This window comes from Sorex araneus, chromosome X (genome assembly GCF_027595985.1).
Source record: "Sorex araneus isolate mSorAra2 chromosome X, mSorAra2.pri, whole genome shotgun sequence".
In the NCBI taxonomy this organism is placed as follows: domain Eukaryota; kingdom Metazoa; phylum Chordata; class Mammalia; order Eulipotyphla; family Soricidae; genus Sorex; species Sorex araneus.
The window spans coordinates 120642189-120786367 of NC_073313.1; the positions used below are offsets into that span (position 1 = coordinate 120642189).

Consider the following 144179-nt stretch of genomic DNA (forward strand, 5'->3'; position numbering starts at 1 on the left):
CGGCCCCGCCCAGGAAGATACGAGCAGTGCCGGGGTCTCGTTTGTGACGTCATCGCCACCGGCTCGGCCGCTTGGCGGAGCGCGCCCACGCCCCCTGGCGCGCGGTGACTGACAAGGAACCAGCCGGCGCTTTGTACTAGACTCTTCCCGGTCCTTAAGTGTATCCGGAAACCGAAAGGCCGCGTTCCGGTCGTCCCCCGCCCGCCGGCGAGCCCGCTAAGCGCGAACGCCGGTCCTTGGCCGCGCCCCGGAAGTGGTTGCCCCCGCTGGCCGGCGACCCCGGAAATGGTTCCCTGCTCCGGTTGCCCCGTTGCCCCTGGCAGCCGGAGCACACACTGAGCGGCTGCGCCCCCTGCCGGAGGGTGAGCGAGCCCCGCCCGCAGGCTGCTGGCTGGCCCCGGCACACGTACTGCCCCGCGCCGGTGACGTCGGAGTCCGGGAGGTGGGCGGGGGCGGGGCGGGCTGCACTAGGGTGGCCGCCCAGCAGCATCCCTGCATCCCTGCATCCTTGCATCCCCGCATCCCCGACTCTCAGCATCCCCGCATCCCTGCACCCCAGCATCCCAGCCCCGGGCGCTAGCTAGCCCACGCGGGTACCAAGCAGAGCCGAAAACGCAGCGCACTTCGGGGTCCCGAGGTGAAAAGGCGTAGATGGAAACGAGAAGGGGCGTCCGATTCTGTTTTACTCGAGATGGAAACGAGGAGGGACGTGTGAACCTACTTTATTCCATTCAGTAGGGTTGATTTTCTGATGGAGGCAGGGCAAAACGGGATACGGTCCTCATTCTACTGGCTCTGAGCATGTTCTGATCCTTACCGTTTGCCAGTCCTTAAAGTTTTGGTGGGAATAAACCGGAGGGAACCCCATTTCTCACGCGCCTGGGGGTCAGTGAGGCAGATGAGGCAGGACGGAGGGTCTCTGTTGGTTGGCATGTCCCAGCTCTCCAGTATTATCAGGAATGGAAGTTGGGAGTCCTGATGATGCTCAGACTCAGAGTTGGCAAGTGGAGAGCCTCAGTTTATTAGCCTATTAGCTAATGGGCTCCTTTATTAGAAAGGAGGAAGAGAAAACAAAGGGAGAGGGAGGGACTACTCTGGTGATGAGTTGTGCGGTGTTGGAATTATGTGCATGTGTAAACAGGACTCCTAGTGTGGTAAACCACAGAATTTGAATTAAAAAACTTCAAAGTAAAAGCCTAAGTACCAAAGGAAAAAAAGTAGAAGAGAAAAACAAGAGAAACTCCCCAGGTGGGAAGGAATGTAGTTTATTTTGTGGGGTTTTCATAGGGAACTGGCTCTTTGTCTTACAGGGGGTGCAGACTTTAGAGATAAGGGGGGTTTCCTACAGACCCTTTGAGATGGAAATTGAGTTCTTGGCAGATCCCTGTCAGGCTGTTTGCCCTAGGTCTTGCCCATTATCTCAGCTTCCCCGGGGAGCCTGAGCTCTGGGGCAGAATGTTTGGATGGAGCTTGGCTAACTCCCAGTGGATCAGAAAAAGGTGTGGGATTTGTGGGAAGTCAGAAATGTAGGATGTGGGGCTGGAGCAATAGCACAGTGGGTAGGGCGTTTGTCTTGCATGTGGCCGACCCAGGTTCCATTCCCAGCATCCCATATGGTTCCCTGAGCACCGCCAGGAGTAATTCCTGAGTGCATGAGCCAGGAGTAACCCCTGTGCATCACTGGGTGTGACCCAAAAAGCAAAAAAAAAAAAAAAAGTAGGATGCGCCTGCCCTGCTGGGGCCTGCTCCCTGTGGCTGGATCGGGCTGGAGTGGACACCGAGGCGCTCTCAGCAGCGCTGTGCCGGGAGGGAAGCGGGTCTCAGTGCAGGGAAGGTCGTTCTGGTGGTGCTGGAACAGCCGTGTGATGGGCAACTCGGTAAATCAGGGTGTTTTTCACAGAACATTGTTTTTAGAAAGTATGTGGAGCAGAGAGAGCTAAAATGGAGCCATGTGCAGCCGCCAAGGACGGGAAACTGAGGCTTCCTCCTGCCCTCACTCACCCCAGGACCCTTTCCTTCATGTTCCAGGTGCTGTGCCGGGTCCCCATGGCAGGCACAGATCCTGGAACGCAGAAGGCACGAAGACGGGGCCGGAGCGGGTCCTGGTCTCAAGCAGAGACCACCTACCTGTCTACCCGCTGGTGATTGACGACCCCTCGCCAGATTCCGCTCTCAGGGCGCTGTCTGGAAAGGTCGAGAGTTTTAAAATTCCTTTTGGCTTTGGGGACTGTGTGCCCGAGGCTTGCTCCTGGCTCTGTGCTCAGGCTGCTTCACCAGGAAATCCACAGGCGAAGATGCCGCAGGGGGAATTAACCCCAAGAAGGGGAAGCGCCTCTGTCCTGTCACAGCAGCTGTTTGCAGGACAGGGAGTGGCGGCTGGGTCAGGTGGCTTCACTAACGCTATTCTCTGTGGCTTCAGAAGCTGCAGGCACCGGGTTCTGGGCTCCGTGGCCTCTGACACCATCCTGAGAAGTCAGTGGGGGGGCAGCAGGCAGGTTGTGGCTGGGCTCAGGAGTCGAGGTTAGCAGCACGCTGCTGCCGCCCAAGCTCAAGGCGCCTCCAGATTCTCCTTTCGGCCTCTCCAGGGGTCTTTTAATCTCAGTTCCCCGACAAGGGATCACTCGGGGTGGGGTGGTGATGTCGGAGCACCCCACTTAGGCGAGGCTTGTGTGAAGTGGGAGGAAAGACACAGACGGTCACTTTCTCCCCATCTGCCTCTGTTCGCAGGGACTCAGGGTCACTGTGTTCTTGTCTCGCCTCACAGAAAAGGATTTCAGGAGTAGATGAGCAGTGAAGTGAAACAGATTTCAAAGGAACAGGTTTCAAAGGGGAGGAAGGAGAGAAAGTGGGAGAGAGGGGAGAGGAACGTCCTCAAGAGAGAACCGTGGGCTTCTCCAGAGGCAGAGAGAGCCTACACACACCCCAGCAGGAGACTTGGAAGGATCAGAGGCCAACCCTCAAGAGGGAAGATGCAGGCGACACAGGTGCCTGGCCACATGGGCAAAAGCAGCACATGTGGCCCCTCCCTTTGCTCAAGGTGGCTTTCATAGGGGTTTTTCCAGCCTGGCCCCACCTGGGGTTTCTACCCAGGTAAGAGTCTGTTACTAGGGAGGTTGCCAAGGGGGTGGGCTTGGGAGTGGGGATGGTCTTCTTGGAAATTCCTTTCCTGGACTTTGTTCCAGCTGCAGCTTCTCTAGCAGGGGGGTCCAATCTGCTCCAGGTCTGTTGCTGGCCACCCACCCTGTGCTGTCGCTCAGGCCTGCAGTGCTGCTGTGCCCCCCCGGTAAGAAGCTGACAGCCACTCATGCTCTTTCCTGTCTCAGCGCCCGAAAGAAACAGGATTCCACATAGACATTTATCTCTGTGTAGTGCTTAGAGAACTGTGGACTCTCTCTCCCCCCTCTCTCTCTTTCTCTCCTCCCTCCCTCTCTCTGCCTCTCTTTCTCTCCCTGTCTCTCTCCTTCTCCCTCTCTTTCTCTCTGTCTCTGTCTCTGTTCTCTGTGTCTCTGTCTCCTTTTGGGCATTAGGGTTTGCAGTACAGGGGCCGGAAGGTCATCATGCACATCCCTTTCCCTCCTTTCAACACCTGGTCCTTGTCAGAGTGACATCTCCAGCTCTCATTGTCATACTGGTCCCTTCTCTGTCCTCACTGCCCTTCCCCCGACACACTTGTGCGAGCTTCCCACCACTGAGCCTCTCCCGGCCCTGTTGGTGTGTGCCATACCCCCCTGGCCGCACCCCAGCTCACGTGCGTCTCCTTCTCGGCCAGGAGTCTGGAGCCATCAAGAGCAGCGGCCCGGGAGCTGGTCAGCGGCCAGAGACTCACCCGGGGGACAGGCTGGGTAGACACTGTACAGGGACCTCTGCGGGGACTCCGGGCAGGTGAGTACACCGGCGAGCACCACACAGGGCAGGGACTCAGAAAGTTAGCGCCTGCTCTGCACACGGTCCCAGGGCTGGTCTGCGCGTGCTGTCGGGGCACTGGCCCGTGGCCTGGATTGTCCTGGTGTCCGCAGAGGGTCCGGCTGCAGCGCTGTGTCCGTGGCTAGGCTGCTTAGCTTCTCTGATTCAAACGCCTGGCCGGTGCATTGTGGGTGCTGCTGCCACCTGAGTGACAGAGAAGGTCCCTGACACTGTGGAACATGTCAGGAGCGTGGAGTGTTTGTTCAGAGAAACGCCCACAGTTATGTCCTTATCATCCGCGGCCATAACGGTTCACGGTGAGTTTACCAAGTAGGAATAATGAAATGATTGTCATTCATTAGTAAGGAAATAATGGTCCTACAGCACGTTTTAAGCATTTGTGAGGCCAAATACTCTAGACATACATATATGTGTGTATATGTGTACACATATACATGAAAGGCCCAAAGAAGAGTGTTGTTGTTGTTGCTTGCTGGCCTATTTCATTCCTAACAGCCTGAATCATACTGGTCAGATTGACATCTCAAGGTAGGTCCTCTTCAGTGTGAAAATAGCTTACTAGATAGTGCAAAGCTCTGGATGATTTTTAATATCTTGTGTTGGAATGATAATTTGTTAAAATAAGAACACCAAATGGTAAAAATGGTTAAAGTAGAACCGCAGTAAATTAGAGCATGTCTCCTCTCTGTGGAGGAAAAATAGATCTACGTGAAGTCCAGTTCCTTGGAACTGAAAACATTTTTGAATCCTAATTCATTCTCCTTGCAATTTATGCATCTGGCGTTATTAAAATATTCATCTCTGAGCTAATGTGCCATCACAAATTTAATTTGCAAAACAGAGATGCCATGAATAGAACATACTCCATAATCACTTTTTCTAGGCTTCGTGTCGAAGGCACTCTTTGGGAAATATAGATAACTCAGTTCTCTCTTGTAACTCCACAACAAAATTTTTCCAAAGAAGCATCGTTTTAGGAAATCATGTAATAGACTCTCGGGGCCAAAAATTTAAGAATTATGCGCACACACACACACACACACGTACACATATGTACACACATAGTATATGTGTATATATGCATACACATGTTTGTGATGTGTGTATATATACATACACATGTACATACATGTGTACACCTGTGTACATGTATATGTAGTTCATTCTTTCTGCATGAGGGTATAAGCGGGCGTTCGGTTGCAGTGTGGGGAGCTCTGCACATTCTGCGGGCTCCCCCCAGAGCCTACCGGGCTGGCTGGACGGGCTGGGGCTGGTCAGCGCCTGGCTGTGCCCTCCAGCCCTGTCCCCCTCCAGGCCCCCGGCTTCCTGCCTGGACAGAACTTGTGTGCCTGAACCGGGCATGTCCCCCGCTGCGTACCTGGGCCGGTGTGTGCGATGCCGCTAGGGGGCGCCGTGCTCCCAAGAAAGGGGCCGCCCTGCCCAGCATCCCGCCCTGCCCTGCGCGGAACAGAGCTGGCCCTTCTGCCCGCTGGGGCAAGGCCTGGCACTGTGTCGGCGGGAGCCACGCGGGCTGCTGCTCAGCGCCGCTCCTGCGGGCTGCTGCTCAGCGCCGCTCCTGTGGGCTCCGGACTCACTCGCCCTGCGCAGTCTCTGCTCTCACGCTCTCCTGGCTCTGTTCCTCCCCCTCTCCCCTCTGCTCTGCTCTGCTCTCTCGCGCTCTCTCCTCTCTCCCTCTCTCCCCTCTCTGCTCTCTCTCCTCTCCCTACTCTCGTGCTCTCCTCTTTCCCTCCCTGTCCCTCTCTCTCCCGTCTATTCTCTCTTGAGCTCCCTCCTCTCTCTGCTCTCTGAGACTGTGTCCTGACTTCTCTCTCCTCTCTCCTCTTCACCTCCCTCTCCTGTCTCCTCTGTCCTCTCGAGCTCTCTGCTGTTTGCTTTGCTCTCTCGGCTTCTCTTCTCTCGGCCAAGCTCTGTCTGCTCTTGTTCTGTCTCCGCTCCTCTGCTCTGCCCCTGCTCGGTGTCTCGTCTCCTCTGTTCTTTCTCTTTCCTCTTTTCTCTCTGGTGTCCTGTCAAGCGCTGTGTCTTTCCTCTCTGTCAAGCTCTCTCTGCCTTCTCTCCCTGTCTCTCTCTCTCCCCCTCCTCCTTCCTCCTGCCCCCTTCTGTCCCTTCTCTGTGCTGTGTCTCCTTCCCTCTCTTACCTCCCCCTGCTCTCTCCCCTCTGTCTTGTCTCTCGCTCTCTCTCTCTCCGGGAGGCCAAGGGGCTGTGGCCCTCACAGGGCAGCCGTGCGTCCTGTAGAGAACAGAGAGGCGCAGGCATGGCCAGCAGCAATACGGGAGGGTGTTGAGGGCCAGGGGGCCAGTGTCGAGTGGGAAACTGGCAGGACTGGGCCCGCCAGGGCTCCCGTGCCCCCGCATGAACACAGAGTTCACTGCTGGGGAGCTACAGGCCTTCGAGAGGCTTTGCAGACATGCGTGCGGCCATCCCGGGTTTCCTCCCTGGCCCGCCGTATTCACCCCACGCCTGCCAGGACTGAGTCCTGAGCACTACCAGGTGTGGCCCCCTAACCAAACCAAACCAGACCAAGAGAAACCCCCAAAGACAGACTCACCCACACCTACTTATTTCCGGCTCCTTTCCCGGTCGGCATGTTCCCTTCCCTTCTGTCAGCATGCGGTTCCTGTCCAGAGTTACCATTTCCAACTGTCTGTGTCCTGGTGGTCTGTTCTGTGTCTGCACCAGTGGGTGGAACAGCGAACCTTTGGACCCTTGCAGCCTTGAGGCAGTCACTCTGTGTGTGTTTGTGTGTGTGTGTGTGTGTGTGTGTGTGGTGTATGAGTTTATACTCCCTGCCACCCGGTCACGGGTTTCCGGTTCCCCTCTGCTTCATGGGCAGGCCCGCAGTCTGTCCTGCCACTGGGGTTCCGGAGCATGGCCAGAAGACACAGCAGTCTGCCTTGCTGACAGCAACGTGCGTTCCCGGGTCCTGCCATCTTCTCTCCTTGCTTCGTTTTGGCATCTCTCGTCTCAATCTTGGCTCCATTTTCTACTCACGTGTCTTGCACATTGATTTTAAAGAATAATCTGCACATTTATTATTATTATTATTATTTCAGGTTTTTGTCTCCCATGGTGGTGCTGAGGACTTACTGCTGGCTCTGCTCCAAAGACACTCCTGGTAAGAAGGGGGTTTGGAACCTGGGTCCGATGCATGTAGGGCAGACAGACACCTTCCCCACTGTCCTGCGGCTCGGCCCTGGTCCGATCTGTGCACTTGACTGTGTCTTCTAAGCTGCTCTGTAAGCTGTGTGCTGTGTCCCTTCCTCGCAGTGGGGTCTGTGCGCCAGAGTCTCTGCATTCTCCCACGACTACAGGCTCACTCGTGCCGGAGTGTTTAGAGAAGAGGCAGCCATTTCCCTATCACGGGAGCCCCGGTTCATTGGGTCCCCTGAAGGAATCTTTCTTCTCCTGCCTTGACTCAGGAGGTAGGTAGAGACGTCTCTTTTTTCCTCAAGAGATGATTGTGTTTTCTTTTTTGGGGGGTGCGGGATGGTTCTGGGTCACACTTGGCGTTGTGCAGGTTTACTATGGGCTCTGGGCTCATAGATCACCCCTGGCGGGGCTCAAGGGACCATGGCGGGTGCCGGGGTGCAAGCCCAGGTCAGTGGGTCGACCCTTGTTTGTGTCTCTGTCCCACGAGGCTGTCGCTGTCTTTGGCCCACACGGGGTGGAAGGGGTGCAGCCACTTGGGCCTTGCCCTCTGCATGCAGGCGCCGGCGTTTCCTGAGCAGCAGTGACGAAGGTCCTGCCATCATCGTCCAGAGGAGCCCACAGTGGCCCTGAAACACACGTGTGTGGTGGGACCCAGCCCTGGCACCGTGTCTGTGCTGCTGGTAAGCTGGGGGACAGTGTCCGCGCCCTCCATCCATTTGCAGCTCTGACTGGAGCACACTGACCACACCTACCCCTGCCCCGTTCTGGGCACTCTCTGCAGAGATTGTACAGACTTGCTCACTCACCTGCCCCCCACCACAAACACACAGACACGTACACATAGACATACACTCAGGACCCAGACAGAACACAAAGACACATACAGACACACACACATGCATACTCATATACAGAGACGTAAAACAAAGACATAGTATGCACACAGGGACACAGATATAGAGGCACATATACCTGTGTACACAGACAAACACACAGATGCACACACATGCACACACAGACACCTCCATGCACACATGGACACAAACATGCACAAACATATACACAGCCACACATGCACACACACAGACTTCTACACACAGTCATACTTATGCACATAGAGAGACATGCACTATGAAACATGCATATACACAGACAGATAAATACAGAGACTCATGTACACAGAGAGACACAGATATATACAGAGGCACTTGCACACACAGAGACATTCATATATACAGAGACACATGCACATAGACATACACAGACATTTGCACAGAAAAACACATGCACACGCAGACACATAATGCACACACAGAGACACCAACCGTACACACACATACACAGACATACAAATAGACACCATACATGCACACACAGAGACATAAACACACAAGTAGATTCATACACACATATATACCCAGGCACAAATACACATTTTTTTTTTGCTTTTTGGGTCACACCCAGCGATGCACAGGGGTTACTCCTGGCTCATGCACTCAGGAATTACTCCTGGCGGTGCTCGGGGGACCATATGGGATGCTGGGATTTGAACCCAGGTTGGCAGCGTGCAAGGCAGACGCCCTACCTGCTGTGCTATCACTCCAGCCCCACAAATACACATTTAGACATAGACACAGAGACCCACAAACATATACATGTACATAGACATACACACACAGAAAGATACCCAGACACAAACACACATGCAGAGACAGACACACAGACACAGATATACACGGAGACATACACAGATACACATCCACATGCACACTCACACAGACACATACAGAGACATATGCACAGACAAAACTTTCAGACACAGACATAGATACACACAAACACAAATACAACACAGACACAAACATGCACACACACAGAGACACAGATATATGCATAGACACAAATGCACAGACATACCCACAGACATATAAACAGGCACACACAGAAACACATGCACACACACTGACACAGATATATAGATACACCCATATGCAGACAAACACACATGCACACAGACATATACACACAGACACATCAAAGAAATGCAGACACAGACACATCTACATGCATGTACACACTGACAGACACACATACATATATATATGTAGAGACACATGTATACACAGACGCACCGACATATACATAGACAGACATGCATGCAAGCATATGTTTATACACACTGGTGTTTACACAGAAACATACATGCCCACACAGAAACAAAGACATACAGAGGTATTCTTGCACACACACTGACATAAAAGACACAAAGACATACATAGACATATTCACACACACAGATACATGCGCATACACATGAACACAGATAATTTCACAGACATACACAGACACATGTATAGATAGACACACAGATACACAGACACATACCAAGCTATACACAGTCACACACAGACATATACACAGACACACTCACACGCCACAGAGTTACAACACGGACTGATGCACAGATTCATAACATGTGCATAAAACAGACATATGCACAGACACACAGATATATAGAAAACCGCACACACAGTGCATAGACACATGGCACACACAGACATATACACAGACACAAACACATGCACACACATACACAGAGACACACATATGCACACACTGAAGAGACACAAAGACATATATACGTAGATATAGACACAGTGACACAGACATATACATAGACACACAGGCATATACAGACACATTCAGACACACAACATGCACACACACAAGCACACAGTCACATAGACTCACAGACACTTAATATACACAGACACACCCAGTGCACACACAGTTATACACACAGGCATATAACAAGACACACACAATATACAGACTCACATGTATATAAACAGACACATATCCACATGCAATACAGTCACAACGCGGTCTTATACACAGACTCACAGCATCTTCACAGACACAAACACATATACACAGGCACACAGACATATGAAGTGATACACACATGTGCACAGACATATGTGCACACACAGATGTACACAGAAACATGCACACACTAATCCAGATATAAAGACACAGACACCTACACAGACACATTCCCATGCCACACAATCACAACACGGACTTACGCACAGACTCACAAGATGCGCACACACAGACACAAACAGACATATGCACAGACAGACATATAGAGCCACATACACATGTGTGCCAACACATGTGCACATACACAGACATACACAGAAACACACATGCACACACAGTCACAAAGACAAAGACACACATATACACAGACACAAAGACACATATAAATATACATAGGTTCAAAGACAGTGGCACAGATATACACAGATACAATCACATACATACAAAGTGTACACAGACACACATATATGGATGGACACAAAAACACATATATATATAGGTAGGCACCCCCATTGCATACACATACACAGGCATATATCAAAACACATATCACACACCGGTAGAGTTACACACACAGACTCACATAGACACATACACACAGACACACACCCATATACAATACAGTCACAACATGGTTTTAAACACAGACTCACAACATGGGCACAGACAGACATAGACAGACATGTACACAGACGCACACACATGCACACAGAGATACACACAGACATGTACCAAAAAACACACATAATCACACAGATATACAGACTCAACAGATACTCACATGCCACACAGTAACAAAATGGATTTATGCTTGGACTCACAACATGCACACACACAGACAAAAATTAACATATTCACAGACATAGACATCCATACACACATGTGCACACACTGACAGAGACAAAGGCACACAAAGATAGACACATATATACAGAAAGATATATGCATAGATACACAGACACAGTGACACAGAGACAGATATGCAAACAAACTTATACACAGACACACAAATACACACAGAGACACACAGATTTATACACAGATACAAACGTACACACAGAGACACACAAGACAAATGCACAGACACCGGCATGCACAGAAACACAAATGTTAACACAGAAACATACATGTACACATATAGACTCACATAACAAATACAGACTCATACACACATGTGTACATAGAGTCACATAGACACATATGCAGATATATACACAGATACACATAGTGTAAACACAAGACACAAATAGATATATACACAGACACATTTACACATAGAGAAACACAGACATATACATAGCACACCCATATTCACACACAGACACATGAGCACAGTCATCAGACATATACACACAGACTCTTGACACACAGAGACATATACACTGACACACAGACATATATCTGAACATAGAAATACAGACACACACACCGAATTTACTCAAACACAGACATGAAGACATACAGACATACACAAGTGAACACAAAGACAGATTTTTACCTGGACACACAGATATACATACAAACATTTATACACAGATACACATTCATACAGAGACACAAACTCCCCACACAGACAACACACACATGTGCACAGACATAGACACACACAAAATAAAGACATATTCACAGATAACACATGCACAGAGACACACACATCTACATAGACACATAGACATGATCACACAGACACACACAGATATATACACAAATGCGTATGTGCACAGAGAGACACACAAAGATACACTCACACACAAGACACATGCAGACATATAGAGACAGGCACATATACACACGTATATACACAGGCACACAGACATACCAAGACACAACACATGAGCACACACATACACAGACACACACACGAAGATCATGTCATCATCATCCAAAGGAGCACCACAGTGGCCCTGGAATGCACACACATTCATAGACATTTGACAGACCCATAGACACATACATATGCACAGACACACACATGCCGACATAGACACAGATACAGACAGACTCACACAGACATACAGACAGTCCCACATGTAGCAAAATCACAACGTGAAATTATACACAGTCTCACAACATGCACATATAGAGACAAAAATTGACGTAAACACATACACACAGATATATAGACAGCCACACACAGATATACAAGATACATACACACAGACATATACACAGATACACACAGACATATACAGAGACATACATATACAGATTTAAAAATAGAGGCTTAGTTATGCACACACAGACATGTACATAGATGCACACACACCATATAAATAGACACCCATGGACACACAAACATACTGACATACAGACATATATAAAAACACAGACACTCAGACATAAACACAGACGAACACATGTGCATACACACATGCACACAAAGAGACACAGTCAGATACAGACCCGAAGACGCATACACAGATTTATGCATAAACAGACACGCGAACACAGACACACAGAAATGCATATGTGAACACACAGACATATACACAGGCACACACAATCACGCATATTACAGAAAGACATATATATATATATTGCACGCATAAGCACAAGTAACATAGAAATATACACAAACAGACTCACAGGTATATGTATTGAAACAGACACATGCATACACAATTAGGCATACACAAACCAGAGACACAGATACACATACATATACATAGGTAACACACAGATACATGCACAAGCACACAGACAACACACATATGCACACATGGAGACAGACACAGACATATGGCACATATGCACAGACATGAAGACACATGCAGACATATTCACACACACTTGCGCACACACAGATATAGATAGAGACACACGTGCACATGCTGTGCCACATAGACATATACACTGACAGATACATACGCACACAGAAGACATGCAGATTCACACAGACACACAAACGCACAGACAACAGTTATACACTTCAATGTGTAAACAGAGACACATGCACACACAGACATATACACAGACACATGCACACAGATGTGCACACAGATGTACACATAGAGACAGATGTATAGACAGACATACACACAAACACATGCATACAACACATTCACATACACAGTCACACACAGAGACACAGATATATACACAGACATGCATGGACACTCACACTCAGACACACAGACATATAGACACAGACACATACAGATACACAGTCATCCACAGAGAGATGCACACATATATAGACAGACACAGACATGCACACAGACATATACAGATACACATGTATACAGAGACATACATAAGCACAATAAATAGACATACACACAGGGTCACACATATACATACAGACACAAATACAAATACACAGACTCACACATAGACACATTTATATAGAGACAGAATCATATACACAGAGACAGATATATGCAAACACAGACACATGAACACACAGACATATACACAGACACAGACCTATAGACAGATATATACACAGGCACACATAGACATAGACATACACAGACACAGTGCTCAAACAGAGCCACACACAAAAAGAGAGAAACACACACAGATATATGCATAGACACACAGACACATGCACTCACAGAGACATACACAGGCACTCAGAAGCATATCCAAACACACAGAGACATGCACAGGCATGTACACAGACACACAGTTATATATAGTTATAAACGGACACACAGTGCACACAAGCAGACAGACATATAGACACCCAAGACTTAGAAACAGAGATATACACAAACTTACACAGACAGACACAGACACGCATACGTGCACATACACAGATACTCAGACATAATACACACAGACACACAGAGACATGTCACAGACACATACACAGAAATATATACAGACATGACCCCCCATACCCACATACAACACACAGACCAATACAAAGATGTACACACAGAAGAACAGAGACGTGCGCGCTTACACACAGACACACTGATATACTAAACACCTCCATGCACAAAAGGCAAACACACACAAACATATACACAGACGCATTAGACACATGCACAAACACCCACAAGATCACAGATACACAAATGTAAGCATAGAAACACACATTTACAAATAGATACAGAGACATATACACAGACACATGGACATAGACATGGATACACTTACACACATGCGGTGCACATAGTCACACAAACACAGGCACACAGACATGCACAAACATACAGACATACACAGGCACACTGCAAACAGACACAAATTGATATGTACACAGACATAAACAGAAACATATGGACATATACATAGTTTTACGCACGTGGCACAATTGTCATAATTGTATACACAAACATATACACAGACATGTACACATACATGCAGACATATAGACAAGTACTGTAAACGCACAAACACATATATAGACACATGCACAAAGAAACACAAACATATAGAAACATACACATGTACACATATACGTAGAGACACACAAATATACAGACACCAGATATATACAGAGTCTGACACACAGACATACACACCGACATACACAGACAAATCAGACATATACACAGACACATACGTGAACACATAGACATAAACAACAGAGACTCACACAGGCACACACACATGTACACATAAATATACAAACACAAACATATACCGAGGTGTATACACAAACATGTACACACATATACACACAGACATACAAACACAAACATACAAACACATACCGAGGTGTATACACAAACATAGAACACACATGCACACACAGACAAATATAGTCCCATACAAACATACAAATATAGACATACAAACAAGAGAGACTAGTCTGAATGTAGGCTCCATTTTGCAATCTTGCACATTGCTTTTAAAGAATAATTTGCACATTTTAATATTATTAATATTTCAGTTTTTTTGTGCACACGTGGTGGTGGTCAGGGCTTACTGTTGGCTCTGCTCAGGAGTCACTCTGGGAGAGGCGGGGGCCTGGGGGATGTCGGGGATCGAACCTGGGTCTGTTGCACGTGGAACAGAGAGACACCATCCCCACTGTCCTGCGGCTCGGCCCAGACACTTGACTGTGTCTTCTGAGCTGCTCTGTAAGCTGTGTGCTGTGTCCCTTCCTCGCAGTGGGGTCTGTGCGCCAGAGTCTCCGTGTATTCTCCCCCGACTGCAGGCTCACTCGTGCTGGAGTGTTGAGAAAACAGGCAGCCGTTTCCTTGTCACGGGAGTCGGTCCTTTGGGTCCCCTGAAGGAATCTTTCTTCTCCTGCCTTGACTCAAGAGGTAGGTAGAAACGTCTCTTTTTTCCTCAGGAGATGAACACATGGAAATACAGAGACACAGACACATGCACACTAATACAGACATATCCACAGAAACATAGGTACAAACACATGCACACATAGACATATACAGAACACATAGAAATATATAAATACATTTGCATAGACACACACATGCATACACACGGACAAACACAAAGTCACACAAATACACAATTAAGTATACAAACAGACATAGACACATCTACTCCACATATGGAGATATATATAGACACAAACACATGTGCGCGTACACAGACACAAGCACATGCTCACACAGACATACACACATACTCAGACATATAAAAATAGAACACACACATGCACACACAGACATATACAGTCACATACAGACATATGTAGTCACACACAGACACAAACATGTGCACACAGATTGACACAAAAGATGTACTCACAGACATTCAGATGCATTTACCGACATCCAGAGACACAAAACAGATATACACAGATACATACAGGTACACATACACATCATAGATGCATATGTATACACAGACCAACACACATGCAAACACAGTCATATACATAGATGCACACATATTTGCATATATATAGACACCCATGCACACATAGATATATACATAGACTCAGTTACACACATATACACACAATGAAATACATGTATACTAACATATATTGGTAGACACACATGCACAGACACACATATATACAGATAGTCACAGAGGTAGACATACACGGTATATTCATACTATGACACAGACATATGCAGGATGCAGAGGTAGACACATATGAATACACATACACACATGTACAGACAGACATACACATATGCATACACATAGACATAGACATACACATATCAATTTACAGGGACACACAAACATATACACAGAGCTACATATATACTCCAACATAGACAAACACGTTCACACAGAAGCACAGACATGCAAACATGCTCACATAGACACAAAAGAGATATACATACAGATCTCACAGATTACACAGAAACACATGTGAACACAGACACACTCAGACATATACACAGACACTCAGAGACACAGATATATGCAAGACACACACATGCACGCAAATACACAGACATGCACAGTCAACACCGGCATATACACAGATAAAAATATAATCACATGTACAACAGACATCTGCAGACAATACACACATGTAAGCATATACATTTACAAATAGATGACAGACATATACCACACACAGACATACACACATACAGAGACACATATATGTATACAGAGATACACAAATGCACACACAGACATATTCAGAGACACACATAGATACCCACAGATGTGTACACAGACACAGACCTATACATGGACACAAATGCACACACAGACACAAACATGTGTGCACATAGACATACATATACATAGACACAAATATGCACACATAGATACAGACATGCACAAACTGAGTCACACATATACAGAGAAACATACCAACATGTAGACCTACAGCAATCAGAGAGATACAGACTCACACACGTGGGTACACACATATGGAAATATACACAGAGAAACAGACATATACTGAAATATACACACAGACACAGATATAGACAGACACACAATGCACATAGACATGCACACAGATATATATACAAACACACTCATAAACAGTTACAGTTTTGTAAATAGACTCAATCACAAGACAAACACACAGTCACACACATGTGCCACATATTTACATACACAAAGTTATTTGCAGACATAGGCATGTGCACTTACACATAGACATACATATTTACAGACACACACACGCACATACTGAGACAAGACGTATACATAAATACAGAAATGCACATACACAGAAATGTATGCATTGACACATTCTCACAGACACATGAACACACAAATATACACAGAATATAGATAGACATGGATATATAAATAGATACACAGCCAAATGCACAGAGTGGCACTGACATACACGGACACATGCATGTATACACACAGACATTACACACCTTTACAGTCACATAGATTCCACTACAACACATTATATATGCAGAAACACACAGGCCTTTGCAGACACACATACATACATGGAAACACAACATATACACACACATGCCTAGACACACAGACACATGCACAGACTAACAGATATATACATAGACACATGCACACAGATGCATGGACGGAGACATTTATACAGACACTGGCATATAGAAATACAGACATACGTATACACCAACAAATGTACACACAGACACACATGCACACATAGACATACAGAAACACGGAGCCATATAGATCGAGACAGAAATAGACACAGTCATACACATATACAGTACATGTGCAGACAGAGATACATATAGAGACACACTTGCACACACACGAAAAACAAACATATATATATATACACACAACACACAGACTCACCCAGATACATAGAGACACAAAGGTATATGCATAGTCATGCAGACACAGTAACACATAGACACATATGCACAAACACACAGAGACTGATACAGACATATACATAGACATAAACTGAAATGTAGACATAACACAGACATATACACATGTACACACATATACAAAGACACAAGTGCACACACAGACATATAAAGAGACTCACGCCCATGTGCACACATACACCAACATATAGAGACATACACATGTACACACATAGAAAAATAGACACAGACATATACATAGACACATCCGCACAGACGTATACACAGACACAGATATATACATAGACATACAAACACATGTACAGACATGCACATAGACAAAAACAGATACACACGTGCAACACACCAGAAAACAGATAAATACACGTGCATGCAGTAACACATGCAGACATAGACATAAACTCAGACACACAGACATAAACCGAGAAATGTACAATAGAGACACAGATATATGCACACTGAGGGGCTAACATACAAATACACACAGGCATATACATAGACATAAACCCACATATGCACACACAGACATACACACAGACAAACAAACAACATACATACACAACAGACTCAGAGATGCATATACGTATAGACATACACACACGTGCCCACTCACAGAAACAGACATGCAGATATATACATAGATACACAGAAAAATGCAGATACACACAGACACACATAGACCCATACATATACACACATACAAATGCAAAATCACACATGAACATACAGATATACTGACATAAAGACACGAAAACGCACAATGATAGAGACACACATACCTGTACACAGAGACACACACATTCACACACAGACATATAGAAAGACACAGAAGGATACCCAAACACAGTCACACACCCAGTGCATACAGAGATACACATACATATACACAGAAAGACATATGAACACAGACATGCGCTTAACACACAGAGACTCACACAGACATATACACAGACACAGACCCACATGCACACACATAAACACAACAGAGACAGAGACACACACATATATAGACGTAATAATATGCGTAGACACAGACATACACAGATGCACACACCTGTGCAGACACATATACACAACCCTACATCCATATGCAGACACAGACACACACATGCACACACACATTCATACAAACACACTTAGACATATACATACGCATGTGCGCACAGATACACACAGACATTATATACACACAGACATAAACATGCCCAGACATACACAGAATGTACAGACATACATAGTCACACAGACATACAGATACACACAACACAGGCACACACCAGCATAAGATGCACACACAGATACACATGCACACACACAGACATATACACAGAGATATATATACACAGACAAAGATATAACATGTGTAGGCACATTTATAGTCATATCTATGGAAACACAGAATGCACACACACAGGTATATACATAGACATATATCAGAGAGACAGATACAGAATTATATGTTGACACACAAATATAAATATAGGAGCTGGAGCGATAGCACAGCGGGTAGGGTGTTTGCCTTGCATGCGGCCGACCCAGGTTCGAATCCCAGCATCCCATATGGTCCCCTGAGCACCGCTAGGGGTGATTCCTGAGAGCAGAGCCAGGAGTAACCCCTGTGCATCGCCGGGTGTGACCCAAAAAGAAAAAAAATATATAAATATACACAAACACAAACATGCACACACAGACACAGACATACAGAGACTCAGACATAAACACATACCCACATGCACACAGACAAAACACACACACAGACTCACTCACAAGTGCACACGCAGACAAATACACAAACACGGATACAGAAAATGAACACAGACATGCAGACATTTAAATACACAGGTGCACGTACATATGCATAGGCATGCACAGATGCACAGATGAGTATTCCGACACACACATACAAGGACACATACAACCAGATCATAAACATGCACACAAAATAGATACAGGCATACACACAGACATGCACCCCCATGCACACACAGACATACACAGATATACAGACATATATGTGTACACAAACACACATGTGAGCTCACAGGCACCCACATGCTTACACAGACACACTCACATGCACACGCATACGTATACACTCATACAATATATACCAGCACAAACCACATACACAAAGACACACATACACAGATTTACACTGACATGCATACAGACACATGGACTCATACAGAAACACAGAAACAAGCTTGCACACACAAATGACAGCCAAAATACAAAATAGACACAAATCCACACTGACACGCACAAGCACCTATAGACAGACACTCACATGCACACAATCAGACATATAGAAAGACACACAAAGACTAACACAGAGACATGTAAACGCAATGATAGACATACAGACATATACACAGACACACACTGAGACACAGACATATCCATAGACATGGACACATAAACACAGACATAGGCACAGAGATACACAGACATAAATGGTCATACATAGAAACACAAGGACATATGCATTTATACACAGACACACATGCACACAGAGACCCAAACAGACATATGCACATACATACAATCACACACACAAATGGACATATACAGATACACATGCACACACAGACAACAGACTTCTACACACATAGACTCAGACACACAGATATATACAGACATATGAAAATAGATATATAAAGACACACACATATAGACACACTTAACATGTACATATAGGCACGCATATACACATAGACACATACATACACTCACACACAAGCACATATACACAGAAACACATATCCAGACAAAAACAGATATATTCATAGACACACGTGCATACACACAAATATATAAACAGAAACACGAACATACACAGAGACTCACATAGACATATGCACACATGCACACACAGCTATAACATGTACATATATACAAACTTATGTGCACAGACACACAGATACGTATATACACATAGACACAATCATACAAATACACAGACACGCAGACATATACAGATACATTCGCTAAATGATACTTACACTAACTCATACACAGACATAGATACGTACACACTGATACACATGCACACACAGACAACACGTATACATGTAGACACATGCACACACAGACATACAATAACACATACAGACATATATACAAAGAAATATCGAAACAGAGATGTGTACAAACAGGCATATTCAGACACATGCACACTAACACAGACACTATATATATATATATACAAACACAGACATATTCATAGACAGTGTATACAAAGAGCAACACACATATACATAAACACACACCTACATGCTCACACAGACATATACATGTACACACAGACATACACACGATCAAATGCACACATACATGGGCAGAAACACATGCACACAAAAGTGACATATATACACAAAGATACACAGATGCACAGGCACACACATATGTACAGAAAGACAGACCCATGCACAAATAGACACAGATATACATATACACACAGACCCACACATACATATATGCGGTCACATTCACACTCAAAAACACACAGACGTATACAGACATACATAGATATACACAGACAAACATGTGCACACACAGAGACACACACACATACCCGCACTATTTATACAGATATCCGACATTCTCATACACAAAAAACATAGACATAGATACATAACAGGCACACACAGACATGTATACATAGACACAAGACAGATATACATGCAGAGACAAATACATGCACACAGAGACATATACTCAAACACAGATACACATAATCACACATGAACAACATATATATATACAGACACACATTTGCATAAACGCATGAGTACACAAGCATATACACATACAAACATGTACACAAACACAGAAACACACAGAGACACAGAAACAGACACAAAAACGTACATAAACAGACATATACACAGAGACATGCACATACCCAGATACATCCCACAGACATATATACAGACACATAGACATGCTCAAACACATGAATACAATGAACACACACATGCACACACGTACATATATCTAAAAAAGACACAAACATATATACAGACCCACACACATGGACACACACAGACAAACATATACACACAATGACGTGAACACAGGTACAGATACCTACAGAGAGACACACACCCAGTGTACATAGGATACATACAGACACAAATGTGTACACAGATATATGCAAACACATATGCAAACACATATGCATACACGGATATACAGACACATGAACACACATGTAAATGGATGCACATAAACAGACACAAACTTGTAGACACACACACATAAACACACAAGCCACACAGACATAATATACAGACACGCACACAGAGGTACACACAAAGACCTATATAGTCACAAATATATGCATGCACAGAAACACACATAGATTCACACAGACATTTACATAAACAGATACCCACATGCACACACAGACATAATACACACATACACAAACAGCCAAAAATGTGCACACACAGAATGCAGTAGGCACAGACACATAAATATACACATAGACACACAATCACAGACACAGAGGAACATAAAAATATATAGGCACAGAGATATACACGTGCACCCAGATATACACAGACATACACAGAAACACATATGCATACTCAGACACCAAAGCACGCACACAGATCACACATGCAAACAGACATATACACACATAGAGACATACATGGATACCCAGACACACATGCACACACACAGACATAGACTCTTATGCACACAAACATATGAACACACTAACATATACACAGACTTATAGACAGACACAAATACTGACAAATACAGAGACACACACCCGTATACACACATAGAGATATGCAAAAATATGCACAGAGAAACACATGAACACACACAGACATTTAAAAAAAAGACATGGAGAGACATATATACAGACAATCATGCAAAAGATATACAGATCTACACAGACACACAGCCATATACACAGATATGCAGAAAGATGCACATATATACATAGATACACATGATCATATAAATAAACAACAAATACATATGCAAAAGCACATAGGCATCTAGACACAGATGCACACAGAAATAAGCACATACACCGACATACACAAACACAGACAAGTATACAGACACACATGCACATGCACACAGATATTCACATAGACATATACATAGACATACACATTCACGCATCCATAGACAACAAGACACAGTGACATACAGATAGACATATACTTGCACATAACACACAGACGTATATACAGACACCACACACGTGCACACAAAGACACAGATATATACCAAGATACACACTCAGTGCACATACAAACACAAGACATATACAGACACACATACCATATGTACAGACAGTATATATGCACACTCAGACATGCAGATGCATGCTCACGTAGATATATACAGAAACAAACACAGACATACACAGCTATATACAGACACGCATGTGCACGTAAAGACATACAAATACACATACAGCAAAACAGACACATACACAGAGATACACATACATACACACAGACATGAAGACACATATACAGACATATACACAGACGAATAAGGCACACATATATACACAGACATATCCAGTGGACACACAGATACACATACAGAGACGTACAGAGAAACATCTACACTCAGACACAGATAAACACGTACAGACTCACACATATACACAGATATAAATACACAGACATGCAACAGTGACATATACATAGACACAGAAATGTTCAGACATGTGCTCACAAATACGTGAACACAGACATATACAAACACACACATGCACATACAGATATGCAAAGACACATGCGCATGCACATGCACACACCAACATACATAGAAACACACAGACATATGCACAGATATATAGAGACATATACAGATATATAGAGACACACACAGACATGCAAATATATACACAGAGAAAACCCCAATGCACACAGATGCACGCATAGTCATATGTGAAGACACACAGAGACTCAAACATATGCACAGACGCACACCCAATGCAACACAGTAACAACATGGACTTACATATAGACACACAATATGAACACATGTAGACAGAGACACATATAGATACAGACATGCACACAGACACATGTGCACATGCAGACACCAGACACGTGTGCACACATAGACAGATATATACATGTGCACACACTGATACACAGTAACATATATACAAAGACACAGATATATGCACAGACACAAAGACAAACATATATACATTGACACACAGACACAAGACACTGACACATAGACAAATATATTTAGACACATCCAGGGCACACACAAAAAAACAGAGGCAAATACCAAGACACAAACAAACACACAGAGACAGAGATACACACACACAGACTCACATAGACATATACAAAGGCAAGCACCCAGATGCAATAATACACAACACTGACTTATACAGACTCACAACATGCACATACACAGACATATTCATAGACACATAAAGAAATATAGAGCCACACATGTGTATACATAGACATGCAAAGAGACACACATGCACACTCTGACAGACAATGGACACAAAAGACTCACATAGACCTATACACAGACACACCCACATGCAACACACAACATGGTTTTACACAAGACAACATGCGTGCACACAGGCACAGACATATACATAGACATATATACTGTCACACACATGTGCACACACAGATATACACAGACATTTGAAGACACACAAATGTGCACATACTGACAAAGAGACACAGACACAAAGACACATACATATATACACTAGACACAGACATTCACAGAATTGTATGCAGACACACATATATACACAAGCCCACACAGACATACACAGACACGTAGACAGACACACAGACATTCAATAAATTTATACAGACACACCCAGTGCACACAGAGATACACACAGGTATGTGTGAAGACACTTATGCACAGAAATAACACAAAGACTCAGACATATACGTAACTTATACACACATGCACCAAGTCACAACAGGGACTTTTAAACACAGACTCACAACATGTGCACACACACAGAGAAACAGACATAAACACAGACACAGATATATTCATAGGCATACACAAACACAGATACACATGTAGACACACAGAAACATGTAGAGACACATGCATATACAGACATGAACATATATACAGATATACACATACACTGACACAGGCACAAAAACACACAAAACTGTGGACACAGACACAGACATATACACAGACACTCAGACTTATACACAGACACACATGCACATACAGACAACAGATTTGTACACACAGTAACTCATATACACATATACACAGTCATAGATATATGCACACAGATACAAACATGCACACACAGAGACATGCACAGAGACACAGACATATACACAAACAACACATATATGCATAGACACACACTCACAAACATACAAACATATATACTCAAACACATATACACATAACCACACAAAGAACACAGACATATGCACACATATTTGCACAAGCACATGAACACACAAACATATACACAGACACACAGACACAGTCTGTATACAGTGTATATACATACACACCCACATGCACACACAGACATACACATATGTGCACAAGCAAGTGAACACATACACAGAAATGTACATAGAGACACAGAAACACAGAGACACAGAAACATACATTGACATCCAGACATACATAGGTACACATGCACACATTCAGACATATACACTATAACACAGACATCTATATAGACATGTAGACATGTTCCCACACAGAAATCATCACACAGAAACACAACGCACACACATACATATACCCAGGTAAACACAGAGACTTATGCACAGACCCATACACATGACAGAGAGACAAACAGACATACACACACAATGACACAGACACACCCAGTGTAGACAGGAAACACATATACGCAAGACATAAACATATGCAAAAACTCACAGACTTATACATAGACATCTATTCATATGCAACACATATACAGACTCACACACATGTGTACATAGCAACTCACACGTGCACATAGCAACTCACACTTGCACACTAAGAAATGCACAGACATATACACAGATACATACACACATGCCCCCAGATGTAACACAGACATAAACAGCGTATTCAGATGCACACAGATGCACATCTACACATTCACAGACACATGTGTGCAGACATATACACTCAGATATATACATACACATAGACACAGACACTCACTTATGCAAACAGACATATACAGAGATAGAGATATACGTAAAATCACAGACACAATCAAATAGACGCGCACACAGACACACATGCACACATACAGAGACATAGACATGTAGACTGAGATATACACTGACACACATAGACATATACTCAGATGTACACAAGACATACGCACACTGAAACACATGTGCACACACAGAGACATACACAGACACATAGCGACACACAGATATACATAGAGAGACATAATCATAAGACAAAACATAAGACATAGAACAGACATATGCATACATATAATGACACATATATGCATACACAGTTAAAAGACATGTGCTCAAAGACATATGTACACACTTAAAGAAACACAAAGGTGCACATATTTACATGCGAACAGATACGGAAATATACATAGACACATGCGCACAGCCACATAAACACATTGACTGACACAAACACATATACACGGACACAAACAGACAAATACACAGGCACATGCCCATATGCACACACAGATACATGCAAACATATACCCAGACACACACGGACACACAAACGGACACACAGTCATATAAAAAAAAAGATACAGAGACATACAGAGGCACATGTGGAAAAGACACACATACACAGTCATATACACAGACACCACACACATGCGCACAAAAAGACACTCATAGGCATATACACAGACACAGAAAAATACACATTTACATAGATACTCATGATCATATAGATAAACATACAAATGCATGTACAGACACACAGATATAGAGACACAGATGTACACAGAGATACACACATATAAACTGAGATACACAAACACAGACAAATATACAGACATATATTCATATGGACTCACAGATTCACAGACAGACATGTACACAGACATACAGTCACACACATAGACACACACAGACACATAGTGATATACACACAGAGAAACACATACACACGTACACAGACTTATATGCAGACCACACACATGTGCACACAAGGACACACAGACATACCAAGACACACCCAGTACACACATAAACACAAGACATATACAGACACACATGTCAAGTGTACACACAGACAGAAATGTACACACAATGGACGTATACCCAAACACAGACACAGAGAAACACAGGTATACACACAGAGGGACACACACAACAATGCACACAGACAAACACAGACGTGCAGATACATCTCATGCAGAATATACAGAAAGAAACGTCTATATATATTTATTCAGACACATCCTCAGACACACATAGAAATGAATACACAGACATAAATATGCACACAGACACACATATATGTAGATAGACACAGACATGCATACACAGACACACAAATAGATGCACACCAACGTGCACATACACACACATACGCACACACAGATCTGTAGACACAACCCATTAATCGACTCACATATGCTTACACAGTCACACAGAGACATACGCAGATGCACCCACATGTTCACAAAGACATATAGAAACAAACACGTGCACAGAAATGCACATATATGCTCACAGATGTATACACAAACACGTGTACACACAACAGATTATACAGACAGAAATATATAAATACTCTGCATACATAGACATATGCACAGACATATACACAGACACACACAGATACATACACATGCAAACACATAGGCATATATACAGATAGACACTGACTCACAGACATATACACAGGCATACAGATACACATGCGCACACAGTTACTCAGACATACTTACAGATACACACAGACATATACAGACACATACATGCATAAAGAAACATACATAAACACATCTGCACACACATGAACACAGACATAATTGGCACATAAAACGTACATATAGACAGACACACAGAAACATACAAACCTTTTTAAAATTTTTTTTTTTTATTTTTTAGCTGTTTGGGTCGCACCTGGCGATGCACAGGGGTTCCTCCTGGCTGTGCACTCAGGAATTACTCCTGGCGGTGCTCAGGGATATGGGATGCTGGGATTCGAACCAGGGTCGGCCGCGTGCAAGGCAAACGCCCTACCCGCTGTGCTATCGCTCCAGCCCCTACAAAACTATTTCACAGACAGCCACATACACATAGACACACAGACACAAACACACATACAAACAGACACATGCGTAGGCACTGAAACACAGAGCCACACAGACACACAAAGACTCACACAGATATATAGATACATAGATACACACATATGCCTATAAAGACACACATGTGCACAGACACAGGGCCACAGCTATATACACAGACACAGATGCACATAAAGACATATGCAAATACACATGCATACACACAGCCATACAGACACATACCCAGAGATGTACATACATATACACAGACATGCAGATATATAGATGCTGACACAGATGCAGAGACACACACGCAGATACACACAGGCATATACAAAGACAGACAAGGCACACAAATACATGTACACAGGCACACCCAGTACACACAGATACACACAGAAATATACTAAGGTATGCATATCCACACACAGACACAGATCAATATGCACAGACTTACACAGACATATACACAAACACACATGCGCACAGACATATGCAACAGACATATACACAGAAATATTCAGACATGTACACACAGATATATGAACACAAAGACATATACAATCACACACAGTACTCAGACATACACAGATGCATGTGCACATGCACTCACAGACATGTACGTTGAAAAACAGACATACACACACATGCGCCCAAATACATGACACACAGACATAAATAGTACACTCAAGACACTTTCAGATGGACATACAGACATCCACAGATGCACAGATGTGCATACACATAATCACTTAGATATATACACACATGCAAACACACATAGACACAGACACTTATGCCGACATACTTATACAGATGCACAGAGATATATATGTAGAAACACAGACACAATCAAGTATACACAGACACATACATGTACAGGCATAAAGACATAGAGACTGATATAGACACAGACATATACATATAGACACACAGAAAAATGCACATGGACATATATACAAATACACAGACACACATAGATATACACATGCATACACATACAAATGCAAAACCACAGACACTTGTATACATGTGCACACATCCACACAGGCACAACATGCTCAAAGATAAATGAACACAGATATATAGCTATACGCACAAAGACATATAGATACAACATAGACATGTACACACAGACACACACATACAAAGTGATACACACTGACATACACAGGTACATGCATGTATCAGCAGACACACACAGATGTAGACACACAGAGAAACAGTGACATATACAGAGATAGACATACACACAGATATATACACAGAAACAAACCTGCACACACAGACACACAGAGACATATACACAGAAATGCACATGTACACACAGATATGAAATGTGCACAGAGACACACTCATTTATAGAAACATGGATACATATATGTGATACACACATATACACAGATACAATTCACACGCATGCACACACTTGTCACATATCCAGAGATACCCAGACATACATAGACACATACACGCACCCACAGACATATACACAGACACACAGAGGGATGATTAGACATACACACAGGCACACACCTGACACATACAGAGATACACATACATATACACAGAAAAACATGCACACACAGACATACATGTACACACAGAACTCACAGACATAGACACAGCCATGACCCACGTGCACACACATAGATACAACACAGACATATACCGAGACAGAGACAAAGACATATATAAACACAGTCATAAGTAGAAACATATGCACAAACTCACAAACGTGCAGACACAGCCATATACACACAACCACTCCCACATGCAGACACACACATAGACATGCGCACACACATTCATGCACACAGGCACACAGACATGCACGCCGATTTGCAAATACAGATATAGACATATATATATGCTCAGATAGACACAAGCATATGCACAGACACAGAATATGTAGACATATACACAGACACACAGACATAGACAGGCACACAACACAGGCACATGAAACATACAGACATATACAGATACACATGCAGATGCCAGCATACAGATGCACACACATATACACGTGCACACACAGACACACACACAGAGAACATATATACATACACAGACATATATGCAACACTTGTGGAGCCAAAGAAATACAGATGCACACATAGGCACACTCATATGAATAGAGATATACACACAAGTGCACACACAGACTTAACAACACAGATATATACATAGACATACCAAAAATGCAAACACAGACACAACGACATACACAGACACACATACACATATATATACACAGATACACAGATGCGCACACAGACTGTGAAAAACACAAAAATAAAAAGAAAAGCGCGGGCAAGGGAAGGGACGGAGGCCAAACTGGTTGCTCAATCGATTTATTTCATTTCCATCTCCATTCTCCTCTGATTCTCCTCCTGCTTCTTCCTCCCCCATCCTACTTCATTCTCTCTCTCTCTGGTTCTCTCCTGGCTCTCGGTCTCTCTCTCGATCTGTGGATCTGGCCCCCCAACCCACTCTTACAGCCTAGTTAAATCTCCCCAGCATGAGGGGGTTGGGGCATACACATAGGTGTGGTCAGCAATAGGGTAAGGTTCTTTTCCCTCAGGGGATGCTTCTCCTAGGACTTAATTCTCTTTTAGCAGGAGGATCCACCCAAGGGCGGAGTCCCATGAATGTGTTTCTCTTCTCCTCAGCTAGCAAACATATAAGAATTCATAATATTAATTATTTTGTATGGACACAATAAGAGATGCATTAAAGCTTATAGAATTGCTCTCCTGGGGCCATCTCAATCTCAGACTACAGTGCTCAGGCCAGATCAGTCTTTCCTATCCCTGGCAGGGTCCCAGTCTCATAATTACTATTGGATCAAGACAGCATTTGTCTATGATCAAGCTCTTAACTTATAGTTAAGAATTAGGCACTTTGGCCAGGCCCATCTTGATGCCAGGGTAGCACATAACTCACCGCTTGCCCTGGATCCTTCCCGTCCCACGTCGGGGACCCTACTTTGGGGTGCTAGGAACTGAGGGCAACTGAGGCTTAAGTGGAGAAAGCAGATGCCCGGGAGGGAATAATATTCGAGGCCAATTAAGTCCCAAGTTACAAAAACATAATATTGTCTTCTTGTGTCTATACAAAAAAGACATAGCTTTAAAGTAAATTATTCAAAAGGCATAAAGAGGAGAGAAAGGCAATGTTATAGTATTCAGTGTCCTAGGAAGTTCTGACCTTACCAATTAACAGAGTTTGATTAAGGGAAGAGCAGATAAACTGGTAGAAATGGTTACAGATAAACAAAGGAATGGGAGTGACTCGGGAACACTTTGATGGGTGTGACTGATAAACCTAAGCTCCTAGTGGCAAGGGGAGAAAGGACAAACCAATGATATCCAACACAGACACATAGAAACACAGAGACAGAGGCGTATATAAAATCACACACGTGCACACACAGAACAGATATATACACACAGAATCAGGAACACACAGACATATACTCCAACACACACGTGTGAACAGACACCGTAATATACACAAACTCAGTGAGACATATACACAGACACATACACATAGACATATACAGAGACTCACATAGACATATATACACAAACACACATTCACTAATACACTCATAGCACAGACATATGAAAAGACTCACGTATGCACACACAGACATGTACATGGACACACAGAAACATACACACACACATATATATAGACACAGACACAGACATATACACAGACACACAGAGACATATACATAAACAGAGACAGAAAAGGACATATACAGACACAGACATGTATACAGACACATACACAGAAACACACAAATATATACAAAAACACATGCAGACAGATACATAGAGACATTCACAGACACAAAAATGTACAGAAGGATACAGACTACATGCACAGAGATAATCACATATATATGCACAGACACACACAGAGACTCACATACAAACACACATGAGCACACATAGGCATATACCCAGACTCTCAGAAAAATGCAATCAAAGAAACACATACGCACAGAGCACGACACAAAGAGATATAAATTAGACTCAGGCTCACACAGATATATATAAACAGAGATAGTTACATGGATATAGAAGCACGTACACATTCATGCAGAGAGACAGATATATGCACAGACACATGCACACACACAGACAGCATAGACATACACAGACATAGACATGCATCTCATTCACACATAGACAGATACAGAGACAAAAAATGCACACCCAGAGGCACAGACATAGGCAAATATGGACATGCACACATGCAAACACAGAGGCAGAGAAGCACATATACAAAGACAGATACACAAAAATATATACATACAGACACATACCCACATACACACAGATACACAAAAATACATGTATACACACAAGAGTCCTATACCATGCAGATGTATCTATAGAAAGACACGTGATCACAGAGACACATGTACATATACACACAGACACATACATGTGCACACTTACATATATACACAGGCACATATATGCACATACATTTGAATACAGAAATATATAAATACACAGACATATGCAGACAAACATAGATATACACAGGCACATGCACATACAGACATACTGAAACAGACACAAGGGAGATATATACAGAGACACAGGTGCACACAGACTTATACATAGACACATATACATGCATATACACAGAAAAATGCGCTCACATGCACAGTTATAAACACAGATTTTCACAGACATACCAATACACATGCACACACAGACACACTAGAAATATACAGATGCACATGCACACCTAATATACATATACATACACACAGACACACAGAGATACACACATTTGTATACTCAGACACCCACTCAATGCATAGAGATACATTTATTCACAGACATAAACATGCATACGCAGACAGACATACACGCAAGAGCTGCACAGAGAAATATATACAGACACAAATACAGCACACAGGTACACACACACAATCACAGTTTCACACATATGCACAGACACACCATACAAATACAAAGACACATACAGATACACAGACACAAAGAGACATACACAGACACATGCACACAGGAAAGAGATGCAGAAACACACAAACACACAGACATATACACAGACACTCACATGGACACACAGGGACACGCACACATACAAGATAAACATGTGCACACACAGAGACCTGTACAGAGAGGTCTCTGCACAAAGATACACATACGGAGATATATCTCAGTACACCAACAAATCTATACACACAGACATCTACAGACACACAGATATATACAAACACAGAAACTCACACAGACATACTCAGTTATATACATGCTTACAAACAGATGAAATACATACAGATACATAAACAGATATATATGGACACAGATATATATATATATATATATACACAGACACACAGACATACTTGGTCACATACATGCTCACAAACAGATGAAATATATACAGATACACAAACAGATATATCCAAAGAAAGACACATATTCAGAGATACATACATGCACACACCTGCACACAGACTTATACACTATTACACAAACATACGCACACAGATATTTGTAAACACACAGACACAATTTCATAGATGCATAGAGTCCAGACATAGACACAGACCCAGACATACGTACTAGCACACACACAGACACACTTTGGCATATACATAGAAACACACACATTGGCACACAAACGAACCTGCACGTATTGACATACACAAAGGAACATACAAACATACCCAAACACAGGACCGTACACATAGAAACACACAGACACACAGACTTGTACTTAGATACACAGATAAACTTCGACACAATGACGGACATATACATAGTCAAATAGACTCAGACACATACAGGCACACAGACATATACATATACAAATGCATACAAAGATACACACCCATTCGTGTACACAAAAACACTCTCATGTGCACACACATTCACCACAGACATACAGATAGGACATGCACACACAAGACATACACTCAGAAACACAGACATGCACACAGACACACACCCAATGCTCACACAAACACAAAGACATATACAGAAACACACATTGTACAAATAGACATGTACACAGGACACATTCACAGGTACGGAGACACACACAGACTTATACACAGACACATAGAGACACACAGATATGTAAGTAGACACATAGATATACACATACACACAACACAGACACCTATGTAGACATATACCCACATGCACATTCAGATACAGACCAGCATATACACACAAAACATCGAGACATATAGACAAAAGAAGTGTTCATTCACAGACATGTACACACATACATACACCTACACTGTCACACATAGAGAGACACATACACACACATGCACATGTACACACACTGACATACCTATTCATAGACGTATACACAGATTCACACGAACACATAAAAACACACAGACACACAGAAACATTTAAAGAAAATAGATACATGCATACAAATCACAGACACACAGATACATACAGAGACACAGATGCATGCAAACACACATGTACACACAGAGACACAGACATCTACACACAATGACTCGCCGATACACAGACATACATACAATTGTGCACATACATATACACAGACACAAAGATATGCACACACAGCATACACAAGCAGAAACTCACAGACATAGACATAGACATACAGATATAATCACAGACAGATATACACAGACACACCCAAGACATACATCCTCAGACACGTATAAATACACACGGGTATACACACACGAACACACAGATACACAGAAACAAATAGGCATATACATAGTCATGCATACACAGAAACACACAGGCGTATACAGAGACACACATTACCATGCAAACAACACTGCATATATACATATATAAACACAAACAACATTGACATATACACAGTCAAAAACTGACACACACACGGAGGAACCAACAGGCAGAGACACATGAAGACACATACACAGATTTATATATAAATATTGACAGCCACACAGACACCATGCATACAATCACAATAGAGATATATAGCCAGACTCACGTGTAAACAATAAACACAGACATACAGATATATACACAGACACATGGACACAATCATACAAACACAGATATACATACACATGCACACACAGACATAAAGACATACATATTAAACACAGACACACAGAGACACAAACTGACACAGAACCATATACAGACATACAGACACACACTGAGATCTATAGACAGAAACACAGGGACAGACACAGACATACACAGCCACAACACATGCGAACACATCGTCAAACAGACATATGACAAAAACACACAATGAGCACACATGCACTCACATACATATAAACACATAGAGAGAAACACAGATACATACACACTCAAGACCTAAACATATACACAGAAAGGCACACAGATACCTACAGACATGTACAGAGAAGCACACCCAGTGTACAGAGACACACACTGACATATACACAGACACCCACATGCACAGAAAGAGACACAACAAGCATACACAGACTTACATACATGTGCACAAACAGACATACAGATATATACATAGACAGATACACAATCACACATACATGCATATACACAGAAACAGAAACACATATATACATAGACACACAGACATATGCATACACACAAAACATAGACATACATACATATAGACAGTATAGTCTTTGCCTGTCTGTCTGCCTGCCTTTCTGTCCATCTGTCTGTCTGTCTGCCTGTCTGTCCATCCATCCAGACTGAGACATATATACATACGTGTGTATATATATGTATATATACATAATATACATACAAATGTATACATCGACACATGTGAACACAGACACACACAAAAGCACATGCACTGACACACATATAGAGACAGAAAATGTGCACAGATATCCACACAGACACATCCAGACATACACAGAAACACACAGACATATGTACATATATCCACAGACATAAACACTCACAGACATACACACACATGCATACAGACATGTATGTAGACACACACCCACATGCACACACAGAAACAACAAACACAGAAACACGAGTTTGCTCACACATAAGACAAAGACACACATATATACATTGATACACTGATACAGTCACATAGACACACAGAATTTCAGACATACACAGACAGACACAGATATATGCATCCATACACAGACAACAGACATATACATGTACACACTTAAGTAGACGTATACACACAGACACATGTACATACACAGAGATACATACCCAAACAAGGACAGACACACAAGTTCACGCATACCAAAACATATACAGAGATACATATATATATAAAGACATGCTTCTATGCATATACACCAACACACATGCACGCAGAGACACAAACTTATGGACAAACACACATGCACAGATACACATAGAAAGAAACACCTGTAGGCAGATACACATATATACACCTAGACATATAAAAATATACACAAAGATACAGACACGTACATATATTCACAGATATGCGTAGACATATACACAGACATACACATGCACACACAGACACATGCAAAGACATAGATGTACACAGTGACACAGACATATATGCAGATACAATGACATGCACCCAGTGCACACAAAACACTAGCACAAACATATACACAGATACACACGTGTACACACAGAATCAGACACATATATAGACACATAAAACATGCACACAGACATAGAAACATGCACACACATAGACACACAAACACACAAACAAATGCATAAATATATAGACAGAAAAATACACACAACAGACACACATGCACACATAAGCATACGCACTGACATATAGTCTCATACATGTACACACAGATAAATGCAAACATATACATAGACACAGATAGATGCACATAAACATATATATGCACGCATTACACAGATAGTTTTGCAAACATGCATACATATAGACACAGATATACACAGACACACAGCTACACAAAGAAACACAGAAAAACATACAGACTCATGATCATATAGACATACATACCGAGATACACATAGGAACACACCTCCACACATGGACATAGACATATCCACAAACATACAACCACTTCCACATATAGACATATGTATAGACAGACATATATACACACACATGCCCACACAGAGACACAGACACACACATATGCACAGACACACAGAGAAACACCCAGAAATATAGACACAAAGATATGTGCACACACAAACATAAACACGGATATACACATACGCATACACACAGAAAATCACAGTCATGTACATATACACAGATGCACATATTACACACACATATACATAGACACACATAGCATGAATAGAGACACACAGGCACACTCAGACTTGTACTCACATACAACCGCATGGACACAGAGAGATACACAAAAAACACAAACACAGTCTGACCCACATGCATGCACAGATGTACGGACACACAGAGACATACACACAGACGCACATGCGCACAGACACACAGACATGTATACGGAAACACCAGTATACACCAACAAACACATGCATACACACAGACACATTTACAGACATACACAAGCATACACAGATACACACGACATATTCTCAGCTACACATATGCGCACAGACATATGTAAACAACAGATGCACTCACAGATATATATATATATATACATCCACACAAATACACAGACATATAAATCGACACACACAAATGCATATACACGGACACATGGACATATTCACAGATACACAAACATGCACCCACACAGACATACAGGCTCACACTTATACACAGACACATATGCACACAGATACAGGTATAGACTCAGACACATACACAGACATACAGCAAACACACACATACAGACATAGACTTATACACAGAAACCCACATGGATACACACACACACCTGCATACACAGAGATATACGCAGACATATAGACGGATACAGATATACACATGGACATATAGACAGGCACACACATATGCAGAGACTCCCATATACCCACATGCAGACACAGACTCACACAGACATACACAGATACACACCACACGCCTGTATGCAGAAATGCACATATACACACAGAGGCACCTAGAGACATACACACAGAACCATCCACACCCACATGAAGACACACAAATGTATACAGAGACACACACATGTACACACAGATATATACACACAGAAACCCAGTGACATATACACAGGTGTGCACATGCACTCACACAACACAGTATGAGAGAATGAGACACAGACATATACAGATACACACAACAAAGACATTGGCACAGATACATACATGCTCACAAAGACACACTTGCGAGCACACACAGACATAGACTTATAGACACAGATGTACACAAACACATGCACACAAAGAGGCAGACATATGCACATTCCCACTTGCACACACACAAATACAAGGATGTACAGAGACATGCACACGGACACATGTAGACACACTGGCATGTACACAGACTTAACACATGTACACAGAGATCGGAATACACAGAGACACACAGAAAAATTCACAGAAACATAAATGTACACATAGAAATATACAGACACAGATATTCACACAGACTTATACACAGGCACACAAATGCACACACAAACACACAGACTTATCCACGGATACACACATATACACAGACACACAAAACATGCACAAACACCCACATGCACAGGCACACAAATGTAAACATAGAAACATACATTTACAGATATAGACATTCATATACAACAAATACACAGACTCAGACACACATGCACATATACAGAGGCACACAGATATATATGCAGACATGCATAGTGTAAATACAAGACATAGATATATACAGACACAAACATATACACAGACACACATTTACATACAAACATATACACAGCACACCTTCATGCACACACATGTGCAAACATTAGACACATACACACAGACTCTGACACACAAATATACACAGACACACACAGACATTCACTGACACAGCTAACCATAAAAACACAGACACACTCATGAAGATGTAGAGTTATACACGAATGAACACAAAGACACAGATATTTACCTGGACACACAGACACATGCACATACACACAGACATTTATACACAGATATACATTCATACAGAGACGGAAACTGCCCGCATAGACAACACACACATGCACAGACATATAGCTAGACACATACAAAATAACAGACATATTTACATATTAACAGACATAGTCACAAAATAACACATATGCACAGAGACATAGACATACAGAGACACACAGACATGCAGATATATACATAGACATGATCACGCAGACACACACATATACATAGACAGACATACAAAGACACTGCTTGAACACTCACAAACATGCATACGCACACATGTACACACAGACACACAGATACTCGCACAGAGACATAAACATACACACTGTACACACAGAGACATACTCAAACACATACTCAGATGCACACACAAAGACAAAGTACAGACATATACACAGACTCACTGTGTCCCATACAGGGTGGAAGGGGTGCAGCCCCTGAGGCCTTGCCCTTTGCATGCAGGCGCTGGTGTTTCCTGAGCAGCAGAGAAGAAGGTCACACCGTCATCGTCCAAAGGACCACCACAGCGGCCCTGGAACACACGTGTGTGGTGGAACCCAGCCTTGGCACAGTGTCTGTGCTGCTAGTAAGCTGGGGGACAGTGTCCCCACCCTCCGTCCATTTGCAGCTCTGACTGGAGCACACTGACCACACCCACCTCTCTGCCCCGCTCTGGGGACTCTTCTGTAGAGATTGTACAGAGTTGCCACCCTCTTCCCACACACATAGCCACAGACATACATCAAGACATAGACAGAACACAGAAACCACACAGACACATACAGAGACATATACACAGAAACAAAAACATGCATACACAGATACACAGACAGAAAGCACAGACATAGCATACGCACAGACACACAGATATATACATACACAAGACATAAACACACAGATACACACACTTGCACACAAACACACACAAACACATGCACACACACAGACATATACAGTGACACTATGCACACAGAGACATATGCACTATGAAACATGCACATAAAGACACAGATGTATAGAAGCACATATACACACGCAGAGACACATAAACGGACACATGAACACACAGATATACACACATTTGCACAGAAAAACACATGCACACACAGACACATAAATGCACACACACAAACATAAACACACACATACACAGACATACATAAACACCATACATGCACACAGACAGGATACAAAGACATAAAAACACAAATAGATACAGAGAAAGAACTATACACAGACACAAATACATATGCACTCACAGAGACCCACAACAGATACATATAGATAGATACACAAACACAGAAATATACCCAGATATAAACACACATGCAGACATAGGCACACAGACATATTGCCACACAGACACAGAGATACCCATAGAGACATACACAGGCATACATAAATACACAGATGCAACTCTGCACATAGACACAGAGATATATGGATAGATGTACAGAAATGCACACAGACATATACACAGACATACATAGATGGCACATACAGATCAATACACATGCACATACAGACACACCAAACATACATATATATAGATAAACATACATGCTCTCACACGTACACACACATATATATATATACAGTCACAGTAACAGAGAGAAACACAGATATCCACAAACACACATCCACATGCGCACACACACTGACACACACATGTACATACATACATATACAAACACACAGATATACACAGACACAGAGCCACACACAGGCACAATCAGACATACACAGATGCACAGACTTATACACAGACACACACACACAGACAGATGTGTATGCACACAGGTGTATTCACAGAAACACATGCACACACAGAAACACACAGACGTACATGCACACACACTGACACAGACACATAGACACAGGAAGACATACACAGAAATATTCACTGGCACAGACACATCCGCATACACATATGTAGAGATATATACTCTCAACATGCGTACAGACACAAATAGACATATACACAGACACATGTACAGACACATATGCATACACAGTTATATACACAGAAAAACAGAATTGCACATATGGACACATATACAGACACATGAGTACAAACTGACTCACGGAGACCGATTCACATAAAGACACACATGGACATACACACAGACAAAAGACATACATATCCACATTGACTCCCAGACACAATGACATATACACAGAACCACACATAGACAAGTCCATATAGGCACACAAAACATATTCACAGACATACCTAATGCACACAAAGAAAAACAGGCATACTAAGAGACATAATCACACACAGATACACACGGAGACTCAGACAGACATATACACAGACACACTCTCATGCCACACAGTCACAGCATGGACTTATGCACAGACTCACAACATGAACACACACAAACTCAAAAACATATACACAGACACACAGAGACATAGCCACATACACATGCGCACCAACACATGTGCACACACAGACATATACAGACACACGCATGCACACACAGACATGCACAGAATCACACTCGCACACACCAACACAGAGACACAAAGACAAGGACACAGATACATACACATACTCCCATGGCACACAGTTACAACACGGATTTGTGCACAGACTCACAGCATGCGTGCTCACAGACACAGATATATACACAGTCACACACAGACATGGACTGCCACATACACATGCACACCAACATATGTATATACCAACATATGTGCACACACAGATGCATAGAAACACATGTGCACATTAACACCGATACAAAGACAAAGATGGACACATATACATAGACAGACACACATATATACATAGGTTCAAAGACAATGACATGGATATGCACAGATATATACACAAAATATACAGAGACATACAGACACATATATAGACACACTAATATATACACACAGGCACACCCATTGTATACAGATACGTAACCATAATACCAATACACACATCATGATGCATTGACAGATATACACACATAGTATCACACAGACATACATAGACGCACACTCACATGCAACACAATCACAACATGGTCTTATACACAGACTCACAACATGAGTACAAACAGACATGAACACAGACGTACACATATGCACCGACACATGGACACTGAGGTACACACAGACATACGCCAAGAAACACACATAATCACACACAGATAAACAGACTGATATAGACACACATTAAAACAGATTTTTGCATGGACTCACAACATGCACACACACAGACAAAAATAGCCATATACACAGACAGAGACATCCATACACACATGCACTCACTCTGAAAGACACAAAGGCACACAAAGACACATATACACAGTAGAAACATATATATTTATATATGTGTGCAGATATAGCGACACAGACGTATACATATACACAGACATACAAAGACATGGACACACATAGACACACAAATATACTCAGACACCCAGTGAATATGCAGGTACACACATGCATATACAAAGACACATAATCACACACAGAGACTCAGATACATATAAACAGATACACATGTGCAGCGACATATGCACACACAGGCATATACATAGACACACACATGCATACACAGAGACACACAGACACACCAGACATACACAGACACAAAGACACACACATATGGACACACATAGACAGACATATACACAGACAGAGAGGACACACATGTGCATACATGGCACAGATGACATATACACATATATACACAGACACAGATATATAGACAAACACAAATAGACATACAACATATATACAAAGACACACCCAGTGCACACAGATATACGCAAAGATATATACCAAGACACATACATAATTTCACAGACACTTATAGACATATTCATAGACACAGACCTATGTGCATAGACATATTTACACAGACATATACAGATACACAAACATACAACACATACATAGTACAAACTCATGCAGAAACAGTACAAACACAAAGATATATACAGATACACATATAGAAACAAAGGCATGCACATACATAAACACACAGAGACAATGACAGAGATATACATAGAGACAGACATATAGAATGATGCACAAATATATATATACACACAGATGCACCCTATGAACATACAGATACACAGGCATATACAAAGATAAACACGTACTTGCACTCAGACACACAGACACATGCAGAGGTACACATATACAGACATTACAGAGATGTACACATGCTCACAGATAAACACATATACATATACATGCATACTATACAGATATGTATATGCTCACAGAACACAATGACACAAATTCACACAGATATATCCAAAGATGCAAAATCACATATATACATAGATACTTTGACACAGACATATATACAGACCCACATGTACATTTACACTGAAACACTGACATATAGACAAACACACACACACAAATATATATAAACAGACACATCCAGTGCACACACAGATACACACAGACATATACCAGGACATACATATTCATTCCCAAAGATTTGCACATACTCACAGACATATACACAGACACACTCTCCTACAACACAGTCACAACACGGACTTATACACAGAATCACAACATGGACACACACAGAGACATATACATAGACACACAGATATATAAACAGCTGCACGTATGTGCACAGAAATGTTTGCACACACAGATGTGTACACAGACACATGTGCACACCACTGACACACACTCTTGACATTGACGGACACAGTGATACATACATGGAGACACAGGCTATACATAGACACACACATGTGCACACACACAAGAACACAGATATACACAGACACACACAGGCCTAGACATACAACATTCATAAATACACCTAATGCAAACATTTCTATACAGGCCTATACCAAGACATACACATAATCACACAAAAAATACAGGCTGACACAGACATATACACACACATTCATATGTAACACAGTCACAACATGAACTTTTACCACAATCACAACATGCACACACACAAGACATATACAGTCACGTACATGTTTACAGACACATGTGCAGACACAGACATATACAGTGACTAAATACACAGACACACATGTATACAGACACATACACTGATAGTCACATAGACTCCCAAAACGCAGACATACTTACAGACACTACACATATACATAGACTAACAACCACAATGACACTAACATATACGGGCATATACATAGACACACATGTGCAAACACACAAGCACACACAGATATATACACAGATAGACATAGAAACACACAGACATGCAAATATATACACACAAACCCCCAATGCACACACAAATACACACACAGTCATATGTGAAGACACAGACACACAGACACACAGACATACACCCGTTACAACAGAGTAACAACACGGATATACAGGTAATAGATATATACACATGGGTTCTTGATGCACACATACATCAACACATACAGAGATACAAACACATGCACTTACATAGACATATACACAGACACACATGCACACACAAAGACTCACAGGCACACATGTACACAGAGACATACAAAAACACATACCGAGGTGTATACACACTTACACACAGACATATAAATAAGAGAGACTAGTCTGAATTTAGGCTCCATTTTACAATCTTGCACATTGATTTTAAAGAATAATTTGCACATTTTAATATTATTAATATTTCAGGGTTTTTTTGTGCACATATGGTAGTGGTCAGGGCTTACTGTTGGCTCTGCTCAGGAGTCACTCTGGGAGAGGCAGGGAGCCTGGGGGTTGTCGGGGATCGAACCTGGGTCTGTTGCACGTGGAACAGAGAGACACCATCCCCACTGTCCTGCGGCTCGGCCCTGGTCCGAGCTATACACTTGACTGTGTCTTCTGAGCTGCTCTATAAGCTGTGTGCTGTGTCCCTTCCTCACAGTGGGGTCTGTGCGCCAGTGTCTCCATGCATTCTCCCGTGACTGCAGGCTCACTCATGCTGGAGTGTTGAGAAAAGAGGCAGCTGTTTCCTTGTCACGGAGCCCGGGCCTTTTGGGTCCCCTGAAGGAATCTCTCCTCCTGCCTTGACTCAAGAGGTAGGTAGAAACATCTCTTTTTTCCTCAAGAGATGGACACACGGAAATACAGAGACACAGACACACGCACACTAATACAAACACAGACATCACTGTCATCACTGTCATCCGTTGCTCATCGATTTGCTCGAGCAGGCACCAGTAACGTTTCCATGGTCAGACTTTTTGCTACTATTTTTAGCATATTGAATATGCCACGGGTAGTTTGCCAGTCTCTGCCGTGCAAGCGGGATTCTCTTGGTAGCTTGCCGGACTCTTTGAGAGGGCAGAGGAATTGAACCAGGGTCAGCTGCGTGCAAGGCAAATGCGCTACCCACAATTCTATCGCTCTAGCCCAAACTCAGACATATCCACAGAAACACAGGTACAAACACATGCACACACAGACATATATGGAACACATAGAAATATATATACACATATGCATAGACACACACATGCATACACACAAACACAAAGTTAGACACAAGTACACAATTCAATGTACACACACATACATACAGACACACATCTACTCATACATACTGAGAAATATACAAACATGTGCTCATGCACACAGACACATATACAGACACAAGTACATGCTCACATAGACATACACACTCAGATACTCAGATACAAATGGAACACACACATGCACTCACACAGACATACAGTCACAGACATATGCAGTGACACACAGTTACATATGTACACACAATGAAATAACTATATACTGACATGCATGGCTAGACATACATAGATAGACACATATGCACAGACAATGACACAGACATATACAGCATGCACAGGTAGACACATGAACACACACAGACATATACACAGAGATACACAGACATACATATATGCTTACACATAGACATACACATACACACAGCAATATACACAGAGACATACACAGAGACACATATACTCAAACATAGATAAACATGTATACACAGAAGCAGAGACATGCAAACATGGTCACACAGACACAACAGAAATATACATACATATAGATTTTCACATATGCAGAGACACATGCGAACACAGACATACTCAGATATATACACGGACACTCAGAGACACACAGGTATATACAAGACACACACATGAACACAAATAAACAGACATATGCATACTCAACACAGACATATACACAGATACAAAATACAAATACATGTACAACAGACATCTGGAGACAATACACAAGTGTAAACACAAATGCACATTTACAAATAGATAGCCGACATATACCACACACAGACTTATACACACATACAAAGAAACACAGATACATATATTCAAAGATACACAAATGCACACACAGACATTCAGAGACACATGTGTACACTGACACAAATGAACACACACAAACATGCACACATAGACATATATGTACACAGACACATTTATACAAACATACATACACAAAAAGTAGTACAGAGACACATATACACACAGCCATATACAGACATGTGTACACGAGACAGCAAATATTTACACACTGAGAAACAGACACACAAAAATACACAAACATACACACATTGACATACACGTATACACATTGTCACGGTCACTGTCATCCCATTGCTCATCGATTTGTTTGAACGGGCACCAGTAACATCTCTCATTGTAGGACTTATTGTTACTGTTTTTGGCATATCAGATACGCCACGGGTAGCTTGCCAGGCTCTGCCGTGCAGGTGCGATATTCTCGGTAGATTTCCGGGCTCTCCGAGAGGGGCAGAGGAATCGAACACGGGTCGGCCTCATGAAAGGCGAATGCCCTACCGCTGGTCTATTACTCTAGCCCACACATATACACCAAGATACATAATCACATACCAACACATGCACAAATCTGAACACAAAGAGAGGCAGACATATACACAGAGACACACCCAAATATACAGATACACACCCACATGCAAACACACACACAGACATACATGTTGATACACAGAAACACTCAGAGACATACACAGAGCCATATACAGAGGCGCACAGAGATATGTACCCAGAGACACATGCACACACAGAGACACACATATAAACAAAGAGTAAGGCACACAGACATATAAACACATTTGTATAAACGCATAAACATATTAACATATACACATGTACACATGTGCACAAGCAAAAAAGACACACGGAAATGTACATAGAGACACAGAAACATACAGACTTACAGGTAGACACACAAATGCTCACACAGACATACACACAGAGGTATTTACAGACAATGTACTACAAGATCAAACAGACATACACTGACACTGATGCATACATGACAGACATACATAGAGACACAGACATAAAGACACACATGCACAAAGATACATACACAAAGACGTATACACAGACACAAGTATACACAGTCACATAGACATATACACAGACACACATGCATGCATACACATTCATATACACAGATACAGAGACACAAACATATATATATATATAAACTCAGAGACAGATGCATTCACTTAGAGACATATACATAGCCACAAACAGGCATTAACACATGCACGCACAAACATACTGATACATATAGACATTTAAACAAAAGCACACATACACAGACATACAAACATAGGGGCACAAATTGATGAAAACTTGCATGCGCACACTTATGCACAGAGACACACACCCAAATGCACATAGAGATATACTCAGACATATACACAGACACAAGCACAAAGTCATACACAGACACAGAGACACACAGAGATATTTGCATAGACACACAGATGCATGAATAGACACACAGATATATACACAGATATGAAAACATATAGACAGACACAAACACAGACATATACAAAAAGGAGACAGACACACAGAAACACACAGACATATACAAAGGCACACAAAGACAAACAGACATATACGCACAGAGGCCCACACAGAAATACAGAGACACAGTTCACACACAAGCACAGAGAAACACACAGAAATATACACAGACACAGGTATATGGATACACACAGAGACATGCACACACACACAAGCACACACCTAGACATACACAAACATAGACATATAGGCAGACACACACAGACATATACACAGACACCCAATGCATGCGCACATACACAGAGACACAGAGACATACACATGCACTAAACACATGAATACATAGACATACATACGCTCAGACATGCATTCATGATAGACATGTATACATGCATATAGACAGAGACACATAGCCGGAACACACGACATACAGACACAGCAAACATACAAAGAGATACACATTTAGAGACACAGAGACATACATAGTCACCCACATGCACACACAGACACTAAAGGACATATACATACATACATACAGACATGGACTGCATACACAGACAACGTGCACAAACCCCTATCACAGAGACACACACGATATATACACATGTGCACACAGAAAGATACACAGATACACAGATATATACATCGAAACACAGACAAAATTATGCACAGAGACACTCAGACATGTACACAGAAAGATGCACGGACAGACATTTACACAAACTCAGGCAGATATAGACAGATACATTCACAGATAGATATATACTCAGATCTACCTGTGCACATGAAGACATACAGTTGCATAGACAGGCTCACACATGCACACACAGACAACACATATACACACAAATACACACAGAGATACATAAATAGACATACACAGGACACACCCAGTGCAACACAAAGACATACAAACAGGCCTATATACATATACACAGACACAAAGACATATATACACACAGACATATATACAGACACACTGACATACAGAGACACACAGCGACAATCAGACATATACATAGACACTAAGAGACACATAATATGTACATAAGATGTGCAGACACAATCACATATAGACACACAAATGTATACACAGGCATACAACATATGAGCAGACACGAATAGACATAAGGTAGACACACTCGGATATACACATAGACACAGACACAGTTACATACAGACATGTTAGCACACACACAGACACAGAGATCCTCAGACACACAACATACACAGACACACATGATCATACATAGGCACAGACATACACACACATCCCCCCCCACAGAGGCATATATACAAACGCACATGCATAGAAACACACACATACACAGAGACGTATAAGAGATACATCTATGCACATATAGAAGTATGTAAAGACACATTTGCACACACGCATTCAAATATACACAGAAATGCATAGACATAGACACACGTACACACATATAAGACATATACAAATATATCACCAGAGAGACATACAAGCATACACACAGACACACACAGACATATAGAAATATATGCACACCTCATAGACACACACATGCACACCCACATTAAAATACGAAGTCACACACAAGCACACAAACACCCATACACATACAGAGACTGACATGTACACTGACACATCTGCTCACACATATATACACAGACATATACAGACACAAATACATGCCAATGCACACATACGCAGACACAAGCACATGCTCACACAGACATACACAGATACCCAGATATACAAATAGAACACACATGCACACACATAGACATATACAGTCACATACAGACATGCGCAGTCACTCACAGACACACATGCGCACACAGAGACACAAAATATATTCACAGACACACAGATGTATGTATATACAGATATCCAGAAACACAACATACACATATACACACATAGATATAGATACACATATAGACATATACACAGACCTGCACACATGCAAATATACAGAGACAAATACACAGAGACATATTTATAGACACTTAGGACCCATGCATACATAGACATATATGCAAATAAAGTTCTACACATGTTCACAACCAAATACATATATACTGACATACATTGGTAGACGCACATGCTTGCAGACACACCTATATACAGACACACAGAGGTACACACACATGCAGAACTAATGACAAAGACATGTATACAACATGCGCAGGTAAAGACACATACACAGTCATACACATACACACGTGCACTGACACAGACATACTCAAATGCATACACATAGACATATACACATACACACAACAATATACACGGACACAGACATATATACAGATGCACAGACATAGACATAGATTCATACACATAGACATACACATAAAGCAATATGTATAGACACACAGACATATACACAGATACACATTCATATATTTACACAGACATACACAAATGCATACACACAGATGTATACACATGCACACATCAATATACACGGACACAGGCATATACACAAATACAGACAGACATAATCATAAATGCATACACAGACATATACACACATAGTAGTATACACGGACACAGACAGATACACACGATACACACATGCAGAGACCTAGACATACACAAATGCATACATATAGACATATGAATAGCAATATACACAGATACAAAACATATACAGAGAGACACACAAACATAGACAACACATATACACAGAAACCCAGACATTCAGACATGCACAGACACAAGAGAAATATGTACACATGTAGACTTTCACAGACAAACACAAATGCAAGCACAGATATATACAAGACAACAGTTACATGCACATAGACATCTACACAGTCAACATAGACATATACACAGATACAAAATACAAACATAAGACCAGCACAGACATATGCAGACAATACACACAAGTAAACACACACATTTACAAATACACAGACAATAGACATACACCACACACACAGACATATGCACACATATACACAGACACAGGCACGTAGACATCAGCACGGAGACACACAGACACAGAAATCCACACACAGACATATTCAGATACATGCACATAGATATAGACATGTACACACACATGTCCACAAAAATACACATGTCCACACAGACAAACATGCCCACGGACATATATATTCAGAGACACAGCATTCACACAGACATACACAAACTGAGAGTCACACGGACATACACAGAAACATACTAACATGTTGATCCACAGACAACACAGATACACACAGACTCACATGTCGGCACACACAGACATAAATAGAAATATACACACAGAAACACACCCTGGCACATACACTGACACATGCACAACAAACTCAGATAAAGACAGACATGTACATGAAGATACACATAAACAGATACACAGATATGTGAATAGACACAATCACAAGACACACTGACAGAAACACACCCAGTCACACAGATGCGCCTATACACATGTATACAGAAAACACACATGAAACACACAGGCACAGAGAATCATAAGTCATACACAAACACAAACACAGGGAAATATACAGACACAAACATATACAGTGACACATATGTTGGCACAGACACATGAACACACAAACATACACAGAAATATACCCAGACATGCACAATAGAGACGCATAGATATGTGCACACTGAGGGGCAAATATACAAATACGCACAGGCGAATATCCAGATATAAACCCACATGCATATACAGATATACACACAGACATACACAACAGACACACAACAGTCATACATACACACAGACTCAGACGCAGAGACATACAGAAATACATGTCCACTCAGAGAAACAGACACACAGATAACATACAGAACATAGAGACACACAGAAAAATGCACACAGACATATATGAAGACACAGATATAGACAGGCACACATATAAGTACACAGACATGTGGACACACAAAACATTTAAACACACCGGTACACACATATATACAAAGGCATGCACAGATGCACAGGTGACTGTGATTATACTGACACACCTTTACAAGGACACATACATATACCCAAATTATACACGTGCACATAAAATACACACACATACAGACATACACCCATATGAACACATACACATATATTGACACAGTTATACACACACGAAAGCACACAGGTACACAGAAACCCACATGTAGAGACATACACTCACATGCACACACATATACACAGATATGCACATGTATATACAGCACAGACTACATAGACAAAGATACACATATACACAGATTCACACCGACATGTGCACACAGACACACATGCACTCATACAGACACACAAACACAGACACACATTTGCGCGCACACACAAAGACAAAGTCACACACTTTCACACCTGCACGTACAGAAATGACAGACAACACATACAGACACAAACACACGAGCCATATACACAGACGTATATACAGACACACATGCACACACGCAGACATATAAAAGATACAGAGACTCACAGATATATAGACACACAAACACAATGACAGACACAGAGACACGCAGAAATATGTACACGTAGCGATATACACAGCTATATACACAGACACAAAAGCACACAGACACAAACATAGACATATACACAAAGACTCATGCAGACAGGTCCACAGACTTGTACACAGACACACTCACATGTACAAACACAATTATAACACAGATTTTCAAACAGACATGCCCACAACAGACAGACGTATACAGATACACAGATATATATGAAGACACACAGACACACACACAAACATATACAGACACACACATACGCACACACAGAGATACGGACACACACAATACAAAGACATATCAATAGACACACAGAGATACACAGACATATATACGCAGAACACATGCTCACATATAATGAAAAACAGATTACAGAAACATAATGAACACACATGCACATAGAGGCATAAACAGACATACAAACCTACAGACACAGACATAAACACAAGCCACACAGACATGTATATATAGAAATACACGCACACAGAGGTACACACAGACATATACAGAAACAAATATATGCATACACAGACTCACAGATTCACACAGACACATACATACAGCTATATTCCAACATGCACTCACACAGACACAACACACATATACAGAGACTTACACAAATGTGCACACAGACACAGAAATATGCAGACACACAGACATAGACATAGACACATATCTATCACACAGATACAGAGAAACATAAAAATATATACGTAGACACAGATGAACAGACAGAAATATGCAGACACACAGACATACAGACATAGACACACGTCTATCACACAGATACAGAGAAACATAAAAATACATACGTAGACACAGATGTTTGTGTGTATACACAGGCGCATACACACAAACCACAGATATGTACATAGACACACAGACATACATAGCAACAGGGACATATACATAGATACACAAAATCATGCACAAAGACTCTCACATGCACACACAGACATATATACAGACCGAGACACAAAGATACACATACACACAGATGCACAGACCCAAACGGAAATATACTTAGACATTTAAGCGCACAGACACACGAACACACTGATATATACAGAGACATAAACAGACATATAGACGGATACAAATACAAATACACACACACACCTATATGCACACACAGAGATACACAAACATATACAGAGACATACACATGGACATACACAGGCATATAAAAAGACACGGAGAGACATACACAGCACACATGCAAAAGATATACACACATATATATAGTTACACACAGACATATACGCAAATACCATACATAGCCATATAAAAAGACACAAGGCATATACATAAACACACATGATCATATACCTAAACACAAATAGATGTACAAAGACACACACAAACATATATAGACACAAATGCACAGATACACACCTATACACTGAGGCACCCAACCACAGACAAATACACAGACCCATACTCACATGTACATACAGATTCACACACAGACATACACAGTCACACACATAGACACACAGACACAGACACATGCACACAAGACACACACAGATATACATAGACGTATACACAAACACCACACACATGCACACTCAAAGACACGCAGACATGTGCCAAGACATGCACCCAATGCACACAAAAACACAAGACATATATACAGACACACAAGTCACATGTACACACAGACATTAGACATGCACACAGACTTAGACACACAATAGACATTTATTCAGAAACACAGGTACACACTCACAGAGGGAAACACAACAACAGTGCACACAGAGATATATACAGACACGCAGATGCATGCCCACACATATGGAAATAATCACGTACACACAGATATAGACAGAAACATACTCAGATACACAGAAGAATACACAGATACACACAGATACACAGACACATAAATTGATGCCCACCAGTGCACGTGCACAGGCAGTCATATACACATGTGAACACACAGACCTATAGTCACATAGATCAAACATATAGATCAACACACGTGCTTACACAGTCAGACATAGACATATACACAGACACACACCCACATTTACACAGATATATACAGAAACAGAAACACGTTCACAGAAACACACATACATGCTCACAGATATATACAAACACACACATGCACACAGAACTGATTAGACACACAGAATCAGACACACACAGAAATGTACAAGTGCACCTGCATACATAGACATATGCACAGACATACACCGGCACACAGAGATAAATACACACGTAAACACACAGGCATATGCATAGACAGAAACTGACTCACAGACATATACACAGATAAACACACATACACGCACACATAGTCACTCACACACATGTAGACAGAGAGACACACAGACATATAGACAGACACACATACATACACGCACACCCATAAACATACATCTGCACACATGAGCACAGGCATAGCACACACATATAAACAGACACAGAAACATGTACAAATATAAACCTATTTTCACACACTGAGCGGCAGACACAAATAGACACACAGAGACAGTCATACATACATATACACAGACACACATTTGCGTAGACAGTGACATAGCCACACAGACATACAAAGATATACACAGACATATGCACAGATACACAGCGATATATATATACCCATAGAGACATACATGCACAGACACTGGGACACAAACATATACACAGCCATACACAGACACCCAAACTCACCTAAAGACATGTACAGATACACATGTATACACACAGCCATATAGACACATACCCACACACGATTATACACAGACATGCAGATGCATACATGCTGACACACAGACATGTAGACACATACAGACAGACATAGACACACAAGGCACACACGTACATATGCACAGACACACCCAATGCAAGTGCGGATACACAAAGACATATACACAGACACACATATCCACACAGACACGAATAAAGACGCACAGACTGACAGACATATACAGAGACACAAATACTCAGATATGTGCGCACAGATAAATGAACACAGACATGTACAAACTCACACAGATGCATATATGGATATACATGCACACACAGATATATACATAGGAACACACAGACATATACACACACATGCTCCCAAACACATGACACACAGACAAAAGTAGTGCAGTCAGACACTTACAGGTGGATATACAGACATCCGCATACATACACCCACATGCAAATACACATATAGACACAGACACTTACGGCAGCATAAGATACACAGATATATACGTAGAAACACAGATACAATCAAATAGACACATATATACACACACACAGAAACACAGACATAGACACACAAAGAAACAAACATACAACTGTCATACATGGGCACATCCCAATGTATGCAGTCACACACATATGGATACACCAAACATACGCACACATAGGTACAGACATATACACACAGACACCCTCACGCACGCACACACAACACCGATGTACACATACTTACACCTGCTCACCTGCATACACAGATACATATATAACTAGGTACACATGCACATGCACACACAGATTTGCAAAAACAGATGAATTGACACATGTACACAGAAACGCACATATATACACAGATACATGCAGACATATACAGAGATAGACATATGCTAACAGAGATATAGGCACAGCTGATCTATACACAGACGTACAGAGACACACATGTACACAAAGATGCCCATGCACACATACACAAACATACTTATGTGTGCACACAAAGATATGTACACAGACACACAAGCACACACAGTTATGTATACACAGAAACAGATAAACAGACATATACACAGACACATGTCCACACACTGACACAGACACAGCTAGACACACACAGACATGTATGTATACACAGAGATATACAAATATATCCATAGACAAATACGTGTAGTCGATCATACAAATGCACACCCAGAGATATAAGGACATAGACACATAGACACAGATGTACATCCATGTGTACACACAGACATACAGAAACACATACAAGTAAACACAGACACATGAACACTCACACAAGTATACATAGACATACACATTGACAAACACTGTCTCACAGAGACATATACAGAGAAATACACACACCCATACAGACATGGAGAGATACAAAGACCCACACAGACATAGAGAGACACAGCATGTACACATAGAAAGACATATACACATAGAGAATGAGACGCAGACATATACAGACACACAGACAACAAAGACATTGATACAGATATATGCATGCTCACGCAGCCACACACTTGTGAGCACACATATACAGACGTATACAGACATAGACTTATAGACACAGATGTACACAAACACATGCACACAAAGAGGCAGAAATACATACACACATACCCACTTGCACATACACAAATGCAAAGATGTATAGAGACATGCACACACAGACACATGTAGATACACTGACATGTACATAGCCTAACACATGTACACACGAAGATAGGAATACATAGAGACACACACAGAAAAATGCACAGAAACACAAATGTGCACACAGAGACATATACAGACACAGATATGCACAAAGACTTATACAGAGACACACAAATGCACACACAGAGACTTATCCACGGATACACACATATTCACAGACACACAAAACAAATGCTCAAAGACCCATATGGAAAAAAAAAACAAAACACCCATATGGACAGACACACAAATGTAAACATAGAAACATACATTTACAAATATAGACACACATATACAACAAATACACAGACTCAGAGACACTTGCACACATACAGAGGTACAGATATATGTAGACATACATAATGTAAACATAAGACATAGATGTATTACAGACACACAGACATATACACAGACACACATTTACAGAGGAACAGACACATACACAGCACACCTACATGCACACACACACGTGCGAACGTCAGGCATGTATACACACAGACTGACACACAAATATACACAGACACAGACATCTACACTGACATACAGACACACAGCTAAAAATAGAAACACACACACACCCCAACAGTTACACAGACATACACATGAAGACATACAAACATATACAAATGAACAGAAAGACACATATATTTACCTGGACACACAGACACATGCACATACACACAGACATACACACAGACATTCATACACAGATACATACTCATACAGAGACAGAAACTGCCCACATAGACAATGCACACATATGCACAGACATATAGATAGACATATACAAAATAACAGACATATTCACAGACAACACATGCACATAGACACATACATATACAAGAGACACACAGACATGTAGATATAGACATAGACATGATCACATAGACACATATATACAGACAGACCTATAAAGACACTGCATGAACACACACAAACATGCACAGACACACACATGTACACACAGACACAGATACTCACACAGAGAGACAAAGACATACACACTCTTGTACACACAGAGAGACATACACAAACACATACCCACATGCACACACAAAGACAAAGTACAGATATATACACAGACTCACTGTAGCCCATACAGGGTGGAAGGGGTGCAGCCTCTCAGGCCTTGCCCTTTGCATGCAGGATTCAGCGTTTGCTGAGCAGCAGTGATGAAGGTCGTGCCGTCATTGTCCAGAGAAGCCCACAGCGGCCCTGGAACACACGTGTGTGGTGAGACCGAGGCCTGGCACCGTGTCTGTGCTGCTGGTAAGCTGGGGACAGTGTCCCTGACCTCCGTCCATTTGCATCTCTGACTGGAGCACACTGACCACACCCACCTCTGCCCCGTTCTGGGGACTCTGTAGAGATTTACAGACTTGCTCACCCTCTTCTCACACACAGACATACAGAGACACGTATGTATATATATATATATATATATATATATATATACACAGACACAGACATACGCATCCATAGAGACACACAGACATCCACACCCACAGAGACAGACACGCACAACAGAGCTACACACAGACATGCACAACAGAGCTACACAGAGACATGCACACAATATGCATTCAAAGACATGCACACACATAGATACACATGCACACACAGACATACACATGAATACACAAGCACAGACATACCCATACACACAAGAGACACATAGTCATGTACACACAGACACAGATCATACACAGGTACAAACCCAATGTACACACAGAGACATATCCACCTACGTATGTACAGACACACATATGGACATGTAAACATGAAATAGACTCACATACAGACACATACCCACATGTAAACACAGATACACCCAAATACATATGCACAGACGCACAAATATGGAACACAGGGACACAGAGACTCTGACACATAAACACAAACATACCTATATGCACACACAGAACACAGAAGCATATACAGACTGACATGCATACATACACATAGACATATACCCAGACACAAGCACATCACATACAGACACACAGATATATACATATACAGAGAGATACAGAGATACATGCATAGATATACTCAGACAAACCAACTTACACTCCCAGACATAAACACAAAGACAGATACCCATATACACAGACACTTACATAGAGACACATATAGATATACAATTATGTACAGACTTATACCAACACACCCATGAACACACAGGGCCACACAAACATATACGTAGTTGCACACACATAAACACACATGGACACAGACATATTCGCAGACACAAACACATGCACTCACACAGACAAACGTTATACACAGACGCACATAGTTGCACACATATATAGACATAGACACCCAGACATGCATACATAGACATATACAGACATATAATGATGCACATGTGAACTAAGACAACAGACATACATAAGCACATAAATAGACATATACACAGGGTCACACACATGCACAGACACACTGAAATACTTGCACAGGCTCACGAATAGACACACACGGTTTTATGCAGACTCAAAGAGATATACAGTGACATACTCATGCACACAGACACAGACACAAAAGACATAGACACACGCAGAAATCTATAAAGATATACAGACATATAGGCAGACACACACAGACACACAGGTATATATATACACAGGCAACCCACTACACTCACAGATACACAGACTCACACAGACATATATATATATACATAGATACAGACACAATGACACAGACACTGGCATATACACAGACATACCGGCATATACATAGACACACAGTACACACATAAGCACACACAGACATACACATAAACAGAGATGCACACAAACAGACACACAGAGAACGCATACACATACACAGAGAGACGCACAGATGTATGCATAGATTACAGACACACAAACACAGACGCAGATCAGATTCAGATAAATATACACAGATATATACCCAGACACAGATACACACAAATGTAAGTATATTCGTACAGATAGCCACAGACATAAACACACACACACACAGAAACAATCACAGATACAGAGACACACAGACATCGAAAACATTTGTGCCACACAGGCACAAGGCATATACTCAGACTCAGAGACACACACAGATATTACATAGACATACACATGCACAAGCATTCATATACACAGGCACACAAATGCAGATACATAAACACAGACATAAACATAGGAACGCCTACACACATATATTCACTGATGTGTATACAATATATGGAAACACACAATTATACATACATACGTATACATACACAGAAACACACAAATGCACAAAAACACACAGAGATGCATAGACATACAGATGCACACACGTGCTCACCCTCAGGCACACAGATGTGTACATAGACACCGAAAATTGCACACACAGACATATACACACACAGATACATGTAGACACACATAGACACACATGCTTACACAGACATACAAATGTAAAGACAGACGTGTGCACACGTGCACACATTCACACAGACACAATATGTGCAAAGAAAAATGAAGACAGATATATACACACAAAGACATATAGACAAGTACACACTAACAGACATATATGCAGACACTCCCACGATGGAGACACACACCTAAATGCAGACACACAGATGCACACACAGACATATGCAAAGACACATAGTGTGATATCCACAGATACACGCAGTTACACAACCAGTGGATACAGAGATACATATGCATATACATATACACAGACATATACATATACACAGAAAGACATATGGACACATATAGACACATGCAGCCAGAACTCACACAACCATAAACACAGACACAGACCCACATGAACTCACATAGATACAAAACAGACATAGAGACAGAGACACACACTTAAATAGACACAGTCATATGCACGAATACAGATATATACATAGACGCACATGCATATACACACATGTGCAGACAGACATTTACACAGACCCATACCTACATTATGCAGACACAGAACACACATGCACACAAAGTCACACAGAGACATACATAGACATATATGTACAGATGTACACTCGCAGATAAACAGAGACACATAGACACAAACATATATACAGACACACACAGAATTACAGATATACACAGGCACACAGACTTATGGACAGACAACACAGGCACACAGAAACAGACATATACACAGGCACACATCGGCATGCAGATGCACACACAGATACATACACATGTACAGATGGAGACATATACACAGACACACAGGGACATATATACATACATACACAGACATAGATACAATATGTGCATAGACACAGTTGCAGTTATATCTACAGAAACATACAGAATTCATACACACAGATATTTACATACACATATAGAGACCCACAGTGACATATAGACAGAGATAGAGAATTGTATAGACACACAAATATACATATATGTAGACACGAACATGTGCACTCAGACAGATATACAGAGACTCAGACATATACACAGACTCACAAAAGTGCACACGCAGGCATATACACATACAGACACAGGAAATGAATACAATGAATACACAGACACATGCAGACATTGAAACACACAGATGCACACACATCCACTGGCACGCATAGATATACAGATGAATATATCGACCCACATATACAAGGCCACACATATATACCCAAATCATACATATGCACACAAAATAGACACACATAGACATATACATAGACATACACTGATGTGCACACACAGACCTATGCAGATATGCAGAAACACACATGTACACAGGTGCATACATGCAAGCACACAGACATATACACAGATTCCCACATGCACACATATACACAGATACCCCATGTACACACAGTACAGACTATGTACACAAAGACACATATACACAGATTCACACTGATGTGCATACACAGACACGCATGCACCCATACAGACACACATGCACACACAGAAATGACAGACAGCACACACAAACATAGATAGAAACACACACTGACATGCATACACAGATGTATACACAGACACACATGCACACATGCAGGCATGTAAAAAGACAGAGACTGATATGTAGGTGAGACACACAAACACAATGACAGAGACACATAGACATACGCAGAGAAACACATAGAAACACATAGACGACACACCTTCACAATCACACAGATGCATACACATGCACGCCCACTGAGCCACACATAAACATATATATGTATAGGCACACAGCTAAATGAACACAAACACATAGACATGAATGGAGATATACAGACATAAAAAACACACATAGAAACCCACAGATACAGACACACATGCACACAGAGAGACCCACACCAACATATACATACAAGCACACACAAACAAGTAGACATATACACAGACACACACACACAGTCAACAGACTTATACACATGCACACACAGGCATACACAACCACAGAGACATAGAGATAGACACAAAAGCATGCACACAGACACACATGTGCAAATACAGATATATATACACACAAAGATACACGTGCACAGACACACATGGACATATATATAGGCACTTTTGTGCACAGACACTTGAACACACTGATATAGAAAGACATCAACAGACATATAGACAGACACAAACCCACAGACAAATTCACACACACCCATATGCACACACAGAGATACGCAACATATACAGGGGTACATAAACGTCAATGCAAATGCATGTAGAAAGGCACACACAGACATATAAAGACACAGATGCACACAGTGATACACACATATACACTGAGACACACAGACATAGGCAAATGCATAAACACACATTCACATGCATACACAGATTCACACACAGACATGTACACAGACTTACACGTTCACACAGACAGACACAGAGACACATAGTGACATATAGACACATACATGCACATAACACACAGACATATACAAGACATACACCCAGTGCACACACAAACACAAGAACATAAACATGTACATGTCACATGTACACAGAGACAATAGACATGCACACACAGATTCAGACACACAATTGACATATACCTGGGCAAACACAAACACAGAAACATATCCACACACAGACACAGATAAACACGCACATACATGTGCACAAACACATACAACAGAGACATATACACAGACACAGAAATATTCATACATGTGCACACAGATACATGAACACATAGACCTATACAAATACACACATGTATAAATAGACATACATGAACACACATGCGCATGCACATAAACACGGACATATACATAGAAACACAGATATACAGACACACATGTGCCCAAACACGACACACAGATATAGAGTACACTCAGATACTCACATATGGACATACATCCACAGACATGCACATGTGCACACATATAAACACATATACACAAACATGCAAATACACACATAGACACACTTATGCCAACATACAGATATATACATAGAAACATACAGTCAAATATACATAGACACAAATGCACACATACAGACACACAGACATATAGGCAGATATTCAGACATATACACATCCACATCCACACAGAAATACAGACATAGACACCAAGAAACACAGAGATAAACATGCTATCTTACACAGACACACCTCAATTTTTGCACAGTCACAAATATACATATACATAGACACAAACATGCACACACAGACACAACACACCTATATACAGACTTATACCTGCACACACAGACAACAGACATATACATAGACATACAAAGAAAGATAGATGTATCGACACAACAGACACATCACACAGAAACACATAGATGTATACACAGACATAGACACATGTACACATAGAAAATTCACATAAACACAGACTCAGACTCACAGACATATACAGACACACTGAGGCACACTAATATGCACATAGACACAGAGTCAGAAAAAGGCAGTATACATATATACAGTCATATACACAGACACATAGAGACATATACATACCCACATGTACACAGAGACACAAAGACATATACAGAGACATGCATATGCTAACATAGACACACAACTGATCCATACACAGAGTCACACACATGTACACAGAAATGCACATATACAAACAAACATACAGACACATGCACACACAACAGATATATGCAGACACATGTGCACACACTGACACAGACACCTAGACACATAAAGACACACAGATATATACATAGACACAGAGACACACAGATATATCCATAGACACGCTCATGGACAGTCATACAGATACACACTCGGAGATAGACATACACACATTCACACATACATACAGAAACACAGAAGTATACACAGACATGCGCATTAAACGTATGCACAGATACATAAAAACACATACACATACACACTGTCACAAATATATATATACACAGACCCACACAGAGGGACAGGGATGTACACATACATGCAGAGAATGAGACACAGACATATTCTGACATGCAGACAACAAAGACATTCACACAGGCGCAAATACATGCTCATGCCGACACTCAAGTGTGAACACATGTGCATAATACACAGACTTAGACATATAGGCACATGTACACAAAGAGACATACACCCACATGCACACACAAATAGAAAGATGTACACTGAGACATATGCACATACACAGACACATGTAGACACAGACATGTACACAGACTAATGCACCTGTAGACACAGATAGTCAGACACACAGACATACACAGACAAACGCACAGAAACAGAAATGTGCACATAGACTTTTACACAGACACACAAATGTACATTCAGCCTTATACACAAATACATACACACAGAAACACACTAGACAAATGCACAAACACACAGGCACACATAGGCACACAAATGTAAACAAAGAAGCATACATTTACAAATTTAAACACAAACATACAACAGACAAATACACAGACTCAGACACACAAACGTGGATATACAGATGTACACAGACATATATACACAGACACACAGACACACAGCACACACATATACACAAACACAACTTACAGATACACACTGACACAGATATACACAGACATAGACACAGACATATAGACACACGTGCACACGCAGAGACAGACACACACAACCAGTCAGACACAAACACACATCCCCACATGCACAGACATATACACAGAAACACACATGTTTAACAAAAACACAGACACACAGACAGACACAGATGTGCACACATTCATATACATAGAAACACACAGAGACACATATTCATGCCCACACAAATGCACAAACATGCAAGCACAGCCACAAACATACGCAGAGAAATACATATATACAGACCAGACACACACGTATCTACATACAATATATACACACGTGTAATGCAGACACATAAGAAAAACACATAAACAGACATATACATAGACACAAATACAAAGACACATGCAAACAAGTATGCACAGATGGAACCCATACAAAGACACACAAACATGTACAGAGACACACTGATATGCACACACAGACTTACACACATGCGCACAGAGAAACATACAGAGCCAGAGACACACATATATATTCATAGACAAGCACAATCAAACACACATGGACATATATACAGACATATTCACACACACATGCACAGATACACACATATACTCAGAGACAACTGACATACATAGAGACAAACAGAAATGTACACACATACACATACCAGTGTGCACAGGCACAAGCCAATGAATACACAGACACCATTAACACAGACAGACATGAACACACATACACATCATATACACCGATACATGTGTAGAGACACAGAGACATATACACACAAATACAGGTGTGCACGATAGCATAGCAGTAGGGCATTGCCTTACACGTGACTGACCCAGGTTTGATTCCTCCACCCCTCTCCGAGAGCCTGGCAAGCTACTGAGAATATCTCACCTCTCACCCGCATGGCAGAGCCTGGCAAGCTCCCCGTGGTGTATTCGATATGCCAAACACAGTAACAACAAGTCTCACAATGGACACGTTACTGATGCCCGCTCAAGCAAATCGGTGAGCAATGGGATGCCTAGAATACAGAAATATGCACATGGACACAGATATATACACAGATATATATGCAGACACATGCAGATATCCACATATACACACATACATATACAGATAAACACAGATATAAGTAGACCGACATAATCACACATGCGCACACAGACACATGTGCAACACAGACGCATAAAGACATATACTCTGAAATAGAAACACACACACATTCATATTCACAGACCACACCAATAGACACATGCAGACACAGAAACACAGAGACATAAATACAGGCACACATAGAGATACACAGACATGAATATATATAGACACACAATTACACGCATATACATACATACAGAGACACACAGAATATACATACACGGACAGACAAGTGTATAGAAGATACATAGACAAGTGTATACACACTGAGACACATACGGAGACACATGCATATTTGTAGAGAAGCACTCATGCACACATACTGATACAATGCACACATAGACCTATGGACACACAGAGATTCCTAGAGGATTAAGCAAACAGACATGTGCACAATAGAAATACATTTGCACACAGAGATATACGCAGAAACACATGCAGACACACATATATACATACATACACATGTATGCACACAGCCATACAGACATAGACTCACAAACACATACACGCACATAGAGACAGAAACATTCATGCACATATATATGCACAGATATATGTACATAGACACAGAACATATGTGCAAACACATGCACATACAGAGACACTCAAGGACATATTGACTCACAGACAGATACACAGAGACATAGGCATATATACACAAAGACCCACAGACTTGTACAGACATATACACAGACATGCACCCACTGCAAACTCAGAGACACAGACATATATACAGGCACACACATGTACACACAAAATCACAGACACACAGACATAGCCAGAGCAAGACAGGTATATTCACATATACATAGGCACACAGAGACACACAGAGATGTATCCGTAGAAGCACAAGCTCACACAGACACATGCACAAGACAAAGACATTTACACACAGACACATACATGAATGCACACACAGGGACACACATAGACATATAGACAATCACACATAGAAGACACACAATGCACACACAGATACATGCGTATACACAGATAAATCTGCACACAAATGTACACACATAGAGTCACATACAGACACACTTACACACAGACATAAACACAGATACAGACACAGCCATGCACAGACATACACAATGATATGCACACAGTGATGTACACAGATACATATATACAAATATATAGATATATATGCAACACAGTCACAGACACACAGACACATACAGCGACCCAAATACATGTACAAATATGAACATACATGCAGACATATACACACATACACAGACAACCACAGACAGACAATAGATGCACACAAAGACACTCAGACATACACATAAAAACAGTAGTTACCCACAGAATGAAATACACAATCATATCTACATGCACACACACATGCACACATAGACACACAGACACACAGAACCATATGTATATAGACACATAGTCATACACAGACAAGCACACACATCACACATGCACACTAACACATGCAGAAAGAGACACAGACAATTATACACACAGATATACACATATAGGCACACATAGACATAGATCCAGACACATACAAAGGTTACACCCAGAGACAAACAGGCATATACACACAGAGACACAGAGAGATACACCCAAACATTCACAGAGACTCATAGATATACAGAGGCACACAGACATATGCAGACATAAATATACACTTAGACATATACACAGATATACATACACAAAAGGAACACAGAGACACATAGACATATGCACATAGCCATATATGCAGACCACCATATGGCGCACACACACATATACAGATAAGTGTACACAGACAATGAACATTTATACACAGAGAAACACAGACTCACACAAATATACACACAGTGACATACACATGTACACACACAGATATACAAACATATACCAAGACACACACAAACCTGAACACAAAGAGAGGCACACATATATATATAGACATCCCCAAATATACACAGACACACAGAGACATGTACAGACACACATGTAGACACACGGAGACACAAAGAGACATGTACCCAGAAATAAATATGCACACATAGAGGCACATATAAACACAGTAAGACACAGATATAAATAGACACAGATATAGCAGACACATGCACGCACACACAGACACACAGAGATATACACAGACTCACAGAAACATATACACAGATACCCATACGCAACATTCATAATGACTTATACATATTCACAAAATGAGCACATACAGACACACAGACATATACACAGAGACATACAGAGAGTCATATACACAAGCACAGACGTGTGCACACACAGAGATACACTACATGCAAACACAGACATACACAGAAAAACAGACATAAAAACACATGAACACACAAATATACACACATAGACACACCCTAACACAGATTGATACAAACACAGAAATAGACCCAGACACAAATTCACATACAGAGAGACACAGACATGTATGCAGACACACATCCAAATGCACACACACACAGACTAAAATCATGCACATACTGACACACAGATATATAGACACACTGGAGACATACACTAATACAACAGATATATAAATGAACACACATGCACATAGACAAAAACACAGACATATATGCAGACACACAGACACAGGTAATATGTATAGACACACAAAGGCACACACAGTCACATGGAGACATATATACACAGACACACACAGAGACACAGGCATATATACACAGAGAGAAAAACACAAATATATACAGACACACACATTCATATAAAGGCATACCACATATAGACAGACATACAACGCACACATAGGCACACTCATATGTATAGAGATATATACACATGTGCACACATGGACTTAACAGCACAGATATATACATAGACACACAAAAAATGCAAACACAGACACAACATACACAGACACAGAGACATATGTACACAGATACACACTTGCGCACACAGACACACATAGAGATACACACAGAGACAGACGTATACAAAATCACACACATGCACACACAGAATAAACATATACACACAGAATCAGGAACACACAGACATATACCCTGACACACGTGTTCACAGGCACAGAGTAATATGCACAAACTCAGACAGACATAAACACAGACACATATACACAGACAAACACATTCAGAGACTCACACAGACATACACAGACACATTTATAGATACACATAGTCACAACACAGACATATGAAAAGACTCACATATGCACACAAAGACATGGACATGGACACATAGAAACACAGATATATATACCCACAGTGACACAGACATATATCCAGACACAGAGACAGAAATACAGCACACAGACTGACACACAGAAACACAAAGATGCACAGAGATATATACCCAGACCCACAGACACACACACAGACACTTGAATATATACATAGACACTTGAATACACAGACATATACATAGCTACACAGATATGCACATATAGACATATACACAGATACACTCTCACACACCCAGAAACATATACAATATACACAGAAATATACACAGAGACATAAACAGACACACTCATGGGGACACACAGACATACAGACACATACGAACATATACAAGAACTTTCCCCATGCACACACACAGGCACAGCACGGCTACGGCTTATGCATAGACACACACGTTTGCACACAAAGACTCATACAGATACACACATATGTGCTACGCTAACACAGAGACACACAGAGAGACAAAGACACACAGACATATACACAGAGACACAGATTATACCTAGGCAGATACGCACAGACACATGAATCTAGAGCCACCTATAAACCCATAAACTCACAGAAATGTATAAACAGACATACACCCACATGCACACAAAACAGAGTGGACTTATATACAGACTCTCACACGTGCGCACACACTTAACACACAAGAGACACACAGGGACAGACGAAAACACAATGGACATAATACAGAGACAAGGAGGTATATATCGACAAACGCAATACTCAGAGATGCATGAACACACAGATACATGCACATGCGGACATGTACACAAATATACTCAATGAACACAGACATAATGTATACACCCAGAGACACACAAGCATAAATACACCTATATAAACAGACATACACCGACATACACCCATGTGCAATGCAGACATGCAGACACAGAGACATACATATGGACACGCTCCAGATATATACATACACTCACAGATGATGTGTACACACAGAGAAGAGCATACACACGCACACTTAGACACAGATATACACACAGACACATATATGTATACACAGATACAAACATGCACACACAACAACACACAGACATACACACAGAGAAACACATGCACACACTCAGAAAATACATATAGACAGACGTACACAGACATATACCAAATACATGTACACCAGAGACACACAGACCTGTACAATTAAAGGCATGCACAGAGACAGCAGACATGTACAGAGACACACAGTCACACAACCATATACACAGATATAAACAGACATATAGACATATACAAAGACATATACACAATACACGCACATATGTATCCACAAATTAAAACTATACATGCACAGATACAGACATGTACACACAGACACACAAATTATCAGACATGTGTATATATGGACAACATACACAGACACAAGAAAAAATACACTGGCACACACCCATGTGTACACACACAGAGACATATACAGACATGCACAAGAACACACACAAACATAGAGACACACATACCTGCACACAGAAAACAACATACACACCCACTTGCACAGACTGACAACAGACATATATAGAGACACATGTACACACAGGGACACAGACATACACATTGTCACACAGACATTTACATACACAATTACATAAACATGCACACATAACACACATATACACAGGAACACACATGTGTACAGACACTCAACTATAGAGACACATACAGACATAAACACATAGACACATAGATATATACATAGACCCATATCCACAACCTCATAGACACAAAAACGTATAGAAAGAGAAATACCGACACACAGAGACAGACATATACATCGACGCACGTGAACACACAGACATATACACACAAAGACAGAGAGACACACAGACATATACACAGATATACCCAATGTAACACAGAGAAACACAAATAGTCACATACACAGATGCACACCAGACACAAAGATATATACACAGAGACCCAATGACACATATTTATGCATAGAAACACAGAAAGATGCACATAGAGACATGTACACAGCATAGACACACAAAAACACATGCACTCATATTCACATACCCAGGCACACAGACATTTACACAGAAACATACATGTGCACACAGACATATATACAGACACACACTAACACACACAGACACAATGCACACAGGTACAGATATACAACATATACAGACACATACTTTCACACATGACACTGACATGCACAGACACAGACATATACACAGACACATAGACATGCACACACATAGGTATATACTCATACACTACAATATACAGAGACACACACATGCACACACAGATAGAGACATACTAAAGCACACACATAGACACACACCTACATACAATATACAGAGACACAATATGCACACATTATAAGTAGACACACAGATGTATACATATACACATATGCATGCACATGCAAAGACAAACACAGATAAGTGCTTACATACTGAAACATACAGAGAAATAAACAGACATGTACAGAGAGACTCAGATGCACACACACAGATGTATGGAAATAGACATACATAGCCACACAGAGACACACAGATACATTCAGAGACATGGAAAAACAATCAGAGACGCAGATAGACATATATACAGGCTCACAGACATACACAGACACACATGCGTACAGAGACACATATACAAAAAAAAGCAGATGTATGTATAGAATACACAGGAACTTGCACAGTGAGACACAGAGACATTTACACAGATGTATATGAGACACATGCACACATACATATGCAGATGAACACAGACATAATCACAGACATACACAGATACACACGTGCACACACACACGTAGACATACACTCACACAGATATATACATAAACTTAGACATACACATAGATATACATGCAGACACACAATTACACAGAGACATAAAAACAGGCACACGCACACATAGAGATACAGAGACGTATATAGATTATATATGTATATACATACATGTACACACATAAAGACATACATACAGAGACACAGCCATACACAGATACTTGCACAGAGACATATATGGAGATGGATACATGCAGTCGAACACACAGATATATACATAAACATATATAGAGAGAAACACAGACACACAATAACTCAACACATGCACGCAACATATACATATACACATGCACACACAGACAGAAACACACATGCACACAGACATATGACACACACACAAAGACACAGAGATATGTACATAGACAGACACTTATGCACACCAACATAAGTTTGGACACACACAAACATAGACATGCACGCAGACATGTACATAGACAAAGACAAATACACAGATACACACATGCACACAGAGAGACAAAAAATGGACATATACAGACACAGACATGTGTATAGACACACACAGGAACACACAAATATATGCAAAGACACATGTAGACACAGATACACAGAAACATTCACAGACACAAACATGTACAGAAGGATACAGACTATGTACACAGAGATGATTATACATATATGCACACATACAGAGACTCACATACAAACATGAGCACACATAGGCATATACCCAGACATACAGAAAAAGGCACAAAAAAAATACACACTAGAGCAAGACACACAGAGACATAAATTAGACTTAGGCTCACACCGGTATATATATATACAGAGAGATAGACACATGGACATAGAAGCACATGCACATTCACACAGGCAGCATATACATACCCGGACATAGACATACATCTCATACACACATAGACAGATACAGAGACACAAATGCACACACAGTGGCACAGACATAGACAAATGTGGACATGCACACATGCGAACACAGGCACAGAAACAGACATATACAAAGACAGAGAAACACAAAATTATATCCATACACACACACCCACATATACGGATACACAAAAATACATGTATACACACAGTAGTCATATACCACACCGATGTATATATAGAAAAACACATGCGAACACAGAGACACATTTGCATATACACACAGACACATACACATGCATACTTATATAAACACAGGCACACATACGCACATACACTTGAACACATAGATATATACACAGGCACATGCACACACAGACAGGTGCACACAGACTTATACACAGACTTATACATAGACACATGTAAATGCGTATACACAGAAACATGCGCTCACATGCACACAGTTATCTACACAGACATTCACAGACACACCAACACACATGCACACAGACACCCTAGAAATATATAGATGCACATGCACACATAGCATACATATACATACACAAAGACACAGAGATACACACAGTCGTATACTTAAACACACACTCAATGCATAGAGACACATTTATTCACAGACATAAACATGCATACACAAAGACATACAAGAGGTGCACAGAGAAATATACAGAGACACAAATACAGCACACAGGTACACACAGACCATCACAGTTTCACAAACACGCACACACCATACAAATACAAAGACACACATAGACACAGACACAGAGAGACATACAGACACATGCACACAAAGGAAATATACGCAGAAACACACAAACATGCAGACACTCACATGGACACAGTGACATGCACGTATACAAGATACACATGTGCACACAGAGACCTGTACAGAGATTCACACACAGACGTCTATGCAAAAAGACAAAGGCAATGACATATACACGAACACCAACAAGTCTGTACACACAGACATATACAGAAACACACACAGATATACAAACACAGACATACTTGGTTACATACATGCTCTCAAACATAAAACATATACAGCTACACAAGCACAGATATATACAAAGACAGAGAGTATTCAGAGATACATACATGCACACACAACTGTACACAGACATATACACTATTATACACACATGCACACAGATATTTATAGACACACAGACACAATCACATAGACGCATAGAGAGTACAGACACAGACCTAGACCCAGACATATACACTAGAACACACACAGACTCACCTTGGCACATACATAGAAACACACACATTGGCACATACATAGAAACACACATTGGTACACAAACAAACCTGCATGTATTGACATACACAGTGGAACACACACACATATACCCAAACGTAGGACCATACACATAGAAACACACAGTCACACAGATGTGTACTTAGACACACAGATAAACTCCGACAAACACAATTACAGACATATACACAGTCAGACTCAGACACACACATGCACACAGACATATACATATACACATGTATACAAAGATACACATACAGACAGGACACGCACACACAAGTCATACACTCAGAAACATAGACATGCACATACAAAAACACAGACATACACAGAAACACACGTTGTACAAACAGACATGTACACAGGACACATTCACAGGCACACACAGAGACACACAGACATAGACACATAGAGACACAGATATATACCTAGACACGTAGATACAAGCATACCTACAACGCAGAGTCCTATGTAGACACACACCCACATGCACACTCAGACACACACAAACATATATACACACACCTACAGATACAAACACGTGCACACAGACACAACATCGAGACATATAGACAAAAAGAAATGTACATACACAGACATGTACACACATACATGCACACACACAAATATATAGACCCATGCAGAGAGACACACAGACATATACAGACACACAGAAACATGTACACACAAACACAGACATATATACAGACACACACCCCCGTGTGCATACAGATACACATACAGACCTGTAAACAGATTCATAGATACACACACAGTCACAGATGTGTATATATAGACACACAGGTGCACACCCAAAGATATATACACACATTAACAAACAAACATGCAAACAGAGACAGACATATACACAAAGACACAGACATATATTCAGACTCATTCATAGATACACAGTCACATATGTGTATATATAGACACACAGGTGCACACCCAAAGATACAGATCGACACAGGTGCACACCCAAAGATATAGACACACAGATACACATATTCACAAATAAACATGCAAACAGAGACAGACATATACACAAAGACACAGACATGTATTTAGACTCATCCATACACACACAGACTTACACAGATACAGCAGTATTAAGAGATACACAGACATACACATATGCAGAGAAATACACAGTCGCCCAACATATGTACACACAGGCAAAAGAAATCTATAAACCAAGAAACTCAGACATATACAGAAACATACACGAACACACATACACATATACACACATAGATATGCACACACAGGCAAATGCACATACATACAGACAATTCAGACAGATGCACTCACACAGTGATGCATAGATATATACACAGACATACACATGCACACACAGAGATACATGCAAAGACATAGATACACATAGCAACACAGACATATGCAGATACGCAGACATGCACCCAGTGCATACAAAACGCTAACACAAACATATACACAGATATACACGTGTACACACAGAATTAATGTAGACACACATAATACAAACATGCCCACACATAGAGACACAAACACATACACACACACATATACACAGACACACAGAGAAACACCCAGAAATATAGACACAAAGATACATACACTCACAGGGGGCTGGAGTGATAGCACAGTGGGTAGGGCGTTTGCCTTGCACGCGGCTGACCCAGGTTCGATTCCCAACATCCCATAGGGTCCCCTGAGCACCGCCAGGAGTAATTCCTGAGTGAAGAGCCAGGAGTAACCCCTGTGCATCACCAGGTGTGACCCAAAAAGCAAAAAAAAAAGATACATAAATAAACATAAACACAGATACACACAATGCATACACAGAGAAAGTCACACAGTCCCATGTACATAAACACAGATGTAGATATTGCACACACATATACACAGATATACATAGCATGAATACAGACACACAGGCACACTCAGACCTGTACTCAGACATAGAACTGCATACACACAAAGAGATACACAAAAACACAATCAGACCTACATGCATGCACAGATGTATCGACACACAGAGACATATATACAAACACACAGACAGATGTGCAGAGACATAAACAGATGCATATGTGCACAGACACAGAGACATATGGAAACACCAACATACACCAACAAACACATGCATACACACAGACACATTTACAGACATACACAAGCATACACAGATACACACAGACATATTCTCAGCTACACACAGTTACTCACATGTGCACACACATACATAAAGAACAGATGCACACACAGATATATATATATCCACACAAATATAAATTGACACACACAAATGCACATACACAGACACATGGACATATTCACAGATACACAAACATTCACCCACACAGACATACAGAGGCACACTTATACACAGACACATATGCACACAGATACAGATATAGACTCAGACACATACACAGACATATACCAAACACACACATACAGACACAGACTTATACACAGAAACCCACATGGACACACAGACACACATATGCATACACAGAGATATACACAGACATATAGACAGATACATATGGACATATAGACAGACACATCTGTACACAGACACACACCACATGAACACACAGTATATTCAGAAGACACAACAGACAGTATATAGGACATATACACACACTACATACAATCATGTGCAGATGCACATGCACCCACACAGATTTACAGACATTTACACAGACAGACACAGACACAGATGTACACAGATACACAAGAGACACACACAAATATATATATATAAACACACATGAACACACAGACACATGCCCATAAAGACACACAGACATATATACAGACACACAGATACAGACACAAACAGAAATAGAGACTTATAGATCAACACACACACAGACAAACATATACACAGAGACATAAACATATGCACATGAAAGAGACATACACATACAGGCAGAAACATACAATCAGACATAGACACAGGTACACACAGGCTCAGACACACAGGCACAGACAGACATATGAAAACAAACTCACACAGACATATACAAAGATACCCACTGAAGTGCACAGACATATACACAGACAAATACAGAGGTACACATAAATGCACTAACAGATATATAAACAGACTCACACAGACACACACACAGACTTGCAGAGACAGCCACATGCATACACAGATATTTGCTCAGACAAAAATAGATACATATGTGCAACACATAGACACACAGATATACAGACACATGTGTACCCACAGGCAACAGACATATATACACATAGACATACGTACAAGCACACACACATGCTCACACCCACAGAAGCACACAGACATATGCAGAGACACACAAATACAGACATACAAAAACATGCACACACATATACATAGATACAGATAAGGCACAGACATACACTTGCACAAAGTCAAACACATATATGCACATACATTCACACAGACATAATGACATGTGCAAAGATACATGAACACACAGAAATGTACTCAGACACACAGACATAGACAGGCACACACACAGAGACATAGACTGAGACAACCACATGTAAACACATAAATACAGACACACAGAGACACAAAATCTGACATGTAAACATGTGCAGACACAGACATATACACAGAAAACAACTTGTGCACACACTGACATAGTCACAGACATAGAGAGATACGCAGACATACAAAGAGACATATACAGAGACACAGGCACACACAGGCACATGGAAATACACAGAACACATGCACATTCACAGACATGCACATACAGATACATACACAGACATAGACAGACAAACACACCTATAAAAGATACACACAAATGCACTCACTGAAATATACACCAAGACACATCCACAGAGATACAGACATATACACAGTCACATCTCAATGCACACAGAGTTATGTACATATAAGTATACAGAGAAAGACATATGTACAGACACAGACATATACACACACAGACCCACAGCAGACACATAGACGACAGAGACAAGCACATATACAGATACATATACATATACAGACACAGCTCTGCACACAAAGACATGCATACACATATGTACACATAGACATATACAGACGTGCACACAAAGATATAGACACAAAACAGAGACAAATGCATACAGACATAAGACATACATACAGACATGCACACAGATGCACACAGACATATGTGTGCATCTTATGCAAACACTTATGCAAACACAAATGCACTATACAAATAAATGTACACAGAGTCATATATATACACAGACATACAGACATCTAGAAAGACACGTGTACACACAGACACATGCACAGACATATACAGATACACATAGATATATGTACACATATATCGAATATACAGAAAACCCACATACACACAGTCAATATAGATGTACACATCTCTGTACACACACAAACCTATATACACACAAACACAAGTAGAAACACACATATGCACATACAAAGACAATACTCAGACACAAGGAGACACACAGATAAATTCATAGGCACAAATACATAATCACACAGACATACATAGAGACACAGATATGGAGACATATAGACAGACACACACTTGTGTACACACTATTGTACAGACACACAGACGTATTCATAGACCTCCACAGACACATGGATGCACACACAGATATATACACAGATCAACATAAACATACATATAGACAAAGACACAGATATATACACAGACAAAAACACAAACATATACACAAACACATAGAAAAAAGAACAGATTTTAGCAGACACACATAACAGAGAGACAGATGTATGCATAGAGACACAATCACACAAGCATACAGATATGTATACAGATAGAAACAGACACACAGGCTTACACAAACGTACAGATACACACATGCATACAGATATACACAGATACATGTATACATAGATATAGACATAAAGACATACAGAGACACACATGCATATATACAACCATACAAACACAGACACTTTTTTTTTTTTGCTTTTTGGGTCACACCCAGCATGCACAGGGGTTACTCCTGGTTCTACACTCAGGAATTACTCTTGGCGGTCTCACGGGACCATATGGGATGCTGGGATTCAAACCCGAGTTGGCCGCGTGCATGGCAAATGCCCTACCTGCTATGCTATCGCTCCAGCCCCAAACATGGACACTTTTTATGCAAATACACACGTGAGCTCACACACAGACACACACTGAAAAAAAAACAGATTTAGACAGACAAAAGAAAAGAGACACACAGATATATACATAGAGATGCAATCACAAAGACACATGCAGACATATATACAGACACACACAGAGACATGCGCATACACACATGCAAGCACAGACACATTAAAATACATACACAAGAGAGACATAAATATGTCTCACACCCACATGCACACACAGACACACAAAGACATTTGTAAGGAGACACATATATACATTAAGACACTATACACATGTGCACAAAGACACATAAGCACCTGAACACAAAGACACAGGAGTGTATACAGAGGTACAACATTCACATGCAGACATATATAGACACTCATACATGCATCTACAGAAACACATACACTGTCACACACAGACATATACACACACACACACTTGTGCACACACTGACATACTGATGCACAAACACACAGATTTACTCAGTGCATACACAGAGACATAAAACATATACACAGACACAAAATTATGTAAACATAGACATGACATAAACCCAGACATATACCCAGAAATACACACAAAGAAACACATATATACAGAATCACAAAGCATACATACTACACATGCACACAGAAACACATATAGGCATATACACAGACAGACACCTACAAGCTCATACACAGACATAAAGATACCAACAAGGATTCAAAGATACCTACAAAGGCACAGAAAGATATGTACACAGACACCACAGATACAAAACTAGACAAACCTACGCGTAGACATATGAACACAGACATAAACACAGACAAACATGCATAAATTCAGACATACAGACACACTCTAAGAGAGACATACACATATACAGAGACAGGCATACACAGATACAGACATGTGCGCACAGACATATACAAAGACACACTGAGACCTACAGACACATAGATATATAAAACAGACACGTGCATACAAACCCACACATATATACATAGATAAACACACATATCCACAAACAGACATACACAGACACACCCCCATGCATACACAAAGACATGCAAAGAGATTGCACACACAGACATGTATATGGGCACTCACACAGACATACATAGACTCACCAAACATACACAGTCACACGCCCACATACAACTTAATCAGAACACGGACTTATGTACAGGCTGACAACATGTGCGCACACTGTTACTGACAATCATAGATGTGTGTAGGATACCATGGGGTTTGTTCTTTCAGCCTTGCCGCAGGGAACTTAGTTTACCCTAGAGCAATGTCCTTTCTGTTTGGACACAGGAAGGCAGTTAATATTATGCTTTATAACTTGGGAGCTGATTGACTCCAATAATATTTACTCCTGGGCATCTGCTTTCTCAACTCAGTTGCCCTTAGTTCCTATCACCCCAAAAGCAGGGTCCCTACAAGGGACAGAATGGACCCAGGGCAAGCTGTGAGCTACCTGGCATCGAAATGGGCCAGGACAAAGCGCCACAATATTCAACTGTAAGTTGAGAGCATGGTCATAGACAAATGCTATCATGATCCAGAAGTAATGACGAGACTAGGACCCTGCTGGGGTTAGGAAGACTCACCTGGACTGAGGACTGTGGTCTGGAATAGTGAATGTCCTCAGGAAGAACCAAACTTAAAGTCTATCTCCTACTGTGCTCATACAGAATGACATTGCTAGAAATATTAGAAGTAGATTTACTACAACTAATTAAGCGGATTACTAGCTGAGGAAGGAAGAAAGGGACACACCCTGACACACCCTTGTCTGGACCCCACTCTTGAGCAGATCTCCTCGTAATCTCCTTAGATGAGATTTTGTTGATCTCCTCAAGAAATGGTCTTACTCTTCTTTGTTGATTGGTTAATGTTCAACGCACCTTTGTGTTACTGCCCTATGTGATTGCTATATAAACTAAGACTGTAACAGAGGTAGGGGGAGACACGGACACAGAGAAGACACAGAAATGAGGGCAGAAGACACAAGCGAAGGAGACAGCAGAGACAGAAAATGAGGCAGCAGGACACAGACAGAGGCAGCAGACACAGACAAAAGACACAGCAAGAAGAAGCAGAGAAGACACAAAAGCAGAGACGGAGAGAGGTTGGAAGAGACCAGAGGAGAGACTACAGAGACAAAGATGACGATAGACAGAAGAGAGCACATCAGCACACACAGAAGCAGAGCACAAGGAGGAGCCATCCCGATCCGGTCCATACACAGTGGTTCAAGAACACTGAACTCGAGCGGTGTGTGCGAGAGAGAACTGCCCGAAGAGCCCTCGAACAACAGAACGCAACACGACACACACCACATCTCCCCCTCCCGCAAGCATGTGCCCTTGTAATTTTTTACAGATGTGCACAGACCCACATTTACACAGATATGCACAGATTTTTACAAATATATACACAGACACACAGAAACATACATGAACATGCATAAAGTCATTTATTTGCACAAATAGACACTTGGGCACACATACAACAGACGTACACACAGACACATAGACATATACAAAGACATGTGCGCACACATAGAGACATACAAATACACACAAAGACATTCACAGACAAGCAGAGACACACATGCATTCATACACAATGCTTGCACACATAGCCACCCAGACACACTCCCATGTGCACACAGACCTATAGACACACACAAACTGACATATATACAAACATATATGTATGCACATAGATATATACACACACATGTGCACACACATAAGAACACTCATTATACACAGACATACACTCACACTTTCATAGACAGACATAGACACACAAATACATATTCACAGACATACTTGATGTATATACATATACACTTTGATATATACACAGACACAGAAATATACACAGATGTACACACATTTGCAGACACATATACACACCCACAACAAAGCACACACATACACATACAAACATACACAAACACAAATGTGCACACATAGGTATAAACATATATATACAAATACATCGACACAAACGTGGGCATATAGATACACACACCCACGTGCACACACAAACTCAGACATATATACATACATGTACAGAGAAATGCACATATACACAAATTAATACGTCGACATGTGAACACACAGACACAAAAAACCACATACTCACAGGCATATAAAGAGACACAAAATGTGCACAGATATGTACACAGACAGACACATACACATGCACATAAAAAGAGAAACAGACAATATGTGCACACACAGATTCACACAAACATATACAGGGACACATACATGAACACAGAAATACACATAGACACACAAATACATATACACACCTGATACACACGCAAATACAGAGTCATGTAGGAAGACACTCAAATGCACACACACGGATATACACACAGACTCACATAGACATATACAAAGACAAGTATGCACAGATTCACACAGACGTATATACATGCATGGGTACAGGCAAATGCACACATAGAAATATAGACAGCCACACACATGCGCACAGAGACACGACATGCAGATACACACACATGTGCACAGACATATGACCATGCGGAGATACACACCTACAAGCAGACACCCACTCACACACACAGAACTAAAGACACTCACGTTTGAGCACACACATGTGAGCACACACACACACACATACACATCTAGACAGGCACACACAGGGACCTACACAAAGACACAGATATATACACAGACATACACATATGCATAGACTCCCATACACCCACATGCAGACACAGACTCACAGACGTACACAGATACACACCACATACCTGTATGCAGAAATGCACATATACACTCAGAGGCATATAGAGGCATATACATAGACACACCCACACGAGAACACACAAATGTATACAGAGACACACACATGTACACACAGATCTATACACACAGACACCCAGAGACATATACACAGGTGTACACATGCACTCACACAACACACACAGTATCAGACAGAGATATATATACAGACACACACGCATGCACGTACACTGACACAAAGAGACAAACGTGCACATATACACAAACGTAGAGATACACATGCATGCACATAGACATATAGACAGACACACATATGCATTTACACAGGAACACATGTTCACAGAAAGAGACACAGACATGCACACAGACACACTGATGCACAGTTATATACATAGTCATACAGACACATGTTTACATTTACCCACACAGATGTACGTACAGAAACACAGACACAATCTAACACACTCTTGTACACACAGATAATCAAAGATACACACACATACGTATAGTACACAAGTGCACAGATGTACATACACAGATTCATACACATGTACACAGACATATTCACATATAACACATGTGCAGAGACAATACAGACACACATAGAAACACACAGTGCACACAAACATGCTCATCCAGACATACACACACAGACACAGAGACATACTGACATATACACAACACAAACACACACATCCACACAGACACAAACATATACACATACACAGATACATACGGATTAATACCCAGATGTGCACAGACAGAACACGAATGTTTACACAAACTTAGATACATGCACATATACACAGGGACGTATACACAGACACAGAGAAACAGATATATAGAGACCCAGACATAGTCACACTGACACACTTAGACATGTAGACACAGACATATACACAGATACACTAACATGCATACACAGACACAGACACACGTGCCCACACACAAGCACACAGACACATATACAGACATATACATGTGCGCACACAGACATATACCGAGATACACTCCCACCGTCACCCTCAGACATGCACAGACGTATACATAGATATACGTGTACACATAGGTACACAGGCATATATACACACACATATATATGTGTGCACACACAGGATTCAACATACAGACAGAATCAGACATACAGACATATACAGACACGGATGTGTGCACACACTGACACACAGAGACACAAAGACACATGAACACATACACAGACACACAGAAGTGCACAGACACATGAACACACTGACATACATAGACACACACATGATGTACATATAGACTTGAACACATATACACATATATAGTCATACATTTCTACACCTATTGAGACACATATATACAGACATACAGACACCCAGACATATACCCAGTCACATATACGTACAGAGACACAGACAGATATATACATAGACTCACAGACACGTGCATTCACCCAATAATGCTGATATTAACACAGCAAATGCACACGCACACAAAAGAGACATACTCACACATACAGAGATACAGACACACAAATAGATGTAGAAACAGACATATACACAGACAAATGCAGAGACATACAGACATACACAGACGCACGTGCAAGCAAAAGAGACACACAGAGACATACACATAAACACAGACACACACAGACATATACAGATACACGCATACACAGATACATACAGAAATATACACAGACATACGTGTACAGAGACTCACAGTAATATACAGACACACAGATGCACACATAAACATACAAACAAAAGAGAGTTTCAGACACAGATATACACAGATAAACTCGTGTACACACACTGTCACTACAGACACACACAGATATATACAGAGACACAAATATATACACAGACACACAGATACATGCATGCAAATACACAGACATATATACAGACAGACATATATACAGACATGTATACAGAGACAGATTCACAAAACAGATACACAGAAACACATATGTACAGACATACACAGATACATGATCAGACATACACAGACACACACAGATATATACACACACAGACATAGACAGACATAAAGACAACAAACAGGCTGGAGCAATAGCACAGCGGGTAGAGTGTAGAGCCAGGAGTAACCCCTGAGCATCGCTGAGCGTGACCCACAGAAAAAAAAATGACAAGAAACATATACATCAAAACACATTTACACACACAGATACACAGACACACCCATATACAAAGACATATTCACAGACACACACAGTACACACAGACCTTCCTATACACATATACACTGACACACATATGCAAGTCGACACAGACATATAAACAGACACACACATACCACACGTATGCATATACAGACATATACACAGACATACAGTTCACAGACACACATGCAGACACACACAAACACATACACACAGATACAGAAACACAGCACGGACACACACACAGATGTGGCTGTTTTTCCATTTGTACCGAGGACGTGCTGCCCTAGGAGACAGTGGGCGTGCAAGGAGAGGGCGGCGTCATGGCTCCTGAGGACAGGCCACCACTGCCGCTCCCCACCCCGTGTGTCCGTCTGGCCATGGTGTGCCCAGGCGTCCTGCTGTCCTGGCTCATGCCTCCGGCTTGCCTCCCGCCTCTGCCCCAGGCGCGGGTCCAGCTGTGCTCACGGGCACTAGGCAGGCACCACACACGGCCGCGCCGCTGGCAGCCACTAGCTGCATCAAGGGAAAAACAGAAACTTGGCTGAGGAGAAGACACCTTGCAGGTGTTTTTCTCTTTGCTAACTGGGCCACCCCCAGAGGGTCGTAAGCGTTCCGGGGGGGCCGTGCGCCTGCCTCACTGCCACAGAAGTAAGATGGATGGCGTGTTCAACAGGGCGCCTTTGAGTTCAGGTGTGTAGCGCTTCGTGTGTGTGCGTGCAACGTGGAATTTTTATGACGGCCATTACCATCACAAGTGAAAATGTCGAGTGACGTGGTTCATGGTTTGGATTTTTTACTTCTGACTCACCGCTTGGCATCGCTGCCTCCAACACCCTCGTACCTTTCGCTTGGGGAGTTAAGGGCAGAGATTTTCAAAAACCCTCTTTGTGTCCGAATTGTTCTTGGCGCCGGCAAGTGTGCGGCAGAGCCAAGCCAATAGAAAAAGCCAGTACGGAATAAAACTCATAAACTCTAGTGGAACTTCCCCACTGCCTGTTCATTTCCTTAGGAAATGTTCCCATATTCTGGCAAACATGAAACAGAATCTCTTGTCTTTTCATATATTTCTTTTTCATCCCTTGATTAAAGGTTCCTCGTTGTCCTTGTGTGCTGGGAGGAGAAATGTTTACATGAATAAAGGCAGAGTTACGTGCTGCAGTTGTGACAGTGAGGGAGGGAGAGAGAGACAGAGACAGAGGTACGGGGAGAGAGAAAGGAGGGAGGGAGAGAGAGAGGGAGGAAGAGAGGGAGGGAGGAGGCGCAGGGTGAGAGGGTCATTACAGAGTTGTGGAAGGAGGAAAGTGCGGGGCCCTTTTGCTGTCTGCAGCTACAGCCTTCAGTCCACACCTGGAGTGACCTGCTCGGCTGCTTCTATCTCTTTCTCGTGGCGGGAGGTGTTTGGGCCACTCGTGGCTCAGGGCTTCCTCCTGGCTCTGGCTCAGGCATCTTTCCTGTAGCTCGCGGGGCTTCGGTGCAAAAGAAACGCCACCTTGTGTGTTCTTAGCCAAGTCCCCACATTGAGCGCCGGAAACGCAATCACTAATGAGCCCGCAGCTCTCGGAGCTTCATAAAGAGAAAGAAGGGTTGAAGGGTGTCCCCAGGGGCTAAGTCACTCTAACGAGGGCTTCGATTAAAGAAATAAATACAAATCACCTGTGTGGCATCTCGGCGCCCCATGGAAACTCAGTCCTGGATTAAGTCTGTGAATCTCAGTCTGGGGCTTCAGTTACAGAGGAAAAATAACAAGGAATCGTGTGGCATGTTCTTCACCTTCGGATGCCGCAGTGGCCAGATGCGAGGCCGGCTTCCGTGTTCCAAGTGTCATGCACTCGGGCTGTCACAGCTCCAAGCCGTGAGCGCGTAACAGTTTGGGAGTGGTCCTTTTCTGCCCGAAGATCCCTTGGTCTCCATTTCTGGACCCCCAGGAGGGAGGATGCGCCTTGGCCGCTGCAGCTCAGGGTCAGGCAGTGGACGGAAAGGGCACGGCCATTGTCAGCCGGTGGCGGCTCTTCCGGGGAGCAGACAGTGCTGCCATGTCTGCCCCCAGGTGGGGGATGCCACCCAGCGCCGCCGCCCAGGGGCCATGCCAGCCCGCTCCAGTCCCTCCCTTGTGCCCGGCTCCGTCTCCGAGAGGCTTGTTCCCAGCAGGCAGAGGATGCAGAGTCAGTGATTTGGCTGCCACATGCCCCGCGCACCACGCCCCTCCCTGTCTCCTCCCGGCTACCACAGGGGGAGCTGAGAACGCACGTGTCCCCGCCAGGCCACACAGGAACGTGTGCGGCCTCCAGGGCACCCAGGCCAGAGAGCGGCTTCACAGACACGTGGGCTGTGCAGAGGGCTCTTTGTGTCCGTCTGTCCGTCTGTTTGTGCTATGGCTGAGGGCCACAGGCTGAACAAGGGTTGCTTCTGACTCTGTGGGGACCTCCGGGGTGCAGGGCCAGGAGTCAGCTCCCGGGTGGGGCCGGATACCCAGAAAGCAGCGAGCGTGGGAGCCGGCCAGCCGCGTGCAGGACGGGCCCCTCCCGCTGCTCTGCTTGTGTGTCTGCGCTCTGGTTTGGGGTCTTGCCCAGCTGTGCTCGCAGTGACTCCTGGCTCTGTGCTCAGGGGTCAACCCTGTGGGGTGCTGGGGATTGAACCTGGCTTGACCACATGCCAGGCAAACGCCCTCCCCGCTGTCGGTGGCTCCCGCCTGCCCCTTGAGGGTGAGTGTGTGTGTGCGTGTGTGTGTGTGTGTGTGTGTGTGTGTGTGTGAGTGTGTTTGGGTTTGGGTTTTAGGCCAGGCCTGGCAGTGCTCAGGGCTTCCTCCCGACTGTGGTCTGGCCTCACCCCGCTGGGCCTTGAGGGGAGGCCCTGAGCCGTGTTGGCACTCAGACCCGGATCCGTGGCCTGCCTGCCGTCCTGTCCCTCTGGCCACGTGGCCTTCACAGAAACACCAAAACGCTGTGCCGGTCGCTGTCCCCGGAGTTCGGGCTCTGCCTGGTGCTGTCGGCCTGCTCCGAGCCCCCAGGCAGGAGCAGTACCCAGAGCTGCTATGGCCCTTGGCCTGCTCTTCCAGTGGCCCCACGTGGCCTGCTTGGCGGCTCTTCCCCGCCCACGACGCTGTCCCCAGGTCCTGCTTCCCTTCCAGCCCCGGCTTTGCTTGTGCCGCTGAGGGAGGGTGTGAGCCCCCGGGCCCACCACAACCCTGGGCCGTTTGTTTCTGTGAGACTCATCAGAAGCCCTGCCATGGCCTGGCCGCCTCGCCTCAGCCCTTTCCAGGAACCCCTGGAGCTGCAGGCAGTGGGGGGTCCCAGTTTCCCTACAGAACCCCCCGGGGCAGGGAGCTGGCAGCAGGGGCTGCTTGCCTGAGGTGCTGCGGGTGTGGTGCCCTCCTTTTCCCCATCCTTCCATCCTTTCCTCCGTCCTTCCCTCTCTCCTTCCTTCCTTCCCTCCTTCCTTCCTCTCTCTTCCCTCCTTCCTTCCTTCCTCTTCCTTCCTTCCCTCCTTCCTTCCTTCCCTCCTTCCTTCCTTCCTTCCTTCCTTCCTTCCTTCCTTCCTTCCTTCCTTCCTTCCTTCCTTCCTTCCTTCCTTCCTTCCTTCCTTCCTTCCTTCCTTCCCCTTCCTTCCTTCCTTCCTTCCTTCCTTCCTTCCTTCCTTCCTTCCTTCCTTCCTTCCTTCCTTCCTTCCTTCCTTCCTCGCTCCCTCCTTCCCTCCCTCCCTCCCCCCTCCCTGCCTCCCTCCCTCCCTCCCTCCCTCCCTCCCTCCCTCCCCCCCTCCCTCCCTCCCTCCCCCAGACACTGGTCAGAACTCACCTGTCGAGCCACATTTCTTGCAGGACAGGTAGGGAAATGGCCTGGGCATGGCAGATTCTGCCCCTGAGACTTGGAGACCCATAGACTAGAAGCCACAGGTGTCCCCTTTTCTGGCATCCACCTGCCTTGGGGGGGGGGCCCAGGTGCATTTCCCATACTTTCCTTCTTGTGTGTTTTCTGTCTTCTTTCGTAGTTGCTTGGGTTCAAGACACCTCCCCCAGAAGTGCTCTGGGCTGATTCCTGGCTCTGCATTGTGGCATCGCGCCTGGTGGGGCTCCGGGTGCCTGGGTCGCCGTGCATGCGGCGAGCACCTTCCCTGTGGGTGGCTCTGCTGTGCGGGTTTTCACGGCACACTCAACTACGTCTGTCTTTCTCTCTTAGACGAGAGTCTCCTGCTCATCTCGATCTGTCACGGGGGAACTGTGACCAGTGAGCCTCTTGGCACCCCACACACAGTGGCTTTCTGCTGTACTCGCCGGGATGGGAGCTCCAGAAATCCCACGGACCTGGGGTGAGTAGGATGAATGCATGACCATCCCCTACACACGTACACACACACACACACACACACTCAACTCTTCCACCAACCACACAGATGCGGAACTGCCACATGAGCTTACCACATGCTGTTCTACACAGGCCTGAGCGGGACGTGAGATTTTCATGGCCAGCCTTCCCTCCCTGGCCCTGCCCTCATGCGTGGCCCCTGGAAGGTGGGCCCTTCACAGCGGGTTTAGCAAGGCCTGTGAGTCGGCCTGAGGTCCTGCAGAGGGGCGGCTTGCACCGGGCTAGGCCTGCACTCAGAGACGCCTCCCTCCTGCCAGGAGACTGCAGGCTCAGGTTATTTTACACACGCAAACACCCCAGCGACGTCGGGAAGAGGGACGGGGCAGAAAGCCATGTCTGGCAGCAAGCCAGACAGGTAGCCGACGCAGAGAACGCATTTTCCCCCTTGGAGGGCAGAAGACCGCTCCTCAGCAGCACGGGCCCTTCACGGACGGAGGAGAGGCAGGCCCACTCTCCGGAGCCTTGCATCCAGATGTCTGTGTAGCGGGGATAAGCTGGGCTTCCCGCTTCAGAATCTTTCCCTCAACGTGCAGTGAGGCCGGTAGAAGCCCGCCTCGGGTGCTGGGGGAGAGAACGGAGCACTGGCAAGGTGAGTCGGAAATGATCACTCTGGATGAGAACTGAGTGCAGAAGGAGGGAAGGGACAAACAGGGTGACCTCTCAGTACCTGGATTGCAAACTGTAATGCCCAAAGGAGGGGGGAGAGGGAGGGAGGGAGAGAAACAGAGAGAGAGAGGGAGAGATGGAGGGAGAGGGAGGGAGGAAAGAGAGAAAGTTCCTGCTTTAGAGACAGGAGGGGTCAGGAGAGGGGGTGGCGGGAGGGAAAGTGGGGACATTGGTGTTGGTATGTGAACTGTGAAGGGCAGGTGTTGGATCAGTGTATGAGGAGCTTTGTAGCTGCATCTCACTGGGATTCAATTTTTTTCAAAAGAAAAGATTCCGTGATGGGCCAGCTTTCAAAAACTTCTCCCCTGAATCAGTGCTGTGTCACATTCAGAGTCTTCACAGTCATCTCGGGACAATGCGTGACGGCAGCACAGAGACCACCTCTGAGATTCTGAGAAGGGCCCCGATATATTTTCCCCTGCTCTTGGAAAGACCAGCTGAGTCTGGAAAGAGCGTCTGAGTTGTGGCCTGCGGCCCCCGGCTGGAACCACAGCAGAGACTCGGGCTCAGGCCTTCTGGGGCGACTGGGATAGGAACTTGCAATGGGAAAGCGATGCCGCTGTCCCCGCAGACACTGGCTGTGAAGGGCGGGGACACTCAGCAGGGAGATGGGCCTTGCAGGGAGTTGAGAAGTGCGTTGACCCTTGAACCTGATGGAAACACGGGTCTCCTCTGCCCACCGCCAGCCAGCGCTCCTTGGGACCAGCAAGCCCCCCCCCCCCACAAAAGCACAGACATCAGTTTCTTCTGCGTTGTGGGATGCAGTGCTCAGCGCGATGTGGAAGGAGTCAGTGTGGGTTAGTGGCGCGTGGCCAGGTGCCACATGATCTGCCCTGTCATCGGACTTGTCAGGGACTGTTTTCTAGGAAGGCCTGATGACGCCCATAAGGGTTTGCTTTGGGACGTCGCCAGAGATGCCACGTCAGCCCCGTCCATCTCTCCATCCTTTGGTTACTTTGCTGCATGATGTAGTTGAAGGCACGTGGCACCTTCTCACCGCCGTTCACGTGGCCCCATAGTCCTGTGCAAGAGGAGGGGTCCGGGCCCCAGGTTCCCCATGGGGGCTGCGTGTTGGCCTCAGACCTGGTGGTCTGGCACAGGGAGTGAGGCTTCATCTTCCGCCTGGCTCCATCTTCTGCCTAGCTTCACCCTCCGCATGTGATTTGCCCTCTGCGTGGCTTTGTCCTTTGCACATGGCTTTGTCCTCTGCGTGGTTTGTCCTCTGCATGGCTTCATCTTCCACGTGGCTTTGTCCTCCACATGACTTCATCCTCCGCGTGGCTATGGAGCCCTGTGTGTGTCCCCTGTGTGTGTGCTAGCTGGGACCGGTGTCCCCAGGGATCCCCTTTGGAAGGGAAGCATGGTGCTGAACTGTACTGGCCCAGGCTGGTGCGAGCACAGTGAGCATCAGGAGGGGAGTTCGGAACGAGCACCGGCCTCACCAACTGCCAGAATGAGCCCCGGGAAATTGCACAGCCTGGCGGTGCCCGTCCTGAAGGGAAGCTGCCGTCATGGCTAGATGCGTTCATGCAGCGAGTTGGGAAACAGTTCTGCAGTTGTCTCGCCGCTCACAGCCGTTCTCCAGGGCGGGCCTTTGCCTCGTGTCTAATTACTTGTTTTTACATTTATCAAAATCTTCCCCTTCCTTTTGCATTGATGTGACTATTCCTGTGCCAAGCCTTTCCATAGGAGCTGCATAATAAATGCCACTTTGCGTTTTCACATACAAATATTCCTGTTTCTGGACTCTTTTCTTTTTTACATTTTATTTTTTGACTAAGATTTTGACAGAAAGATTTCAGCGTTCCTTATTGCTATAGGTGATTTGATTGTAAATTTATACTCTGTGTATGTTCCAGGATGCGTGCCAAGGAAAGAGCAAGCCCACGGCAAGATTCCCCAGGCCCGCCCAGTCACCCTCCACTCCCTGCTCACACGCCCCAACGTTAGGCAGCCAGAACCTGTCAAAGCCTTTGCCAGTGAGCGTACTCAGACTCGGGTTTCCCTGTTTCACAGCTGTGGGCTTGCAGCCTTCTATTTATAAACAAAGAAAATATGTCTGTCTGTGCCTTGACGGCGCCGTGGGTGTTGACACAGTGAGACGTGGGCTCCGTGAGATGTGGGTACGCTGAGGTGGATGCTCTGGGATGTGGATGGTCAGAGTGAGATGTGGATACTCGGCGTGAGGTGGCTATACTGAGATGGGGGCACTCGGAGAAGTTAGTACTCAGCAAGTTGGGAGTGAGACGCTGGGAGATGGACACTCGGAGCCGTGGATACTCCCATCGATTCCGTGCGTGAGACCTGAGGGCTCAGAATGAGATGTGGCTAGTGTGGCTGAGGGTCTCGTTGGCAGCCCGAGGGCTCCAGCAACCCAACGGGTGTGTGTGTGAGCCCGCCTGCTCTGCATCCTGCAGCTGTCCATGTGTACGTGTGTGTGTGTGTGTGTGTGAGAGAGAGAGAGAGAGAGAGAGAGAGAGGGAGGGAGAGAGAGAGAATTAATTTTGCTGCTTTCTGTGAGATCGCTACATGAGCATGGAGATCCTGCATGTCCCTCTCACCAAGGTGACTTTTCTCCAAACTTGTCCGCTCTCCACAGGGGACACTCTCTGTTTGTGCTAGCCCCCCTGTCCCCCGGCCGGCCCTGTGGGAGCCACATTCACACACACACATACTCCTCTGCAGGAAGCGAGGTCGCCCTATGGGCCCCCGGAACCAGTGTGCACACAGACATGGGGGACACGGAGGCCAGAGCAAGGCCCATTCTCCAGCGAGGCCGCTGCCCACCTGCTTTCTTGTGGGCTGTAAACCCAGGACCACCAATGGGGCAGAGGGTGGCGGGGGCACAGCCGAGAGGGGGTGGTCGACACACACAGTGACTCGAGTATGTCCTCGGGGGGCGGGGTGTGTGCGCTGTGGGCCTCGGGCACTGCTGTGCAGCCTGAGTGCCAGGGTGCTAGGTGGGCCCAGGCCACGGCCATGGCTCTGGTCCCTGCTTCCCTGCTAGTAGCTGTTTGCACACGGGCAGTGGGGGTGTGTGGTTGCGCCCCTTCCTGTCAGAGACACACCTTGGCTCACCCCTGCCCCGGGCCCTCTGCCAAGGGACATTAGTGCCAGTGGCCTCAGTGTCTTGGAGCCAGGGCAGGCCCCGGAGCCACCAAAGGGCCGCGTGTAAGTGCAGGGCGCCGTTGCTGGGAATGCCGGCTTCTCCCTCTCTCACTGATTCTGTTTACGGGCAGATGTTCGTCAGTGCTGAGAAGTCAGTGCTCTGTCGTCCGCTTTGATTATTCCTGCCTTTTTAGTTTTTAAGGGAATGGCCGTGCCTGATCATTGCTGAGCACAGTTCCCCGTGGGCGTGGCCAGTCTCTGAGCAGCTGGACCGGCATGCTGGGTGCAGGGGGAGCAGCAAGGCCTTCTGGGACCTCTGGCTGGCATCGGCTCTGAGACTGTTTCATGCAGAGACACCCCCGCCTCCTCCCCATTCCACACATCTTTGGGCTCGCGTCGGGGGGTCCTGCAGGGACCGGCCTGCCCCAGACCACAACCGGAGTCGGTTTCCCTGTGAAATTGCATCCCACCCAGGGCCTGGTTTCTCTGCCGATGGGGAAAGCACATGGGAAACCCAATCTCGCCAGACATAAGGTCACTCTCCGGCCCAACCTTTAGTGCGTGGGCCACAGAGAGATACAGCCGCGCCCGAGGCAGGGGTGGGAGATGGGGAGAGAGGGAGATGGAAGGGGTGGGATGGAGCCAGAGGAAGAGGAGGCAGGAAGTGGTGCTTGGCCTGGGGGCAGCTTTGGCCCACAGGTGGACGATCTGTCATAGCTCCACCTCTGGCTGGGCCCGAGTCACAACCCACCCACCATGCTGCTCCCACAATGTCTATGAACGTGTGTTGCTTTTTATTATTATTTATCCTTCAATAAATATTTTATAAAATATTATTTAAAAATATTGTATATGATGTTAATGTAAATGTTTTATTTCGTTAACTATTTGTTTTAAATATTTTATAAAATATTTAAACTTATTTAAAAATTTTAATACAATTTTTTAAATTGTTTTTATTTTTTTGGTTACAGATTTTTTTTTCTTGGATGGTCAAACCTGCAGTGCTCAGAGTCCCAGCTGGGGCTGGTGCTCGGCTCCGGCCGAGTTTCGGCCCAGGGGCCCGTGCCTCTGCACAGCCGGTGGATGTGGAATGAGTGGGAACCAGAGACAGCTTTAGGATTTGGGGTTCCAGCAAGTGCTTGCAACCATGTATGGAGATTGTGAACTAAGCTTTTGCCCCACGCCGGCTAACAGAGGAAATATCCTTCCTTCTTGGTCTCTCTCCCCTCCGGGAGAAGGCGTGGTGTCCGACATCTTGTGGGTCCTTTGAGAAGGTATGAACTTTTGGCGAGGAAAAAAAAAATGTGCTTTGAACTTGAAACAGCCGCGGGATACCGGGGCAGTCCCAGCCGGGGCCGGTGCTCAGCTCCGGCCGAGTTTCGGCCCGGGGGCCCATGCCTCTGCACAGCCGGTGGATGTGGAACGAGTGGGAACCAGAGACAGCTTTAGGATTTGGGGTTCCAGCAAGTGCTTCCAACCATGTATGGAGACTGTGAACTAACTTTGGCTACATGCTGTTCCAGGAAGGGAAATGATTCATTTTCCAACTTAAATCTCCGAGGACTTAATTACTATAATACAGAAATTATAAACGGCCGCGCGACATTTTATCTCTTCATTCTCATCAGTGGAAAACTTACTATCAAATATTTCCTTGTTAATAGAGCTGTATTCTTGGGGGATAAATTCCAACAAAAATAGTGAGTCTGTTTTGAAACTCTAACAATAGTGAGTTGTATGTTGAAATCTGGAATGTAATCAAGGTGAAGAGAAAAGGAAGTGAAATTATCACTCACACACGGGGGGGGGTTGGGGGGTGAGGGGTGGGATGTATACTGGTTTTTTTGTTTTTGCTTTTGTTTTTGTTTTGTTTTTGTTTTTATTGGTGGTGGAATATGGGCACTGGTGAAGGGATGGGTGTTTGAGCATTGTATAACTGAGATATAAGCCTGAGAACTTTGTAACTTTCCACTTGGTGATTCAATAAAATAAATTAAAAAAAAAAACCTGCAGTGCTCAGGGCTTCTTCCTGGCTCTGTGCTCAGGAATCACTCTTGGGGGTTCAGGAGAGCTCACACAGAGCCAAGGACCCAACCCAGGTCTGTCGTGTCCACGGCTGGCGGCCCTCTCTCTGTTCCATCTGCAGCCTTCATGCAGATTTCTTACTAGATCTGTTTTTGGGGGTCAGCGCTTGGTCCTGAGTACATTTGCAACGATTCCCTCCTGTCTGGTCTTTGCACTTTTTAAATGTCCCTCGGTATTCTCTTTGGGTAGTAGGGACCCTTTTGTTGCCATCTGACAAGCCTCGCTTATTTAGCCTGCCCCCGGGTCCTGTGCTCTGTCTCTGAAATGGGAGTTTGCTGCTTCCTTCTCTGCACTGCTGAGGGGGCGGGGGTCGTAGGCCACGCTTGGGTGCAGAGAATCCCACGTGGGTCGTTGTGCTTGGGGTCCATCCTGGAGCTCGGCTGTGGGTGATAGTCCCTGTCTTTGTTTTGTTCTCGAAGTTTCCCCCAACCTTCAGGGTTTCTGGCTCGCACCGTCCAGCTGTGCCGTTTCTCCAGCTGCGTCTGCTTCTTCCATTACCACTTGCTCAAGTTGTTCTGTGGCTTGGGGCTTTTTCAAACATCTAATTGGCGCACAGTGGGCTGCCTGCAGAGCGGACCTCTGGCGAGAGCGGCTCTGGGCTGCAGAGTTGGCTTTCAGAGCCCCCGATGGACCTCGGGGCTGTGTGGACACTTGCTCTAGCCAGAGACGCCTCTGGGCCCAGCTGGGCCGGTTTCTATCTCCCAACCCTCGTGACGGAGTTCTGGGGAACTGGGTGCTGCTGGGAGCCTAGCGCTGGGTGGGCCTCAGCTGAGATGCAGATGTGGGGGAGAAGGCTCCCGCGCCCCCAGCTGCCCCCAGCCAGAGGTGAGAGGCTGGCCTCAGAGCTGCCCTGAAGAGCAGACCATATGAAATCATCTTTATTTGTTGTTGGGGTTGATCTGTCTGGGTGGAATCTGCTCATATCTAGAGCAGGAAACAAGCGTCAGGTCTGGTCTGGGGCAGGGGAGCTCGGAGGACTCCTGCTGCACCCCCGACAGTCCAATGAGACCAGACTTGTTTTGAGAAATGGGGTCCAGTGCCCAGAGCAAAGGACCCGTTGTGCAATATTGGGCTGGCGGCTGGGTGGGGTGGATCTTGCCCCTTGGTTTCAGAGGATGCTATCAAGAGTCCCCCAATGAGGTGTGCCTGCATAGCCACCCCCCATCCCTCGAAGAGCCAAGAAGCCAAGCCCCGTCGAAGCTCTGTGGAACCTTCCTCGTCCCTCCCTGCAGTAACCACTAGCTTACTTAAGCCACTGGCAGGGTGACCTTGGGTGTCCTTCGTTCCCTGGAGGAAGGTGGACTTCTGCAGGGTAGGGGGACACACCTGGGAGTCTCCCTCGGCACCCTGACAGAATGCACCCTACTTAACATTCTTCCTGCCAGCCAGGCACTGGCCTGTGTGCCGAAGTGCACCATCAGCTTGAGAGAGCCACGGAGGGGTGCCGAGGGGTGCTGTGCCCATGGGAGACCCAACCGGAAGCCTGGCTTCCTGCTGCTATGAAACTGATGCTTCCTCACAGGCCCAACCCCAGCTGAATCTCTCTCTCTCTTTCTCTCTCTCTCTTTCTCTCTCTCTCTCTCTCTCTCTCTCTCTCTCTCTCTCTCTCCCCCCGCCCCGTCTCCTCTGTCTCACACACACCACACATACACACACACTCAAACAGTCATAACAGTCATGCACACACAGTCATACAGTAACACGTACATATAGGCACACACTTATGCACTCATACACACTGGCTCACACACACACAAACACACACACACACACCAGCCCCCAGACTTGCCCTTAATTTTCTGCTTTAGAAGACGAGAAATAAAGATTATTTCATATAATCTCGACCCTCTCGATACACAGACACAGGCCCCCAGGCCCAGTCATATACACAGGCACACTAAGACCAATTGCACAGTCAAACACAACCACACGCATGCACACAGAAACACGCATGCTCTGAAACACACACTCAAACATATTTGCATATCTGCACACTCACCACGGTGATGTACACGAAACAACATATACTCCAACTCACACATGTTCTTCCGCATACTCTCACAGGACACACTGAAAGGATATACACATACATTCACTCTGAAACTGTAGCACGTACTCGTGCATATTCAGTCAACACACCTCAAACACACATGGCCCCCCACACTCACTCAGTCACACCATCATACACACATTCACACTCACACTGAGACTCATTCACATGCCAGCACTCTACCTATACAGTCTCACTGATGTACACACATATGTACACTCCTAGCTCACACACTCAGACACACTCAAAATCACACAAACACAACCTTAACACTATATCATACATATGTACACACAGTTGCACATATACAGTGTGATGTGTATTTACACTGAACACATTCACAATCATATACTTAGGCACACAATTCCTCACACACAACACTCAAACACAACGACACAACCAATACTCACACACTCACATATAGTCCACAGTATCACACACAATCACACAAACACACATACACACTATCAATCCCTTGCACTCAGTCACACACAAAATCACACACTCAGAGGTACGATCCCTCATTCACACAAAACCTCACTCAAACACAAGACCACACGTTCTATCACACACAAACTCTCAGACACACGCACACACAACCCCACACACTCAAAGACAAAATCAAAATCACACACACTCACAGACAGTCGCATATAAAACACACTTAAGACACAGCTGCACACACGCACACATAAATGTGGTCCTTAGACCATTGCGACATGTGTGAACAACAGCCAAAAAGGGGTGCACCATGCATAAGGGGCCCCTTTGCACCCAAACATCTAGGGAGAGTAACCTGATTCATCTTGGTGACATGACCCATGACTGGCAGGATCAGAGAGTGTCCATTCATTAGCTGCAGTTGAAACTGCAAAAAGGAATACATCAGAACAAGAGGAAATAAGGTACGGAGAAAAGAGGGAGATAAAAGGCAGAGATGGAGGAGGAGGGATAAAAAACAAAACCTGTGGAGGAAGAGGTGGTGGCGGGAATGAGAAAAGAAGAGTAGGATGACGAGAGAGAAATACGTCAGAAGAAGATAAAGGGTACATCAGAAGAAGAGGTGGATGGGGGAATGGGAATTTGAATCTGTGAATGGAATTTGTGAGGGGGAGGGACCAGGAAATGTGAGAAGAGGGAGACATTGAGGGGAAAAAGATGATGTGGAATAGAAGAGGAAACACGAAAGTGTTTGAGTCGGAGAAGGTAGAGGAGCACAGTAGACGAAGCGAACAGGTGAAAGACGGGGTGAAGGAGAGAAGAAGACAAGAAATGGATGATTTCGTGGAGTGGTAAGTAGAAGGGAAAATGACGAAGCAGTAAAAAAGAACCCGGCAAGTAAGTGGGGGTCGAGGCAGAATGGACCCAGAAGAACATGAAGGAGAAGGACAAAGAGGAAGAAAACCAGTAGTGGAGGAGGTGGTGGAGGAATGAAGGGAGAAGGGATTGAGACTTTTGAGAACGAGCAGTAATTAGAAAAATCTTGTTTTCTAATAAGGTGGAGTGTTGTTAAAGAGAACTAGATAACATCTAAAGAGGAGGAAGATTAGAGATACATATCGGAAAGTAGGAGTTGGATAAAGAGTGAAAAAATGCAGAGGAGGACATGGTGGAGTGAAGAAGAAAAGAAGAGTAGGACGATGAAAGGCAAATATATCAGGGGAAGATGAGGGGGACATCAGAAAAAGACATGGATGGTGGATTGGGAGTTTGAATTTGTAAATGGAATTTGTGAGGGAGAGGGACAGGGAAGTGTGGGGAGAGGGAGACACTGGAGTGGAAAAAGACGATCAGGAATATGAAGAGGAGACGGAAATGGAGGAAACACAAAACTGTTTGAATAAGAGAAGGTGGATGAGCACAGTAGCAGAAGCAAAAAGGTGAAAGACCGGATGATGGAGGGAAGAAGACATGAAAAGGATGATTTCATGGAGAGGTAAGTAGAAGAAAAGAAGATGACATTGAGGGGAGGCACTGAAAAGAACCCCGTCAAATAAGAGTAGGACGAGGAGGTACGGAGACACAGAAGAAGGAGGAGGAGAAACCGGAGAAAGAAAACCAGAGGTGAAGGAGGTGGTGAAGGAAAGGAGAGTAGTGGATGATGCATTTGAGAACAAGAGGTATGTAGAAGACTGGAGAGCAGGAAACAATGGAAGTGTAGTGGTGTAAACAAGAACAAGACAACATTAGAAGAAGAGCAGGATTATATGGTATGGAATTGAAAGGCAGAGTTTGAGAAGATGAGGAAGAAAACAGGCGGAGGAGGAGGTGGTGGCAGGAAGAAGAAGAGTAGAACGATGAGAACAGAGATCAGAAGAAAATGATGGGGACATCAGAAGAAGAGGTGGATCGGTGAATGGGAATTTGTATTTGTGAATGATTTTGTGAGGGGTGGGACAGGGAATTGTAGGGACAGGGAGACCTGGTGTTGAAAAAGACGATGCGCAGTTGAAGAGACGGAATTGGAGGAAACACAAAAGTGGTTGAATTGGAGAAGGTGGAGGAGCACAGTTGATGAAGCAAACTGGCGATGGACGTGGTGATGGAAGGAAAAAGAGAAGCAGATGATAATTTTTTGGAAAGGTAAGTAGGAGGAAAAGACGACACAGAGGAGGGGCAACAGGGAAAAAGAAACATCATGTAAGAAAAGTATGAGAAGGTACTGAAACACAAGATGGAAGAAGGAGGACCCAGAGAAAGAAAACCAGAGGTGCATGAGATGGTGGTAGAAGAAGAGAGAAGTGGAGGATGCGTTTGAAAATGAGAGGTAAGTAGAAGACCTGAAGAGCAGTTCTTGGTGGAGTGGAGTAAAGGAGAACTACTATGGAGGCGTAGTGGTGTAAAAGACAACAAGACAGTGTTGGAAGAGGAGTATTTTGAGGTATGGAATCGAAAGGAGTTTGAGGAGGAGGAATGAGAAAACAGACGGTGGAGGAGGTGGTGGAGGGAGAAGAAAAGAAGAGGAGGATGAGTTTATGGATGAGAGGTAATGAGAAGAACTGAAGGGAAGGAAACCGTGGAAGCTGTAATTGAAAATGGAACAGGAAGACATCAGAACAGGAGGAATTGCAGGTAAGGAGAATGAAGGCAGAGATGGAGGAGGAAAGGGGAGAAGAATACAGGCTGTAAGGAGGTGGTGGAGGGATAAAGAAAAGGGGAGGATGATTTCATTGACAAGAGGTAAGTAGAAGACTTAAGAGCAGCAGACAGTGGAAGCAGAGTGGTGAAAACGGAGGAGGCAACAAGAGAACAGAAGCTGGAATTGGAGGTACAATGCCAAACGGAGGAGTTGAAGGAGGAGGAGGGAGAAAAGAGGCAGAGGAGGAGATGGTGGTGGGAAGAAGAAAAGAGGAGGGCCATGAGTTCCAACACGAGAGGTAATGAGAAGAACTTATGGGAAGGAAACTGTGGGGGCTGGAGTAGAAAATGAAACAAGGATGACATCAGAAAAGGAGAAATTGCAGGTAAGGAGAACAAAGGCCAAGATGAAGGAGGAGAAGGGAGGAAGAATACAGATGGTAAGGAGGTAGTGGAGGGACAAAGAAAAGAAGGGGAGGATGAATGCATGGACAAGAGGAAATTAGTAGAATGAAAAGCAGAAGACAGTGGAGGGAGAGTGGTGAAGACGAAGGAGGCAAGAAGAGAACAGAGGGTGGAATTGAAGTTATGATGCCTAAGGGAGGAGTGAGAAAACAGGTGGTGGAGGAGGTGGTGGAGGAAGAAGAAAAGAGGAGGAGGATGAGTTCGAAGACAAGAGGTAATGAGAACAAGTAAAGGGAAGGAAACTGGAGGCTGGAGTTGAAAATAAAACAAGGACGACATCAGAACAGGAGGAATTGCAGGTAAGGAGAACAAAGGCGGATGAGGAGTAGGATGAAGAAGAATACAAGCTGTAAGGAGGTGGTGGAGGGACAAAGACAAGAAGGGGAGGATGAGTGCATGGATGAGAGGTAAGTAGAAGAATGAAGAGCAGCAGACAGTAGAGGCAGAGTGGTGAAAACGAAGGAGGCAACAAGACAATAAGAGCAGGAATTGGAGGTATGATGCCAAATGGAGGAGTTGGAGGAGGAGGAGGGATAAAACAGGCAGAGGAGGAGGTTGTGGTAAGAAGAAAAGAAGAGGGTGATGAGCTCCAAGATGACAGATACTGAGAAGAACTGAAGGGAAGGAAACTGTGGAGGCTGGAGTTGAAAATGCAACAGGACGACATCAGAACAGGAGGAACTGCAGGTAAGGAGAACAAAGGCCGAGTTGTGGAGGAGGAGGGAAGAATACAGGCTGTAAGCAGGTGGTGAAAGACCAAAAAAAAGGAGAGGATGAATACATGAAGAAAGGTAAGTAGAAAGATGAAGAGAGGCAGACAATGGAGGAAGAGTGGTGAAAACAAAGGAAGGAAGAAGAGAACAGAGTGTGGAATTGAAGTTATAATGCCAAAGGGATGAGTTGAAGGAGTCCGAAAGAGGAAGCAGGAGGAGGAGGATTTCGAAGACTGGAGTAAATGATACACTGAATGAAGGACACCCTGGAATCTGAGTCGAAAATGGAACATGGATGACGTCAGAACAAGAGGAATTGGAGGTACAGATAAAAAAGGTGGAGATAGAGGAAGAAGAGGGAAGAAGAAGAAAACAGGCGGTGGAGGAGAGAGGGATGGGCAGAAGAAAAGAAGGCAGTACCACAAGTGGAGAAAAACATCAGAAGAAGATGAAGGGGACATTGAGAAGAGGAGGATGGGGGAATGGGAATTTGAATTTGTGAATGGAATTTGTGAGGGGGAGGGTCAGGGAAGTATGGGGAGAGGGAGACCTTGGAAGGGAAAACGTTGTGGGAAGTAGAAGAAGATACAGAAATGGATGAAACACAATAGTGTAGAAATCGTAAAAGTTGGAGCAGCATAGTAGACGAAGGAAACAGGCAAAGGATGGGGTGATGGAGGTAAGAAGACAACAGGAGGATGTTTTCGTGTAGAGGTAAGTACAAAAAGAAAACAAGTCACAGAAGAGGTGAGTCAGTGAAAAAGAAACCATCAACTAAAAGGAGATCCAGGCAGAATGGACACAGAATAACATGGAGGAGGAGGCCCGAGAGGTGAAAATCAGCAGTAGAGGACGTGGTAGAGGAATGAAGGGTGAAGACAATGAGGCCTTTGAGAACAAGAGCTGATTCGTAAAACAATAGTGAAGGAGACAATGAAGCAGAGTTTTGGATTAGAGAATTAGACGACATCCGAAGAGGAGGAGGATTGGAGGTACAGAACCGAATGGAAGATTTGGAGAAGAAGGAGGGACAAAGCAGGCAGTGGAGGAGGTGGTGGAGAGAAGAAGAAAAGAAGAGTAGAACGATGAGAGCAGAAGTTTATATCAGAGGTATTTGAAGGGGACATTTGAAGAAGATGTGGATGGGGGATGGGAATTTGAATTTGTGAATGTAATTTGTCATTCCATCCCAAATGAGGGGGAGGGTCAGGGAAGTTCAAGAGAGGGAGACCCTGGAGTAGAAGAAGACAGTGCAGAAGTAGAAGAGCAGACGAAAATAGAGAAAACACAAAAGTGAATCAGAGAAGTTGGAGGAACACAGTAGCAGGAGCAAACAGCAGAAGGACTAGGTGATGGAGGGAAGAAGACATGAAAAGTATGATTTCTTGAGGGATAAGTATAAGAAACGAAGATGACACAGAGGCGAGGCATCGAAAATAAACCCATCAAATAACAGTAGTACGAGGAGGTACGGAGACACAGAAGATGGAGGAGTAGGAACCGGAGAAAGAAAACCAGAGTTGAAGTAGGTGGTGAAAGAAAGGAGAGAAATGGAGGATGCGTTTGAGAGCAAGAGGTAAGTAGAACTGAAGAGCAGGAGACAATGGAAGTGTAGTGGTGTAAACAAGAAGAAGACAACATTAGAAGAAGAGCAGGATTATGTAGTACGGAATCGAAAGGAGGAGTTTGAGAAGGACGAGAGAAAACAGGCGGAGGAGGAGTGGTGCCGGGAAGGAGAAGAGTAGAATGACGAGAAAAGAGATCGATCAGAAGAAGATGATGGGGACATCAGAGGAGGTGGATGGGTGAATGGGAATTTGTATTTGTGAATGATTTTGTGAGGGATGGGACAGGGAATTGTAGGGACAGGGAGACCTGGTGTTAAAAGAGACGATGCGCAGTTGAAGAGACGGAATTGGTGGAAACACAAAAGTGTTTGAATTGGAGTAGGTCGAGGAGCACAGTGGATGAAGCAAACTGGCGATGGACGCGGTGATGGAGGGAAAAAGAGAAGCAGATGATAATTTTTTGGAAAGGTAAGTAGGAGGAAAAAGACAACACAGAGGAGGGGCGACAGTGAAAACGAAACGTCATGTAAGAAAAGGATGAGGAGGTACTGAAAACAAGATGGAAGAAGGAGGACCCAGAGAAAGAAAACCAGAGGTGCATGAGATGGTGGTTGAAAGAAGAGAGAAGAGTAGGATACATTCGAAAATGAGAGGTAAGTAGAAGAACTGAAGAGCAGTTCTTGTTGGAGTGGAGTAAAGTAGAACTACTATGGAGGTGTAGTAGTGTAAAAGAAAACAAGACAATGTTGGAAGAGGAGGAGTATTTTGAGGTACGGAACCGAAAGGAGTTTGAGGAGGAGGAGTGAGAAAACAGGCAGTGGAGGAGGTGGTGGAGGGAGAAAAAAAGGAGGATGAGTTCACGGACAAGAGGTAATGAGAAGGGAAGTAAACCATGGAGGCTGTAGTTGAAAATGGAGCAGGAAGACATCAGAACAGGAGGAATTGCAGGTAAGGAGAACAAAGGCGGAGATGGAGGCAGAGGAGGAGGGAAGAATACAGTCTGTAAGGAGGTGGTGGATGGACAAAGAAAAGGGGATGATTTCAGTGACAAGAGGTAAGTAGAAGATTGAAGAGCATCAGACATGGAGGCAGAGTGGTGAAAACGGAGGAGACAACAAGAGAACAGAAGCTGGAATTGGAGGTACGATTCCAAATGGAGAAGTTGGAAGGAGAAAACAGGCGGAGGAGGTGGTGGTAGGAAGAAGAAAGAAGAGGGCGATGAGTTCCAAGACGAGAGGTAATGAGAAGAACTGAAGGGAAGGAAACTGTGGAGGCTGGAGTCGAAAATGGAACAAGGACGACATCAGAACAGGAGGAATTGCAGGTAAGGACAACAAAGGTGGAGATGGAGGAGGAGGAAGAGGGAAGAAGAATACAGGCTTTAAGGAGATGGTGGAGGGGCCGGAGCGATAGCACAGCGGGTAGGGCGTTTGCCTTGCACGCGGCCGACCCGGGTTTGATCTCCGGCATCCCATATGGTCCCCCAAGCACCGCCAGGAGTAATTCCTGAGTGCAAAGCCAGGAGTAACCCCTGAGCATCGCTGGGTGTGACCCAAAAAGAAAAAAAACGGAGGTGGTGGAGGGACAAAGAAAAGAAGGGAGGATGAGTGCATGGATGAGAGGTAAGTAGAAGGATGAGAAGCAGCAGACAGTGGAGGAAGAGTGGTGAAAACAAAAGGAGGCAAGAAGAGAACAGATGGTGGAATTGGAGTTATGATGCCAAAGGGATGAGTTGAAGAAGTCGGAGAGAGAAAACAGGAGGAGGAGGAGGTGGTGTCTGGAAGAAGAAAAGATGAGAAGGAGGATTTCGAGGACTATACGAAATGAGAAGAACTTAATGAAGGACACTGCTGAGGCCGAGTCGAAAATGGATTATGGATGACGTCAGAACAAGAGGAATGGAGGTATGGAGGAAAAAGGGTGAGATAGAGGAGTAAGAGGAAAGAAGAAGAAAACAGGCGGTGGAGGAGAGGGACATGGGCAGAAGAAAAGAAGGCTGTACCACGAGTGGAGAAAAAGCTCAGAAGAAGATGAAGGGGACATCAGAGAAGAGGTGGATGGGGGAATGGGAATTTGAATTTGTGAATGGAATATGTGAGGTGGAGGGACAGGGAAGTGGGGGTAGAGGGAGACCTTGGCAGAGAAAAAGATGGTGGGAAGTAGAGAAAGATATGGAAATGGAAGAAACACAAAAATGTAGAAATCGGAGAAGTTGGAGGAGAATTGTAGACAAAGCAAACAGGAAAAGGACAGGTTGATGGAGAAAATAAGACAAGAAGAGATTGATTTCGTAGAGAGGTAAGTAAAAACAGAAAACAAGACACAGAGGAGGTGAGTCAGTGAAAACCCATCAACTAAGAGGAGGTCGAGGCAGAATGGACCCAGCATAACATGGAGGAGGAGGACCGAGAGGTGAAAACTAGCAGTGGAAAAGGTGGTGGAGGAATGAAGGGCAAAGACGATGAGACCTTTGAGAACAAGAGCTGATTGGTAAAACTCTAGCGCAGGAGACAATGAAGCGGAGTGGTGGATAAGAGAATAAGACGACATCCAAAGAGGAGGAGGATTGGAGGTACAGAACCCAATGGAGGAGTTGGAGAAGAAGGAGGGACCATGCAGGCGGAGGAGGAGGTGGTGGAGGGAAGAAAAGAAGAGTAGTACGACGCCAGTAGAAATATATCAGAGGTATTTGAAGTGGACATTTGAAGAAGAGCTAGATGGGGGGATGGGAATTTGAATTTGTGAAGGGAATTTCTGAGGGGGAGGTCAGGGAGGTGTGGGGAAAGGGAGACCCTGGAGGAGAAAAAGATAGTGCAGAAGTAGAAGAGCAGATGGAAATGGAGGAAACATGAAATTGTTTGAGAGAAGTTGGAGGTGCATAATAGATGAAGCAAACAGGTGAAGGATGGGGTGGTGGAGGGACGAAGACAAGGATGATTTCAGAGAGTGGTAAGTAGAAGGAAAAAGACAACACAGGCGGCGAAGCAGTGACAAAGAACCCATCAATAAAAGGAGGACCAGGAGGTACGCAGATACAAGAAGATGCTCGAGGAGGACCCTGAGAAAGAAAACCGGTTGTAAAGGAGGTTGTGGAGGAAAGAAGAGAGAAGTGCAAGATCACTGAGAATGAGAGGTAAGGAGAAGAACTGAAGAGCAGGAGACAATGGAGGCAGAATAGTGTAAACAAGAACAGTACAACGTTAGAAAAGAGAAGGGCTTTGAAGAGTTCGAGGGAGAAAACAGGCGGAGGAGGAGGTGGTGACAGGAAGAAGAATAGGACGACGAGAGGAGAAATAAAAGAAGATGAAGACATCAGAAGAAGAGGTGGATGGGTGAATGGGAATTTGAATTTGTGAATGGAATTTGTGAGGGGGAGGGACAGGGAAGTGTAGGGAGAGGGAGACCTGGAGTTGCAAAAGACAATGCAGATGTTGAAGAGGAGACAAAAATGGAGGAAACACAGAAGTGTTTGAATTGGGAGAAGGTGGAGGATCTCACTTGACGAAACAACTGGCGATGGACTTGGTGATGGACGAAGAAGACAAGAGATGATTTTTTTGAGAAGTAAGTAGAAGTGAAAAAAAAAGGACACAGAGGAGGTGAGGCCGTGAAAAGAGTCCATCATGTAAGGAAAGGACAGGGAGGTACGGAGTCCGAAGGAGGAAGATGAGGACCCAGAGGAAGAAAACCGGAGGTGGATGGGGTGGTGGAGAAAAGAGAGAAGTGGAGGATACGTTTGAAAATGAGAGGTAAGTAGAAAACCTGAAGAGCAGTTCTTGGTGGAATGGAGTAAAACAGAACTATTATGGAAGCATAGTGGTTTCAAAGTCAGCAAGACAATGTTGGAGGAGGAGGAGTATTTTGAGGTATGGAATGGAAAGCAGTTTAAGGAGAAGGAGTGAGAAAACAGGTGGTGGAGGAGGTGGTGGAGGGAGAAGAAAAGAAGAGGAGGATGAGTTCATGGACGAGAGGTAAGTAGAAGAATGAAAAGCAGCAGACAGTGGAGGCACAGTGGTGAAGATGAAGGAAGCAACAAGAGAACAGGTTCTGGAATTCGAGGTACAAGGCCAAACGGAGGATTGGAGGAGGAGTAGAGAGAAAACAGGCGGAGGAGGAGGTGTTGGCAGGAAGAAGAGTAGGACGACAAGAGGAGAAATAAAGAAGACAAAGACATCAGAAGAAGAGGTGGTGGGTGAATGGGAATTTGAATTTGTGAATGGAGTTTCTGTGAGGGATGGACAGGGAAGAGTAGGGAGAGGGAGACCTGGTGTTGAAAAAGAAGATTCAGATGTTGAAAAGGAGACGGAATTGGAGGAAACACAAAAGTGTTTGAATTGGAGAAGGTGGAGGAGCACAATTGAAATAGGAAACTGGTGATGTACGCTGATGGAGGGACTAAGAAGAAATGATGATAGTGTGGACAGTTAAGTAGGTGGAAAAAAGACAAAACATAGGAGGCGCGACAGTGAAAAAGAACCTTCATCTATAAAACGGATGAGGAGGTACTGAAACACAAGATGGAAGAAGGAGAACCCAGAGAAAGAAAACTGGAGGTGCATGAGATGGTGGTGAAAATAAGAGTAGTGGAGGATGCATTTGAAAATGAGAGGTAAGTAGAAGAACTGAAGAGCAGTTCTTGGTGGAGTGGCGTAAAAGATAACTATTTTGGAGGCGTAGAGGTGTAAAAGACGAGACTATGTTCGAAGAGGAGTATTTTGAAGTATGGAACCTAAATGAGTTTGAGGAGAAGGAGGAGGAAGAAAACAGGTGGTGGAGGAGGTGGTGGAGGGAGAAGAAAAGAGGAGGACGATGAGTTCGAAGACGAGAGGTAATGAGAACAACTAAAGGGAAGGAAACTGGAGGCTGGAGTTGAAAATGGAACAAGGACGACATCAGAACAGAAGGAATTGCAGGTAAGGAGAACAAAGGCGGATGGAGGAGGAGGAGGATGAAAAAGAATACAGGCTGTAAGGATGTGGTGGAGAGACAAAGAACAAGAAGGGGAGGATGAGTGCATGGATGAGAGGTAAGTAGAAGAATGAAGAGCAGCAGGGGGCTGGAGTGATACCACAGCGGGTAAGGCATTTGCCTTGCACGCGGCCGACCCAGGTTCGAATCCCAGCATCCCATATGGTCCCCTGAGCACCGCCAGGAGTAATTCCTGAGTGTAGAACCAAGAGTAACTCCTGTGCATCGCCGGGTGTGACCCAAAAAGCAAAAAAAAAAAAAAAAAAAAAAGAATGAAGAGCAGCAGATAGTGGAGGCAGAGTGGTGAAAACGAAGGAGGCAACAAGAGAACAAGAGCTGGAATTGGAAGTACGATGCCAAAGGGAGGAGTTGGAGGAGGAGGTGGTGGAAAGAAGAAAAGAAGAGGGCGATGAGTTCCAGGATGTGAGATAATGAGAAGAACTGAAGGGAGGGAAACTGGAGGCTGTAGTTGAAAATGTAACAAGGATGACATCATAACAGGAGGTATTGCAGGTAAGGGGAACAAAGGCAGAGGAGGAGGAGGAGGAGGGAGGAAGAATACAGGCTGTGAGATGGTGGTGGAAGGACACAGAAATGAACAGAGGATGAGTGCATAGACGAGAGGTAAGTAGAAGGATGTTGAGCAGTAGACATGGGAGGGAGAGTGGTGATAAACGGAAGCAAGAAGATAATAGAGGGCAGAATTGGAGTTACGATGCCAAAGGGATGAGTTGAAGGAGTCGGAGAGAGAAAACAGGAGGAGGAGGAGGTGGTGGCAGAAGAAGAAAAGAAGACGATGAGGATTTCAAACACTAGAGGAAATGAGAACTGACTGAAGGACACTATGGAGGCTGAGTCGAAAATGGAACATGGATACGTCAGACCAAGAGAAATTGGAGGTATGGAGAAAAAAGGTAGAGATAGAGGAGTAAGAGGGAAGAAGAAGTAAACAGGCGGTGGAGTAGAGGGGGATGGGCAGGAGAAAAGAAGGGAGTACCACGAATGGAGAAAAATATCAGAAGAAGATGAAGGGGACATCAGAGAAGAGGTGGATGGGAGAATGGGAATTTAATTTGTGAATGAGATTTGTTAGGGGAAGGGCCAGGGAAGTGTGGGGAGAGGGAAACCCTGAAGGAAGAAAAGGATGGTAGGAAGTAGAAGAAGATATGGAAATTGTGGAAACACAAAAGTGTAGAAATTAGAGAAGTTGGAGGAGCACTGTAGACAAAGCAAAGAGGCAGAAAACGGGGTGCTGGAGGGAAGATGACAAGAAGAGGTTGATTTCTAGGAGAAGTAAGTAAAAAACGAAAACAAGTCACAGAGGTTAGTCAGTTGAAAAAGAACCCATCAGGAAAGAAGAGGTCGAGGTAGAATAGACCCAGAATAACGTGGAGGAGGAGGAGGACCGAGAGGTGAAAACCAGCAGTGGAGGAGGTGGTGGAGGAATGAATGGCGAAGATGATGAGGGCTTTGAGAACAAGAGCTGAATAGTAAAAGTGTAGCACAGGAGACAATGAAGCAGAGTGTTGGAAAAGAGAATAAGACGAAATCAGAAGAGGAGGAGGATTGGAAGTACAGAACTGAATGGAAGAGTTGGAGAAGAAGGAGGGACAAATCAGGCGAGGAGGAGTTGGTGGAGGGGAGAAGAAAAGAGTAGAACGACCAGAGCAGAAATATATCAGAGGTATTTGAAGAGGACATCTGAAGAGGTGGAGGTGGAGGGGGCTGGGAATTTGAATTTGTGAATGGAATTTGTGAGAGGGAGGGTCAGGGAGGGAGGTATGGGGAGATGGAGACCCTGGAGGAAAAAAGACGATACAGAAGTAGAAGAGCAGGTGAAAGTTGAGGAAGCACAAAAGTATTTGACAGAAGGTGGAGGTGCATAGTATATGATGCAAACAGGCAAAGGATATGGTGATGGACGAAGACAAGAAGAAGATGATTTTATAGAGTGGTAAGTAGAAGGAAAAAGATGACACAGGCAGTGAAGCAGTGACAAAGAACCCATCAGTAAAAGGAGGACCAGGATTTATATAGACACAAGAAGATGCACGAGGAGGACCCAGAGGAAGAAAACCGGTAGTAGAGTAGGTTGTGGAGGAAAGAAGAGAGAAGTGGAGGATCACTTTGAGAACAAGAGGTAAGGAGAAAAACTGAAGAGCAGGAGACAATGGTGGTGGAGTGGTGTCAACAAGAACAAGACAACGTTAGAAGAGGAGGAGGACTTTGAGGAGTTCGAGGGAGAAAACAGGTGGAGGGGAGGTGGTAGCGGGAAGAAGAATAGGATGACGAGAAGAGAAATAAAAGAAGACGAAACATCAAAAGAAGATGGGTGAATGGGAATTTGAATTTGTGAATGGAATTTGTGAGCAAGTGGGACAGGGAAGTGTTGGGAGAGGGAGATCTGCAGTTGAAAAAGATGATGCAGATGTTAAAGAGGAAACAGAAATAGAGGAAACACAAAAGCGTTTGAACCGGAGTAGGTGGAGGATCACACTTGATGAAGCAAACTGGTGATGGACGCAGGGATGGACGGAAGAAGACAAGCAGATGATGATTTTGTGGAGAGGTAAGTAGAAGCGAAAAAGAGGACGGAGAGAAGGCAAGTCAGTGAAAAGAGTCCGTCATGTAAGGAAAGGACAGGGAGGTACAGAGTCCGAAGAAGGAACATGAGGACCCAGAGGAAGAAAACCCGAGGTGAACGGAGTGGTGGAGGAAAGAAGAGAGAAGTGGAGGATATGTTTGAAAATGAGAGGTAAGTAAAAAAACTGAAGAGCAGTTCTTGGTGGAGTGGAGTGGAGTTAAAGAGAACTACTATAGAGGCATAGTGGTATAAAAGACAGCAAGACAATGTTGGAAGAGGAGGAGTATTTTGAGGTATGCAACCGAAATGAGTTGGAGGAGGAGGAGTTTGTGGAGGGAGAAGAAAAGAAGAGGAGGATGAGTTCATGGACGAGAGGTAAGTAGAAGAATGAAGAGCAGCAGACATTGGAGGCAGAGTGATGAAAACGAAGGAGGCAAAAAGAGAACAGGTTCTGGAATTGGAGGTGCAATGCCAAACAGAGGAGTTGGAGGAGGAGGAGGGAGAAAACAAGCGGAGGAGGAGGTGGTGGCAGGAAGAAGAGTAGGACGATAAGAGGAGAAACAAAGAAGATGAAGACATCAGAAGAAGAGGTGGTGGGTGAACGGGAATTGGAATTTGTTAATGGAATGTGAGGGGGAGGGACAGGGAAGAGTAGGGAGAGGGAGACATGGTGTTGAAAAAGACGATGCAGATATTGAAGAGGAGACAAATGGAGGAAACACAAAAGTGCTTGAATTGAAGTTGGTGGAGGATTACACTTGACGAAGCAAACTGGCGATGAATGTGTTGATGGACGAAGAAGACAAGAGATGATGATTTTGTGAAGAGGTAAGTAGAAGCAAAGAAGAGGACAAGGAGGAGGCGAGGCCGTGAAAAGAGTCCGTATGTAAGGAAAGGACAGAGGTATGGACACCAACAGCAGAACTTTAGGACCCAGAGTAAGAAAACTGGAGGTGGATGGGGTAGTGGAGGAAAGAAGAGAGAAGTGGAGGATGCGTTTGAAAATGAGAGGTAAGTAGAAGAGCAGTTCTTGGTGGAGTGGAGTAAAAGAGAACTGCTATGAAGGCATAGTGGTGTAAAATACTGCAAGACAATGTTCAAAGACATCAGAAGAAGAGGTGGATGGGTGAATGGGAATTTGAATTTGTGAATGGAATTTGTGAGAGGGAAGAACAGGGAAGTGTAGGGAGAGGGAGACCTGGTGTTGAATAAGACAATGCAGATATTGAAGAGGAGACGAAATGGAGGAAACACAAAAGTGTTAGAATCGGAGAAGGTGGAGGATCACACTTGACAAAACAACTGGCGATGGACGTGGTGATGAACGGAAGAGTACAAGCAGATGATGATTTTTTTGAGAAGTAAGTAGAAGCAAAAAAAGGACACAGAGTAGGCAAGGCCATGAAAAGAGTCCGTCATATAAGGAAAGGACAGGGAGGTACGGAGACCGAAGGCAGAACTTGAGGACCGAGAGGAACAAAACCAGAGGTTGGACGGCGTGCTGGAGGAAAGAAGAGAGAAGTGGAGGATGCGTTTGAAAATGAGAGGTAAGTAGAAAAACTGAAGAGCAGTTCTTGGTGGAGTGGAGTAAAAGAGAACTATGGAGGCCTAGTGGTGTAAAAGACAGCAAGACAATGTTGGAAGAGGAGGAGTATTTTGAGGTATGGAACGGAAAGGAGTTTGAGGAAGAGGAGGAGTGAGAAAACAGGCTGTGGAGGAGGTGGTGGAGTGAGAAGAAAAGAAGAGGATGAGTTCATGGACGAGAGGTAAGTAGAAGAATGAAGAGCAGCAGACAGTGGAGGCAGAGTGTGAAGACCAACGATTCAACAAGGAAACAGGTGCTGGAATTGGAGGTATGATGCCAAATGGAGAAGTTGGAGGAGGAGGAGGGAGAAAACAGGTGGAGGAGGAGGTGGTGGCAGGAAGAAGAGTATGACAATGAGAGGAGAAATAAGACAGACATCATAAGAAGATGTGGATTGGTGAATGGGAATTTGCATTGAAAAAGACAATGCAGATGTTGCCAAAGAAACGGCAATGGAGGATACACAAAAGTGTTTGAATCTGAGTAGGTGGAGGATCACACTTGACGAAACAAACTGGCGATGGATTTGGTGATGGACAGAAGAAGACAAGTAGATGATGATTTTCTGGAGAGGTAAGTAGAAGCGAAAAAGAGGACAGAGAGGAGGCGAGGCTGTGAAAAGAGTCCATCATGTAAGGAAAGGACAGGGAGGTACAGAGACCGAAGGCGGAACATGAGGACCCTGAGGTAAAAAAACAGAGGTGGAAGGGGTGGTGGAGGAAGGAAGAGAGAAGTGGAGGATGCGTTTGAAAATGTGAGGTAAGTAGAAAAACTGAAGAGCATTTCTTGGTGGAATGGAGTAAAAGAGAACTACTATGGTGGCGTAGTGGTGTAAAAGACAATAAGACAATGTTGGAAGAGGAGGAGTATTTTGAAGTATGGAACCGAAATGAGTTGGAGGAGGAGGAGTTTGTGGAGGGAGAAGAAAAGAAGAGGAGGAGTTCGAAGACGAGAGGTAATGAGAACAACTAAAGTCAAGGAAACTGGAGGCTGGAGTTGAAAATGGAACAAGGACGACATCAGAACAGGAGGAATTGCAGGTGAGGAGAACAAAGGCCGAGATGGAGGAGAAGGAGCAAGAATACAGGCTGTAAGGATGTGGTGGAGGGACAAAGAAAAGAAGGAGAGGATGAATGCATGAAGAAGGATGAAGAGAGGCCGACAGTGGAGGGAGAGTATTGAAAACAAAGGAAGCAAGAAGAGAACAGAGTGTGGAATTGGAGTTATGATGCCAAAGGGATGAGTTGAAGGAGTCGGAAAGAGAAAACAGGAGGAGGAGGAGGTGATGGCGGGAAGAAGAAAAGATAAAAGGAGGATTTTGAAGATGAGAGGAAATGACATGAGCTGGATGAAGGTCACTGTGGAGGCCGAGTCGAAAATGGAACATGGATGACGTCACAATAGTAGAAATTGGAGGTATGGAGAAAAAAGTTGGAGATAGAGGAGTAAGATGGAAGAAAGAAAACAGGTGTTGGAAGAGATGGGGACGGGCAGAAGAAAAGAAGGCAGTACCACTTTTGGAGAAAAACAGAAGAAGATGAAGGGGATATCAGAGAAGAGGTGGATGTGGGGATGGGAATTTGAATTTGTGAATGGAATTTGTGAGGGGGAGGGCCAGGGAAGTGTGGGGAGAGGGAGACTCTGGAGGAGAAAAGATTGTGGAAAGTGGAAGATTACGGAAATGGAGGAAACACAAAAGTGTAGAAATCGTAGAAGTTGGAGGAGCATAGTAGAAGAAGGAAACAGCCAAAGGACGGGGTGATGTAGCGAAGAAGACTACAGGAGGATGATTTCGTCAACAGGTAAGTAAAAAAACCAAGTCACAGAGGAGGTGAGTCAGTGAAAAGAACCCATCAGGTTAGAGGAGGTCGAGGCAGTATGGACCCAGAATAACATGGAGGAGGAGTACTGAGAAGTGAAAACCAGCAGTAGAGGAAGTGGTAGAGGAATGAAGGGTGAAGACGATGACGCCGTTGAGAAAAAGAGCTGATTTGTAAAACTGTACTGCAGGAGAAAATTAAGCGGAGTGTTGGATTACAGAATAAAACGATATCCCAAGAGGAGGAGTATTGGAGGTACAGAACCGAATGGAAGAGTTGGAGAAGAAGGATGGATAAAGCAGGTGGAGAAGGAGGTGGTGGAGGTAAGAAGAAAAGAAGAGGAGGATGTCTTCATGGCGAGAGGTAAGTAGTAGAATGAAGAGAAGCAGAGACTGGAGGCAGAGTGGTGAAAACGAAAGGAGGCCACATAGGAACAGAAGGTGGTATTGGAGGTACGATACCAAAAGGAGGAGTTGGATGGGAGGAGAAGGAGAAAACAGGCCAAGGAAGAGGCGGTAGCAAGAAGAATAAAAGACACCGAGGATGAGTTTGCGGATGAGAGAATTTGTGAGGAACTGAAGGGCAGGAGACTGGAGTAGAAAATGGAACACCGACGATGACAGACCAAGAGGAATTGGAGGTATGGAGCTCGACAGCAGAGATGGAGGAGTAGGAGGGAAGAAGGAAACAGTTGGAGAAGGAGGTGGTGGCGGGAAGGAGAAAAGAGTTGGACGACGAGAGGAGAACTATGTCAGAAGAAGATGAAGGGGACATCAGAAGAAATAGTGGATGGGGGAATGGAAATTGGAATTTGTGATGGGGAGAGACAGGGAAGTGTGGGGAGAGGGAGACCCTGGAGGAGAAAAAGACGATGCGGAAGTAGAAAAACAGATGAAAATGGAGGAAACACAAAAGTGTTTGAGAGAAGTTGAAGGAGCATCATAGAGGAAGCAAACAGGCGGCAGATGGGGTGATGGAGGGAAGAGGACAAGAAGAGGATGATATGGAGTGTTGAGTAGAAGAAAAAAAGGTGACACAGGAGGCGAGGCATGAAACAACCTTACAAGACTAGGACGAGGGTGTACGGGAGACACAAGAAGATGGAGGAGGAGGAGGAGGAGGAGCCAGACAAAACCAGAGGTGGAGGTGGTATTGGAGGTAATAAGAAAGATGTGGAGGATGCGTTTGAGAAAAAGAGGTAAGTAGAACTACTGAACAGTAGGAGACAATGGAGTTGTAGTGGTGTAAAATACACCAAGAGTACATTAGAAGAGGAGGAGAATTTCGAGGTACGGAACCTAAAGGAGGAGTTGGAGGAGGAGGAGGGAGAAAACAGGAGGAGGAGGTGGAGGAAAGAAGGAAAGAAGACGATGAGTTTGAGGATGAGAGAAAATGAGAAGAACTGAGGGGCAGGATACAGTGGAGTCTGGAGTAGAAAATGGAACATGGATGACATCAGAAAAAGGAATGGGAGCTATGGCGAACAAAGGTGGAGATGGAGGAGGAGGAGAGAAGAAAACAGGTGGTAGAGACATGAAGAAAAGAAGAGGAGGATGAGTGCAGGGATGAGAGGTAAGTAGAAGAATAAAGAGCAGCAGGCAGTGAAGGGAAAGTGGTGAAAATTAAAGGCAAGAAGAGAACAGAGGGGATAATTGGAGTTATGATGCCCAAAAGATGAGTTGGAGGAGTCGGAGGGAGAACACAGGTGGTGGAGGAGGTGGTTGCAGGAAGAAGAAAAGAAGATGAGGATTTCATGGACAAGAGGAAATGAGAAGAACTGAGGAAGGACACTGTGCAGGCCGAGTCAAAATTGGAACATGGACGACGTCAGAACAAGAGGAACTGGAGGTACAGAGAAAAAAGGCAGAGATGAAGGAGAAAGAAGGAAGAAGAAGAAAACAGGCAGTGGAAGCGAGGGCACCGGGGAGTACAAAAGAAGGGCCGGATCTCGAGTAGACAAAAACAGAAGAAGTTGAAGGGTATATCAGAAGAAGAGGTGGATGGAGGAATGAAAATTTGAATTTGTGAATGGAATTTGTGAGAGGGAGGGACAGGGAAGTGTGGGGAGACGGAGACCCTGGAGGAGAAAAAGAATATGTGGACGTAGAAGAGGAGACAGAATTTGAGGAAACACAGAAGTGTTTGAATCGGAGAAGGTAGAGGAGCACAATAGATGAAGCAAATATGCGAAGGATGGGGTGATGGAGTGAAGAAAAAAGAGGAGAATTTCGTGGAGAGGTAAGTAGAAGTAAAAAGACAATAGGAGGCGAGGCAGTGAAAAAGAACCCATCAAGTAAGTGGAGGTCGAGGCAGAATGGAGCCAGAAGAAGAAGGAAGATGAGGACCGAGAGGAAGAAAACCAGCAGAAGAGGAGGTGGTGGACGAATGAAGGGAGAAGAGGATGAGGCCTTTGAGAATGAGAAGTAAGTAGAAAAACTGTAGAGCAGGAGACAATGAGGCAGAATGGTGGAAAAGAGAATAAGTCAATATCAGAAGAGGTGGATTGGAAGTACAGAACCGAATGGAGGACTTGCAGAAGAAGGAGTGACAAAACAGGTGGAGGAGGAGATGGTGGAGGGAAGAAGAAAAGAAGTTTAGGATGAAAGGAGAAATATCAGAAGAAGATGAAGGGGACATCAGAAGAAAAGGTTGATGTGGGAATGGGAATTTGAATTTGTGAATGGAATTTGTGAGGGGGGTGGAGGGAGACCCTGAAGGAGAAAAAGACGGTGCAGAAGTAGATTAGGAGACAGATGGAAGAAACACAAAAGTGATTGATTCGGAGAATATCCAGCAGTTTAGCAGATGAAGCAAGTAGGCGGAATACTGTGTGTTGGAGAAGACAGGAAGTGGATGGTTTCTTCGAAAGGTAAGTAGAAGAAAAGAAGATGACACAAAGGAGGCCAGCCAGTGAAAAAGACCCCGTCCAGTAAGAGGAGATCGAGGCAGAAGTGAGCCAGAAGAAGATGGACCACGATTATGGAGACGAAGAAATCTGGTGGTGGAGAAGGTGATTGACTAAAGAAGAGAGAAGTGAAGGATGCGTTTGAGAATAAGAGGTAAGTAGAAGAACTGAAGAGCAGAAGACAATGGAGGCGGAGTGGTGTAAAAGAGAAAAAGATGATGTCAGATTAGGAGGATTGGAGGTATGGTACCGAAAGGAGGGTTTGGAGCAGGAGTAGGGAGAAAACGGGGAGAGGTGATGTGGTGGAGGAAAGAACATTAGAAGGGAAGGATGAGGTCTTGGACGAGAGCTAAGTAGAAGAATGCAGAGCAGCAGACAGTGAATGAAGAGTGGTGAAAACGAAAGGAGACAAGAAGACAACAGGAATTGGAGGTATGATGCCAAAAGGAGGAGTTGGAGGAAGAGGAGGGAATAAACAGGTGGAGGAGGAGGTTTTGGCTGGAATAAGGGAAGAAGAGGATGATTTCGAGGAGGACAAGAGGAAATGAGATGAACTGAAGGGAAGGAGACTGTGGAGGCTGAGTCGAAAATGGAACACGGATGACGTCAGAAAAAACTTAATTGGAGTTACGGTGAAAAATGGTGGAGATTGCGGATGGAAGAAGAAGAAAACCAGAGGAGGATGAGGAGGTGGCGGGAAGAAGAAAGCGGGAGGATGAGTTGATGGATGAGAGGTAAGTAGAAGAATGAAGAGCAGCAGACACTGAAAGCAGAGTGGTGAAAATGAAGGAGGCAACAGGAGAACAGGAGGCAGAATTGGAGGTACAGAGCCACAAGGAGGAGTTGGAGGAGGAGGAGGGAGAGAACAGGCGGAGGAGGAGGTGGTTGAGGAAGAAGAAAAGAAGGGGAGGTTGAGTTCGAGGTCGAGGGAAATAAGAAATTTGACAGGCAGGATACTGTGGAGGCTGGAGTCCAAAATGGAGCAAGGACGATACCAGACCAAAAGGAATACTTGTTACAGAGAAAGAATGCAGAGTTGGAGGAGGAGGGAAAAAAAACAGGCAGAGGATGAGGTGGTGGCTGGAAGAAGAAAAGAAATGTAGGACAATGAGAGGAGATATATGTCAGAAGAAGATGAAGGGGACATCATAAGAAGAGGTGGATGGGGAAATCAGAATTTAAATTTGTGAATGGAATTTGTGAGCGGGAGGGATTGGGAGGTGTGGGGAGAGGGATACTGGAGGGAAAAAGACGATGTGCAAGTAGAAGAGATGGAAATGATGGAAATACAAAAGTGTTTGAGTCGGAGAAGGTAGAGGAGCATAATATACGAACTAAACAGGAGAAGGAATGGGTGCTGGAGGGAAGACAAGAAGAGGATGTTTTTGTGGAGACATAAGTAGTAGAAAAGAAGACGACATGGGAGGGGAGGTAGTGAAAAATATCCCGTCAAGTAAGAGGAGGTCGAGGCCGAACAAAGCCAAAAGAAGATCGAGGAGGTGGTTGGAGAGGAAGAAAACCAGTGATGCAGAGTTGGTGGAGAAAAGAAGAGAGAAGCGGAGGATGCGTTTGAGAATGAGAAGTAGAACTAAAGAGCAGGAGACAATGCTGGCAGTCTGGCATAAAAGACAAATGAATGACCTTAGACTAGGAGGAGGATTTGGACTTATGAAGCCGAAAGGAGGAGTTCAGGGTGGAGAAGTGAGAAAACAAGAGGACGAGGAGGTTGTGGAAAGAAGAAGAATGCTGGGGAGGATATGTTCATGGACAAGAGGTAAGTAGAAGGATGTGGAGCAGCAGACAGTGGAAGCGTAGTGGTGAAAATAAAGGAGGCAACATCGGAACAGGAGGGGGAATTTGAGGTACGGAGCCAAAAGGAGTAGTTTGAGGAGGAGGAGGAGAGAGAAAACAGGCAGCAGAGGAGGAGGTGGTGACGGGAAGAAGAAAAGAGGAGGAGGATGAGTTTGAGGACGAAAAGAAATGAGAAGAACTAAAGGGCAGGAGACTTGGAGGCTGGAATCAAAAATGGAACAAGGACAACATCAGAACAAGAGGACTTTGACTTACGGAAAATGATGGTGGAGATGGAGGAGGAGGAGGGAAGAAGAAAACAGGTGGAGGGGGAGGTGGTGGTGGAAAGAAGGGTAGGATAAGAGGAGAACTATGTCAGAAGATGAAAGGGACATCAGAAGAAGAGGTGGAACGGGAGAATGGGAATTCGAGTTTGTGAATGGAATTTGTGAGGGGAAGGGACAGGGAGGTTTGGGGAGAGGGAGAACCTGGAGGAGATAAAGACAATGCGGAAATCAAAGAGGAGATGGAAATGGAGGACACACAAAAGTGAATCCGAGATGTGGAGGAACACAGTAGACAAAGCAAACAGACGAAGGGCGGGGTGATGGAGGGAAGAAGATAAGAAAAATGATTTCTTAAAGAGGTAAGTATAGTCAAAGAAGACGACACAGAAGAGGCGAGGCAGTGAAAAAGAACCCGTCAAGGAGAGTGAGGAGGTATGGCGATACAAGGACATGGAGGAGGAGGACCGAGAGGAAGAAAACCAACAGTGAAGGAGGTGGTGGCTAATGAAGAGAGAAGAGGATGAGGTGTTTGAGAACGAGAGGTAAGTAGAAGAACTGAAGAGCAAGAGACAATGGAGGCGAAGTGGTGTAAAAGAGAAAAAGACAATGTCAGAATAGGAGGATTTTGAGGTACGGAACCGAAAGGAGAATTTAAAGGAGGAGGAGGGAGAAAACAGGTGTAGGAGATGGTGATGGAGGGAAGAAGAAAAGAAGGGGAGGATGAGTTCGTGGATGAGAGGTAAGTAAGTAGAAGAATGAAGGGCAGCAGTCAGTGGAGGCAGAATAGTGAAATAGAAAGGAGGCAGAAAGAGAACAGGAGGTGGAATTGGAGTCATGGAGCCAAAAGGAGGAGGGAGAAAACATGGAGGAGGTCGTGGTGGGAAGAAGAAAAGAGGAGGAGGATAAGAAGAAATTGATGAACTGAAGGGCAGGAGACTGTGGTGGCTAAAGTCGAAAATGGAACATGGACAACATCTGAAGAAGAGGAATTGGAGGTATGGAGAATGAAGGCAGAGATGGAGGAGGGAAGAAGAAAAGAAGAGTAGGACAACGAGAGGAGAAATGTCAGACGAAGATGAACGGGACATCAGAAGAAGAGGTGGATGGGGGAATGGGAATTGGAATTTGTGAATGGAATTTGTGAGGGGGAGGCACAGGGAGGTGTGGGGAGAGGGAGACCCTGGAAGAGAAAAAGATGATGCAGAAGTAGAAGAGACAGAATGGAGGAAAGACTAAAGTGTTTGAATTGAAGATGGTGGAGGTGCATAGTAGATGAAGACATCAGAACAAGAGGAGGATTTGGAGGTACTGAGCAAAAGAATTGGAGAAGGAAGGTGAAAACAGGCTGAGGAGAAGGCGGTGGAGGGAAGAAGAACAGAAGGGGAGGATGGAGGAGAGGGACCACCCCACTCCCAGGTGTTTGCATAACAAATTAAATTCCTCTTTGATTACTTGAGCTTCTGTGATTGACAGTTAATGGTGTTTCGGTGCACATCATCCTGACACACACCTGCCACTGGGTACCCACATCCCTCCCCCAAGAACTGGGCTTATTTCACCCGGGTGTTGCCTTTGGCCTTTCTTTCTCCCTGTCTGTGTATCTTTAAGTTCTGCCTTTGAGAGGTCACTGTGTAAGTCCCTGTTCCTCAGACTGGCTGGACTGTACGTGATGTTCATCATTCCATTCACGGGTCTGCAGACTGCATGATTTTATTCTTAGAGCAGCCCAGGTCTTATCATTTGTCTATGTCTCTCAGCTTCATAATCCCTTGTTTCATAGTTGGGTTTTTGCGTGTTTTCCACATCTGGACTAAGCACTGCAGTGGACACAGGCATGCATGGGTCCTTTCGAATGGAAGACTGTGTGTGTGACAAATCAAAACCTTTCAATGTAGTTTCAAAACTGAAGAGCTGGACGTTCCTTTAGGCCCTAGAGACCACTCACAAGGTTCGGGCACTTGCTTTGCATGTTGAACGTTCAGAGTTTGAGACTCTGGGACCCCGCAGGAGGAATACTGAGCTGGGAGTACTTCTAGGCATTGTCTGTCTGGCCCCCTAGAGCAGAAACAAATAACTTCCTGTGGCTTGGTAACACGGACAGTTGTTCTGTCTAACCCAGACCACAGAAATGACTATTCAGGCATGAACATCGATGACGCTTATCTGAAAGATATTTAAGTCAGGCATTTAATGAGATAAGTAGAAGAATTTTCTCCTCCAACTCCCTTTTTAAGTGAATTTATTTGTCCAGAGGTCAAAGTTCCTCAGCTTTGTCTCTGGATAGTTTTTTTGGCTTTTTGGGTGGTGAACACCCGGCGGTGCTCAGGGGGTACTCCTGGCTCTGCACTCAGGAATTACTGCTGGCAGTGCAGGGGGACTAGATTCAATGCTGCCATCAGACCTGAGTCTGCCACTGCAAGGGAAACATCCTACCAGCTGTTCTATCACTCTGACCCTCCTGGTTAATTATTTTTTTAATTGTTTAAGCACCCTGAAATACAGTTACAAAGTTGGGTTTCAGTGATACAGTGTTGCAACGCCAGTCCCTCCACCCGTGCACATTTCCCACCACCAATGTCCCCAGTTTCTGTCCTGCCACCCTCCCCCCAGCCTGTCTCTTTGGCTGGCACTTTCCTTCTCTGTCTCTGTCTCTGTCTCTCTTCCCCTTTGGCATTATGGTTTGCAAACAGGTACTGAGAGTTATCCTGTTTGTCCCTTTATCTCCTTTCAGCATGCAGCTCTTGTCCAGAGTGATCATTTCCAGCTGTCTTTGTCCTGGTGGTCCCTTCTCTGTCCCCTGCCCCTCCCCCAGCCCCTGAGGCCATGTTGTGTATTGGGGTCGGCTGGCAGCATCTCTACCCTCTTCCACCAGGTGGCAGTGGTGCGCTCTCCCACCCGGTCCTCCATGGGACTGGTGGCTCAGCACCTCCTTCCCTTCTGTGGAAACAGACTCGGTGTGCAAGCACCAATGCCCAGTGGTGTCATGGGCCCCTCCTATTTAGTTCTCGGCTTTGGAGTCTCATAATCACACCCAAAATCAGATCAAATAGGACTGAGCACGGCTCCTCATGATATATAAAGGTTATTATGCCCCCTCATGGTCCCCTGAGCCCCTGCGGAGGTAAGACCTGAGTGCAGAGCCAGGAGTCAGCTGGGCATGGCAGGGCGTGGCCCCAACGACTCCCCCGAAAACAATCACTGTCACTTTCATCCCTTTGTTTACCCATTTTTTCGAGCGGGCACCAGTAAGGTCTCTCATCGTGAGACTTATTCCTACTGTTTTTGGCACATCCAATACGCCACGGGTAGCTTGCCAGGCTCTGCTGTGCGGGCGCGATACTCTCGGTAGCTTGCCAGGGTCTCTGAGAGGGGCAGAGGAATCAAACATGGGTCGGCTGCCTGAAAGGCGAACGCCCTACTGCTGTGCTATTGTGCTAGCCCTTCCCAAAACAAAATGATAATTATTTACATACATTTTTCGACTGGTTCAGCACTTCCATGTCTGTGCGAAGAATGCCGAGAGTGAGAAAGCCACAAACAGACGCCTGTCTTCAGAAACTCTTCAGCTCATTCGTCAACGTGGTTTGGCGCGAGCCTCAGGCAACCACAAGCTAACGTCCGAGCTCACAAAGCTGTGCAGAGATGCGATAAAGGAAGACATCAAAGAGAGAAGAGCAGCAGTGTTGGCCAGTGCAGCAGAAGCCGGGAAAAGTATTCGCAATGCTCGCCTGCCTTCGCCAATTACTAAACCAAGATGACTGCCCTCCGACCTCCCGATGGATCTATCACATCCTCCAGAAAGGCAATGGACAAAATTATTCACGAGTTCTACTCAGATCTCTTTGACAGCCATGTCCACCTGCCCACATACCAAATTCCACAGGATGGATATGTCGTTCCCAACGTTCTCTCTTCTGAAACCCGACAGGCCATTTCGCTGGTAAAGACGCGAACAGCACCTGGTCCAGACAATGTCAGACCCGAACACTTGAAGAATCTGCCGCCAGTGCTCATCAATACACTGGCCCAACTCTTCACATGCTACCTGTCTGAATGCAAGGTTCCGTCCCAGTGGAAAACCAGTAGGACCGTTCTGTTGTACAAGAAAGGAGACATCCACGACATCGGCAAGTATCGCCCAATCTGCCTGCTGTCTGTCATCTACATGCTGTTCACTCGTGTCATCCTGAATAGAATAGGCAGAACACTAGATGAAGGACAACCATGCGAGCAAGCCGGGTTCTGGAGGGGATTCAGCACGATAGACCATATCCACACAGTGACCAAACTCATTGAAGTTTCGCGAGAGCTCAAGATGCCACTCTATCTAACGTTCATCGACTTAAAGAAGGCCTTCAATTCTGTTGAGACTGAGGCGGTCATCGAAGCCCTCGCCAAACAGGCATTCAAACTCAGTATATCAAAATCCTCCTCGTGCTGTATTGTGGATTCACCACCAGGATCTCACCATTCTATAAGGAAGTGATCATTGATGTAAAGAGAGGGGTGTGGCAGGGTGACACCATTTCACCAAAACTCTTCAGTGCCACCCTTGAGAACATCATGTGATGACTGGAATGGGAAGGGATGGGAGTGAAGATAGACGGTCGGCAATTACACCACCTCCACTTCACTGATGACTGTGCGAAGAATGCCGAGAGTGAGAAAGCCACAAACAGATGCCTGTCTTCAGAAACTCTTCAGCTCATAATGCCAAACATTAGCCAAGCGGCACAAATGCTGGCCGACTTCGACGTGAGTGTGGAAAGGTCGGATTGCAGCTGAATCTTAACAAGATGATGTTCATGAAAAATGAACTGGTCCCTGAAGCTCCATTTGCTCTCAATGGAACCAACATCTCCGAATGCAGCAGCTATGTGTACCTGGGTCGAGAAATCAACATGAGGAATGACTTGGTGCCAGAACTGCCCAGGAGGAAGAGAGCAGTGTGGAATGCATTCAAGAGCGTTGAAGAGGTAGTTAAGAGAATGAAGAACCTCCAACTCCAGGCACATCTTTTCGATTCCACCATTCTTCCTGCACTAACATATGCCTCAGAGACCTGGGCCCTTCGCAAACAGGATGAGAATTCTATTAGGGTATCCCAAAGAGGAATCGAAAGAGCTATGCTGGGAATATCATGTCTCACTCAAGTGAGAGAAGGAATCCGGAGTTCTGACCTCCATCGATGGTCAAAAAACAGGGATGCTGTCTCGTTTGCCAAGGCATCAAAAATCAGATGGGCTGGTCATGTAATGCGATTCAGAGACGATCACTGGACTAGAGCTGTTACCGACTGGATTCCTGAGGAGGGGAGGGCTGCAAGGCTTTTCTAGGGGATGCCCGGGAGAAGCCTGTGCCCTCAGAGAAGGTATTTATGGGGCCATCACATTTTTTAGTAAGAACAGGAAGAAGCAGGAATTGGGACATGCCCTCTCAGAGAATGGAATAGCCCTAGTCAAAAAAAATATAGCAAAATGTGAATAAAATATCATGTTTTCTCTGCTGACATAATATGCCATTGTTGTTCTGGAAATGTCCTTTAGATGAACTCAATCATCTCCATGAGAACATGGAGAACATGGTGAGAAGGTGCCAACCCTGTTATGCTTATGGATGAACTTCAGCAGACAGTTCAGTTTCTGTTCAGCAGACAGCACAAGGTGTGGATTTTGTCCTGTAGGATCCCTAATTTTTGGTTTTGCTTTGGAACCACATGTGGTGCTCAGAACTTACTCCTGGCTCAGTGCTCTGGAGTCATTCCTGGCTGGGCTCCGGGACCTTATGAGGTTCTGGTAATTGAACTCAGGTCTCATGCAGTAAGGTGAGTTCCCTGACCACTGCATTACCTCTTTGGCCCCCAGGAAACTTAAGAGTGTATGATGATAGGAAAGAGCACTTCTAGGTAATACTGAGGTCACCTGAACTCCCGGATTCCCAAGTACTTGGCAAATAGGATGCAAATGAATAGCCACATCTTTGGGCATAAAGTATGCCATGGGGTGTACGTGGACAGATAGTACAGCACGCAGGGCACTTGTGCCCCACACACTTGGTCCCCTGAGCACAGAGACAGGAGTAAGACATGTCACAGGAAGACACGTGCTCCCTTGAGTGTCAGATGCAGCTTGTTCTGTCTTTGTTCCGGGGATGACGAGAATGTTTAGGGCTCAGGTGGGTTTGGAGGGAGCTTCTGTGTGTTTGGTGTTGCATCTCCACAGCCGCCCATGGCGGGGGGGTGGGGGGGTGGCTGGCGAGAAGGCGCCAAGGGCTGCTTTGCTCTGTCCGGGCTGCTTGGGGGTCTGGGAGCTATTCCAGATGCTCCACAACACCCAGTGTCTCTGGGAGATACAGAGCAAACACAGAACTGACTCCTCTTTGTGTGGTCATCTCTCACTACACCTGGGTAAGTGCACACGCACACTCACACACACACACAGACAAACACGGTGTGTTTCCAATCTCTTACTTTACAAACTGCAGTAGTATCTACGAAACCCATCTCAATCATTTTTTCCCTTCCCGGTGGCTTGCCTCAGAATAAATGATGTGTTTTCTTTACTTGAGGCTTGATGAATGAATGATGTGTTTACTTTCTTTACAGGATGTAATCTTTTGTAATTACCAGAGTCCTGGTGCTTGGTGTTGCCTGGGGGTTACCTCCCTGATCCGACAGGCAAGGGCGTCTCTGCTCTGATGACTCGAGGCTTTATCTCAGCTGGCGGGGTGCCAGCAGCAGGCTCCACGGCAAACACCCAACTTCACTTGTGTCGTGCGGCTTAAGGTGAAGGATATTGTCCAGTGCCGAAACCTCCCCCAGCAGGACGCTGAGATGGACAGGCTGGTTTCCCGGAGGCTTTCCAGTCTTGGGGCTCACGGGGCCCGGCAGCATCTGGCAGCGCAGCAGCGCACGCCTGGCTGAGTCCCAGGGCTGGGGATTCAGCTGAGGACGCCCCCGCCCTTCCACCACCCCAGACTACTTCAGGGCACCAGCCACGGTTCTTAGAAGCTCTTTATAGCGATAAATCAGACGTCAGACACCGATGGACATAGGCCGAAGTGCGGAGGGGCGGCTGGAAATCTTTGATCGGGGAGATTTTCTCTACGGCAAACAGGAAACCCCGAAGCCAGATGGAAATAGAGACACTTTTGGGGGGTGGGCAGGGAGAGCATCTCTGTGTTTCTGGGCCTGTCCATGCTCGTGTCTGGGACATCTCAGAAGCTTTCTATGAATGTGACCGTGGGTGACTCCCAAGGACAACTTTAATGCCCCGGAATGTCTCCAGAACCTGCGAAGTGGAGTCTCGTGGCAGCCAGAGTAGGAAGGGCAGGAATTAGCACCGCTCAGGGCACTGGGAACACAGACTTGGCCAAGAAGGGCAGCTTGGGTCTCTGGGCCGACCCCTCCACACAGAGCAGAGGGTCCTGCACAGGAGGATGGGTCCTGGCAGGGAGCTGCGAGGGGAACTGGGGGCAGCTGGGGGGCATCATTTCTGGGGTCAGCTGGGGCAGCTGGGGGCACCATTCTGAGGGGGCATCATTCCTTCCTGAGTGGGTGAAGATGTTTTAAACCATATCAGTGGGGCTGGAGATATAACCCAGGGTAAGGCTCTCACTTTGCACAGCCAACCCGGCTTCCATCCTCGGTACCCTGTAGGGTGCCCTGAACCACGCCAGGCATCATCCTGGGTCAGAGGCCCATGAGGAAACACTGCCACATGTGGCCCCAAAGCCAGAAACCACAGAAGATGGTGCAGCTAAAATAAATAAATAAATCCCCAGATACTTCCAATGAGTGAGTTTTCTGTTTGTGAATTATATCTCAAAGTCTCGTATAAAAATTTTTAAAAGGCTTCCTTGGCATTGGGGAGGAAGTGAAGTGCTGGAGCACATGCTTTCTTGCAGGACCACCTGGGTGTGAGCCCCCAGACCTGAGGGGTCTCTGACCTCCACTGGCGTGGCCCCAAGCCAGAGAAAGAAGGAGCCTGTGCTGCTGTTTGCCAGTGTAGACATTCTAGCCAGGGGAGCCGTGACTCGGTCACTCCTACCTGACCTTTAGACACGCACTGTTCTGGCACTGCCGCCAGGGTCCACTCCCCCAGTGCCCACTGCCCGCGTGTCCACTTCCCCCCCTGGTGTGCACTACCCTCCCTGATGTCCACTTCCCGAGCATCTACTTCCCTTTTCTGGTGTCCACTTCTGATCCATAGTATCCGCTCCTCTCCTACAGTATCCACGTCCCTCCCTGGTTTCCACTTCCCTACTCAGCTTCCACTTCCCTCCCACAGTGCCCACTTCCATCTCTAAGTGTCCACTTCCCTCCCCTACGGCCACTTCCCTTTCCAGGTGTCCACTTCCCTCCCTGGTATCCATTTCCATCTCCCTGTGTCCACTTCCCTCCTTGGTGTCTACTTCCATCCCCTACTGTCCACGACCCTCTGCCAGTGCCCACTTCCCTCCCCCATGACCACTCCTCTCCCCGAGCTTCACTACCCTCACCTAGTGTCCACCTCCCTCCCCGAGTGTCCACTTCCCTCTCTGCTCTACACTTCCATCCCTTAGTGTCCACTAATCTTACTCAGTGCCCACTTCCTTCCATTAGTGTCCACTTCCCTCCCCAAGTGTCCACTTCCCTCCCCAAGTGTCTACTTTCCCCCGACAGTGCCCACTTATGTCCTCGAGTGTGTCCAGGTTGCCCGTGTCCGCCAGTCCATCTCTAGGGCAGCGTTTCAGTTCATGGCTGAGGCTTGAGCCGTTGTCAGCTGCCCGTGAGCCCTGTGGCCTCCCCACCTGCTCACCTGCTGCTGCAAGGGGCCGGCCTGGCTCCCGGAGACAGGAGCCCCAGACTGCTAATGTGCAGAAAAGATTAAGTCCCACAACTATATGTGGGGTCACCACCGAGGCCGACGGTGTGCTGGACCTCTGTCTGCACCAGGGCGGGGGTATCTTGATCCTGTGTTCCCAGGGCGGAGGTGGCCTGACCCCGTGTTCCCCAGGGTGGATGGTGTGCTGAGCCCCTGTTTGTTTTTTCTTGCAGAACAACAGCTCCCTGGTGTGGTGCCAGAATCACAAGCAGTGTTCTAAGGTACGTGGCCTCACACTGCATGCAGTTCCCACAAGTGTGGGATAATGGGGAGTGTGGGAAAGAGAGAAGAGTGAGAGGAAAGAGAGAGAAGGGAGAGATGGGAGCAGAGAGAATAGAGGGGAGAGAGAAAGGAGAGAGAGGAAAGAGAGGAGAGACAGAGTAAGAGAGGGATAGGAAGTGAGAGAGAGAGAGAGAGGGAGGGTGGAGGGGGTGGACAGAGTCCTGGCTGCTGCTCTGGCCCGCCTGGGAGCATGTGCATTGTGAGCCCCTGGGGTCAGCTGTGGAGACAGTGCTGTGCTGTCACATACATGTGGGGTCACATCGCCTGGGAGCATGTGCACTGTGAGCCCCTGGGGTCAGCTGTGGAGACGGTGCTGTGCTGTCACATACATGTGGGGTCACATCCACAGTGATCATGCAGAGTCTCTGCTCTAGCCAGGGTTTCACCTCCCTTTGGCACCTGTTTCTGTCCCGGGGCCCCTTGTCCCACTGGTTGCCTCCCAGTCGCCACCCTGGTGCCATGCCCTGGCCTCCTCCTCGATGCAGGTGGGTTGGTCTCTTTTGTGGCCACACTCAGCAGTGCTCGGGGCCGACTCCTGACCCTGTGCATGGGAATCGCTCCTGGCGGGGCTCTGGGGAGTCTTTGGGGCGCTGGGGTTCAGTGTGTGGAAGGAAGATGCCCGTGTGCTGTACTAGACTGTACCCTGGAACTGACGGTTTTAGAGCAGGGACTATATCTGCATAGGAATTCTGGTTGCCTTTGATTTTGAGGCCACCCCTGGTGATGCTCAGCGGTCATTCCTGACTCTGCACTCAGAAATTATTCCTGGCAGTGCCCAGGAGACTCTGTGGATGCTGGGGATAGAACCCGGGTCGGCCACATGCAAGGCTAGTGTTCCACCCGCTGTACTATTTCTCCAGCCCAGTAATATGATTTTTAAACAAGCCATGCCTTTTCTAATGCACATATTCCAGATACCAATCCCACATACTACGCATCCTGTGTAGATTGGACTATGTTATGTGTTTGCCCAAATATCCAACAAAATACACACACACAAACACACACACACACACACACCACCACCACCACCACCACCACCACACTCGATACTCTATCTTCAGAATGGCATCAGATTTTACATTCAGTTTATGCCACCAAATGCAGTTTACAGAGCTTGCAGCTAGCGCTGGGTTCTATTCATGAAGGATAGTTGCCCACAGAGACCCTTTTCTGAGTGGGGCTCCTTTTCCCTTTGACTTTCCATTAGCATGGCCCTCTAAATGAGGGGCCAGGGGCAATTTCTCTCCAAGGCCTGAGATGGATATTTTCCTGTAACCCATTGGATCCCCAGCTCTCCCTGAGTCAGTGATAGACAACATATAAGCCTTTCCATCATTGTAAGGAACCTTTTAATGGCCACTGACATGGGACCATTACCTCATGCTCGTCTCATAAAATCTATTTTCCTCCCAACTCTTAAGAAGTTGGAATAGACTAGCAGCCTATTCTATAGACCGAACATGATGGCCCCTCATTACCTCTATTGCAAACTACAACACCCAAAAGGAGAGAGAACAAAGGGGAATGCCCTGCCGCAGAGGAAGGGTGAGGTGGTGGGGAATGGGGTGGGGGTTATGGGAGGGATACTGGGAGCATTGGTGGAGGAGAATGGGTGCTGGGGAAAATGGGCAAACGATCACTGTATGACTGAAATGCAAACAAGAAAGTTCATAAGTTCGTAACTGTACCTCATGGTGATTCACTAATAAATTTTTTTTCAAAGTCAGAATCAGGGGCTGGAGCGATAGCACAGTGGGTAGTGTGTGCTTTGCACACGGCAGACCCAGGTTTTATTCCCAGCATCCCATATGGTCCCCTGAGCACTGCCAGGGGTAATTCCTGAGTTCAGAGCCAGGAGTGACCCCTGTGCATTGCCGGGTGTGACCCAAAATGAAAAAAAAAATTAAAAGTCAGAATCATTCCTAGCTTCCAGCTCTAGCAAGATAGATTCCACGCGGGATTCTCTGTGGTCCTCTGTGAATCTCTTGTCTATGCCGTGACACTCACATACAAAAAAACAAACTAAATCCCAACTGTTCCATTGCATTCTTCTGTCCAGAGAAACGGGTCTTTCCATTGTGCTCAAAACCAGATGGTTTCTATCCTTTTTTTTTTTTTGAAAAGGTCCATTGAAATTTATTCTTTTTTTTATAATTTATTTATTTTTAATTAGAGAATCACCGTGAGGGTACAGTTACAGATTTATACACTTTTGTGCTTATACTTCCCTCATACAAAGTTCGGGAACCCATCCCTTCACCAGTGCCCATTCTCCACCACCCGTAAACCCGGCGTCCCTCCCACCCTCCCCAATCCCATCTCCCCCCCACCCCACCCTGCCACTGTGGCAGGGCATTCCCTTCTGTTCTCTCTCTCTAATTAGCTCTTGTGGTTTGCAATAAAGGTGTTGAGTGGCCGCTGTGCTCAGTCTCTAGCCCTCATTCAGCCAGCAACTCCCTTCCCCCACATGGCCTTCAACTACAATGTAGTTGGTGATCGCTTCTCTGAGTTGCCCTTTCCCCGGAACGTGAGGCCAGCCGCGAAGCCATGGGGTCAACCTCCTGGTACTTATTTCTACAGTTCTTGGGTATTAGTCTCCCACTCTGATATTCTATATACCATAGATGAGGGCAGTCTTTCTATGTCTGTCTCTCTCTTTCTGACTCATTTCACTCAGCATGAAACTTTTCATGCCCATCCACTTAACTACAAAATTCTTGACTTCCTTTTTTCTAACAGCTGCATAGTATTCCATTGTATAGATGTACCAAAGTTTCCTCAACCAGTCATCCGTTTTGGGGCATTCGGGTTTTTTCCAGATTCTGGCTATTGTAAACAGTGCTGCGATGAAGGTTTCTATCCTTTACTGCGTGCTCTGCACTGTCTTGGGAAGATGTTCTGAGTGAATGAATGGGTGACATTGGTGAGAAAAATTTCACCTCAGACACCGTTCATTTCTGAAAGTGAAAAATCTGATGATTTGAGCTGGTCAAAATGAAACAAGGTCTGGCAGAGGAAGGAAGACTCTGCATGAGCGTTGTCTGCTCTGTCCTCTCCTTTCAGCCTGTGCCGTGGCTGTTGTCTTTGAGCTTCTTCCTTCTCTGTGAAGGCAGGATGGGAATAACGCCAGTGACTTGTACACGGGACTGGCAGTGAGTCGTGTCCCGTGGATGACCATACACCAGCCAGCCGTGGACAGAGCACTTTGCATCTGGGTTTTGCAAATCCTCCCCTGCTCTCTTTCTTACATATGTGTACACTTTTCTCAGATGCCCTCCTGTAGTTCTGTGGGTGAAATCAGGTCCCTGGTGACTGACTAAGCACGTTCACGTGTGAGCTGTGCAGTGCCCCTCGGAGAGACTGGGCTCCCCGTTTCCTTCCCCAGCACACTCTATGAAGCAGCCGCCCTCAGGACACTCACCCTTCCGCCCCTGGCTGTGAGAACTCTCTCCCTGGACGCTTGTTTCCCATTTGGTCTCGAGGCTGCTTGTTGCAACAGGGTGATTCGGGGCCTATCTTGGGGCCTTGCATGCTGCTTTGATCTCAGTGGGGGTCTGGGTAATAGGAGGGCTACAGCTACGGATTCTTCCTCCTTTTCTGGGTGTATTCAGAGCCAAATTTAGAGGTGAGGAAATGGGTTTTGTTCGTGTGAACATCTGGCCAGCTTCATTTGACATCTGTGAAATTTGTTGGATGAGGGTCAAACCTCTGAAACACAAGCAAATGGGAGCGTGGAAGGTTTCTGGTTTGTGTTCTACACGTGGGGTCATGTGGTCCTGGCTGTGAAGGGAAAGAGAGCTCACTGCCTGAGGGTGCCAAATGCCAGTACCCCTCTACCAGCCTGCGCGACTCACCTCAGGGACACCCATCCCTGCCAGTGTGATTCACCTCAGGGGGTCCTATATATGCCTGTGTGACTCACTTCAGGGACCCCTAGACCAGCCTGTGTGACTCTTCTTAGGGACCCCTATACTGCCAGTGTGACCTCACCTCAGGGACCCCTGTACCTGCCTGTGTGACCTCACCTCAGGTGCTCTGTACCTGCCTGTGTGACCTCACCTCAGGGACCCCTATACTGCCTGTGTGACCTCACCTCAGGGTCCCCTATACCTGCCTGTGTGACCTCACCTCAGGGACCCCTAATCCTGCCTGTATGACCTCCCCTCAGGGACCCTTATACCTGCCTGTGTGACCTCACCACAGGGACCCCTGTACCTGCCCGTGTGACCTCACCTCAGGTGCTCTGTACCTTTTTGTGTGACTCACCCCAACAACCCTATCCCTACCTGTGAGACTCACCTCAAGGAGCCCAGCTTCTGGCCATCATGACGTCACATCAGGGACCTTGTATCTGTTTATGACCTCAAGTCAGGGGCCCTCTCCCTCACTGTTTGATTCACCACAGAGCCCTGTGTCTCTGCCCATGTGACCTCACCTTACAGCCCCATCCCTGCCTCTGTGACCTCAGCTCACAACCCCTGTGGTCGCTGTGTGACCTCAGCTGACAGCCCCTGCCCTCTCTGTGTGACCTCTGCTCACAGATTCCTGTCCCAACCTCTTCAGAGCTTCTTCACAGCTGCTGGGTGACACCACCTCAGAGCCCCTTCTCTGCCTGTGGGACTCCACAGAGAACTCCATCTCTGTCCATGAGACTCACCTCAGAGAGCTGCCCCTGCTTGTGTGACCCACCTGAGTGCCCTTGTTTCTACTTGTGTGACCCTGAGAAGACCTTCCCAATTCATTGCAACACATCGTGAACCGTTCTGCCCTATCCAAAGGACATGTCCTCACAATCCCATGTCCCAGCTTAAGTGACCTCACCTCTTCTGTGACCTAACCTCAGAGTCCTATGTCCCTGCCTGTGTGACCCCACCTCAGAATTCTGTGATCCTCTTTGTGTGACCCCACCTCAGAGCCCTGTGCCTGCCTCTGTGACTCCACCTGAGTCCCATGTCTCTACATGTGTGACCCCACCTCAGAGCCCTGTGTCCCTGCCAGTGTGACCCCACATCAGTACTATGTTCCTGCATGTGTCACCCCATCTAAGAGTCCTGTGTCCCTGTTTGTGTGACCACACCTCAGAGTCCTGTGTTACTGCCTGTGTGATTCCACCTCAGAACTCCAAGTCTCTAATTCTGTGACCCCGTGACAGAGCCCATGATTCTGCCTGTGTGACCACACCTCAAATTCCTGTGTTCCTACCTGTGTGATCACACCTCAAAGTCCTGTGTTCCTGCCTGTTGACCTATCTCAGAGCCCCCATGACCCTACTTGTGTGACCCAATGTCTGACCCATGTCCCTTCCCGTGTGAGCCCACCTAAGAGCCGTGTCCCTGCCCGGGTCCCGGAGGGCAGGACCGAGGCCCACTGGCCGCTTGTCCCGGAGAAGCCGGCCGCTTCAGGAGGTGGCGAGTGTCCAGTCTGCAGGTGACGATCAGGTTTCGTCGGGGTCAGGTTGAGCCGTGGCTGTGCCACGCACACAGTCACCCCCTTGAGTCCCTCCCAGCCCCTGGGTTTGATGTCTCCACACCGACTGCAGCCCCGGACCCCCGGCTCCCAGTCAGCCCAGCGCCCACAGCGTGGGTGGGAATGGCCGCGCTTCTCAGGCTGCTGATTTCGGGCAATAATCTGTGCCATCCTGGGGGAGAGGTGGGCGGGCCTGGGGTCCGCTGTCTGCAGCCTAGACGCTGTAAAACAGCTACTTATCCCTCCCCACACGCCCCCCGTATGAGTTGATCAATGAAATTTCAAGCTTTGCACCAGCCCCGGTGCCGCTCAGGGTCACCTCTGACTCTGCTCTCGGGAGTTACTCCTGGGGACTGGGGGCAGGTATGGGATGACGCGGATGGAGCCCGGAGGGCCTTGTGCCAGGCCAATGCCCACCCACTGTCCTCTGGCTCCGGCCAGCCCCTATGTCTCCATCCCAGTGTCGGAGGTGTTTGGAGTTTGGCCTCCCGGGGAGCGAGCCCAGGGCTGTCTCTGCCATGCAGGTGCCCCCGCTGAGCCCCCAGCCCCATCTCTGACCCTGGTCTGCAGCCGTTTTGCTGCTTGGGTGGAGGGCCTGGTGGTGCTTCAGATGGGGGAGAGGCCTGGCCTGGGACAGGGCTGAGTGGAACTGAGGGTCCCACCGATTGGCAAGGGCCCTCAGCATGGAGGAGAGGGGAGCCGAGCTGAGATCTCAGTGCGTCAGCATGGGGAGCACTGCAGAGCACCCGGCCCCTTCCTGCCCTCCCTCAACCCCGACTGGGCGATGCCCGCTCACCTGCTCAGAGAGAAAAGCACAGTGCAGGGCCAGGCAGTTTGCACAACTTTATTATATTACAAACAATCTGCAATCATATTTTCTAAGTTAAATTATAGGCAAACATATTTTATCGTGTGAATCACACACACTCAGGAATTGATCAAAGGTGACTGCGTGTCATCTGCTATTGTTCTTAATGGTGATGACATAGTCCCGGTACCCTTCTGAGGACAGTGTCATACCAAGGTTAAGTCCATGTGACTCGGGGAGAAAACTATGCGACAGCGGGAGAAGGGTCGGGAGGGCGGGGTGGGGGCCCGGATGGTGTCGGGCAAAGCACATGTCCATGGTGGGCAGCAGGGACGGGTACCAGATGGTCACGGGTAGACATTTCTGGAACATTCTGGATGGTAATGGGAGTGCTGAGAGCCCTGTTAGATTGGGGGTCCCCAGGGTGTCTGACCGTGAGGCCTCAGGTCAGAGGGCCCCATGGGGCAGCAGCCCCTGTGCCCAGCGCCCCCTAATGCTTCAATTTTCGGGCTGGGGCGCCCTGACCCTCCTGCCCGTAGGGGGCAAAAACTGACCGTCGGCGCCAGGCCCGCTGGGTGGCATCCCTGCTCGAGCCCTGCTGGGGTGCGGGCACATGTGCGGGCACACACTGCCATGCAGGTGGGACCTGGTTGGCACGACTGACACGTGCATTCTGGTGCCACGCTTGCCTCGTGGCATTGGCCAGGCCCTGCTGGGGTGCGGGCACATATGAAGGCATTCTGCCATGCAGGTGGGACCTGGTTGGCACGACTGACAGGTGCATTTTGGCGCCAAGCTCGCCCCGTGGCACTGGTCAGGCCCTGCTGGGGTGCGGGCACATAGGGGAACATACGGTGCCACGCAGGTGGCACCTGGTTGGGAGGAGCCACAAGTGGCTGCTTGTACCACCCTTTCTGGGTGGCACCACTGGTTGAGCCCTGCTGGGGTGCTGGCACAGGCTGCCTCAGAGTTGCAGGAGCCACAAGTGGCCGCTGGTGCCACCCCCGCTGGGTGGCACCACTTTTCAAGCCCTGCTGGGGTGCGGGCACAAAGGGCGGCACAGGGTGCGGCACCTGTGGGATCTGGGTGGCGGGTGCAGGCACAGGTGCACTCTGGGTACCACGTGGCCCCGGCACGTTGGGAGGCACGAGCTGCCTCAGAGGTGCAAACTGGAAGGCTGGCATGGACAGAGCCACACCCTGGGTGCCACTTAGCCCCCGCGTGTTGGGAGGCCCGAGCTGCCGCGGAAGCGCAAACTGAAACGCTGGCACTGGCACATGGGTGCCCTGGGTGCCACTTGGCCCCGGCACATTAGGGGGCAGGGGCTTCGGCGCAGACAAGAGCTGCATCAAGGGAGCAGGCCCAGGGGCGCCCTGGGTGCCACTTGGCCCCGGTCCAGCGCCCGGCGGGTGCCTCTTGCTTTGAGGGCCTTGCAGCTTTGTAAGGCCGTTCCATTTCCTCTTTGTGGACTGATTCGATGTCCCGGGGGCCTGGACGTGGGTGGTCTGGCCCTGGCGTGCAGCCACCGTGGCGCCTGGCTGGGTCACGGGGACACTGGGCGGATCCACTTCCATATTGCTCAATGGTTCCCCTTGGGATTCGGTGTCCATAGACTGAACACTACTCCCACAGGACTGTGTTTCCATTGACTCGACGTCACTAACAGGGGCCTGCGTGTCCTTGGTAGACACAGCGTGACCATGATCAGGGGCTGTCGGGCCCCCTGCGGCTGCAGGTGCTGCTGAGGCAGGCACTGCCGCTGGGGGCTGAGGCGGAGGGGCCTCCTTCTTGGGTGCTGGGGCCTCCTTCTTGGGTGCTGCGGCCTCCTTCTTGGGTGCTGAGGCCTCCTTTTGAGGCGCTGGGGCCTCCTTCTGGGGCGCTGAGGCCCCCTTCTGGGCTGGGGCCGTGGCCACCGCCTGGCCAAGAGGTGTTTTCTAGCCTACCAAGGCCTGGTAGTGAGGCGTGCCCCTCTGGAAGCACGGGGCTTTCCATGGACAGTAGACCACGGCCTCACACCAGTCGTCATGGTGGCGAATGGGCCATCCCTGATCGTCAGAGGGGACTAACTGTGGGCCCTGGGGGTGAGCCCGCTGGCCATAGTAGCCCTGGCCTTAGTGTGCGCCTGGCTGGCTATAGGAGCCAGCCCCCTGCCCATAGGACCCTGTGGGCTGGCCACTGGGCCTCGGCTGTTGGTAGTAAGTTGGCGGACCGTGGAGATACGGCTCCGGGTTGTAGGGATAATGGGCGTGGGGCTGAGGCTGCCCCGGGTAGCTGGGCCCACAGTAGCCCCGTGTGCATGACGCCTGGGCTGGTCGCGGCGTCCCCAGGTCCTGGTGGAATCGCATGTTGGAGGTTCTCTGTGTCATCCCAGGTCAGGACTCTGTAGATCACAGGCCACACTCAGACCCTGACAGCCCAGAGACGCACAGCCCCTCCGTGCAGTGGGGGCCCTTCCTCCACCTTTGGGGTCCCCGTGGGTCACACAAAAAACATTTTCTTGTTTGGTCGGGTTCGGGGCCACACCATGGTGCCCAGGACTGACTCCAGGTCGGCCTCAGGGGTCCCTCCTGGTAGGTCTGGGGGCCCATCTCCGGAGCCCGGGAGCAAGTCTGGGTCATGCAAGCCAAGTGCTGTCAGCCCAGAAGACACCTCCAATCTGGGGATTCCCACCCTGCTCCCTAGGGGCTCCCTGGACTCCTCCCTCTGGACTCTCACCCTCCTCGGTAGCTGTTTCCCACCTCCTCCCTGGGGTCTCTCCACGCTCCCTAGCTGTTCCCCTTCTCCTCCCTGGGGAGTCCCATCATTTTCCTCGGGGCTCCCCACCCTCCTCCCTTGTGGCTCCCCACCCTCCTCCCTGAGGGTCCTCCCTAATTCTGTCCTGGGGCTGCCAAGCCCCCTCCCCTGAGACCTTCCTAGCTCTGGCTGGCCCCGTTTTTCTGACCCTTGGTCCCCCATCTCCGCCCCAGGTCTCTGCCCTCCACCCCCGCCCCGGGCACTCACCGTGGGCTGTAGGGGCCGGAAAGGGGTGATCAAGCTGTGGGCTGGTGCGTGTCCGTGGTGAAAAAGCAGCAGGCAGCTCAAGGCGCTGGGCAGCGAGTTGGGCCTCGTCTGTCACAGGAATTGACGTCCCCCGTTGGCGACTAGCGTCCGAGCGGGAGTGTGCTGGTCTGGCGCCTCCCTACGACCCAGCGTTCCTTCCGGGATACCCTCAGCGACGTGATATGTGACGTCAGAACTTGGGACTCGGGGGTCCTGCACGTTAGAACCTCCCAGCGCACCCCCCCATGTGTGCACATGGGACCGTCAAGTGCACGGAGCCAAAGGCGCAAAGGCTTGGGCGCGTCCACGGAGTGCCCGGGCGCGGGGTCCCGCAGAATCGGAGATTCCCCGGGAGTCTCACGAGCCTGGTACCGGGTCAGGCTTCGGCCCGTTGGTCCTGCACGTGCCGGTTTTTCGCCCCCCCCCCACTCCATTACTCGTAACTTTGTGCCCTGTCTCTCTGCGGCCTCCTCTGTGCACGGTTGGCATCCTCCGAGCAATGCGGGGTGCGCCCAAGGGATGCGCGTGTTTAAGACCCAGGTCCTTGAAGTAGGGTCCCTTGGAATCCCTCTTAGGATTTGGGGCGGGGTTTGGGCGGTACCGGCCACTGCCCGCGGAGATACTCGGGACCACAGCATAGAAGGAAATGCACGGGACACTCTCTGGGATCTCTCTGGGTCCTGATATGCTTTGGGTCCACCTCGTTCTGTCCTGGGGCTACCACGCCCCTCCTATGTGGTTGCCACGCCCCCTTAGGCCTCCCTCCCTCGGGCTCATCCCGTTTCCCTGACCCCTGGTCCCCCCTCTCTGTATCCTGGGGTCCACATCCCAGCCGCACCGGGTTTCTGTCCCTCCCGCGGACACTCACCGTGGGCTGGAGGGGTCAGAAAGCGGTAATCAAGGTACGGGCCGGTGCAAGTCTGCGGCGGAACAGCCAGCGGGCAGCGCCAGACGCTGGCCAGCAAGCCGGGCCTCCTCTGTCGCAGGAATTCACTCCTGAACTGTCAACTAGCGCCGAGCAGGAGTTTGCCGGTTCGGCGCATCCCTAGGAACCAGCGTTCCTTCCGCGATACTCTTAGTGACATGGCCCGTGACCTCAGAACTCGGGGCTCGGGGTCCCGCACGCTCGAACCCACCGCGCCCCCCCCAACCACATGCACGCATGGGACCGTCGGGCGCATGGAGCGGAGGGCGCGAAGGTTCGGGCGCGTCCACGGAGCGCCCGGGCACGGGGTCCCGCAGAATCGGAGCCTCCCAGGGGCAGTCGGGGTGTGGGTGAGGCCCGACGGGAACGTGGGGCAATGGAGACTCGGGGCGCATCTGGGGAGCTGGGGGCCAGGCAGGGACTCCAGGCCTGAGATGCTGCTGAAGGGAGCACCGCAGGCGGCTGGGAGTTTTGTTTACACCTGTGTTGGGCTCCCTCCTGTTGAATAATACGAGTTGACCCTATTTGTATTTATTTTTTTTTAAATCTTCCAACAGTTTATTAGAAAGAATGTAGACATTAAAAAAAAATCCCCACTGTCATGAACATAAATTGAGGTTTTCAGCCCTGATACAAGCTGAATTAAAAAAAAAAAGATAAAAAATCCAATAGTGTATTAACATTTTTTCACTCATTAGCCGTACTGACAGTGCAAATACAAATTTGGTCTAAATGTACAGACTCTTAAGCAACAATGTACAGCTTTCTTCGTCCTCCATGCTAAGAGATGTAAAAGTTTAAGGGTCAAACAATACCAAATGTACAGGCTTCAAAAACCATCTAAATAGGGCATACACTAGTTTTAGCTAAGATACATCTGGAACACTGACAAGTGATTACTTACATACAATAATGTAAAGTAAATTTTTAAAAAATAAAACTTTAGTGAAACAATCCTGAAGGACATACCAGAGGAACAAGGTTACCAATTTATGGTTTCAACCAATTTGTTTCAGCCACTTTGAGTCCATGTTCTAAAATCTAGTTATCGTTCCCTAAGTCAAGAGCTTCCTATCATGTCAGTTATCTATGTTATGAAGTGAAGGAGACTTAGGTGAAATGTTTTGTCATAACCACTGTATCAATTGCCTAGGACCTCAACAGTGTCAGAGAAATCTGGGAAATGTTCATGCATAAGGTTATTGCCTTAGCTGACTTAAAATTGCCCCATACAATGGTACATATCAACCCTTAGTGAAGCCTTAAAAAAAAAAAAAAACAGGTTGAAAAATGGGTTAAGGAGGCAAATACAGCATCTGCCTTTAGAGATACCAACTCAGGAATTCTCTCAATTATGAAATCTTGCAGAGAAGTTATTTTTTTTTCTTTCTCAAATTCCGGTGCTGACGACATTCCTTATTCCAGATCAGGCATTTTTTCATCATCACTGTCTTGTGAATCATCATCTGCTCCATCTACTTCTGGCAAATCTACATCCTCATCACCACCCATGTTGTTCATCATCTCAGAGAAACGATCAAAATTAGACATGTCTTCATCTGAATCATCTTCCCAATCTTTCCAATTATTGAAGTCCATGCTAAGCCAATTAAGCTTTGCTCTTTCTTTTGTTAACCTTGGCTATGACTGGCCAGATTCTCCTTTTCGTAAACAACATAAAATTGACCTATCCGTTCTTTTATGCTTGGAATCATTTGGGTCAATACAGTGAAAAAGATCAATTTCGTTTAAATGTTTAAAATTATCACTTCCTCCAAGACAGCTGAATGTAAGTTTAGATTTTTCAAAGTTTACATTAACATCTTTACTGTCTTCAACACAAAATTCAATGAAGACATAGTCCCTTCGATCGTACCATTTCGCAGAAGCAGGCTGCATTGTGAACGGGGCAGGGACGGCGCGAGCGGGTGGGCGGGCCTCTCCGGCGGCGGAGGCTGAGGACTCGGCTCCTCTCCGGCGGCCACTCCGGCGTTTTCTCCCGGTCGCGGCCTCGGCTCGCTTCCCTCCGGCGGCGGCGGCGGGCTCGACCCGGGTCCCACAATGCACCGCGCGCCGGCAGCGGCTCGGCCGGCCCGGGAGCGGCGGCAAGTGTCGTGAGAGGGGCGCGAGGACGGGAGCAGGAGCATGCGTGCGTGCGAGCGAGGGCTGCTGAGCCTATTTGTATTTATTGACAACTAGATTCAGCCCACCCGGTTATTGTCCCGAGTATGAAAGGAGGGTAGTGTGGATATCATTTGGACAAACATGGATGTCTTACGTAATGGTTAGTCATGACCCAACTGTGCATGGTTGGCTTGCCCCGGTCCCCTTTACACACACCAGAAATTCAAATGGTGGGCTGGTTCCTGGTGGAGCATTGTGAGAACAGTAATGCATTGTGAACAACATGTCACCTACTTTTATGACAGGAGTTGAGGGCCACAGCCGGCTGTGCCAAGGGCTTCTGCTTGGCACTGCTCAGGCATCTCTCCTGGCATTGTTGGGGGTACAAAATTCGGAATTGAAGAGGGCACATCCAGGACAGCTCTTACCCCTTGGACTTTCATTCCAACCCTTAACAACATAATTAAAAAACTTTTTAATTGAATCACTGTGAGATAGACCCTCACAAAGCTGTTCATGATTGGGTTTCAGTCATACAGTGTTCCAACCCCCGTCCCTCCACCAGTACACATTTCAGTGTCCCCAGTTTCCCTCTTGCCACACCCTAGTCTGCCTCTATGGCAGGCACTTTTCCTCCCTCCCTCTCTCTCTCTCTCTCTCTCTCTCTTTCTTTCTCTCTCTTTCTCTCTCTCTCCCTTCCCCCCTCACCAGATCTGGGTGCACAGTTGCACAGTACACAGTGTTTTGCCTTTTTTTTCTAATTCATTTCTTTGTTTCATTACAGTTGTTATTCTCTTACTTGTTGGAAAGCTTCTTCTTTTTTTTCTTAACTAAATCACCGTGAGATATATGTACAGACTTACAAACTTTCATGATTACACTTCAGTCATACAATGATCGAGTACCCACCCCTCCACCAGTGCCCATTCTCCACCACCAATGTTCCTAGTATCCTTCCCGGCACCCCTACCTCTTCCCACCCTCTGCCTCTGTGGCAGGCACATACCCTCCTACTCTCTTCCTCCCTTTGGGTGTTATGGTTTGCAATACAGATACTAAGAGCCTATCGTGTTTGGTCCTTAGTCTACTTTCAGCATGCATCTCCCATCCCAAGTGATCTCTCCAACCATCATTTACTTAGTGGTCCTTTCTCTGTCCCAGCTGCCTTTTCCCCCAGCATGTGAGGCCAGCTTCCAAGCCATGGTGTGATCATCCTGACCTTGCCTCTACTGTCCTTGGGTGTTAGTCTGTTGGAGAGCTTCTTAGTCTATGGACTCCATGGGCATTGGAAACGAAGGTCTTCTAGACTTAGAAGTGGCCATAAAGACCGCAAAAATATATGCTCATTTAGACCCCGGGGGGGTGGTGTCTCCAGCTTTAAGCAGCATTATATTGCATGGTTGGAAGGAGCCACACTGACCCCTGCTCCAGGAAGCTGTGGCCACAGAGTGGGCAAAAGGATGTGGGGTGCTTACAATGCAGCCAACCCTGGTCCCGATGGGAAATGAGGGAAGGAGTAGAGGGGGGTGGGCAGAGGTGGACACAGAACCCACGCAGCCAAAGGGGTTTGGCCCCTGCATCACAGATTTTCAGTCACAAAGAGCAGAGGTCAAAGAATGGTCTGGAAGCAGCACAATGAAGAGAGGCCACTCTCCAGTGCGCCCTTTCACAGTGGAGTGCGGATGAATTCATTTGCCCTTTCTTGTGGTAGAGAAGGAGCGCGCACCGGGCCGGGGTGCAGAGACCAGTCTCCCTCCCCACCCCTGATCCCGTGTGTCGTGTTTGTGTGGATGTGTACCAAGGTGACTCTCAGGCTGCCTTCAGTGATGCGGATCTGCACTGACGGAAACACTGGGGGGAGGATCGTGGGTGACTCCTACAAGGGTTATTAGTGGTGCTGGTGTGTATGCATGTGTGTGTGGCTGTATTGTTCCTATGTGTGTCCTTGTGTGTGCCCACGTGTGCATGTGTGTGACTATGTGCCTATGTGCTCCTGTGTATGTGCCTGTGTGTGCATGTGCCTGTATGTGCCTGTGTGTATGTGTGTGCCTCTGTGTGTGTGCCTGTATGTGCATGTGTGTATGCCTGTGTGTACATGCGTGTTTGCCTGTGTGTGCATGTTTGTATGCCTGTTTGTGCATGTGTGTGCATGTGTGTATGCCTGTGTGTGCATGTGTTGCATGTGTGTGTGCCTGTGCCTGTGTGTTCATCTGTGCATGTATGTGTGAGCCACATGTAGTACCAGGGATTCATCTGTGGCCAGCCACATGGAAATGCCTTTACCCATCTCCCACTTGGCTTAGTAGGAGACATTGCAGTCACCCCCTGTTGGGGTCTCAGCAGCCAGTCTGAGACCCTGGCCAAATCCCCTGCCCTTAGAAACAGAAACAGGCTCTCTTCAAACAGGGCCCCAAGGCCCTGTGCCAGCACTCCACCCAGAAGGGCTCCCTGGTCGAGGAGATAGTGGGATGAAACCTGAAAGTCACCGCTTGTCTGAGCTAAGCATACCCGGCCTTGGAAAGAGGGAACATAAATCATCAATTAACATCTGTAAAGGGCCCAGCAAAATGTGTACTTCAGAGCTGATAACCAGCTGTCCACTCCACCCACTCCTCCCTAAAATTTCTTCTTTAAATATTGGTGTTTGAGCTTAATAAAACGAGAGTTGTATTGACCTCCAACTCTCCCCTCTCTGCGTGGTTCTTTCTCGGTGTTGGCGGCGTGGGTGACCGCGGTGCGCAGTGGGGCAGGGCAGAGGCTTCTCCCTCTCCCACTCCCTCTCCTATAGGGAGTAAGTCCGGTGGCTGGGGGATCTTACCCCAGTTTGTCAGGATTGACTGGCCAGGATCCTGACATCTGGCGCCACGAACAGGGACGGTGTGGACGTGGACAGCAAGGACATCGCTGGAATAAGGTATGATCCCCTGACCACCCCGAATCCATGCAGTAAAATAGGCGACTGCATTGGAGATGCCAGGCTGGTAATTCAGGCAGAGGGAATGAACTGGAGCTAAAGCTCTGCCCCCTAATAGTAAGGTAGACTATTAGAAGAGTCCTCCTCGGGACAGGACTGTTTCGGTCAATTCCTACTTTATTTTCGCTTCTCCCCCCGCCTATGGGGTGCCTAGCAACTGTTTCCTATATCTGTATTGCGCCACATGACGTTGTCATTCTTATCATCTTTTTCTTGGCTTATTTTCTGATCGCTGCTGTGTGTATTTTCGAACGTTGCTTTCGTTAGGCCAGCAGCAACCGCCTTTTGCCCCGCAGGCACGGGTCGAGCACTTAAATGCCATCAGGGCGCTCGCTGCTAGAAGACACCCGTGATAGGATAAGGGGGTCACAGCCTCGGGTCCCAGATAAACTCGAGTCCCCCGCAGAAGAAAAACTGTGCAACGGGCAGGAACTCGTAAATAAGCATTCCATTCGTCACCATTTATTGCGGGCGCTGCTGAGTCTCTCCTCTATTTTCTTTCATCTACCTCGGTGGTCTCCTAGTGGGACCATCATCTATCCTAACCTTCTTGACCCTACTAGATTCCCTAACATCATGGGCAACTCCATTCAGAAGGTGCATCACCCGGCTCTGAAAGCTCTACGTTATCTGTTAAAGAGCCGGGGGCTAGAGTTCTCTGAAGATAGGGCAGCTAAGATCTGGGAC

The 144179-nt window shown here is 45.2% G+C and overlaps 1 protein-coding gene and 2 long non-coding RNA genes across 3 annotated transcripts; 2 read left to right on the top strand and 1 right to left on the bottom strand.

Annotated features, from left to right (window-relative positions):
- Positions 1–6019: 6019 nt before the first annotated feature.
- On the top strand, positions 6020–7295 carry LOC129400149 (uncharacterized). Its single transcript, XR_008627463.1, has 3 exons — positions 6020–6433; positions 6997–7058; positions 7211–7295. It is a non-coding gene; the product is annotated as an uncharacterized LOC129400149 (long non-coding RNA).
- A 342-nt stretch (positions 7296–7637) lies between these two features.
- Positions 7638–57868, top strand: LOC129400116 (uncharacterized). Its single transcript, XR_008627439.1, has 4 exons — positions 7638–7773; positions 15093–15201; positions 44840–44993; positions 57802–57868. It is a non-coding gene; the product is annotated as an uncharacterized LOC129400116 (long non-coding RNA).
- An 81089-nt stretch (positions 57869–138957) lies between these two features.
- LOC129399950 (prostaglandin E synthase 3-like) lies at positions 138958–140562 on the bottom strand. Its single transcript, XM_055121631.1, is given in 1 exon segment — positions 138958–140562. A coding segment is annotated over 1 exon segment (483 nt). The 5' UTR covers positions 140294–140562; the 3' UTR covers positions 138958–139810.
- Positions 140563–144179: the final 3617 nt, after the last annotated feature.